The 114,077-nt window shown below is 36.2% G+C and overlaps 1 protein-coding gene and 1 pseudogene across 2 annotated transcripts; both read right to left on the bottom strand.

The window, feature by feature from the left end:
- Positions 1-16,840: 16,840 nt before the first annotated feature.
- LOC101126216 (small nuclear ribonucleoprotein G-like) lies at positions 16,841-17,051 on the bottom strand (annotated as a pseudogene).
- Positions 17,052-46,685: 29,634 nt separating this feature from the next.
- On the bottom strand, positions 46,686-102,427 carry CCDC172 (coiled-coil domain containing 172). Of its 2 annotated transcripts, none has more exons than XM_004050145.3 (9): positions 102,207-102,427; positions 101,727-101,870; positions 101,429-101,514; positions 85,969-86,085; positions 84,616-84,781; positions 69,249-69,350; positions 68,792-68,894; positions 48,209-48,296; positions 46,686-47,392 (listed from the first exon to the last, which is right to left on the bottom strand). In XM_004050145.3, the coding sequence occupies exons 2-9, from the start codon at positions 101,803-101,805 to the stop codon at positions 47,357-47,359; spliced, it is 777 nt and encodes a 258-aa protein (XP_004050193.3). In that variant the 5' UTR covers positions 101,806-101,870; positions 102,207-102,427; the 3' UTR covers positions 46,686-47,356. The 2 variants fall into 2 exon arrangements, with proteins under 2 accessions (XP_004050193.3, XP_018890036.3); XM_019034491.3 differs by having other exon boundaries at positions 85,969-86,049; positions 102,207-102,416.
- Positions 102,428-114,077: the final 11,650 nt, after the last annotated feature.

Here is a 114,077-nt window from a genome sequence, read left to right as displayed (position 1 = left end):
TTTGTTGAAAGAAAAAAATAGCATTAGATTTCATTGATCTCATAGCATCCAAGGAAATTCTTACCCTAGAGAGATTATCATTCTGAGAGATGAAGACCCATACTTTAACAATTGTATTTAATGAGTGTCAGATACTAGTGAATCCATAAATGCTTGCTGCAATCATTGTAGTTCTGCCTGAAAAATGTCCCATACAGGAGTTAACAATAGCTTTTAAAAGTTCATCAAAAAATCCATTCTCTTTCCAAAACTCCCAGCCCAGCATTGCCAATACCTTCTGGGCCTTTCAGATACTTTATCTGAAGCATAAAGTCATCATATCCAAATCTTAAGAAATGCTTTTCTCTCCAAAGAGCTCTTCTTCATGCCTTCCCTGTTCCTGTTATTAGAACTGCTATTATTTGAGTCACAAGCTGGAAACATTCACATCATCTTTGACACCCTTAAGGTCCCTGCCTCCCTCATTCCATGAGTCGAGCCAGGCCCTGTTGATCCTCCTTCAGTGGTGTCTCCTTCATTCATTCCCTCCTGTCAGACTCACTGTCAACATCCACACTCAGATCTTCCTCTTATGCCTCAAACATCGTTGCTGGCCCAGGCTTCTCTCTTCTCAATGAGGCATCACAGATATTGTTCCCAGGTAAACCATCTGGAATCACATCTCTGATCACACTCTCCTCGAATGTCCCTATTGAATAAAGCTCAAATTACTTAACTTAGATCAAGGACTTGCTTGTCTTCTCCTTGGTCTACCATCTGAGCTGTAAAGTCCATGCCCTTCACCCATGTTGCTCCTGTCCACCTGCTGAGTGTTGGGCGTGTTGTTTCTTCTACTTTGACGGTCCTTCCTCACCTTTTTCTATATATCTACACCCCCGTCATAAATTCAAGCCCCAGTTCAAATGTGAACAATCTCTTTCATAAATATTTTTTTCTGATCATCCTCAGTTGGTTAAGATTTCTCTAGTTTCTGAACACTCACTGCATTTTGTTTATTTTTAATCTTTTATAACTTAAACATTATATTACTTATTTTTTACCCCCTTTACTAAAGTGTAAGCTTGAAAGCCAAGAGCATACATTTGTATGCTATGCTTGTTGGTACAGGTTTTTTCTAAAACACAGATCTGATCATTTTTCTAGGAGATAAAATCTAAACTCCTTAGCATTCCTGCAGGGCCTTTAGCAAACTGCCCCCACGTGCTTCTTTTACCACTTCCCCACTTTAAGCACCCTTCAAGCTGAACCACTTAGAACAGCAGTCCCCAACCATTTTGGCACCAGGGATCAGTTTTATGGAAGACAGTTTTTCCACGGGATGGGGTGGGAGGATGGCTTTGGGATGATTCAAGGACATTACATTTATTGCATACTTTATTTCTATTATTATTACATTGTAATATATAATGAGATAATTCTACAACTCGCATTAATTTAGAATCAGTGGGAGCCCTGAGCTTGTTTTCTTGCAACAAGGGTCCCATGTAGGGGTGATGGGAAACAGTGACAGGTCATCTGGCATTAGATTCTCCTGGGACATGCAACCTAGATCCCTCACATGCGCAGTTCACAGTAGGGTTTGTGTTCCTATGAGAACCTAATGCGGCCAGTGATCTCAGAGTAGGCGGAGCTTGGGCAGTAATGCAAGCGATGGGGAACAGCTGTAAATACAGATGAAGTTTCGCTCGCACATCTGCTGCCCACCTCCTGCTGTGCAGCCCAGTTCCTAACAGTCTATGGACCAGTTACCGGTCCGTGGCCTGAGGGTTGAGGACCTCTGACTTAGAGCACTGCCAGCAAACTAGTTGTGCCTATACCTCCATGCCTTAACTTGTGCTATTTCTGCAACACCTTTCCCTCCCTATTCCCTACCAGGTAAGCTTGCGTTCATTTATTACCTACTCTGTAAAATCATCCCCAACCCCTAAATTGGAAATTATCACTTACTCTTGGCTCACCCGCACTTTAGACGTATGTCTCACTCTGACGCTATTGCATGATAATTAGTCACGTGATGGACTGTTCCAAGGAGGATTGCCTCCTTGAGATTAAGGAAATCAATGCTTCATAGTCATGTTTATATTACTTAGTACCAGGTAAGGGGCCTGTCACGTGGACATTTTGTACTTTTTGAACAAATACTGTAACAAATAAATGAGTGGGAGAGAGAAAAAGAAAGAAACTTAAATAAATATTAATAAATAAACTAATATGTATTTGGTGAAACATTTCAAAATATAAAAGTACTTGTCCATGAGTCCAAATTTGTATAATTACAACCCTCAACGATTCATGGCAAAGGAAGAAGTCATCCTACGAGTTTATTCATTTCATTCTTCATGTTTCTAGTATATCTAGGCACCTTTTAAGAAATGAACTTCAGGCCTATTTCACTTTTTCTGAACTCCAAAGATTATATGTATTGTTCTCTCTGATATATTAAAATATTGACATATAATAAATATATAACATACATTGCATTATAATATAAAATATTCAACTATAATATATTAATATATATTATAATATTAATTATATATTATGTATTTAGTATATTATATATATTAAAAGTTATTCTATTCCAATATAATAAATAAATATTCCCACAACAAATAATGCCAAGTATTCAATGTTGGAACTGACAAATATTTACCTTTAATCAGGCCAAATACTGGATTATCTAATCACCTAGTTCAATATTATTAGTTTATGCTTCTGTCTTTCCAAAATGGCTACTTCAATTTAAAAGAATTTAAATTTTCTGAAGAAAAGAAGATTTGAGGGTATGATATGCTTTAGCTGTGTGTCCCCATTCAAATCTCATGTTAAATTATGATCCTCAGTGTTGGAGGAGGGACCTGGTGGGAGGTGATTGGATCATGGGGACCGATTTCCCCCTTGCTCACTCTGATAGTGAGTGAGGGAGTTCTCACGAGATCTAGCTGTCTAAAGTGTGTAGCACTTCCCTCTTTGCTTTCTCTCTCTTATTGCATGTGAAGATGTATGTGCTTGTTTCCACTTTGTCCTCCTGATATGATTTTAAGTTTCCTGAGGCCTCCCCAGCCATGCTTACAGCCTGTGGAACTGTAAGTCAATAAACCTGGTTTCTTCATTAATTACCCAGTCTCAGGTAGTTCCTTATAGCAGTGTGGGAATGGACTAATACAGGATAATTCAAAGACAACTAGGTTTTCTTTTTTCATGAGAGAGGGCTGAAATAGAATGACATGTTATTTCAGGTTTATTTAACACATATCCTTAAGTTCTTTACGTGATAAATCACAAAATACCTTTAAAAGCACTTATTTCCCTCTGGCAGATTTTAATATTTAAATTTTACATGACAGGACATGACATAGAAAACACAATCCAATTTGACATCTGAGGAGAGTGGCGTGAGAAAAGAGCTCTTTGGAAATAGAGATAAAGAGAAATAAGGGGTCTTGGTCTCCACTTCTGATACTTCCAGTACTCCCATGATCTAGGACAACACACTATTTTTTAAAGTTTATCTTTAACAGACAGAGTCTCACTATGTTGTCCAGTCTGGACCTGAACCCCTGAACTCCAAAGAGCTCTTCTTCATGCCTTCCTTGTTCCTGTTATTAGAACTGCTATTATTTGAGTCATGAGCTGGAAATATTCCCATCATTTTTGATACCCTTAAGGTCCCTGCCACCCTCGTTCTATGAGTCGAGCCAGGCCCTGTTGATGCTTCCTCAATGGTGTCTCCCTCATTCATTCCCTCATGTCAGACTCACTGTCAATGTCCACACTCAGAACTTCCTCTTTTGCCTGAAACATCGTTGCTGGCCCAGGCTTCTCTCTTCTCAATGAGGCATCACAGACATTGTTCACAGGTCCTCCCGCCTCAGCCTCCTGAGTAGCTGAGACTACAGGCACATGCCACCATGCCTGGCTTAGGACAAACACTCTGAGTTTTGACTCCCTTGTCTACAAAGTGAGGAAGTCGAAATTGGTGGTATATAGTCTTTTGTGGTTGTAAAACAGTCTATGCTTTAAATTTTAAGGATAACTTTCATAGATATTCGAGTAAACTTTTCTGAGAAAAAGAAATTGGCCATTTTGGCTTCCTACCTCACAATGAGGCTGATGCCATAACCACAAAACTACCTGAAAATGGGATCTTTCCTGTGACCTGTGCTGTCTCAGTGTTCATCATAGTCAGGTGGCGACTCTTGGAACCACCCAGAAAGAAGCTTCTCTCTTGGAGTAGGATATCCTTAGGCAATTTTAGGAATAGAGACTGACTTGAATTGCAACTAAATTAACTAAAGAATCAGTGTGTCTTGATGAGTAAAGGGATGAGTTGTGTCCAGTAAAATCTGAGACCTTGCCGTGTCATGAATACCAGTTATTTTGAAATGACAGAAACAGATCAGCTCTTTCCCACATTGTGAAAGGGATAATGAACGCAATAACAAGGAGCCAAAGATTGTAAGCTTCACCTTAAAGGAGGAAGTCCCACCCTTGGGCTGAGAGACTCCTAAGAATGGAATTGGATCAGTTGATAGAAGATAAAGGGCTCAATTTAAAAAGAAATCTTCTAATAGGAAGAATGTTCCCAAACTAGAACTTATTATTTCAGTAATATTGTCATAGGGACATCACTGGTTGTAAACAGGGCTTTAGGGATTTAAATATAGATTCCTCCCTCAGGGAGACTACAGTCTAGTAGAAGTTGTATGGCATATATTAGTAAATAAAGAACTCTAAAGCTGGATAGAAGGTAAAATTTATGAACCAAGTAGAAAGGTAATAAATCCAATGTCATAGGCAATGTTCAAGGAGAGGCTATATGACTATTTGGGATGACGTAAGAGAGATTTATTCATCGGGTAGAAAGTTAAACTACATGACCTTCAAGATTCAGTTCTTTCCAACAAATGCTTTGTGGTTTTATTAAGACTATCACTACAGTAAGGATTTTTAAAAAGGACTGTCTGATTTTCTCATTCATTGACATCTCAGTTTAATGTTTGTTTTCTCTTGCAGAAATGTATCTCTATTATATACTATCATTTCCCAACAGTAGTTCTTAGAACAAACACTCTTAATTAATTTGCTTAAAACATGTCTGAGGATTTAATGAGTTAGAAAAAGCCAACAGAGTATATTTAAAATTATTTCTAAAGGGCAGACACAAACTTTTTCAATATAGTCATGATGGACTTTTTTAAAGGAAATTTTAATTATTGGACTAATATAATAAACTTACATACATCTATAATTTCTATTCACTTTTCATACTATTTAAGCCTTAAGATTAATTGTTCAGAATCTTATTTCGCAGTCACTCAACTTCTATTGACTTCAATATTGACGGAGTTGGTACAAGTTATAAAGCCTTATGTGGCATGATATATAATTAAAATACTTTGTCTCATAACTTATATTAATGGGTGCATGTCAGAGAATGCCTATTCGCCTCTGAGAAGAATGTAAACCCACATTAATTAATTTATTGTGAAAAAGCCTATTAGGGCCATTAACCACCTTGTCTTTGCCTTACCTAGCAAAGCGCTAGCAGCCACAGGCCGAGGTTGAAAGCATGAGCACTCTAGGCTTGGCCTAATCTACTGTCATGTATACGTCTGTTAAATATTCAGCTAGCCTACTGGGTAAATTTTTCAAGATGGAATGCCACTAGATTAGATTAACATAAATTAAAAAAATGTATCAGTAGAAACTATCTTTTCTTTGAATTACCTACTAGCAACTTTGATGAGCACTTTGAAGAGTCCCAAAATTTCTCCAAATGTATTCACCATTGCTTAAGTTAACTTATTTTATTCACATAAGAAATATTTTCTTTTACTTTCAAAGTAAAAGTAATAGTAATTTTATTTCTAAATTATTGTAGTAAGGGAGCCTCTCACTATTATTCCCGAAAACTCATACATCATTTCAGTTGAACAGTAGTGGGTATGGTCTGTTTTTTAGAACACTGAGTTATAAATATAAATATAAACAAGTAGCAAGATCTGGTCCATTGTTTAGAGGTCAAGATACTCTGTCAGGATGCCCAAGAGTGATAAGTCTCTAGTGACTTATTTAGTTACCCAAACTGACAAGAAGCTGCTACATAAGGCAGAAAGAAAATGTAACAATGTATAAGGAAAAGATTCACTTCTGAAGAGACAAGATACACTGGTGCCTGGTAATTACGGTCTCTCCTAAGGCCAGATCAGGAATGTTCCTGTTGCTTGGTGAGTGTCTCATCTGATCAAGGACAGCTAGTTAAATGATATTTATAGTCACTGTTATCAGTCTAGGAAAAGATAATGCATCTCTCTCCACAGTAACAATATCCTTGAGGCCCTTGGTCTGGGTACATTTTTCCTCTAGACAGTGCTGGAGACACTCTGACAAATTCTTACTCTTTGGACTCTCTATTTATAAAAATCATATAGATTATTCTCTTTAATATAGTCTTTCATCAAAGGATGACAGAGCACCATATAGAGGCTTAGGTCAAGGCAGAGGTCACTCATTCAAATGCCTACAGAAGCCAGCCAGTCACGTAAATCAGTGAGGCAGATTAGATGTCAGTTTAGTTAAGTGCCAGAAAACAACCAAAATTACTTTATAATCTGTATGTTCTCATTTATAAGTGGCAGCTAAGCTATGAATATGCAAAGACATACAGAGTGATATAATGGACTTTGGAGACTCAGAAGTGGGAGGGTAGGAAGGGAGTGTGGGATAAAAGTACTATATATTGGGTACAACATACACGACTCAGGTGACAGGTACACTAAAATCTCAGAATACACCACTATATAATTCATACAACTCATAACCACTTGTACCCCAAAAGCTATTGAAATTTTTAAAAATACTGTATGTTTTTTGAATAATGATAAAAGCATGTAACATAGCACAAACAAACATATGACAGAGAGATATTTGACATTTTAAAGTAAAAACAATATTGAAAAAATAGAAGTATTTCATTATTGAAGTTTTCTTTCACAATTTGTTACTCCTTGCCATTGTAATCTATCATTAGACATCACTGTCAGGCCATGAAACCTAAACCACAAATTATTCAGCTTGAAACAATAATTTGATTGGCCTAGTTTCATGTGCAAAAACCGAGTAGACTAACATTGATGCTATTTAACATGTATAGGCTCTGTTTGTACAATCATCATTATCTACAGATATATGTTCAGCTCTGGAATTTCAACAGCAATGTATTTAGTTTTTAGTTATTCATTGCTTTGCATTTAAAAACTTCAATTTGTAGCCCCTTTGTTCATAGTATCAATAACAAACTAGAAAGGTAAACTTAAGCAGTGTTAATGTATTTTCATAAAGCTGGAAGTCAGAGAAACCTTTTGGAATTTTGTTTTAATCTCTACAGTTTTGGTAATGTAGTTCAGGCTCTGACTCTCATTTGAGGAAAATTATTGTAGTATAGGCTACTGGGCCAAGTTATTTCTTGCCAAATTAGTTTCTATGAGGTGTATTAGTCTGTTCTCACCCGAGACTAGGTAATTTATAAAGAAAAGAGGTTTAATTGACTCACAGTTCCAAATGGCTGGGGAAGCCTCAGGAAACTTATGATCACGGTAAAAGGCACCTCTTCACAGGGCAGCAGGAGAGAGAATGAGTGCCAGCAGGGGAAATGCCAGATGCTTGTAAAACCATCAGATCTCCTGAGAACTCAGTCACTATCATGAGACCAGCATGGGGGAAACCACCCTCATGATCTAATTGCCTCGCACTGGGTCCCTCCCATGACACATGGGGATTATGGGGCTTAAAATTCAAGATGAGATTTGGATGGGGACACAGCGAAACCATATCAAAAGGCATCATCTGTTTGTGAATGCCTTTGCAGGGAAATATTCAAAGTCTATAGGTTCTAATATCAGCCAAAATAATTAAATACTTTGATTCACTTTTCATTGTCAGGGATTGCTTAGGGATTTTCTCTTGAATGATATAAAAGTGTCCAGAAATATCTCACAGCATTCAGCCACAGAAGTTCATGTACTACAACAGGCAACCATACATGTAATTCATAAAAAGAAGCCCTGGAGTATCTGGATTTCAGCCATGGGATTTTATTCTGTTCACATTGTCAATTACCACACATTCATACTATATTACCTTTTAAATTCTTTGGCACAAGGCACTTCCTGCAAAATGACATAATTAGGAGATCTAAATTCTATGTCTCTTGGATAATGTAGCCTTCTTGAATTTAGGTTTTCACATGAACACTATTCATTGCAGGAGGTGAGTCACAGTGACTGGTTTTGACCAATTGATGATGCATTTTGCAAAACGTTTCTAGCAACAAAGATAAGTCATTTGCTGAGTTCCAGTTAGGGCCTCTCACCTTCTGACACAAAAATTCTGATCAATGTCACCGATTACATATTGCTAACTAGGTGATATTATTTATATATGTGCTTTCATCATCTGCAATAAAAATGCTGCAACCAATTTAATTGTTTTCATATGACTTGTCTGTAAGTATTCAGAAGTAACTTCAATATACTTGTCAACAGTATTTCCAGTAAGACTGAAGTTTACAAATGTTTATCTCAGTGAAAGACACACAATTTCTGCTGTATTCTATGATGCTCTTTCATAAACTTGCTATGTATAAAAGCTTTTGATAACTGGGGATTTTTTTTCAGTTAATATAGAACCTAATTTATATTAGCATCAGATATTTCATTCATAGTTGAAAACAATTGCTTGCTGAAATTTCAGTCCTTTTTTCAGTCTAAGTTCTTCATTCCCTCATTTTCTCCATATCCTAGACATATTATTATGGTTTAATTCATACTGGCCCCTTAAACTGTGGTTCGTTCAATACAGTCATCTTTTATTTGCATATTACACATGGAGGAATATTCTTTATTTCATCAAAGAAAGATGCTCTTTTCCACTGTGCCTGAATCAAGCTTCTTTTTTCCGCATCCAGTAGAGATATGAGTATACGGCAGCAATTCTCTATTCTAGGAGAAACAAGTGCAAGGGGCAAGTGAAATCAGCCTCAGCATTAGAGACAATAGGGAGTGACGGTGCTTGTGGCTAACGAGAGAGCAAATGAACCGTCGAAGGGAACAGCTGCTGCTGCTCCACATAAAAGAGATGGCTGATAGTTTCCACGCAGGAATGTAGTTTCAGTATTGTCAAGATTGATTTGTTTTTAAAAGAAGCTAAAATATAGTTCAATTAAAAAAAGCAACAGGCCGAGCACAGTGGCCCACACCTGTAATTTCAAAACTTTGAAAGGCCAAGGCAGGCAGATCACCTGAGGTCAGAAGTTGGAGACCAACCTGGCCAACATGGTGAAACCCCATCTCTACTAAAAATACAAAATTAGCCAGGCATGGTGGTGCGCGCCTATAATCCCAGCTGCTTGGGAGGCTGAGGCAGGAGAATCACTTCAACCCGGGAGGCGGAGGTTGCAGTGAGCCGAGATGGCACCATTGCACTCCAGCCTCGAAGTTTTGCTCCAGAAAGAGCAAAACTTCATCAAAAAACATAAACAAAAGAAAACAAACAGAAAACACTACAGATCAATAGGACAGATAGAACAGGTCAGCAAGTTAGATTAGCCTTATTAGGCAGTCAGTATGCACTCTCTGTATTAAAATTTTCCATAATTTCATAGAATTTTACTTTTCTAAAATTATGCCAATCACTTTGAATGGAATACTATATATTGTCCAACACTTCAAATATTTGCAAAAATTTTTATAGATGGCATAATATGAATTTCTTATTTTTATTATCCCAACAGGCTCTCCCTACTGGTAGACATGTCGGTGGCATAACCCTGCATCCACTATCATAGAGATGATGTTCTGTGGATGCTGCCTTGCCACAGATGTGGGACTTCTGGATGCGCACATGACCTAGGTCAGGCCAGTCAGAACCTCCTCAGGTTTTTGTTTAAACACTTGAAGGATACTCTCTTCTCTTAAGACTCACTACCTGAAAGTACAATGAAGTCTAGAATTGTTTATAGTCATTTTCGCCGACACACGGAAAAATTTACCTTAAAATGGTGCCAACATGGAGGAAGAGAGCAAAGCCAAAAACCAGAGAAAAAGGTCATAATAACATTCAAACTGCACAATCCAGACATTTCTAAAGCCAGAATTTTCCTTGATCTTCCTCATTACATAAACCAATATATTTTCTTTTTGGCTTAGGCTGCCTGCCCATTAGTCATGTAATAGCCATCTAGATGATCAGGTCCACTGTCATGGTATTACAGCACTTGTGTTTAAGTAACCTTTAGTGTACTTAATAATGACCCCACATCACAAGAGTACTATTCCTGATTTATGGATTAAACTATCATAGGTGTACTGGTATAGGAAAAATCATAGTATGTATAAAGTTCAGTACTATCCAAGGTTTTGGGCATCCACTGGGGGTCTTAGAATATATCCTTGCAGATAAGGGGGTGGCTACTGTATTCAGAAGCACAGAGGGTTCTACTCTACCGGTTGGGTGACCAACTCTCCCAGTTCTATTATTGACATCCCCAGTGGGTAGTCTCAGGCAACTCATTGAACTGCTCATTTTTTTTTCACACATAAAATGGAGAAAATAGTACCTATCAAACCAATTTCACATTTTTTGAAGTATCACATGGAATAGTGACTATGTAGGGTACATAAGCTTTTAAAATTCCTTAACAAATTTAACACATGATTAATAAAGCTTTTAGTAGTTTGTACAATGATCAATGTGTGGAAGACATTAGTCTACTTAACAAAATAGACCAAATTTGTTTTAGAAGAGTAATCACTGTAATGGAATTTCTCATCTTAAAAATAAACTAGCTTAAAGGATTTCTAGGGGAAAAAAAGCAACTAAAACCAGGATAATGTTTATACTATATATTGTCTTAATTGATAGCCTTATAGTGAACTAATTTTAAACAATTAATGTGTGAAAATGAAAAATGATGACATCTAAATGTTCATTGTGTAAAGACAAAGGGACTTAGTCAATCTAAGCTAGAAAATATGAAAATTTACACTTTTAGTATGTTCTGCTCTAGAGAAACAGCGGTATTTCTGATTTCTGAACATCTTTTAAAATGATCTTTTATTCTAATAGGATCTTTTCCTCTTTCATTAACTTCGAAGATAAACTTAGACTTTTAGGTAAAATAAATACCAAATGAATAAAACAGTGATGTACCATCAATATATAATACGCTAATCTTAAATAATAGTATTCTAAAATGTTTTAGTCTTTCATACAACAATGAACAGGTCTTTTTTTCTCAAAATCAATGTGCTCTGTAATATGTTGCTTAGCTACTGTTGCCAAGTATTTTTCTGTTTTATTTTTCTTGAAAAGGAATATTGTATCATATAATCTTTGGGCTTCTCTTGCCCTACCTTAACTTCTGTTCTGTCTATATAAATCTAAGAGTCTACACATATATGTTTTTATTTTAAATAAAGAATTATATATGAAAGTGGTTAGAATTTAAATTGATTCAAATGTTTACATTATGTTTCAAATTCTCACAAATGAAAAGTTTGGGTTTATAGCCCATACTATTCAGTTATTCTCTCCACTTTTGCATTTATGGCCATTTATAAAATGTATAAATAAAACATGAAATACCAAAGGCTAAGCAAAAGTGATTCCATCATTTAAGAAATACATGATGAAAATATGTTCCATGATTTTAAAAATACAGAACTGTAATAACTTTCCCCAATTGTCTTCTTCTGACTCTTCAAAATCAAGTGTGGACCTAAAATGGAACAGTCTTTCCTCAACTCTATTGCTGTAAAAGAAAATGATTTTCCTCCACTTATTTAAAAAAAAAATAATGTGTTCTGGTCACCTCTCAGTTGTTGGCTCCTAAGTAGTAGAAAACAAGGTTGTGCACAAGGCTAACTCCCCTATTACACTGTGAGTTCTTCAAGGGCAGGGCCTTGTTTTGCTCATCCTGTTACCTCCAGCACCTAGCACAGTGCATGAGAATGAGGAGGCGGAGCTCAGTAAGAGTGTCGAAGGAATTGATGAATGATGAAAGGCCAGTGGTTAGGATTCTATTTGTAGAAATGGCCAGAAATACCCTAAGAAGGGAAATAAAGACACCATCTCATCAGCTATGACTGCAGTGTAACCCCTAAGGAAAAAATAAGAGGAAGCATTGTTACTAATTATTTTAAATACATAGTAAAAATCACCCTAAAATTTTCATCCGTCTACTGAGATCTCAAATGTTGGGTATGTATGACTGACTACAGGATAGGATGAAAGAAATACCATGAGATTAGAAACTAAAAAAAATTTTGCATGCCAAGGACCATTTTGATCAATGTTGGGAAATTTTGTTCCTTTTGAATTCCTGTGTTGTATATATGGATATTCAATATTTTGGAACAAGTTAGGGTTAGAATTGTTTTCTCTCCAGTGAAGGGCTACATGGAAGCATAGGCTTATCTTCCATCTGTTTTCCAGAGCCGAGGTTGGGATTGTACTGAGAAGAAAACTGGGCCAGAAAGGGCAGATAAACTCATTTTCAGTACTCCTGACCTTCATCCTGGTACTCACACAGATCCTTTGGTTTAAAATGAGCACTTTGGGACACACTGATGAGTTTGATGTTGATCAGTATATGCCCCAGGATTTCCTTGATGACTTTCCTTTGTGCAAAAGAAATGGTGGTCCCTGAGCAGTTTATGGAACCCACTCATGTATTTTAATAAGTAAGACCTTCCATCATCATTATTTCACTGAGAGTAGCACCACTGATTATCACAGCCGTAATATCAGACATTGCTGAGAGCATGTTCCTTCAAAAATGGAACCAAGAGCTGTGTTGTTTATGTTAAAGACCTGTATATCTCCTTCAGCATTTCATTTTTTTCATTTCTTAGATGACTCAGGGCAAAGTCTGATATGAAATTACCAATAAAATCTGACTGAACTCATCCCAAGTAATATCCCCAGCCAGTGAAACCACACAATAACTAACACATCACAATAACAAAGAGAATTCTCATACTAATTTTGTCCATATTACACTGGCAGAAAGCTGTTGCCCACAGTCAGCAGAATGCAGAAAATGTATGCATGAGAATACAAGGAGATGAGCCAAATCTGGCTCTGGCTGTGTGGTATCTAAAGCTTTATCTATAAATAAGTGTACAATGTGTACATTTTCTCGGGAACTGCTACTTTAAATGAACCTGCCATTAGGGTGAAGACTCAGCAATATTATAATGTTCCTGACTGGATGTGAATATTCATGTGATCTTGACTATAAAATTATCTTCCTCAAGGGGTCTAGACAAAGAATAGGCTTCAGGGTAGGAGGACATTGCAGTAGTCCTCAGAAACGGTCATGCCTGAGCCGGGAATACTGCAGTTCTTGAGAGTTAGTCAACAGTGAACACTTCCTCACGTGGTCCATTGCAACGATCAACACCATAGCTGATATTGTTAGAAATGCTGTAGAGAACAACAGCAACCTAGGCAGGGGGACAGCTTACAAAAGTGTCTTGGGAAAGAAGTGACTCATACTATTAAGAATCCAGATCCAATAAACTGGTAATAATGCAAGTTCAATAAACAAGTTGTCAACAAATTTTCTAAAATATAATCTGAGACACTAAGAGTTTATACATAGAAGCCAGTCTAATTTTATCTGGATTCAGATGTTACACAGTTTACTTGAAAGCTAAAAAGTGTGTGTCTAATTATAAGGAGAAAAAAACTGAAAACCAACCAAAGTAATAAACAAATGAAGCCTTACACTAGTGGGGCAACCCCAGTGGGCTACACCAACTCCCTTCAAAAAGGTTTCAAACCTAAAACTGCAGGAACATGTTGAGAGGCCACGAGTGACTCATCAAATAAGAACCTAAGCACCCGTATTTACTGCTTACAAGCTACTCAGTTTTTACCACATTTTTGTTCAATAAGTATGAACTACTGCAGAAGTATTTTATAGCTCACTAGAAAAAATTTGTTCCATGATTTTAAATTCACCATCACAGAGATGCCTTCCAGAATATCAAGCAGGTACTGAGTTCTGAATTCGTGCCAGAACATTAAAAACACAAACCACACTTTCTTCTGCTTTACATTAAGAAATCAGTGCTGAGAAAGCAAACACTTATCCTTAAAGGACAATGTCATCTACAAAAAATGCGACCCCCAAAGGAAGCCCTTGAGTCTGTCTCAGAGTCAAGAAATTGTAGATTTGTGTCTGTAATTATGTCTATATAATTTATATCGTTTACAAGCTCCTTTCTGGACTATAAGAGAGATATACATGTTTTGGACTTATGGACAGAGTGAAGCTATGTGAGAGGTTTAGTGTGAATGGTTGAGCCTGGTGGAAGGTAAGAAAAGGGTGACTGGATAGATAGGACTTGATCTTTCTGACAGGAATGGCAAGGAGAACCTCAGCCTTATTCACATGGAATCAGATGCCAGTGCCTTACCAGAGATGAGGGATCCAGAAGAGAACGTCCAAGTTCAGGGATATATCCCTTAGTGGCCTGGATTTCAGGACAGAACCCAGTGTCCTCCCTCCCCCTAACAAGAGAAGAGACAAGGGAGAGGCAAGAGAACCAAACTCTAGAGATTTACGGGGAAAAACATTACAAAACAGCAAACAGAGATACAGCAGTGTAATCCACACCTTCCTACAAGAGTGCAATCCAAAAGTGTGAAAAATAAAATAATTATCTTTGGCTCTGAGCAATCAGCAACAAAATAGATCTTTATGGCACAATCATACTTGCTTGCAATTGACAGATCGCTAGATAAAATAGTTTCTGATGCTGTGTCCTAGTGAAAGAATCAGGTTTTTTCAGTTGATATTCGGCAGTCAGTGAACTAAAGGGTTATCTGAATTGCCCTTGCAATTGCATCCAGTAGATGGTCAAGCTCAAAGGATGATGCAGACAACAAAGATTATCACATGGAAGAAGACTGGAATTGACACCAGCTTTCTCGTCAATCCACGGGCACATGCGTTCCATATTAAGCATCACGATCTGTCCAGTAAAGACAAGCGGGATGATGGCTCATTCCTACTTCAGCTCCAAACAAACTTAGAGAATTCACAAGACATTCTGAAGGCTGCTCTCCGCCTGTACCTACCCTTCACTCATTTTTAACAAGTTGGTCTTTGAAAAGAAGCCTGGATTGGGACAAGGCTTGTTTTCTGCAACAAACATTGAGGAATTCCACTCTGAAATACACAATACCATGTGTAGGTGGGCAACAGCTCTGAAAAGGCCAACTCAAAAATGTCTTTCCCAAGGAACTCAATAATACCGGAACCATTAAGAGTATTCCTCAGCTTTAGCTGACTTCTGGAATTACTTGGGGAGCTTCAGTGCTTTGGCAGCAGTTTTTGTTTGCTTGTTTGTTTTGTTTCATTTTAGCTTTTGTTAAAAATGTACATGAAGATGTTTGAAGATGGAATAAAATATATAAGGATACAGATCATTAGAATGCTAACATTCACCTAACTAGAAATAGACGGGAGCTTCCTCAATTTGGTAAAACGCATTAAAAAACAAGCCACAGTTAGCATCATACTTAATGGTGAAACAATAAATCCTTTCCCCGGGAACAGGGGAAGGATGTTTGCTCTCACCACTTGTGTTCAACAGTGAACTAGAAGTTCTTGCCAGCCCATTTAGGCAAGAAGACGAAACAAATGGCATCTAAATTGGAAAAGAAGTTTCAAATTTGTCACTATTTACAGATGACGTCAGTGAGTATGTAAAAAAAAAATCCTATGGAATCTTCATAAAAATCTAGTAGAATTAGATTTCTACTAGAATTTAGCAAGATCACAAGGTACACAAGCAATATTAAAAATTAAATGTATTTGTATACACTGGCAATGAACAATTATAAAATTCAATTTAAAGTGATACTAAGTATAAAGTCACCAAAATCACAAAATATTTTAGAAAATATCTTACAAAAAAGATGTATAAGACTTCTACAATGAAAAGTACAAAATGTTACTAAAATTATAAAACACCTAAATAAATGCAGATACGTATTATGTTCATAGATTGGAATGTCCAGTATCGAATGTTGATTTTTCTCTAGCTTAATCTATATACTCAATGAAATTCCTATTAAAATACTATCAGGGCTTTTTGTGAGGAAATACACATGCAGATTCTAAAATTTATATGAAAATGCAAAGGATTCAAAATAGCCAAAACGGTTTTGAAAGATAAGCAGAGTTGGTAGAATTGCACTGCCTGATTTCAAGGCTTACTACTTAAAGCTACAGTAATCAAAACACCAAGGTATTGACACAAACACAGACATATAGAGGCCGGGCACGGTGGCTCAAGCCTGTAATCCCAGCACTTTGGGAGGCCGAGGTGGGCAGATCACCTGAGGTCAGAAGTTTGAGACCAGCCATGACGAAACCCCGTCTCTACTAAAAGTACAAAAATCAGCCGGGAGTGATGGTGGGCGCCTGTAATCCCAGCTGCTCAGGAGGCTGAGGCAGGAGAATTGCTTGAACCCGGGAGACGGAGGTTGCAGTGAGCCAAGATCGTGCCACTGCACTCCAGCCTGGGCGACAAGAGCGAGACTCCGTCTAAAAAAAAAAAAAGACAGACATATAAATCACTGGAACAGAAGAAAGAGGCAGGAAATATATATGACTAATTGATTTGTTTTACTATCATAAAAGTATATTTAACCAAAAGTTTAATATGAAAACATAAATGACCCAATTTTTACATAAAAATAAAACAGGCCCCTTGGAGAGGGGGCATGGATTTCCCTGCTGAACAGCCATTGTTTATACTCATCACAAGGCTTCTAACATCATGATACTATTTCCATATTACTACCTTTCCAATTTTGTTCTGTTGATCACTAGTTGCCATCTCCACACATTCATCTATCACAAGATTCGTAAAGTGATCAAATCCCTGCAATATTCCTTTGACATGTCTGCCACCATTTAATTTCAATAACTTCTTGTCCATAAGTTGTTTCAACTTGGGAGAGTGAGCTTTGCTGACTGATTTTTGACCAAAGCAATCTAACGGAGAACAGGGAAGTCTTTCTAAAAAAAAAAAAATTGCTCAAAAAAATTGAATATTCACATGAAAAAAATAATAAACCCCTTTCTCACTACATACACAAGAATTAACTTGAGATAGATTATAGACCTTGATATAGTTTGGATGTTTGTCCCTCCAAATCTTGTGTTGAAATGTGATTTCCAATGTTGGTAGTGGGGCCTGGTGGGAAGTGTTGGCGTCACAGAGACAGATCCCTCATGAATGGCTTGGTGCCATCTCCATGGTAATGAGTAAGCTCTCGCTCTGAGTTCACGTGAGATCTGTTTATTTAAAGAGCCTGGCACTTCCCCCGTGTCTCTCTCACTTCTTCTTTCACCGTGTGACATACCAGCTCTGCCTTCACTGTCCACTGTGATTGTAAGCTTCCAATACAGCCTGCAGAAACATGAACCAAAATAAACCACTTCCCTTCATAAATTACCCAGCCTCAGGTATTTCTTTAGAGCAACAAAAAAATGGACTGAGACCTAAATGTAAAGCCCAGAACCTGAAAGCTTTTAGAAAGAAAACATAAGAGAACATCTTAACAATTTTGGAGTAGACAGAGTTTTTGAACAGAGCACAAAAGGTACTAACCATTAAAAAAAATGGATAAAATGGCTTTCATTAAAATTAAACATTTCTATTCATCAAAAGATGTTATTTAGAAACTGAAAAGACAAGCTACAGACTGGGAAAATATTCGTAGCTCCTATAAATGGCATAGGTATATTCAGAGTATAAAAAGAAGTCCTATAAATTTAAAAATAAGTCTGAGTTTTTTAAATGGGCAAAATTCTTAAACAAACCCTTGGTAAAGGAAGCGATATCATTGGCCGGTAAGTACAGGAAAAGGTAGACAAAGCCTCAAGATGACAAAGTCATCAAGAAAATGCAAATCAAAAACACAATAAGATACTATTTCATACTCGATAGAATGGTGGGGAAAAAATTAAAAGATTGACCATGTTGATAAGAATGTGGAGTAACTGGAACTTTCATGCATTATTGGTAGGATTATAAAATAGTACAACCACTTTGGAGAATTATTTGGCACTTTCTTATAAAATAAGCATACACATATCAGCAATAACTCAGCAATTCAATTCCTAGGTATTTACCCAAGGTAAATGAAAACATGGTCACAAAAAGGCTTTTATAAGAATGTTCATAGCAGCCTTACGAATAGTGGCCCCAAACTGGAAACAACACGTGTCTATCCTCAGCAGAATGAATAAATCCATCACAGTATATTCTATAATAGCTTACCACTCAATAGTAAAAAAGAGTGGTAACATCCACACAACATGGATGAATTTCAAAACTATTACATCTAATGAAAGAAGTCAAACAGTTCATACTTGTATGTATGGTTTCATTTATATGAAGTTCGAGAACAGGAAAATAATCTTTGGTGATAGAAGTCAGAGAGCAATTGTTGAGCAAGGGTAGGGGAGTGAATAATTGACTGGGAAAGAACATGGGGAAGCTTTTTTTTTTTTTTTTTTTTTTTTTTGAGACGGAGTCTTGCTCCATCTCCCAGGCTGGAGTGCAGTGGCGCGATCTCGGCTCACCGCATCCTCTGCCTCCTTGGTTCAAACAATTCTCCTGTCTCACCCTCCCAAGTAGCTGGGACTACAGGCACCTACCACCACACCCAACTAATTTTTGAATTTTTAGTAGAGATGGGGTTTCACCTTTTTGGTCAGGCTGCTCTCGAACTCCTGACTTCAGGTGATCCACCTGCCTCAGCCTCCCAAAGTGCCGGGATTACAGATGTGAGCCACCGTGCCCAGCCGGGGAAGCTTTTTGCAGTGATGGAATGCTCTATATTTTGTTTTGGGTGATGGTAGCTTTCACAAATATAGATATTTGCCAAAACTATTGATCACACCCATTAGGATGGCCATTATTTAAAAACAAACAAAAAAACAAAACAAAAAAAGAGAAGATAACAAATGTTGGCAAGGATGTGGAGAAATTGGAACTTTTGTGCATTGTTGGTGGGAATATAAAATGGTATACAGCTGCTTTTGAGGAACTACCATACTGTGGGAAAGAGTATGGTAGTTCCTCAAAAAATTAAACATAGAATTACTATGTGATCCAGTAATTCACTTCTGGGTGTATACGCAAAATAATTGGAAGCAGGGAGTCAAACAAATACTGTACACCCCATGTTCAGAGTAGCGTTATTCACAGTAGTGAAAAGCGGAAGGCAATTCAAGTGTCCATTGACAGATGAATGGATTAAAAAGTGGTATATACATTCCGTGGAATATTATTCAGCCTTAAAAAGAAAGAAAAATCTGACACATGAAACATCATGGATGAACCTTGAGACATTTTGCTAAGTTAAATAAGCCAGACACAAAAGATCAAATATTGTATAATTCCACTTAGATGTACCTAGAATAGTCAAATTTATAGAGACGCAGTAGAATGGTGTCTGATATGGGCTGGCAGTGGAGAATGAGGAGTTACTGTTTAATGGGTATACAGTTTCAGTTTGGAAAATGAAGTTCTGGAGATGTAGTGGTGATGGTTGTACAACAATGTGAAAGTATTTAATGTCACTGAATAATATAGTTCAAATGGTTTAAAATGCTAAATTTCATGTTGTCTATAGTTCATAACAATAATAAATTCATTGAAATGGACACTTAAGATTTGTGCATTGTACTGGATGTTACATATACCTCAATTTAAAGTATTTTTTAAAAGAGAGAAATAATGCTGGAAAACAAAACGAAACAAACAAAAAACAAAAACAAAAACTGCTGCCAAAGCATTGAAGCTCCCCAAGTAATTCCAGTAGAAAGCAAAGGCTGAGAAGTACTCTTAATGGTTCTGGTATTGAGTTCCTTGGGGAAAACATTTTTCAGTTGGCCACAGCATTTTTCTGTTGCCCATCTGCACACTGACTGCGTATTTCAAAGTGGAATTCCTCCATATTTGTGGCAGAAAACAATCCTGGTTCAACTCCAGGGTTCTTTTCAAAGACCAACTTGTTAAAAATGAGTGAAGTGTAGGTACAGGCAGAGCAGCCTTCAGAATTGTCTCGTGAATTCTCTAAGTTTGTTTGGAGAGGTTTTGAGAGGATTTTAGCAAGATGGAGTATTGAACATTGGCAAGTGATTCTTCTGCATCTAATATGAGTTTTCTGCTTTATTCTACTAAGTGGTGAATTTGGTTTGATTTTAAGTGTTAAATCAACCTTGCATTTGTGGGATAAACCCCACTTTGTCATGATGTATTATCCTTTGTGTATATTGCGGGGTTGTGACAATTTCTGTTACATTTATAAAGGATATTGGTCTACGATTAGCTTTTCTTGTGATATCTTCATTAGGTATCAAGGCTATTCTAGCCTCATAAAATAAGCTGAGCCCTGCTCCCTCCTATTCTATTTTATGAAGGAGTTTGTGTAGCATTGGTTTTATTTCTTCCTTCAATATTTGGTAGAATTCAGTAATGAAGCTATCTGGAACTGTAGTTTGCTTTGTAGGTAAGTTCCTGATTAAAAATTCAATTTCCTTAATAGATATGTGGTTATTTAGATGTTCTATTACTTATTACATCAGTTTTGGTCATTTGTGTTCTTCAAGAAATTTGTTCATTTTATGTTGCCAAATTGATGGGCGTAAAAATGTTCATAATATTAACTTACTATCCTTTGAATACCTGTAGAATTTATAGCGGTGTCCATTTTTTTCATTCCAGATGTTGGTGAATTGTGTTTCCTTTCTCTTTTTAAAATCAAACTTGCTGGGGATGTATCAATGTAGTTAATCTTTTCAAAAATAAACTTTTGATTTTGTTGATTTTTTTCTATTAGTCTATTTTTTATTTCATTGATTTCCACTATTTTTATTATTTCCTTTCTTCTGCTTTTGAGATTAATTTGCTCCTTTCTTGAGCTTCTTAAATTGGTAACTTAGAATTGATTTTATTCCTTCCTTCTTTTCTTTTTTTCCAAAACAGGGAAGTTTTCTTTAAATAATAAATATATGTCAAGAACTACATAGGGTGCTTTGCATATATGATCATTTTTATCATATAATTTTTTTAATTTTTAAAATTAAAAAACAATTTGTGGGTACATAATAGGTGTACCCTTCTTCTTTCCTAATATAAGCACTTAAAGCTCTGAGTTTTCCTTTAAGCACTGCTCTTACTGAAGCCCACAAATTTTAACATGCTGTGCTTTCATTGCCAGTAAGTTAAAATTGTTTTCTAATTTCCCTTGTGATTTCCTCTTCGACCCACGGGTTATTTAAAAGTGTATTGGTTAAGTATTTGGGGGATTCTCTCGATATTTTGTTGTTACTTGATTCTAAGTCAATACCATTGTGGTTAGAGAACACACTCTGTATGATTACAATTCTTTGATTCTTATTGCAATTTGCTTTATGTCCCATCAAATGTTCTATACTGGTGAATAATCTCTCTGCGTTTGAAATTAATGTGTGCTCTGATGTAGTTGGGTGCACAGTTCTACACATTTTTAACCAGATGAATTTGGTTAAAATTGTTGGTCAAATAATCTATTTCCTCACTGATTTCTGTCTCCTTGTTCTGTCAATCACTGAGAGAAAATGTTAAAACCTTCAACTATGATTGTAGATTTATCTATTTCTTTCTTTAGTGTCATAAATCAGAACAGACACATTTGTTTTTAATTCCTCTGATATTATTCTTTGATGGATATACTGCCACTAAGTGACAAGTTTAATTTACAATATTACATTACATCCATATTGAATAATTATTAATACTTAACACATACATGGTATTTAATTTTTCAAGGTACATTCAAATACAGCCTCTCAGAGGAAATCACTGTTCAATATATATACATCCAGACTTTTTTGGATACTTATACGAATATAGATATGTGCATATGTGTGATAGGAAGAGTAATGCTCTCCCCACCAAAAGGTATCTACATCCTAATCCCCAGAACCAGTCAATATGTTGTTACATGGCCAAGGGGAACTCAGGTTGCAGATGGAATTCAATTTGCTAATCAGTTAATCTTGAGATAACAAGATTATCCTGGGTTTCCATGTAGGCTCAGTGTAATCGCAAGGGTCCTTGAAAATAGAAGAGGGAGGCAAAAGAGGCAGAACCAAAAAGATGGAGCATGAGGACTCGGCCTAACATTGCAGGCTTTGCACATGGAGAAATGGGACACTAGCCAAGACATGCACGCAGCCTCTAGAAGCTGGGAAAGGCCAGGAAATGGATTCTCCCTTGGAGCCTCCAGGAGGAGCACAGACTTGCCGGCACATGGATTTTAACCCAGTGAGGACTATTTCTTACTTCCGCCTGTAGAACTGTAAGATAATATATGTGTGTTGCTCTAAGCTTTTAAGTTTGTGGTAATTTGTTGTAATAGCAATAGAAAACTAATATGATATATCATTATCTGGCCGTCTATATATAATATATATATACACACATATACAACTTTCAAATTACAGGGTTTTGTTTGTTTGTTTGTTTGTTTGTTTTGAGAGGCAGTCTCGCTCTGTTGCCCAGGCTGGAGTGCAGTGGCGCGATCTCGGCTCACTGCAAGCTCCGCCTCCCGGATTCACGCCATTCTTCTGCCTCAGCCTCCCAAGCAGCTGGGACTCCAGGCACCCACCACCACGCCCTGCTAATTTTCTGTATCAAATTAGAGGTTTTTAAAAATGTTATTTAAAATGTTAATATATTTTCTAAATTGCTTTTTCACATAACAATATATCACAGACATCTCCCAAAATTGGTAATAGATACTTCTCAATGTTTTGTTTTAAGACAGGATCTCACTCTGTCACCCACAATGGAGTGCAGTGGTGTGATCATAGCTCACTGAAGTCTTGGACTCCTGGGCTCAAACAATCCTTCCACTTCAGTGTCTCAAGTAAGTGGGACTATAGGCATGAGCCACTGTGCCTGCCCTTAATTTTTAATAGTTGCATTATATGCTCCTGGTTCCATATTTAGGCCATTTCCAATTTTTAAAAAACTACAAATAATAGTACATTCTTGTTCACAAACATTCATACAACCTATGCTGGCACCTAGTAGTACCTATTAGCTTATAAGTTAAGGATTTAAAATGTTGAAAGAGTCTCTCAAAATATTGCAACATAAGAGTGTGCCCTCTTGCCCTAATGTCACCAATGCTGGCATAATCCTTCTGTTTAATTTTTGCCAATTTATAGAAAAGATTGTATCTTGTTTTTATTTGCATTTTTAAATTATAAATGAGTTTGAACATCTCTTCATATGAATATTAGCCTTTTTACCTTTTTCTATTAATTATTGATATCCCTTGTCCATTTTTTTTCTATTATTTCCCGTTTTTATTAAGTTTTTAAAGTTCTCTTTATATTATTAGTGTTAACCTTTCATTTATCACTTGTCGCAAGTACATTTTCTCAGTTTTCCTTGTGTGGTGTTGGATGTCTTTTGTTGTATTAGAATTAGATGAATGTTTGTAAAATATCTGACAGTGTACAGCCCTTAGTAGGCATCCAATGCCTTCAGTCATTGTTATTAATCCTGTCCTGTGGATGAAGGAGATGGTTGATACTCTGGGCATGCTCATCTGCCTGTACCTAGGAGGTTGTTTAGGGAAAAGAAAAGAAAATGCTTTTTTTTTTTTTTTTTTTTTTTGAGACAGGGTCTTGTTCCACCACCCAGGCTGGAGTGCAGTGGTGCAATCATGGCTCACTGAATCCTCAACCTCCTAGGTTCAAGCCATCCTCCCACCTCAGTCTCCTCAGTAGCTGGGACTACAGGTTCATGCCGCCACACTCAGCTAATTTTTAAATTGCTTTGTAGAGATGGGGTTTGCCATATTGCCTAGGCTGGTCTTGAACTCCTGCACTCAAGCAATCCTCCCACCTTGACATCCCAATGTACTGAGATTACAGGCCTGAGCCATGGTGCCCAGCTTCATTTTTTGATAGATTTCTGATTTATATGAGACCCTCACTCCCACTATACCCCCTAGTCCTGGAGAGCTATTTCTTTCTTAGTCCTATATTCTGTGAACAAAACAGTTAAATTTAAGCCTTCTAAATGAAGTTGTTTTAATTAAAGTAATTCACAATAAAACATTATACCTTTTTTCATGAAAAGCAGCAGAAAACAATATAATGACCCATCCTTGAGAACAAAACCTCCTCAGCCAATGGAACTCAGGTATAACAGGTGCCAGTCAGCCTTGTAGTCATTGTCTCATGCTCCCGAGATGAGACATAATGTACCGTGGACAAGAAATAAAGATGTTTAATAAAGATTCATTTGACAAATGAATATGTGAATGCAGTCAGGTTCTGTGCTGGGGAGTATGGACATGTGTTAGTCCTCACGTTTCTTGATGGCATTTTAAAGAGTTTGTCCAGTCCTTCCTTCTTAAAAGCTGTATTCCCAGAACTCCTCAGTGTCACGCTCACCTGTATTTTCTTATCTCTCTGGGCAGTCTTCACAGTTCTTTGCTGGCTGTTTCTCCTCTACTTGACCCTTCGTTTTTGGTTGTTCCTCTGGAGCCCATTATAGGCCTTCTTCATTCTCTCCAGACCATTTCATATCCAAGTCTTTAATGAATGTCTACAAGTGGATAAAAAAATCCTTATTTCCAACTCAGGGCTTCCTCTTGAATGACAGATCATATATCCAATTACCTCTAGGTTTCTCCACTTGTCTATCTTGCAGATACCTCATATTCATCATAATGAAATTAGAGCTCATTGCTTCTCCACCCTCACTTTCCTTTGACCTGCCATTGCTTAACAGTACCCAATCTCAAGAAATGGTTCTGCTGTGCAATCCAGTGCTATGCAATCTAGTGTTGAAGCTAGAAATCCAGGAGTCATGTTTTATTCCTCTGTCTCTTTCATTTCTCCCTTCCACTTTCTTCCTTGCAATCCATCATGAATTTCTCTTAATTGTAGGGCTTACATTTTCCCAAATCTGTCTTTACCTCCCTATCCTCTCCACATAACCTTGGTCCAAGCCACTATCGATTTTCACTTGTTACTACTACAGTATCCTCTGGTGTCCCTGCCTTTAGTCTTGCTCCTCTTCCATTTCCTTCCCATACTGTACCCAGGATAATCCAAATATAAATATGACCGTGTTATTCCCTTATTCAAAACCCTTTGTTCATTGTCCTTAAGGTAAAATCCAAACAGCCTACACAGTTTATAATGCATTCCAAGGTCTGGCCTATATGTACTGTTTCCGCACTATATGAGATTCAGTTCCTTGAAAACTCTTGGTATTATCTCTTGCCTCAAGGGTTTCACAAAGGCCCTTTGTTCTTCCTGAAACAGCCACCACCTACCTCCAGTCCTCCTTCATCATGCTAACTCATGATTCCGCAGGTGATTCCTCAGGTGTCAGCTTAAACACCACTCCCTTCAGGAATCATTCCATCACACAGCACCCTTTTAAAACATGTATTATAACATTCAACACACACTTTCTAATTCCTTCTTTATTAATTTATCTTCCCCACTAAAAATAAACCTTGTTAGTACAGGGACAATGTGTATGTATATTGGACTCTACCTTCTTTCTAGCCTTAGCACAATGACTGGTACATAATAAGCACTCAATAAACACAGTCATCCACTATATAAAGACATTTTGGTCAATGATGAACCACATAGACAATGGTGGTCTCATATAATCATAATGGAGCTGGAAAATTTCTATTGCCTAGTGAGGTCCTGGCCATGATAACATTTTGGCGCAAAGCGTTATTCACATGTTTGTGATGATGCTGGTGTAAACAAACCTACTGCTCTGCCAGTCCTAAAAAAGTATAGCACATACAATTAGGTACAGTGCATAGTACTTGATACTGATAACAAACATCTCTGTTACTGGTTTATATATTTACTATACTATACTTTTATTTTTATTTTAGAGTATACTCCTTCTACTTATACTTATATGAAAGTTAACTGTAAAACAGCCCCAGCCAGGTCGTTCAGAGGATATTTCAGAAGATGTCATTGTTATCATAGCTGATGACAACTCCGTGAATGTTATTGCCCTTGAAGACCTTACAATGGGACAAGACGTAGAGGTGGAAGTAAGTGATATTGGTGATTCTGACCCTATGTAAGCCTAGTCTAATGTGTGCGTTTGTGTCTTAGTTTTTAACAGAAAAAGTTAAAAAAAATTTAATAGGAAAAAGCTTACAGAATAAGGATATAAAGAAATATTTTTATAGAGCTGTACAATGTATTTGTAAGTTAAGCTAATTGTTATTTAAAAGAGTCAAGAAGTTTTTAAAAATTAAAAAAGTTTATAAAGTAAAAATGTTACAGTATGCTAAGATTAATTTATTATGTGAAGAAAGAAAAATATTTTTAAATGAATTGAGTGTAGTCTAAGTGTACAGTGTTTCTAAAGTCTATAGCAGTGTTCAGTCATATCCTAGGCCTTCACATTCACTCACACTCACTCACCGACTCACCCAGAGCAACTTGCAGTCCTGCAAGCTTCATTCCTGGTAAGTGCCCTATACAGATATACTTTTAAAAATCTTTTCTACCAGGCCAGACGCGGTGGCTCATGCCTGTAATCCCAGCACTTTGGGAGGCTGAGGTGGGTGGATCATGAGATCAGGAGTTCAACACCAGCCTGGTCAAGATGGTGAAACTCCGGCTCTACTAAAAATACAAAAAAATTAGCCGGGTGTGGTGGCGAGCGCCTGTAATCCTAGCTACTTGGGAGGCTGGGACAGAGAATTGCTTGAACCCGGGAGGCAGAGGTTGCAGCGAGCTGAGATTGCACCACTGCACTCCAGCCTGGGAGACAGAGCGAGACTCCATCTCAAAAAATATATATCTTTTATTCCACACATTATGTACTTTTTCTATGTTTAGACAAATACTTATCATTGTGTTACCGTTGCTTACAGCTTCAGTACAGTAACAAACACATTGCTCCTAGATGTATAGCCTAGAAGCAATAGGCTATACCACATAACCTAGGTATGTAGGATGCTATACCATCAAGGTTTGCATAAATACACTCTATAATGTTTGCACAAAAACGAAATTACCTAATGGTGAGTTTCTCAGAATGTATCCCTGTCATTAAGTGAACCAAGACGGTATTTGTTAACTAAATGAATGAATAAATGAATTCAAATGTAAATAAAATACTCTTTGTCCTCAAGGAGCCTGAAGGAAGCAAAAAGGTGAAATACTGATTATAATAAAAGACGAGTGATTTGTTTTAAGATAGATATATGTAAAAGTTAAAACTGAATTAAAAGATTGACTAATGATGTCTATAGTTGAGTAGGACACAAAAAGGCTTTATAGAGAAGATGACCCTTGAACTAAACCTTGAGAGTGCTTGGAATACGGTAAGTACTTTTGCTGGTAATGCCCAACATTCCTTCTTCCTTCTTGTGGTAATAGCACTCCCATTTTCTTTTGGAAAAATATGTCTCCCCTTAGTGCACCAGGTTTGCATTAAGCTGGTCTCATTCCTTGCCCCCTCCCCCTGAGCCTGGCCTGGCCAATCAGAATCCCAGAGATCGTTCAGGCATAGGCATCTAGTCCAAGGCAGGCCAATGAAAGCTAGTTCAGATATTTGCTAGAACTATTGAAGAAAGGTGCTCTCTTTCCCTGGGGGATGGTTAAACTGACACAAGAAAAGCTGCAGCTGCCAGTAGCCATCTTTGCCACTATGTGGGCAGAGTGCGCCTGGAGGTTAAGCCAGAAAAACCAGCCTAGGAGTGGAGAGAGAGACCCGTCTGATGCCTTTGTTTGGATCCAGCTGTGCTTAAGGTCAAGTTACAGGTTAAAGAGTCAAATTATCCTACGTTATTCTACAATTCATTCTTCCTGTCACGACAGAGTAATTGGCACTGGACTTCCTCTCACATTGAAAATGACAAGGAAATGGACACGTGTGAGGCAACTGTTTTCAAGCACTGAGGGCAGGAAGTGCAGGACTGTGATCCCTAAGACACAGAAGCCATGCGGGGTGATTCTAGGTCAGTTTTCTTCCCATTGCACAGAGCAGTGAGACCCAGGCTGCTATAGGTGAGACAGGTGTGCTTCCTAAGCAGAGAAGGCAGAAACCCACATTTCAGGCAGCTGAAGCAGCTGGAATTTGTGGGGCAGGGTACAGAAAAGAGTGATAAAGACTCTCTGCTTTGACTAAGACTTTAGTCAGGCTCCTGAGCCCTTTCTGACTAAGCCTATCCTTGGGCTCCCCTCTCTGTCCTTGATGAATCCAGTCTGAGAAAAATGCTGCTAAATTAAATTAGCGAAAATCTCCACTCTTTGACATCTGACCACCCTCAATCTTTAAGCCCCCTGGCCGGTCTTCAGTAATAATCGTATCAAGTCTGTTCAGCCAGAAACCCCTGTCACTGATGGTTCCTTTCAGTAATTTTCCATCGACTGACTCCCCCCATTCACCACCACCACTCACACACACTCTCCTTCCTCATTATAAATCTCCACCTGTCCTTGTTGGAGTAAAAGTTGATTCTAGTATCTCCCTAAGTACAAGACCTTGTTGCAGTGGTCCCTATACCTATGGCCATGATAGTCCATGAATAAAGTCTGCCTTACCATCTTTAACAAGTATCATTAATTACTTTTTCTTTTTTTTGTTTTTGCTTAAAATGTTTTATTACTTAAAAATTTATAGTATCAGCAACTCTTAATTATGTGAGTCAATGAGAAACTGACATCTGTAGTATCCCAGTCATTTTTTGAACAGTTTTATAATCTTCTACAAGTTTATAATGAGTAAGATGACTTACTCATGCCATCATTTGTTTCTTTTTTTTTATTATTATACTTTAAGTTCTAGGGTGCATGTGCATAATGTGCAGGTTTGTTACATATGTATACATGTGCCACATTGGTGTGCTGCACCCATTAACTGGTCATTTACATTAGGTATACCTCCTAATGCTATCCCTCCCCCGTCCCCCCACCCCACAACAGGCCTTGGTGTGTGATGTTCCCCTTCATGTGTCCATGTGTTCTCATTGTTCAATTCCCACCTATGAGTGAGAACATGCGGTGTTTGGTTTTTTTGTCCTTGTGATAGTTTGCTGAGAATGATGGTTTCCAGCTTCATCCATGTCCCTACAAAGGACACGAACTCTTCATTTTTTATGGCTGCATATTATCCCATGGTGTATATGTGCCACATTTTCTTAATCCAGTCTATCATTGTTGGACATTTGTGTTGGTTCCAAGTCTTTGCTATTGTGAATAATGCCGCAATAAACATACGTGTGCATGTGTCTTTACAGCAGCATGTTTTATAATCCTTTGGGTACATACCCAGTAATGGGATGGCTGGGTCAAATGGTATTTCTAGTTCTAGATCCCTGAGGAATCGCCACACTGACTTCCACAATGGTTGAACTAGTTTACAGTCCCACCAACAGTGTAAAAGTGTTCCTATTTCTCCACATCTTCTCCAGCACCTGTTGTTTCGTGACTTTTTAATGATTGCCATTCTAACTGGTGTGAGATGGTATCTCATTGTGGTTTTGACTTGCGTTTCTCTGATGGCCAGTGACGATGAGCATTTTTTTCATGTGTCTTTTGGCTGCATGAATGTCTTCTTTTGAGAAGTGTCTGTTCATATCCTTTGCCCACTTTTCGATGGGGTTGTTTTTTCTTGTAAATTTGTTTGAGTTCATTGTAGATTCTGGATATTAGCCCTTTGTCAGATGAGTAGATTGCAAAAATTTTCTCTCATTCTGTAGGTTGCCTGTTCACTCTGATGGTAGTTTCTTTTGCTGTGCAGAAGCTCTTTAGTTTAATTAGATCCCATTTGTCAATTTTGGCTTTTGTTGCCATTGCTTTTGGTGTTTTAGACATGAAGAGCCATGTAGATTACACTTGGCAGAACCCCGACCACCTCACCTTTCCTACCCACTAAGCACCTTTCCCAGTGCTTTAGACCACTCCTTTATCCCATAAGTCCCCCCAAGCCCTATTGTCAGGGAGGCAGATTTGAAATTTGTTCTTCCATCTCCTCACTTGGCAGCCTTGTGATTAAAATCTTCTCTCTTTTGCAAACCTGTCATCACAGTGATTGACTTACTGTGCGCAGGAAGGATGAACCTGGTTCAGTATCAAAAATATTAGCAGCTGAGCCATCCTAATATTAGGATTACTTTTCTTTCCTTGCGCAACTTTTTGTTTCCCTGGAGTTGATATTCTTATTGATATTTTTCATTTCCTTAGTTTGCTTTGTACTTATAACAGACTCATACCAAAACACTATCCCAATTGTTTAAAATTCCTCTCAATAGTTCAAACATATCATGTATTCTAGCTATTTTACCTTCTCAAAAACATCTCCCTTGAGGCTGCTCTTGTTTGGACTGGTTGCTCTCTAGGCCTGGTGCCAAGCTATGATCCTGGGACTTATCTGCCCCTTATCTAGGAGATACTCATCACCTCCCTTGTGAATTGGTAAACCAATTGTTGGACTGCTCATCCAAGTACTGCTGGTCGGAAGACCAAAGCTATTCTGATTCCTGATCCTTTAGAGGTGACCTACTTTCAGAAGTTTATAGGGTCTTATTGATACAGAGGGAAGTACTGGGAAGGGCATGGTCCCTTTAAATGATACGGAAGGGGGAAGGGAAGGGCGTGGTCCCTGGCTATGGCTCTACTTCTGGGCCTGTGCCCAGGGACTTAAGTGAGGACAGGCATTTTTGTTTTTCTGACCAAATGTTGCATTTCCCAAGACCTCCACTGGCCTGCCACGCCCCCGTCCTATGCCTATAAAAGCCCCCGAGACTCTAGCAGGCACACACTCAAGCGGCTGGACATCAAGAGGAACACATCCTCTGAAGAAGACACAAGTGGCTGGACGTGGAGAGGACGTCCAGGGGAGCGCACCAGCGGAAGAGCACACAGACAGACGCCGGCAGGCCACTGACCAGCAGAACAATGCAGAGTTTGGCTGGGGCGGTCAGAGAGAGTCCAAACGCTGAGCAGCCCGACTCTAGGGGAAAACCATCTTCTTCTGGCTCCCCATCTGCTGAGAGCTACTCCCACTCAATAAAACCTTGCACTCATTCTCCAAGCCCCGGTGTGATCCGATTCTTCCGGTACACCGAGGCAAGAACCCAGGATACAGAAAGTCCTCTGTCCTTGCGGCAAGGTAGAGGGTCTGATTGAGCTAGTTAACACAAGTCACCTACGGACAGTTAAACTAAAAGAGCAACCTGTAACACACGCCCACTGGGGCTTCAGCTGTAAACAATCACCCCTAGACAATGCCATGGGGTCAGAGCCCCACAGCCTGCCCATCTGTATGTTCCCCTAGAGGTTTGAGCAGTGGGGCACTGAAGAAGCGAGTCACATCCCCATCACACGCTGTGCGAGGCGGACAAGAGAACTTTTCCCATTTCATTATCTTCCACATTCTAAAATTGTGTGATGATGTGTCCGGAATTGGTGGGTTCTTGGCCTCACTGACTTCAAGAATGAAGCCGCGGACCCTCGCAGTGAGTGTTACAGATCTTAAAGGCGGCGTGTCCAGAGTTTGTTCGTTCTCATGTTCGGAGTTTCTTCCTTCTGGTGGGTTCGTGGTCTCGCTGGCTCAGGAGTGAAGCTGCAGACCTTCGCGGTGAGTGTTACAGTTCTCAAAGGCGGCGTGTCCAGAGTTTGTTCGTTTTGATGTTCGGATGTGTTCAGAGTTTCTTCCTTCTGGTGGGTTCGTGGTCTCGCTGGCTCAGGAGTGAAGCTACAGACCTTCACGGTGAATGTTACGGTTCTTAAAGGCGGCGTGTCCAGAGTTTGTTCATTCTGATGTTCGGATGTGTTCGGAGTTTCTTCCTTCTGGTGGGTTCGTGATCTCACTGGCTCAGGAGTGAAGCTGCAGACCTTCGCGGTGAGTGTTACAGCTCTTAAGGCGGCGCCTCTGGAGTTTTGTTCCTCCTTGTGGGTTCGTGGTCTTGCTGGCTTCAGGAGTGAAGCTGCAGACCTCCGCGGTGAGTGTTACAGCTCATAAAGGCAGTGTGGACGCAAAGTGAGCAGCAGCAAGATTTAGTACAAAGAGCGAAAGAACAAACGTCCACAGTGTGGAAGGGGACCCCAGTGGGTTGCCACTGCTGGCTCCGGCAGCTTGCTTTTATTCTCTTATCTGGCCCCACCCACATCCTGCTGATTGGTCCATTTTACAGAGCGCCCAGTGGTCTGTTTTGACAGGGTGCTGATTGGTGCATTTACAATCCCTGAGCTAGACACAAAGGTTCTCCACATCCCCACTAGATTAGCTAGATACAGAGTGTGGACACAAAGGTTCTCCAAGTCCCCACCAGAGTAGCTAGATACAGAGTGTCCATTGGTGCATTCACAAACCCTGAGCTAGACACAGGGTGCTGATTGGTGTGTTTACAAACCTTGAGCTAGATACAGAGTGCCCATTGGTCCCGCTTATCTAGACATAAAGGTTCTCCAAGTCCCCACCAGACTCAGGAGGCCAGCTGGCTTCACCCAGTGGATCCTGCACCGGGGTGGCAGGTGGATCTGCCTGCCAGTCCCGCACCGCGCATCTGCATTCCTCAGCCCTTGGGTGGTCGGTGGGACTGGGCGCTGTGGAGCAGGGGGCGGCGCTCATCAGGGAGGCTCCGGCCGCACAGGAGCCCACCGTAGGGGGTGGGGGAGGCTCAGGCATGGCGGGCTGCAGGTCCCAAGCCCTGCCCCGTGGGAAGGCAGCTAAGGCCTGGTGAGAAATTGAGCGCAGCAGCTGCTGGCCCAGGTGCTAAGCCCCTCACTTCCCGTGGCGGGTGGGTCGGGGCTGGCTGGCCGCTCTGAGTACGGGCCCACCGAGCCCACACCCAGGCAGAACTCACGCTGGCCCTCAAGCGCCACGTGCAGCCCTGTTTCCCGTGGCGCCTCTCCCTCCACACCTCCCCGCAAGCTGAGGGAGCAGGCTCCAGCCTTGGCCAGCCCAGAAAGGGGCTCGTGGCCACAGTGCAGCGGCGGGCTGAAGGGCTCCTCAAGTGCCGCCAAAGTGGGAGCCGAGGCAGGGGAGGCGCCGAGAGCGAGCGAGGGTTGCGAGGACTGCCAGCATGCTGTCACCTCTCAATGTCACCTGGACAGAGGGCCAATGCATTAGTGCTACTGGGTTCTTAATGGTTTCTCTGAATCTAAAAACCTCTGTCCTTTAATTCTTGAAAATGTTCTCTTCTGTGCTTTTTCTGCTATCTCTTTCTAAACTAGTATTATTCAAACATTGGGCAGAATGAGCTAATTCTTTTATCTTTTTCTCCCGTATTTACTCTTGTCTTTTTGCTCTACATTGTGGGAGATTCCCTCAACTTTCTCTTTTTAAGTCTTTTATGGATTTTTTAAAAAACTTCTACTAACATATTTTAATTTATCAACAGCCTATAATGGCAAGTACCTTCTCTTATCTTTCTGAGGACATCAATGATTTTTTCCTAAAGTTTTAATCTCCCTGCAAAATGTCTTTCTTCTAAGTTGCTTCCCACCTCTGCCGCTTTTTTTGGGATAGATCTTCATGTTAAAGGCATGCCTTGTCAATCTTGACTGCTTCTATTTAAGAATGAGGCTAAATTAAGTGAAAAGTTCCACATGGATGGTACTTGTCAGTTCTGGGCTTCACTCTGGCTGGACTGTTTCATTGAAAACTCGCTTTTCTGAAGTCTTTTCTTTTGAACTTGTGAGCCTCTTCAGAGACGGGTAAGTCCGGAGGGCTTGTTAAAACACAGATTGCTGGGCCCTACCCATAGAGTTTCTGATTCCATCGGTCTTGGGTAAGGCCCTAAAATTTGCATTTCTAACTATTCCTAGATGATATTAATTTGAGAGGCCTGGAGGATACAAATTTGATTGCCCAAAATGAGACCTGAGTAGAGTTGGGATTACAACATTCAGAATATAAATTTTTCTTGTCTATTTTCTTCCCATCCTGAGCAGTACCTGCTGTTCTCTGTCCAGAGAACTTCTGTTTTATATTCTATGGAAAATAAACATAAAATCTTCTGCCAAGGTTAGGAAGAGGCTGTTCCCCAGCTGGAGTGGGGAATAGGGCCTGAGGATCTGAATGTTTCTTTTATTTTTATTTTTTTGAGACAGAGTCTTGCTCTGTCGCCCAGGCTGAAGTGCAGTGGCGCGATCTCAGCTCACTGCAACCTCAGCCCCTCCAGGTTTAAGCAATTCTCTGCCTCAGCCTCTGGAGTAGCTGGGATTACAGGCGCGTGCCACCACGCCCGACTAATTTTTTGTATATTTAGTAGAGACGGGGTTTCACCACCTTGACCAGGCTGGTCTTGAACTCCTGACCTCATGATCCACCTGCCTCGGCCTCCCAAAATGCTGGGATTACAGGTGCGAGCCACCGTGCCTGGCCTGAATGTTTCTTACGTGTACATCCAACCAGTCCCTTGGTCTTCATTCCCATCTTCATCTTTACTTCTAGAGTTTCTAGTACTGCACTTCCTGTGATTTTCAGGGTTCTATAGGGGCAAATCAAAATGTTTTTTCCTTTTCCCTCTGCCAGTTTGGGATCCACTTTTTCAAGTTTGCTAAGTCATTCGCTACTCATCCCTCTACTACCCAGCTTTCAAAATTGTATTGCTATCAACTCCTCTATGTCATTTTCTCTTTGCCCTCTAGGTCTTTAAAATGAAATAATTTTACTATCATAGTCGTGGGCTTTGAGGAAAGGAGTTGAGGTAAAGATTTCTGCCACCTTCAACTAAAATTTAGAAGAGCATCTAGTTTCAAAAAAACCATGTTCCCAGATTCTGATTGTATCTCAGAGTATAAAACAAATAGGATTGTCTTGAAAGAAAACTGAACCATTCCCAAAAGTTCCTCTAGGCTGGTCAGTTCAGTTGTTTTATGCCTGGCAAAATATGACAATTATGTTTGCATAGGAAACTCTGTTTCACAGCTGGAGATTGCACCTCCACCACAGCCAAGTATATCATGGGTCTAGGAAATAAGCCACACATATGAAATTCTGGTGATTCAAAGCAAGAGATCAAAGTATATGAACTAATAAGTTCATTTTGTATGTAAAGAGCAACACTAAAAAACTAATACTATGCTAAGGTACTTTATTCCATACTGTCTTTGCCCAACAATAATTAAAATGATCAGGATTCACTGAGCATATAGATATCTTCAGAATTATGCTACAGCTGTTACAGCCCAACAAAATGGGTGTCATTTTATTTATTTTGTTACCAATTAGAGAACTGAAATCCAAAAGAGTTAAGTAACCAGCCCAAGGCCACACAGGAAAGGCCGGGCCAGAATAGAACTGTATGTCTGCCTCATTCGAAAGCCACCATATGACCATTTTGAATAAGGTGAAGTAACGGCAAATAGATATATTAACTTTGAATGCAAAACTCAAGAGGATTTCGTAATACAATGTTAGCTTTTCACAGATTTGGACAACTTCTTTCCTCCTCCTTTTCTCCTTCCTTCTCCTTCTTCTTCTCCTTCTCCTTCTTCTCCTCCTCCTTCTCCTTCTTCTCCTCCTCCTTCTTTTCTCCTCCTTCTTCTTCTCCTCCTCCTTCTCTTATTCTTCCTCCTCCTTTTCCTTCTCCTTTCTCTTCCTTCCCCTCCTCCTTTTCTCCTTCCTTCTCTTCTCCTTCTCCTTCTACTCCTCCTTCTCCTTCTTCTTGTTCCTCCTTTCTCCTTCCTCCTCCTCCTTTCTCCTTCCTCCTCCTCCTCCTTCCTCCTCCTCTCTTCTCCTTTCTCCTCCTCCTTGTTTGTTTCTTCTCTCCTCCTTTGTCCTCCTCCCTCCTCCTTCTTCTTCCTCCTCCTCTTTCCTCCTCCTTCTTCTTTCCCCTTCTTCTTCCTTCTTCCTCCTCCTCCTCCTCCTTCTTCTTCTTCTTTCCCTTCTTCTTCTTCTTCCTCTTATTATTTGTGACTCCTACAGCATCTATCAGAAGAAAACTTCAACAAATACTCATTAAACAGGAGACAATTTAATAGTTTGTGAATACTGCATAAGAATAAATTCATTCAAGTTTACTATAGAGAGGTAGGGTAAGTCACTAGATGGATTTCTGCCAAGGGAATCAACACCACAGAAAACCCATCAGAGACACAGAGAAGTAGTATTATTTCACGATATCCTATCTTTTAAAATAAAAACAGATTCTTAACATTTGAACCCACAAGATGATTTTCCCAAATGATACTTTGAGTGTGCATATTCTTGCTTTAGTTTATATAGATCACTCTGAGGTTTTGGGTTCTCTAGGGAGACTTCTGAATAAAGATTTTTAACCAGAAAGGGGATACTCAGCTAGGGAGTAATCATCATGTTTTAACATTTAAAAAGAAGGGAAACACAGCTTTACTTGCCATCCAAGAGTGGAAGAATTCTGTAAAACAGATAAGATGAGTGGAAGTAAAAAATAAGAAAAAATCATAAAAATGTGTTTGGGAGAAGCTCAGAAAGAAAAAGAGAAATTTTAACAATTAGAAGGTGGAGGAGGAGAAGATGGGGGCAGAGAACAACACTAACTTAAAATACCCCATAAAGTGTCTTGTCTTTGTGATAGGTCTCTGTAGTCCCCTTGTCTCCTGGTAATGGAGAAATCACTCAACTACATCATGTTTTAACTTTATTGCAGGCCCGGAGATGGGCCAGAGAATCATAAAAAGTAAAATATCATGAACTACTAATGATTTTTTTCAGTCAATTTAAAAGGACTTGCTAAGAAAACTAACAATATGTACTGCCCAATTTAGGAAGACGGCTTAACCTATTTTGAAGAACACAAATATTTCATTGATGTGGTAGGCAAAATAATGCCTCTTCCAGGATGTCTACATCCTAATCTCCAAAACTATGAATATGTTATATTGCATGGCAATGCAATTAAAGTTGCAGGTGGAATTACTCTTGTTCATCAGCTGACCTAGAGATGGAGAGAGTGTCCTGGATTAGCCAGGTGGGCTCAATAATCACAAGGGTCCGTATAAGTGGAAGAGGGAGGCAGAAGACAAAGAATCAGAAAGATGAAACATGAACAGACTCAGCTCTGGAAATTCATGAAGGAGCATTAAAGAGTGCTCGTAGCCTGCAGAAGCTGGGAAAGGCAAGATACAGATTCTCCCCTAGAGCTTCCAGAAGGAAACCAGCCCTGAGAACACCTTGCTTTTAGCCCAGTGAGACCCACCTCAGACTTCTAGCCTTCAGAAGTGTAAGATAATGTGTGCTGTTTTAAGCCACTAGGTTTGTGATAACTTGTCACAACAGCAATAGGAAACTAATACCCTTACCAAAATGTGTGTATTCATAAATTCATTGTTGGTCTTATCTTACTCTTTAAAGCAAGCTATTCACTTAAGTAAGTGAATAGTTAAGCCTATTCACTTAACTAAGAGTTCAAATTAAATAAAATTGTCACACTTTTTTGTTAGAACAAAAACTGATTCAGTTTTCTACTATTTCATATAAGTATAGTCTCATATTCTCAATTGAATCTAATGAGGTTTTAGAAAACAGAAATTAAAACTGAATTAAACAAGGATATAACCCATTTAGCACACATCACCATAGTGTTATTTTAGTCAAGTCTGCTTCTTCCTACACTTGCAGGATGGAGTTAACCAAAGCATCCTTTCCTAAGAAAAACTTCTTCCACTGACCTAAATGTGTGTATTAATTATTTAATTCTGGCTATCTGTCATCAGCTATTCTTTCTAGACTCTTCTCTTCCTTTTGAAATGTTCTCACACTAGTATTTCCATTTCCCCCTTGACACTATCCAGATGCTACTGTAAATCTCAAATAGCAAATGGCTGTACTGAGTGCAAATTTGAATTTAAGAAGGGAGTGGAAATCACCAGAACAAGCATTTGAGGAAGAAATAAAGGCAGGCCCTTGGTCTTCAAAAGTTAATGAGAGTTAGGTTATTTAAATCTTAGAATATACCTCCTCTCACCGAGGGTATTGAAAATAATTAGGTTCCAGGCCGGTCTAGAAAACCTATTCAACTCATTAAGTGAATCATATTCATGAAGTCTTCTACATTTATTGGGTACCTGCTATGTACAAGGCATTTTAGTATAGGTTAGAAAGGCAAAGACAAATGAAAATTCTTGCCCCCTAGAGTTCACAATCCAGAGGAGATTACTAATTGTACCGCCACTGGATAATACTATAATGCACATTCCAAAACAGTTCTGTGGGGCACAGAAGCATGATGAATTTGCCTGGTGGTAGCAGGAGACACTTGGCACTATGTGTGTAAAATAGGAAAGAAATGGATATTCCCATTCCAATTGTTTACACCTTCCTGATAGGAAAGAGTAAGTAGTGGCCTTCACTTGGGAAGAAAGGAGGTTAAACATCCCTGGTACCTAGCAAACTCTTCCTTACACCTGTAAAATAAACGAACTTTCATTGCATTTCTAAACCCAGAGAAATCAGTCCCTAGGTATTCTGAATTGGGAAATATAGCATATGTTAGAGAGTATTGAGTTCAGACAATCCTAGTTTCAAATCTGCTTGAAACTGACTGTATTATCTTGGTAGTTTACTTAGCCTTACAACCTCTATTTTCTTGGCTATAAAGTAGTCATCAATATTCTCATCTTTTAGGTTAATGATGAACATACGAGATGATTTATATACAGTACCTAGCATGAGAGATCAAGGATGGAATTCTGAATTTGGACTCTCTAGTAACAAACATATATGTACTAATATGTACATAGTGTTCACATGTCAGAAAACACACAGAACTTCTCCAGAATCACTGCCAAGTTTAACTGATGCCCTTTGGAAAAATGAAGCCAAATGCAACAAAACTAATCCCACCTCTGACTTCACTGAAGAATAAATCTAGTACCTGTGTCTGAATTGTTCTGTCATTTTGCAATTCCTTAACAGTCTTCAGGAAGAATAACGGAAAGTTCCATAAGCACAAGAACCATGTCTTAGTCACCTTTGGTTCCATATCACAATTATCATGATATCCTGTTTAGCAGGTGCTCATTTTTCACCTTAAAATATAGCGAGCCGTAATCAAACAGTGTAAATATGAAAAGATTTTACTGATTTGGACATTATAGAGTTCATAGAAGCACCAAGAGTATGTACTAATATAGTTGAAAATATTTTATTTGAGAAAGAGGAAAATCACTCAAAGATAATCTATTCATTTAAGAAATGAACTTTTTGAGTACATACTATGTGTGAGGCACTGTTCTAGGCACTAGGGATAAAGCAATGAACAAGATACTAAAATCCCTGCCCTCGTGAAGCTTACATTCTAGTCTGAAAGATAGACAGCAAATATGACAAAACTGATAAATAGGATGAAAGTAATAAGTACTAAGAAGAAAATTAAAGCAGAAAAGGAAGACAGGAAGTATCAGAGAGCCTACCCCAGGGTGGTGGTTCATGACATGATGAGAATAAGTCCCAGATTCTGCACCTATTTTGAAAGTAGAAACAACAGGATTTGCCGATATGTTGAGCATATGAAGTACTGTCAATTATCCAACGACTAGGAATTCTTACAGTAAACAGAGAGTCCCAATTTCCCTTCATCAACATAATTGCCCTAGGAAATAATTCAGCCACTTAACTCATGAAACAATATGAATTCCGCAGATGTCAAATGATAGAGATGGAAATTTTTAAATACAATTTTAAAGGGAACAAATATCTGGTGATAAAGCTGATTGGCAAGTCACTTATCAAAGATCCTAGGTAGAGTGACTTCACTTCATTTGATGGACCAATAACTTACAAATGAATCTTTGAAAACTGAAGACTAACACTTAAAAACAAACTGAAAGTCTATTACTTATAGTTTTCATTCAAAAATAAAGGAAAGGTATTGATTAAACCAGTTAAGCTCCTTTAAGATTATCAAAAGAGGAAACTCATTTTTGGATCCTTTAGACTATATTTCTCTAGGATGCATGTGATATTAATTTGAAAATTAGCACCAAATACATATTTTAAAATTATATATGTACATAAATTTGAACAATTGAAAACTATATACAAATATTTAAATTTTATATTTACATAAATGAAGAAGGAAGAAAGGGAGGGAGGGAGGAAGGAAGAAGGAAAGGAGGGAAGGAGGGAGAGAGGGAGAAAGGAAGGAAGGAAGGAAGGGTCACATTTTTATAACGATTTGTCATTCTCTTCAATGTCGTACCAGAGAAATCCAGCAGATGGCACTCATATATTTTTCTAAATATGATGCTGAATTAAAAAGAGGATTGCTTACACTTTGTATTTCAGACCAGAAAGACTGAATAAATCACAGAAGCAAACACAGTTCAAAATTTTCTATTACCATGGAGAGATAATGCTTTTAAGGTACTCTAATGCACATTCATAGCTTGCAAGTAACTTACAATTTTCACTTCCTATTCTAGCAGGTGGTGGAAAGGTAGCATTCATAACCATTAGCTGCCAATCAACAGTTTGATAATAGAAAGCTCTAAGGGACCATTGAGAGACCTACAAACTTTTCTCTGATGGGATGTGGGATTATTACTTTCTTCTGGTTTATTTCCAATGTTTTTATTGGTTGTTCAACATAGATAGGCTCTGAAATTAGCAAACATAACTACCATTTTTCAGCTAAGTAAACAGGCTCAGAAAGAGTAAGAAATAAGACAGGATAATTCACCCAAGAAAGATAAACAACAATAAATGAATCCAGTTTCTTTAACTAGAGAATCAATAATTTATATTTAAATCCTTAAGCAATAAATATAGGTTAAATGAACAAGTTAATTGAAACCATATTTCAACACATATTTATTGGACACTTCCTATATACCACACACTGTTCCAGGCTCTAAGGGATAAGCGATGTGCAAGATAAAGAATACTCTGCTTTCATGGAACTTCTGTTTTAGTGGTGATAAGTAGAACAGAAAAACAAGAAAGATGTCACAAATTATAAGAAGTATGAAGAGAATTTATAACTAGGATATGTCATAGTGTGACTGCGTGACTACTTTACATAGATTGTTTAAAGGAAGGCCTCTCTGAGGAGGTGACGTTTCACTTGACATCTGAATGACAGAAGCTGACAGCCATACAGAGATCAGGGGGTGGAGCAACCCAGGCAGAGGGAACATAGCTCATGAAATGATCCTAACACCAGAACAAGTTGGGCCTATTTGGGGGGCAGAAAGATCTGTATGGCTGGAGAGGAGTCTACAAGGAGGAGAGCTGGTATGGCATGAGTTCTGAGAGGTAGGCAAGAGCCAGGATGGATGGAGAGATGGATGAAAGAATGGATAGAAAGAAGAATACAAGGAGAAAGGAAATGAGCAAGAGCGCTAAGTTCAGGTTAATCAGATTCTTTTACATGTTGATCTTTCTGGATGTTTTCTATTAGTCACATTCCTGCCTTAGCAAGTACTGAAGAATGAATATAACCTTTATTATTTGATATTGTAAAAAGGTGCCATTCCTCAGGTTATCACTTTAAATATCAATGACCACAGGGTAGTGCTGGAAAAAAAGAAAAAACACACATCTGTAGAAAGTGTAATAAAGCAGGATGAATAGGTGTTACTTTCAAGAGATAGCCAGAAGGTGAATTTTCAATAACACTTGATTTGAGTCTGTTTTATTCTGATTTGCCCCTTTCTTCTCAAGGAGTGTAGAAAGATATTCTTAGTTAATTAAAGATTCATATTTGCTGATTCTGATTAATCGATGTTTTCTGGTACCAAAGGGTGATTTAAATAATTCTTAAATTTCTCTTATCTTCTAATATTTACCTGTTATGTAAGATTTTATTGTAAGCACGTTTTCAAAAGCAATATATATTTAAGCTGTGTTAGAAATGAAACCCAAGCAATTAATCTGTAAATAAAGAGGGCCTCTACTCTATGTGACCTCATGCAAATCAGATCATCAATCAAAACCTCAGTTCCCCCTCTAAAAATGGCATATCTGATTGGTCTACAACTAGAATCTTGATAAAGAGCTTTGATTTTATTGAATAAAAAGGCTACTATAAATATAATCTTGATATTTTACTAACGTTAATTGGCTCCAGATTGTAGAGCTGACATTATGCTGACCCTATGACTACCCTCAGGTCACCCATTCCCAGTCAGGAGCTTCTTTGTCTAAAGTCTACAAAAACTGTTTCAACAACCACATCACTTAATGGTGGCTTAAATTTGTAAATACTTTCAGTAATCACAAAGCCATATCCAGAAATATCATTAGTAATTGTATTTGCATCTATTAAATGTAGATTAAGAGGATTTTATTTTAACAAGGTTTTATTTACCAACTAATTAGAATGACAATTTATTACAAGTGTGAAAATAATTAACTTCGAATTATTCAAGTAGTGTAGTTCTTCTGGTTGTAAGAAAAAAATAAAATCATTTTCTCCCACTCAATCAATGGGCCTTGTTTGGAATAGCTACTTATATCAGACATTGTTATTAATTTCACATATTCGCCTATTCTTTATTTTCCCAGACATCTGAATTCTGGTGCTGTTTATTTCATAGAGGTCTTTTAAAGACAAATTCACTCTGTATCAAAAGCTGTTTAAATCAGCATTCAATTCTGACAGCTTTGCTCTTGATACTTTTCATAGCAGCAGCTGGGAGACCACTTTACCATCAGTCATGGCTTTTTTTTCCTCCAGTCAAAGTATATGTTCTACAATAAGCATTGCCCTGCAAAATTTTTTCCTCATGTTTAATAAATGTGACCTTACGTATAATTAACAACAAATAGATAAAATCCTGTTTCTCCCTTTTAAAGCAGGGGAAAGTTATTACTTGATTTCCCTCGTGTAGTAGTCAATGCTGTCTTGATATTAGTCTTTTGCCAAGTGTCAGTAAAATAACAAATAAAGCTTCTTTACTGCTATGATGATTTGACCATTAGCAAACTAAGAAAAAACTTACTTAACTTGAAAATATAATGTTTAGAAAGCACAAATGCAACTGATTATACATTCCAACCTCAAATATTTTCAAAAGATAACTTCATCCTTTCCATTCTTACATTTTAAAAAAATCTATTGTCTTAAGATAAAAGAGCCACAAAACCCCAAGATGTAATCCCTGCTTCGGGCTAATGACGAAAAATATTTTTTATTTTTAGTTCACATCCTGAAAAAAATTCCCTTGACAGAAAATGTTCTGAACTAGATTCTGAGAGGCAAACATTTTCTTTACTAAAGTTTTTCCGGATGACAAAAGGAGAGAAGAGGGGTCAAAAAAGAAACATAAAAGTTCACCTAAAATAGATCAGCTTCAAATGTTAAAATACTTTTTAGTACATTAAGCAGCTTTTAAATTTCAAATTTTATACTATAAATACTTGAATCACAGAACACCTTACCCTGATACACCCGGCATTAAGATAGTCTCATATTTATTTCTAATCATGTCACTGAACTGCTACTGTTTCCTAGGCTGCAAATAAATGATTTATTCATTATAGTGTGACACAGTTCTGTATGACTGATTGGTATAAAATATAAAGGGACTTTGTCCTCCACAGGAGCTTTGAACAGGGCCTGTCCAGTGCATGCTGTCTGTCCATCTGCAGCTACCCAGCTAAATTACTGCTTGCCCTTCTGGTAATGGACTCAGTGGATTTTTTCACAGCATAATTTCCATCCTACAAAAAATTACTAATCCCAATTGACTCTGTTTTAAGGCATTTCTAGATTCCAAGTCATTATAATACGATGACCTCTACCTTACCTTAGCCTTTTCAGAATCTCATCATGGTTTTTCAAGTTCCAAGAAAAAAAAAGCAGGCAGGCAATTTTTTGTTTGTTTCTTTTAAAAAACAAACTACTACTATTGACAAAACAATGATAGAATAGTAATCATTCTGATTGTAGATACCTTAAAGCTTTTCTTTACTTTTCCTCCCATTTCAATAATTAGGCCAGGGAAGGAAGAAAGGAATTTCTAGGCCAGTGGTCATGCTCCACATCCTATGATTTTGTCGCTGTTTTTCCCCCAGTGTAATAGCTCCATTAATCAGCAGAAAATTTCGCAGCCAACTGTCTATACATTTTAATATTATCCTCAGTGGAGTACTGAGAGTTAGAAAGTTGCTTCTCAAAGAACTTGAGTTACATTAAAGAACTATGGTGGCAAGCCACAAACCTCAGAGCAGTATCAGTGTTACTTTGGGTTAGTTTGCGTTTTGATCATAACTAAGTATACGGAAAATTTAATGAATTTACTTAATGAATGGACATTCGTTTAAAAATTGCCTTTCTGTATAGCCAAAGTCTTACTTCCAGAGTAACTGAATTCAGTCTGAGACATATTTTTACCCAGATAAGTTCAGTTAATTTTCCTACTTATGAGTTTTATGACTTACTAATTCTTAAAAAAAACCCTAAAAACAGACTTAATCTACTCCTAATATTTTATCTTGATGTGCAGTTTAGTTTCACACACTGTGATTTCTATTGATTGCTGTATTTCCTTTGTTTCAGATAACTTGTTCCTTTAATTACATTGATTCTAATCGTTCAGTTATTTTGATTGGTATCACATGGATACCGCTTTCTATTACTCTATCATGCAGTGCTAAAATAATTATTTGATTATATGAAAATGAGTTTAAATCTTAAATTATGCATTTTAAGCATTTTAAAATAATAAAAGTACCAAACCTTCAGTTTTATTCTCAAATTCAATTCATTTGAATACTGATTCTGTTACTGAATATTTAATCTAGATATTCTATATGACACACATGTGAAAGAACGGTTGTATCGGTAGCAGTTTATTGTGCATATATGCCATTGTGTTAGTAATTCAAATAGGTGGCTGATCTCTAGTTCACATTAATATTTTAGCTACAAAACCAATAATGAGCAAAAATTACTGGTAAGTGAAAAAAGCTTTATGTGTAAATTCTGCATACTAAATATATATAGCAAAAGAGATTCACAGGACTCTCCAGGGTAGACAAATAGACTAAAATAAGACAGAACCGAGGTCATGACAAATCCCAATAACCATTTCCCACTCTGTATTTGCATATAAAATATATTGCAATTCTCTGCCACCATTCATTTTTTTCTTCCTAAGCAAAAATAATTGATTACTAATTTAAATATTTAAAAAATAAAATTGGAAATTACTTTTGAAAATTGCAAATTATTTAAACACATGGCAATTGCTATATATCCTGAAGGAGAGTGTTTCAACTTTGCTAATTTCTGAAAAATAAGCGTGTTAACATATACAAAAAAACTATGTCTAAATAAGACTTGCTCTGAAATAAGACTTGCTTAGGCTCTCCTCTGAGATTTAGATAAACCTAAGTACTCTACCTTAACATTAATAGATAAATGAATTCAACTACAACCACAAAAGAAAGCATGGTTCTAACATTAGCCCTCAGTATTTTGAAATATATCCCCAAGTAAGTTTTCTTCTTAACCTGCTCCAATCTAGGGCCTTGTTGAATTGTTGCAATACACTTTTATTTTTATTTTATTTGTGATTTGTTTTTAATTTCCATAGGTTATTGGGGAACAGGTGGTGTTTGGTTACATGAGTAAGTTCTTTAGTGGTGGTTTGTGAGATTTTGGTGCACCCATCACCTGAGCAGTATACACTGCACCCAATTCGTAGTCTTTTATCCCTCACCCCCTTCCTACCCTTTCCCCCTGAGTCCCCAAAGTCCATTGTGTCACTCTTATGCCTTTGCATCCTCATAGCTTAGCTTCCACTTACGAATGAGAGCATTCAATGTTTGGTTTTCCATTCCTGAGTTACTTCACTTAGGATAATATTCTCCAATCTCATCCAGGTCACTGTGAATGGCATTAATTCATTCCTTTTTAGGCTGAGTAGTATTCCATCATATATATATTTCACAGTTTCTTTATCCACTTGTTGACTGATGGGCATTTGGGCTGGTTCCACATTTTTGCAACTGTGAATTGTGCTACTATAAACATTCATGTGCAAGTATCTTTTTCATATAATGACTTCAGGAGTAGCTATTCTTACGTCAGTCAATATACTTTTAGACAACAGACTTTCTGTCTAGTCAGAAATGGTAACGGCAGAAAGATAAGTGATATTGGAAATTTGGTAGCAATACTAAGTATGATCCGATCCTAACTACACTGTTTTCAGTTGCAGTGTTTCAGGTCACCAGAGAAAATGAATCCTGATGGCTGTTAAGGAGATTATGTACCTCATAATCCACTGGAGATTCATATCCCCGTGGATAATTTGTTTCATTATAACCAACACTGGCATTAACCAGAAAATGGCTTCAGGTGCCCCAGACTTCATGGAAACACAGTGAAAAGTAGGAAAACTTTTACAGATGAAGGTCCTCAGAGGAACTCTGTCAACAGACATTTTATGATTAGAGAATAATTAAAATGAAAGCAAGCACCTTTGTTAGTGGAAGTGGCACCAACACAACTGGGCCAATAAACTGAATGTTTCTTCCTATGTGTGTTTCATTGGACCCAAGCTAAACTACAACAAAAAATGAAAAGTATAGTGTATCAGTCCATTCTCGCATTGCTATGAAGAAATACCTGAGACTGGGTAATTTATAAAGAACACAAGTTTAATTGTCCCACGGTTCTGCAGGCTGTACAGGAAGCATAGTGACTTCTGCTTCTAGGGAGGCCTCAGGAAGTTTCCAATCATGACTGAAGGCAAAGGGGGAGTGAGACATCTCATACGGTGGCAGCAGGAGCAAAGTGGAGAAGTGCTATACACTAGTAAACAACTAGCTCTCAGGAGAACTCAAGGACAGTACCAAGAAGAATGGTGCTAAGCTATTCATGAGAAACCCACCCCCGTGATCCGATCACCTCCTATCAGGACCCACCTCCAACACTGGGGATCACAATTCAACATGAGATTTGGGCATGGACACAGATCCAAACCATATTATATAGATTAGAAAGAATAGGACAGCTTGAGGTTCAGGGGCATATAAGAAGCCTGGGAACATGGTATCTACTTCTTCTCCTATTCCTTCTTTTAGAAACAAAATCAAACCACAGAAGAACTCTTAAAGTTTGAGTAACAAGACAAAAATTATCTTAAAGGGCTAACACATCATTTCTAGATAATAACAATTTGAATATTTTAAACCCCATATTTCCCACAAGGATCTGTTGTAACGGGTACCATTCATATATCTATCACAAATATTTGATTCTCAGATATTCTGATCAAATCTCAGATGGCTGATCAATTCTCTGTAAGTTATTTGCTTTCCTGAAGATCTTTCTGTGCCAATGTCTGAAAAGAAAACAGTAATTACTCATGAGGAAAAGTAAATTCTTAATAAAATAATTACATAAAATGTACCTAAATTTAATGACAATAAACTCTGGGCATTTCTTAATTATATTTTTTATAAAAAAAACATAAATTCAAAGGTAACTTATTGAAACATTTTTTGAACAAGAAAATGTTTACATAAAATATGTAACAACATGCAATGTATCAAATTAAAACTACATTTTAAGATAGTTTAAAGCTATTCATGTCTTTCACTAAAATACAGTATGGCAAATACTGTGTTCATTTTATAAACAACCAAAGTAAGAGGTTAAAGCAATTTAAAGTGCTCCTACACAATCTGAAAATACATTTCCAATAATTGAATTCAAGGTTTTTGAGATTATACAAATACTCAATAAGAAAGTTTTAGGATCAAATATAATAAAAGTATAATTTATGCCTATCAAAAACAAAAAGCTTTTAAGGCATTATGATAGTTAAATTTCCTTCAGTGCAGTAATCCTCTAATAACAGTTTCAGTCAAGGAAATGTTATGAGGTCAGATCTAAAGTTGCTTTTTTTTAACTTACTTTGAAATCATACATATTCTCTTTGAATATAATTTGCTTCATGTAGCACCTAACTCTCTAGGAACTCAAAACACTTCATAGATTTACATCCTGATCCTAGTTATCTTCATTATTGCTTTTTTTTTTTTTTTTTTGCAGAGGGATTAAACACTAGTTCAGTGATTTGTACACCAGTAAAACCATTCCTTACCAGCAGGTAAAATAATGCTGAACAAAAGTTAAACAATCAATGATAACTTACCAACTCCAAAAATTCTATTTCTGTTTGGAGAGCTTCATAAACACTTTCCATGTCGTCTTCCTTATAAAGTTCTAATTCTTTTTTAAGTCTATTTTAAAAGAAAATTTCACCTGTTAGTTTAATAATAAACTGTAATTGTATTACTGCACAGAGAGGGACAAGTTTGTAGCTTCTATAATCAGAATTTCAAGTTGACTAAATAATTGGCATATTTTAATTATCTATAATTCCATAAAGACTATATACAATTTTGCGGTAAAACTTTTCATAAAGAAATTAAGGTAGACTGACTAGTAGACATTTAATATTTTTGTTATTGTTGTTTTTTGAGATGGAGTCTCGCTCTGTCATCCAGGCTGGAGTACAGTGGTGTGATCTTGGCTCACTGCAACCTCTGCTTCCTGGGTTCAAGCGATTCTCCTGCCTCAGCCTCCCAAGTAGCTGGGATTACAGGCGGCTGCCACCACACTCAGCTAATTTTTGTGTTTTTAGTAGAGATGGGGTTTCGCCATGTTGGCTAGGCTGGTCTTAAACTCCTGACATCAAGTGATTCACCTGCCTGAACCTCCCAAAGTGCTGGGATTACAGGTGTTAGCCACCACGCCCAGCTGACATTTAATAATTTTATCATAACTAAAAGAGCAACATGAGCTGGTGGATAAAAAATATATAGTACTATGTCTTAACATCTCTGTTTTAGTCCTGGCCACCAGCAAACTGAATAAGCTTAGTTAAAACATTTAGCTTCTCTGAACCTCACCTGAAAACTTTTAAGTATAGAAAAAAAAATGACCCTTGAGCTCTCTTCTTGATCTAAAATTAAACTATAACTTTATAATATACATGCATAATTAAAACATATCTTAATTTGGGAGTGAGAAAGCAACATCTTTCTTTTCCCCAATTAAGTTTCTTTTCCCCAATTAAGTCTTTAAGTTTTTGAATATTTTGAATTTTTTAACATGAAAAAGCACATACATTTTATTAACATGCATTGGGAATCACAAAAAAATAGGTTGGTTAGAACTGAAGCGGTTACATTCAGGTTTATTACCCTCTTAATGAAGGAAAGGGGGTTTGGAGTTGTTAAAGTTTATGAGAGACTGTCGTTTGAAATGATCAAACCAAAATGGAGTTTCTGGAGCTAGGTGCCAGGTAATCTATCTTGAAAATGGGCCAGTTTCCCAAAAAATAGGAGATTCATAGCAACCAATCAAAGGGGCCTTGAACCAACATAAGGCAGTCTCCTCTGAATTATGACTATAAGAAATTAATTTTGAAATGATTCTAGAAAAATCCAATTAAATGTTTATACTGATTTTTTTTATTATACTTTAAGTTTTAGGGTACATGTGCACAACGTGCAGGTTTGTTACATATGTATACATGTGCCATGTTGGTGTGCTGCACCCATTAACTCATCGTTTAACATTAGGTATATCTCCTAATGCTATCCCTCCCCTCTCCCCCTACCCCATACTGAATTTTTTTGTATTTTCGGTTTTTCTTTTTTATAAGACTTTAAGGAACTAGACTATATGGAAGTATATGGGTGTAGTAATGGAAGATAAGGGCTATTTTCATTAAAATCTATTTATGCATACTCATCTTGGTATTGGCTCTGTCTTCAATGATAACAGTACCTCCTCTCTCCCTGGAATTAGTGCGTCACCCTTCTCATGCCTTACTTTTAAGCAGATAAAGCCTAAAAGGGTAGAGAATTCTTCCTGTATCTATTGAGTATCAATTGCCAAGATAATCCTTATGACAATGTGGTATAATTTCAGGGTGGTATATTCTGGTCCCTTTAAAGCAAGGTCAGATAGGCAATAGAAACAATAACCTTAAACAAAGAGCCAACAATTGTACTAATATCATACAAGTTTGATGATTATAAATGTGCTCTGGAAATTTATTGCCAAATCAGCACAGACTTTGAGGAATTTTTTAAAAATTATTTTATACCTGTATTTAATGTGGAAAATAGTAAAAGTAAGTTTTCCATTTCTGGCATTATGACTAACATTTTTTTCTGAAAAGAAAAACATAAACAAAAGCTAGGAGCTGTGGCTGAAGAGGTAGAAAGCTAGAGCCTGGAATTGGGCAGCTAGGAGGTTAAAGCTGCCCTGAGGGGAGATATGAGGAACAACATTGCTCTCCCAAACCTAAGCAACTCCTGGGCCAGCAACAAAGTGAGAAGTGTAGATCAGTTTGAACCTTTGTTGAGCCCTGACCCTCAAGGGGAAGCTGAAGGAGTTGTAAGATCAGTGGCATTTCCTGGATGCCAGCAGATGCAAAAGAAAATCTTCTCTATGGCTGCATAGTATTCCATGGTGTATATGTGCCACATTTTCTTTATCCAAATGCCCATCATTGATGGGCATTGTGGATGGTTCCAAGTCTTTGCTATTGTGAACAATGCTACAGTAAACATATGTGTGCATGTGTCTTTATAGCAGAATGATTTATAATCCTTTGGGTATATACCCAGTAATGGGATTGCTGAGTCAAATGGTATTTCTAGTTCTAGATCCTTGAGGAATCGCCATACTGTCTTCCACAATGGTTGAACTAATTTACACTCCCACTAACAGTGTACAAGTGTTCCTATTTCTCCACATCCTCTCTAGCATCTGTTTCCTGACTTTTTAATGATCACCATTCTAACTGGTGTGAGATGGTATTTCATTGTGGTTTTGATTTGCATTTCTCTAATGACCAGTGATAATGAGCTTTTTTTCATATCTGTTGGCTGCATAAGTGTCTTTTGAGAAGTGTCTGTTCATATCCTTGGCCCACTTTTTGATGGGGCTGTTTGTTTTTTTCTTGTAAATTTAAGTTCTTTGTAGATTCTGCATATTAGACCTTTGTCAGATGGGATGAGTTCATGTTCTTTGCAGGGACATGGATGAAGCTGGAAACCATGATTCTCAGCAAACTAATACAAGAACAGAAAACCAAACACCGCATGTTCTCACTCATAAGTGGGAACTGAACAATGAGAACACGTGGACACAGGGAGGGGAACATCACATACTGGGGCCTGTCAGGGGGTGGGGGGCTAGGGGAGGGATAGCATTAGGAGAAATACCTAATGTAGATGATGGGTTGATGGGTGCAGCAAACCACCATGGCACGTGTATACCTATGTAACAAATCTGCATGTTCTGCACATGTACCACAGAACTTAAAGTATAATAATAATAATAAAAAGAAAATATTCTCTAAAGGACATCTTAACAAATTTAGACCCGCAGCCCTGTCATAGATTGAGAACAATGAGTTTGCAGCAAAAATTCGTGAAGCACCCAACAAGGAAAGCCATTATAAAGTAAAAGCAGAGACAGGAAGCAATAGCTTACACCCAGGCTATTCACAAAACTACAGACTATTCACAAAATAAAATGTCCAATGGCTAATAAAAATAGGAAATGGTATTAAATTTCATTCTGAATCAGGGAAATACAAAGAAAAGCATAAGGAAATACCGTTAAACATTCACCAGAATAACTAAAATGAAAGATAGGCAGTACCAGGTGTTGATAAGGATATAAAGAAACTAGAACTTCCAGACCGCTAGTACAGGATATTGCTTTCCATTCTTTTTTTTTTTTTTTAACGTATCTACATCTTTATATTTAAAGTGAGTTTCTTGTGGAAACCATATATTTGTGTCTTACTCTTTTATCTAATGTAATAATCTGTCTTTTACTTGGCATATTTAGACCATTTTCATTTAATATAGTTATTCATATGGCTGAATTAAAAATATAAGATTTTTCTAATAATTTTCTATTTGTTCTATATGTGCTTTGCCCTTTTCTTTCCCTCTCTTTCTACCTGCTTTTGGACTTTTTAAATAATTACATTTTAGCTCCTCTATTGACTTGTTACTTATACTTACTATATTCCCCCTTTATCCATGGGGGCTACATGCTCCAATACTCTCAGTGGACAACTGAAACTGCAGACAGTACTGAACTCTCTATATGCTATGATTTTTCCTATATATATATACCTATGATAAAGTTTAATTTATAAATTAGGCACATAAAGATATTATCAATAATACCTAATAATAAAATAGAACAATTATGACAATATACTGTACTAAAAGTTATATGAATGTGGTCTCTCTCTCTCTCTCAAGATATCTTATTGCACTGTAGATCTTACGAACCTCAGCACACAATTTTTTTCCTTTCCTTCTTAAGTCAGAAACTTTCATCTTTTCACTTACAGGAAGCACTTTACACCTCCTTTTTGGCATATATGAATTGCCAGCATCACTACTCCTGTGACTTGGGCCCATCATTAAGTGCAATAAGGGTTACCACAAAGACTGTGATAGCATAACAGTCGATATGATAACTCAGATGGCTACGAAATGACTAGCAGGCAGGTAGCATATACAGTGCAGATACACTGGACAAAGGGATGATTTATGTCCAGGGAAGAATGGAGCAGAACTGCACAGGAGTTCATCATGCTACTCAGAATGGTGTGCAATTTAGAATTGTTTATTTATGAAATTTTTCATTTAATATTTGGAACCATGGGTGAATGTGGGTAACTGGAACTGCAGAAAGAAACTGCAAATAAGGGGGACTACTGTATTTTTTTAAAGTTGTAGTGCTTGCATATGGGTTAATACATGTCTTCAATTTATTACTGTGTACTCTCAAATAATATAACACTGCTTTACTTGGCAGGACCACAGTGGCTCATGCCTGTAATCCCAGCACTTTGGGAAGCCAAGGTGGGCAGATCACTTGAAGCCAGGAGTTCAAGACCGACCTGGCCAACATGGGGAAACCCCGTCTCTACTAAAAATACAAAAATTAGCCAGGTGTGGTGGCACACGCCTGTAATCCCAGCTACTTGGGTGGCTGAGGCATGAGAACAGCTTGAACCCCAGAGGCGGAGGTTGCAGTGAGCCAAGATTGTGCCACTGCACTCCAGTCTGGGCAACAAAGAGAGACTGTGTCTCAAAAAAAGAAAAATAAAATAACACTTGCTATACTTATAGGATAAGAAACTTAAAACAGTTTATTTCCAATTTCTTCCTCCCATTTTTTGTTCGGTCATCATCATACATTTTTGTTTTTACATATGCTATAAACCTAAAATGTATTCCTACTTTTTTGCTTTTGTCACTTATTTGTTACATCAATTAAAAGTGAAAAAGGGGCCTTTATGTTTATCTTCATTTTCATTTCTAATTTTATATTTATCTTCATTATCTTTCATTTAGTTATTTATTTTTAAGTAGAGATGGGGTCTCTCTATGTTGTCCAGGGTAGTCTCAAACTCCAGGGCTCGAACTCCTGGACTCAAGCTATCTGCCCACTTCAGCCTCTCAAAGTACTGGGATTATAGGTATGAGCCACCATGACTGGCCCATTTGAACCATTTCTGGAGTTTTATTATTTCTTTGCATAGCTCCAAATTTCTATCTGGTATAGTCCTTCTTTCTGAAAAGCTTATACAGCCCTTTTCTGTAATGTAGTCCGTTTGCAAGAAATTCAATCAACTTGAGTTTGTCTAAAAATATCTGTATTTGCCTCCATATGTGAAAGGGATTTTCACTGACAATTCTGAGCTGGCAGCTGTTACTTTCATTCTTTAGGATGTCATTCCCTTGTCTTCTGGTTTGCATGATTTCTGATGAGAAGTCTTCTATAGTTATTATCTTCATTCCTTTGTATATAATGTCTTTGTGTCTTTTCTCTTTCTGCCTTCCTTCCTGATTTTCTCTTTATCTTTATTTTTCAGAGGTTCAAATATGATGTGTATAGATGTTTGTTTTTCTTTAATGCTGCTTGGGGCTCTCTGAGCTTCTTGTATCTGTGCTCTAAAGTATTTCATTATTTTTGTAGAATTCTCTACCATTATTACTGACAAATGAACAAATATAATCTCAAATGCACTATGATAAATCTAAAAAGCCAGACCGAAGAGGATACATAGCATATTATTCCATTTGTACGACATATTGGAAAAAGCAAAACTAGGAAAACAGATCAGGGGCTGGGGCTGGAAAACAGGCACTGAGTATAAATAGGCAGGAGGGTACATTCTGGGATCATCAAAGTATTCTATATCTTGATTGCAGTGGTGGTTACATAACTGAATATTTTTGCCAATTCACTGTATACTAAAAGGTAAATTTTCTCTATGTAAGTTTTAAAAAAGGCAATGACAGAAGTCAAAGTTCCTATAAAATAACAATTAAATTTTTTTAATTCAAAATTTTTTAATTAAAAATTTTTAAGTTTCCAAAAGGAAAAATAATGTAAAAAAGACCTCTCAATACGAAAACCAAATAAAACTACCTATAAGTTATGTATACAAGCTAAGAAGGAAACAGAGGATTTTGCAAAACTTGAAATTACATGTAAATAGGGAAATAAACATCTAACTTCAGCTCTGAAGCCTACACCAATGCAGAAAGAGTTAAGTAACCACTCAATGGTAGAGAGAAGAAAGGAAAAAGGGTGCCTAAGGGTGATGAAATACAGATTAAATGACCCTCAGAAAGTGAAAGTCCTTCCCCGTGTAGGGAAACACTGAGAGAAGGTCTGAGGCCTCACAGTTGAAAGTAATGGCTTCTGTAGGGTGGAAGAAGTTTGTTTAAATCAATGGCTCTCTTATCTTTTGGGTAGAGACAGTTGCAGTGTTTTGATTTAATGATGTTCTTTTTGTCTTTCCAGTGCTTTTCATTTCCATTTCTTGATTCCTTCTTGTCTTTAAACGTTATAGTCCCTGCAAATTTGTCTATTTCTCACCCAGTAACCATAGCTGAAATGAAGAAAGTTTTTGTTTTGTTTTGCTGATGAAGTTTTTTAAAAACTGTATTATGAACAAAAAGCAAAAATACTTTGAGACACCAGATAATCCAAAAACTATATAAATTGATCTAAAGTATGAAGATATAAGGAAAACAGTGAATTTCTTTTCCTGAAGCAAGCATAACATTGATAGCAGACCTGATCAAGATAGTGAATACATATACACACACATACACATGTCTATGAATACTAATGCAAAAATTATAAATAAAATATTAGTAAAAAGAATCCAATACCACATTAAATAAATAATATACTAAGATCTATTAGGATTTGTTCCTGGAATTAATGTATGGTTAAATATTAGAAATTCATTAATATAATTGACCATATTAATATTTCCAAGGGAAAAATAATATGATTATCTTCAGAGGTGCTGAAAGGGTGTTTAAAATATTAAAACTTATCCCTAATTTAAAAAAAACTTTCAATAAAATCAGAATTAATACATATTATTTTTACCCAATAAAAAAATACATATGTCAATCCCAAAGTAAGCATATTATTGCTGGGGAAACACTAGAGTCAATCTCCTTAAGGTCAGGAATAAGGATGCCCATTACCTTTATTACTTTTTAATATTAAGTTGGAAGAACTAGCCATTAAAATTAGTCTAGAGAAAATAATTAGAGGCATAATAGTTTGAGAGACAAAATAAAGTTATTTTAATTTTCAGGTAATATGACAATATAACTGAAAACTCAAAAATATCAATGAATAAAAAAATTCAAATAATAAAATAGTAAGGTGACAAGATATAAAATTAGCATACAAAAATAGCCTTCATTTTCATCAATAATAACATGACTTTTTCTTTCATAGGACATCATAAAAATGTTAATTATTTCTACATTAAATCAGATTGAATATGATCCTGATAAAAATACAAATTTTTTCCTTGATGCTAGGCAAATTGATCCTAAAGTTTATATGGAAAAAAATAAACATTCAAATAAGGCTCTTTAATGTTTTTCTTTTTAGGAAAGCCCTGAGAAAGAAAAAAAAAAAAGGAGTGACTAGCCCTACCAACCACTAAATCCTACTATTTATCTTTTATAATTAAAACACTGCAGTACTGGCATATAAATAGAACAGTGGGATACAGTAGAAGACAGACAGAGTAAACTATAAATGGAAATCTAGTAGATAATAGAGGTGACACCTCAAACCACTGGGAAAAAGAGATAGACTCTTCATTAAATTGTGTTGAGAAAACTGGATAGTCATTTGCAAATGGATATAAATGGATTGCCAAAGCTAAAGTTGGATCTATATTACACAGCATATACAAGAATACCCTCGAAATGGATCAAAGATTTAAATGTAAAAAATGAAACCATACAAGGTCAAAGTGAAAGCATCAATAGATTATTCGATAAACTGGGTGTAGGTAAAGACTTTAAAACTATTGCTCAAAACACAAATGCAATAAAAGAAAAGAGTATTAAATTCAATTATGTTTAAAAGGTTGTGTAGCAAAAATCACCGTAAGTAAAGTTCAAAGATAAATGACAAACCATAAGAAAATATTTGCCACGTATGTCACAGATAAAGGATTAATATCCATAATATATAAATAAATTTTCTAATCAGGGACAAAAAGACCAAAAGCCTGATAGAAAAATGGGAAAAAGTCATAGAGAGGTAGTTAAAAAAACAATTTACAAATGGTCCTTAAAGGTATAAACACTCAAATTCACTCATAATGAAGAGTTGCAAATATACTACACATGAATATTGTTTCTCATCTATCACACTGGCAAAACTTCAAAAACTTGACAACAAACTCTTTTGGCAAGATTATGGGAAAAAAAATTGTGCTCAAACGTTGCTAGAGGAAATTCAAAACGGTATGAGCTCGATGGAGGACAATGGGGCAAGATCCAACAAAACTACATTTGCATTTTCCCTTTGACACTGCCACTCCATATCCAGTAAGATACTGTATAAATACAAAACAACATATACACAAGATTATTTATTGCAGCATTATCTGTAATCACAAAATACTGGAAACAATGTAAGTGTCTATTCATATGAGACTGGTTGCATAAACTGTAGTACATCTGTTACAATGAAGTATTATATAGCTATAAAAATGAAGATAATCTCTTTTAACTATTACAAAATGAATTCCAGGATATATTGTTAAATAAAAACCGGAAAGATACAAAAGACTATATACAGTGTGTTAACGTTTGTGAAAGAGAAAGGGATATGAGAATATATAATTAAATGTCTATTTTTGGAAAAAGAAACACAGGAAGGATGAATCAAAAACTAGCAAAAACAGTAACCTACAGCAGTGAGTGAAAATGCAGTAGGATAGAGAATGGAATGAAATGCCTCTGGATGTATCTTTTTATATACTTTTACTCTTCAATTACATTGATGTTTTACTTATTTATCAAATAAAATTCCATCAATAAAGCTGAGAAAACGAGCCCTAAAGTTAGATGAAAAGAACACTTGAGTTAAACACAAATGGAAATGAATAAGCCTAACTACATTTCAAATTTATAATCATAAGAAAAAATAAAAAAGAATTAAAGTGATTTTTGAACACAATAGTCTATTCACCCTCAGTGGGATGTATAGTAAGGCACTAAGAATTATAGAGGAATCTTATACTTTATTTAGTAGGCTTGTTGTTAGTGGGGGTACATGGCTAGTAATTCTAAAATTATTTTGTGATATTTGTAGGATTTAGGATATTAATAATTACACTGATATAATTGAGAAACAGAGTTTTAACTAGAAAGAAGACATACATACAGAATGGAGGAAGGAGAAGAAAAACCCAGTCATTTTGGATTTGAGTTGGAGGAGATTGTGTAAATTTACCATTTAAAAATGGTAATTTTAGTTGTGTCCATTTAAAGTGCTTAGAAGCAATGACATCCAGTAGCAATGAGCACATCTAGTACTGTGGTCTGAATTTCTAAATACTATTCCCAACTCAAAGATAATAGGGCTTCCTGAAAAAAATAATTGGTTCCAGGATTGAGGGAGGTATGTATAAGAAGAGCCTGGAACACCTTCTTGCACCAGAAAAAAAGTGGTTTTTAAAAAACCACACAGAAATCAATTTCAGAGGGATTGCCTCTGGCCAAATTTGGGAAAATTGGGGTATCAAAAATAATAATGACGGTAATGGATTATGACCCATGTAACTTTAAAAGGTGCATGAGTACATAGAGAATTTTTTTTTAAAGGAGAAATAAAAAGGGTGGGGGAAGGAGGGGAAAAGGAAACCTCTTTTTAAAAGAACTTTACCAATTAATAAATAAATAAAGAATGCCATGATTAGAAATTACCATTTTGCAGCCACCATTGTAATAACTGATTCAAGGAGGAATCATTAGTGGACAATAAATGGTTGAGAGAAGGGTTATTGGGGAAAGGATATGTACAAGGTATCAAAGGGTCATCCTATATATTACTTAGTACTACCAATGGAAAAATAGTACTTTCTCACCAGAGAAATCTGGCAGATGTAATCTTAACTAAGGGATCAAACTTAACATTACCAAAAATGAAACAAACTGACATTATGAGCCTCCTGATATAATGCTCTGAAAAAGACACACTATCACTTACATAATATTCTTGCCAAAAAAATTACCTTGCATATAATCTCAAAGGAACAAATAAGTACAAACTGAAGAACATTCTATAAAACAACTAGCCTTGACACCTCAGAAAAAGTGTCAATTTAATGAAAGGAGAGGAATTGTTCTTGAATAAAAGAGCTTAGAAGAAAACATAATTTGTAATCCTCAATTGGTTCCTAGATATAAGAAGGAGAGAGAGAGGAGGAAGGGAAAGAAGACAAGAAAGAGACAGAAAGGAAGTGAAAAAGTAAGAAGAAAAGTAGCTATAATGAACACAATTAAGATAACGGGAAATATTAATATAGACTGTTAAATAATAGTACTGTACCAATGATAAATTTCCTGTTTGTTAATTTTCTTTTTCTTTTTTTTTTTTTTTTGAGACAGAGTCTCGCTCTGTCACCCAGGCTGCAAGCTCTGCCTCCTGGGTTCACACCATTCTCCTGCCTCAGCCTCCCGAGTAGCTGGGACTACAAACACCCACCACCACGCCCAGATTTTTTTTTGTACTTTTAGTAGAGATGGGATTTCACTGTGTTAGCCAGGATGGTCTCGATCCCCTGACCTTGTGATCCACCCGCGTCAGCCTCCCAAACTGCTGGGATTACAGGCATAAGCCACCGCGCCTGGCCTCTAATTTTGTTAATATGACATAATAATTGCACATATTTTTGGGATACAGTGTGATGTTTTGATACATGCATACAATGTGCAACAGTCAAATCAGGGTATTTTGTATATCCATCACCTCATACATTTATCATTACTTTATCATGAGAACATTCAAAATCCTCTCTTGTGGCTATTTTGAAATATACAATAGAATATTGTTAATGAAGAAACAAAAATGCTAACTATAAAAAATGATTAAAAATTTCAACCACAGCAAAAGTAGGAACTCTTCAACTAGAACAGCCTAAAGCAAACAACAAAACCCCATAAAATTGGAGAAGATATTTTTAATTCATTAACAGACAAAATTCACAACTACTGAAAGAGCAAAACTTTAAAACTTCTGGAAATTAATAGGAAAAAGACAAATTACTCAAACAATCTAGTAGAAAAATAAGAGTTACTTTACAGAAAAAAATGCATGGATCATAAACAGATGCAAAAGATGCTCAACCATATATGTAGTCAGGACAAGGCCATTAGAGACCATGAAATATCATCTTATGTCCACAAGATTGGCAAAAACTAAAAAGCCTTTAAAAAGCATTGAAGAGGATGGAGATCAACAGGAAATTTCATAATGTGCTAATGAGAATATAAACTGGCTTAATCACACTGGAAAATAGTCTGTCGTCATCTTGTGAAGTTCAACATTCGCATGCCCTACACTCAGCAATTCCAACAGGCATCTATCCTGGAACAACTCTTGCATATGTGCACCAGCAGCACTGCTGGTGATACCAAAATCTTGAAACAAACCAAATGTCCATTAAAAAGAGAAAAAAATATGCTATGGTCATACATCTACACTCACCAACATGGGTAAATCTTAGAAAAAACATTGAATAAAATACAAATCCCAGATAGTATAATATAATTTTTACACAACTCAAAAACAAATACAAATAACCAATAGATTGTGCATGTATGTATAGGTTAGATGATAAATGCATGCTGTAAACTAAAGTTAGTTATATAATACTATAAAGAAAATTATATATACACAAGTAAATGAATCACATTGTAGAACGACATGCACAAGAAAATGAAATACAATATAGGACATCAACGATATCTGGGGTAATGAAGGGAGTATGGAATAAAAGAGAAGCCATAGCTAATGCAAGTTATTGGTAATATTCTAGTTTATTTCATGGATGATCATTTTTAGCTCATATTTAGCTCATATTTAGTTCACAGGTGCTCATTATATTAGTATACTTTAGAAATTACATATAGTTTACATATATTATTTTAAGGACCACTAGGGAATAAAAATATAATATTTATAATAAGGGTGGATGGTGAAATACCCTATTCAGTCATACATCATTTAACAACAGGAATATACTGTGAGAAATGCATAGTTAGGTGATTTTGTCATTGTATAAATATCATAGAGTGAACTTACACAAACCTAGATTGGATAGCACACCAGACACCTAGGCTATAGGGTATAGCCGATGATCATAGGTTACAAACCTGTACTGCATGTTACTGTACTGAATACTGTAGGCAACTGAAACACAATGGTAAGTATGTGTGTATCTAAACATAGAAAAGGTGGAATAAAAAGTGCAGTCTTATAATCTTATGGGACCACTCTTAGATATGTGATATGCTGTTGATTGAAATGTCATTATGCAGCACATATGTATATTGAAGTTCACTGTGTTCTGTCTGAACTTTTAGGAATTTAATAGTAAATGAGAAATCTAAAGGAATGCTTAATAAGGAAAGATAAGTTACTAATTTTAAGCATCATATATTTACACATGTATAAAAACCCTTGTAATAAATATTTTTAAAGAGTAAATGGAAAGTTAAGTGGAGAGTTACAATATACTATGGATGCTGCTATTGAAATGTACATAAGCCTTCTTTTTAATAAATTTATTTTTCAAATAAAATGGTAGAGATATTCCCACCATTCCATCAACACGTGCTCATCCATCTCTTCACTTCAAATGGACTACAGGTTCTGTATGACTTCTCATGCCTATCAGAATTAGGTGGTGACCACTCACCCTTTTAGTTACCTAAAAATAAGAATGAGAGACTGCTGAAATTAAGGAGGGCATTCAGAGCAAATTATAGGAAGTATTTCCCTATTTAGCATATAATCAAGCTGTAGAATTTAGATCTGCACTTAAAGAAAAGATTGCTGTTGCTAGCTTCAAAAGAGGCCAGATGATAATGGCATGAATATTAATACGTTTGCTGCTAGCCAAAGGAATATAATGGTAAGTAGATCTCATGCTTCAGTGCATAGACTGATTGCCTACAGGAGTCAAGGACTTCCCTCACTCACTGAACTAAGGGCACTTTGCACTGGTTATTGTCACTTTTCTCTGAGTCATCAAATAATGACTATGATAGGCCAACATTGCTAATTAGTTTAGAAAAACTTATGTTCCATGTATTTTTATAATTTCCTGCATCATTATAAATTTTTTTCAGTTACCTCTCAGAGACATAGAAAACCCTTAACTAACAACATACTCATTTTAGCTACAGAATTGTACACACTACTATTTAAAGTAGAAAGGACAGATTTCACCCAAAGTCCTAGTGCTCAAATGCAATGCTGTTAAAATTTATGTATATTTCATTGCAGTCTCTAGTTTTCATATAAGTGATTATACAATTTTGCTTCCTAGTTTTGCTTTTGTGTGTATGTATTTGTGTGTGTGCTCAATGCTATTTTATATATTTCCCCCAGTTAACTATTAATTGCATACCAATTAATACTATTTAAGATAAATATGTAGTAATTCTAGTGGTTACATCATTAATTAACATAATCATTTCTTATAACAGGGCATTTCAGTTTTTTTTTTACCATAAATAATATTACTATGAATACCTTTGTGAGCATAAAGCTTCCTCTGTACTTAGCATTGTCTTCCTTAGAATACAGCTCATAAATGGAATTATTGGGTCAAATGGCATAAACATTTTAAGATGCTTATAATAATTTGTTTGTCTTAAATTTCATTCCAAATATATCTAAGCATGTATACTGCCACCAGCCATGTATAAGTCATCTCTGCAGCACACACTTGCCAATTTTGATTATGATCACTTGATCTTTCAAAAATTGATAGACTAAATAATATTTAGTGGTTTTAATTTACATTTTATTGATAATCAGTATAGCTCAATTACATTGTCTTACTCATGTTGGTATCCCCAGCAACTAGCATACTGTACGGTACAAAGTAGGTGTTTAATGCATGTTTGATAAATGCATGGATAAAGAACCACTAATTTAATGTTTTCTAATGGATTTTTATCAGTTGATTTTTTAACAAGCTGTTATCCTTTGTTTATCATAATGACTATAATTTTATTCCAGTTTACCATTTAATCTTGATGACTTTTATTGACACATGAAACTTTAAATCTATTATTATTATTATTATTATTTTTTTTTTTTTGAGACCAAGTCTCGCTCCTGTTGCCCAGGCTGAAGTGTAATGATGTGATCTCGGCTTATTGCAACCTCTGCCTCCTGGGTTCAAGAGATTCTCCTGCCTCAGCATCCTGAGTAGCTGGGATTACAGGCATCCACCCCCAGCTAATTTTTGTATTTGTAGTAGAGGCGGGGTTTCACCATGTTGGCCAGGCCAGTCTCGAACTCCTTACCTCAGGTGATCCACCTGCTTTGGCCTCCCAAAGTGTTGGTATTATAGACGTGACTCACTGCGCCCAGCCGAAATTTTAAATCTTGTATGTTAAATTTATTAGTCTTGTCCTTTTTGGTTTTCTTAATCACACTAGAGGTTTAATAAGCAGTTCTTCCTACTTTCCACTGGTTTTTCCATGGACTGACTTTTTACATATTCTCTATCTCTATATTAATTCATATAAAATTATTTTAGTGGCATTTAAGCACAAAATTATTCTATTTAAAGTACTATCAGTACTCCAATTTCATATATAATTTATTTCTGAAAGTGGGTATGAAAGTTGAATGTGTGACAGTAGAATTATCAGTTTTCTAATTCTGCTTTCCTTCAGTCCAGGCCAAGAGCAGATAGGTAAGAGCTTTCACAGGTGTGTAAGGCTAGACCAGAGGAATCTGCTGAGAAAGGGCTAGAAGAGGGAGCGGTCCTGCCAGCATCTCCCTTCCTCCAAATCCTGGTTGGTTGGGGTAGGCATCTCCTTTTACCACATATTTTCTGTCATCTTCCCAAACCCACACCAAAAGGGGTTGATTTATAAAGATAAACATAGGAAAATGAAAAAAGAAATCTGTATGACATTAAAGATACCAGTGAATTTAGAAAATAATCACTGTAATATTTTGTATGGCTTGTATAATAAAATTATTTCACAATTTAGGGGAAAAGTTACATTTATATCAGAATATAACTTTTAAAATAATCAATGGAGTCTACCGTAAAAATTTCCTCTGTGTTTGCTTTGAAGCTTTAATAACTACAGTATGTGCCAAGGATTCACAGAACAGGGGATCTCTATTAGCTTGAAGGCTACATAATCAATGCTGTAGAGACACTTCTGTTAGTGAATAAATGATGAAGTTTTACCAGAAAAGATGCAGAGTCAACAGAAATATTCAGCAAAATATAGAGCTAAAAAACAATCCTGGAATTAAATGGGGATTCTCATATTTTATAAATGTTAAAAAAGATGGAGATAATATAGGTAAGGTACAGATACACAACTATTTGACTAATATTTTGAGGACACTGTAGAATTGAGATCTTGTTACTCTTGTCTACTTTGAGCTTCTCTGTTGTTGAAAACAAAGAGCAAAGATAATGTAGACTATTTTATAAATGGAGCCTGGGTAACAATTCATATTACTCTACGAAATGCTGCTTATTCTAAATAATGTTACAGAAAGACTCTTGCAAGTATTTAAGGATACATTTATAAAAGTGTGTCTAATTATGAATATTTAGAAACTATCTTGTACATCCATTAATGAGAGACTGGTTATATAAATATGGCATCTCCATATAATAGCATTAAAAAGAATGAAGATTAGTACAAACTAAAATGAAAACATCTACATTTTGATAAATAATTAAGCAAACTGCAGACCAGTAAGTGTGATTCATAATCCCATTTTTGCTAAACACACACAGACACACCTATGTACATGTGTGTACACACACAAACAGAAATAAATTCTGACAGTATACACATCAAACTTTTAACAGTAGTCACACTTGGGGTGTCAGAGCAAGGGTATGAAAAGCAATCTCGGCTCACTGCAAGCTCTGCCTCTCAGGTTCACACCATTCTCCTGCCTCAGCCTCCCGAGTAGCTGAGGCTACAGGCGCCTGCCACCACGCCCGGCTAGTTTTTTAGTATTTTTAGTAGAGACGGGGTTTCACCATGTTAGCCAGGATGGTCTCAATCTCCTGACTTCGTGATCTGCCCCCCTTGGCCTCCCAAAGTGCTAGGATTACAGGCATGAGCCACCACGCCTGGCCCGCCTGTTCTCATAATAAAAAATATATACATGTGAAAATATACATATTTATTTATGTATCCTTGAAAGAGTTTGAAAACATGTTAATACCATATTGAGTTTATGCCTTCTTACAAGTCTAAGGACCAACAGTGTGACCTCTATGACCAACTTAACTAGATGACTTTTTCACTGAAGAGGTCACAGCACTGCTTTACTACATGACATTAATGCATTTAGAGTCTCTCGTAGCAGGTGTATATTAACTTTTGTGCAGCTTACATTGCAAATATGCTCTTCACAAACCATACTACCTTTTTTCTTTTCATTTCTTTTTGTTCTTATTGCCCTGTCTTGTGGTGATGAAACAAAGCCACACCATCTTTAAGTGCTCAGAATGAAAATCTCATGCTGTTGCCTATGCAGATTTATTCCTAAAACAATCTTCCTATTGCATTAAACAAGCACAAATATCAGTAATACAAGATGTACAACCATTCTAGAAGGAAGTTTTGTGGTGAAAGAAAATTCCTGAAATGTTTACAATTGTCTGTTATGTTATAATTTGGAGTAAGTTAAAAAAATCATGATCAAGAACTGTGCATTTTGGTAACCCTGGTGTTGGGTAATAACAAAAAATAATAGGTTTGTGCAGTGGCTCACGCCTGTAATCTTAACACTTTGGGAGGCCGAGGCAGGTGTATCACTTGGGGTCAGGAGTTTGAGATCAGTCTGGCCAACGTGGTGAAACCCTGTCTCTACTAAAAATACAAAAATTAGTCAGGCGTGGCGGTGCATGCCTATAATCCCTTGCTCTGGGATACAGAGCAAGACTTTGTCTCAAATACTAATACTAATACTAATACTAATACTAATACTAATACTACTACTACTAATAATAATAGGTTTGGGGGTTTACAGAGGCCCAATATATAATACTCTTCTTTCCTGCCTGAAATCTGCCCAATCAAAAAATAAGAAAGGCAGAAGGCAAGCATAAATGTCACATTTATTACTGATATAGCAGATACTGGAGAATGTGGCTTAAATCTGTAGGCAAGGGTTTGCTAATATCAAACCCCAGTATTAGACTAACAACTCACACCATTAAAGGTAGCAGTGGACCCCACAGGCTTTCTCTTGTGGAGTCCAGCAACGATAAAACTTAAGAGATGGAGAAGCAGAGTGGGAAAACATGCTCTCTGAGGCAGGCCATGTTCCAAAGAGACAGGGAAAAGAAAGGGGCTGGGCTCCACATTTCCCAGTTTGCCTTTCCAGATTCACCGACCAGACTGTGTCACTCCTCTCCACATTAGGATAAGGGAATGAGTGACTAAGGGGAGGTCAGCATGATTAAACTTGTAAAGCTTTTTCCACATCGAAGAAAAAGATAGGAATGAAAATAATCCATTCCAAAGTGGCACTTTCCCAGTGGTTAGAATACATAATGTCTTTGCAAATAACACTGAAAATATATGAAGACGAACTTTAATCTTTTCGTAGTGAAAATTCAATTATATGTAGACTCAATTACGGGAACAAATATTTATTGAACACTATGTGCCCTGGACTGTGCAAGATGCAAAGAGTGAAAGAAAGATGAACCATAAGTGGGGGGAGAGCTGGGTTTCAAAAGGGTTTAACCACTATGCTTACTGCCTCTTAAGACTCTGATCTTTATTATTTCTGTTCTCCCTACACTATATGAAAAAACCAGATTAGTCATAATTACATACCTCTTTGGGAGGTTTCTGATAAATTAACCTAACCTGCGGTTTAAGTGTAAATCATAGCAATATTCTATAAGTCAGCTGCTTAAATGTGTGTTAGTTACACACTTACTCTTCAAAACAGAATGTTTAAATAAACAAACATCTTGATATTTAGAAATAGAGACAGATTATTTAAAGCAGAGACTATTATCGTTCTGAATGTGAACCATTAAACCATTGTGAATGCAAACGTTACCTAAAGCAGAGACCACTAAACTGTGAAACACTGGTTCTCTACACTAATGGATAACATCGAGATAGAGTCCAACAAATAACCTGAACATGGCATATTAAGCTTTAAAATATGAACCATAATCGTTATAAAAGAATTTCAATACAGACAAAATAAAGCATGTATTAAAGTTGTCTAATTACTAAAACTAGAAACAGTAAGCTCATAGAAATGAATTAATATTAAAGATTTCCTCTGTAATTGCTTTCTTACTGGTTAAAGTTAATGAATGTAGAAGTCATAATAACCTTGAAATAAAGCTGGTTCTCAACTTGGGGGGACTTTGCAACCCCCTTCCCCAGTGGACATTGTGCAATGTCTGGAGACATTTTTGGTTGCCACAACCGGTGAATGCAGGGTGCTACTGCATGCATCTAGTGGGTAGAGGACAGGGTTACTACTAAATATCTCACAATGCATTGAACAGCCCCTGACAACAAAGAATAATCTGGTCTAAAATGTCAACAAGGCCAAGTTTGAGAAATCCTGCTATAAAAATAACATCTACTCCATTAAGAAGTCAAACCCGAGAAATTAAGAGAAATGCAACTATTATGGAATTCCATATACATTTGAACACAGAGATGAAAAAAGACTATTCTATCCCAAAATTCAATAACAACATCAACTTAATTTTGGCCTTCATGATGAAGCTGAATCAATGTCTTATTGTTTTTTGACATCATTAGCTTCTTGTTATTGCATCAGTTGTAAGACTGATAGTCCTCTTTCCTAAAATCTTTATACTCAGTACTTTGACTTCACTCTTCACACCTGGGAAAACTTATGAAACATGCTAATTGGGAAACTAAGTACACATATCAATGAATGAAAAGTAGGAATTGATAAATATTGGCATTTAATTTAATAACTGCTAAAATGCAATGAATGGACTAAATATATGCACTGATATTTCTTTCTATCCAAATTTCCTAAGTCATCATTTGTGAAGGAAAAAGCATTCTCTAACAGACTTTGTGTGTTTAATTTTAACCCAGAGCACATTTTTATGACGGAGTGATAAACCTACAAAACTGGAGTTCAGATTGGAAGCCCTCACACTACTAACTCTAATGACACCAGTGGGCATCACCATTTTTTAAAGTGCAAAAAAAAAATGAATGAGCAGATTGTCATTATCAAAACTCATTCTGCATCACACGTATCACCCAAGAGATTGATATTTTATGCTTATAAAACTTAACATAAAATTAAATTGCAAATATTTTCTCACAATCTACTAAAATTATTGCCTAAGGTAATACACTGCTAATATGATGCATTTGTTCAGCTCTGGTGGACATATTTCCTATACGATTTATGTTAAAGAAGGCTTCATTTGCTTCTTCATAGATCCAGTAATGAGGTTTCTTTTCTTATATGAAACCTAGAAAGTACAGGACTTCTTTAAAATTAAGCCAGCAAAGGTAACACTAAATTATTAATCAATGAGAGTCAAATTTTAAAACTTGAGATCTTTACTCCTTGTGTTTATGACTATGTCACTTCAAATATCATACATTCATTATCCAAATGCATAAAAATCATCTAAATAATCCATACAGAAAATACATTTTCACTTTTTAAGAACAAAACGAGAGTAACAAATGTCAAGTAAAATAGCAGACTGATTTCCTCCCACCGCTGGAATCTAGAAAGATTAAAAGTAATTTCAATCATTTCCCGCCAAAAGTTAGGAATAACAGAAAGGAGAGTTGTCTTATCTCTTGGGATGTGAAAAATACTGAGTCTCAAGAAAAGATAAAATTAATTTCACTATTATCAATCATCAACCCAACACATCATGAACTTATGTGTAGCACTTTCTAGCCCCTGAAGTGTTTCCTTATCAGCACGTGTCAGAATACACAGAGAAGAAAATAATGTCCTCATCTGGAACTTCAAATTAATAATTGATGCACTTAGCTTTATACTGAAATCTATTTAACTTGAAAAATTACGTGATTTAGGCCAAAATATAACAGGAAACTCTTACCTTAAGCATTCTGCATCATTTTGAGGCTTTTCACTGATTTTTATTTTTTCTGCCTCTAGATATTTGGTAGTACAAATGGATTCATTCTCTTCATCTTCAAAAACTAAGCAAATCAAAAAATAGTTGCAATCTTTTGAAAATTAAACATAAAGATTATCTTTATTCACTCATAAGAACAATACTCTAATTTTTGGTGCTTGCATATAAAATTTATATACTAATGATTTTTATTTTCTACTTTAATATAGCAATTACATGCACAAAAAAGATCTTTAAAAAATTTGTGACATTAAAAATATCAGATCTCACACTGATTAGTGTTTTATCTATTTCTTTTTTATACCAATAATAGCACTATATCACAACAGGTTAATATATTTTAAAAGAATAATATGCCCTTATCATGCATATATAACTATATTTATCAGCAAAATAACCTAACTCATGAAGGTAATACCTTTAAGTTTTCTTTGGAGAGTAAATAATTCTTGTATCAATTCACTCTTTTGTTTTTGAAGTTCATTTAACTGGCTACTATCATGTTCCATTGACTTCATTTCTAGAAACAGATACAAAAGCATCAAAAATAAAATACTTAGAAATAAATTTAACCAAGGAGGTAAAAGACCTGTACACTAAAAACTATAAAACATAGATGAAAGAAAGTGAAGACAACACAAATAAGTGAAAAGATATCCATGTCTATGGATTGGAAGAATTAACGTTGTTAAAATATCCATACTATCCAAAGCAATATACAGAGTCAATGCAATCCCCATGAAAATTCCAATGGTATTCTTCACAGAAATAGAAAAAAAATCAATCCTAAAAAATCTAAAAAAATAGAAAACTAAACAAATGCAAAAAATCTATTTTAAGCATTTAAGCTTTGCCTTACGTCAGCAATTATTAACGTTTTCTCATGTAGTAAAAATCTAAGCAGCATACGGTTAATTTTAAGCTCCAACTAGCTTCCCCTGGCCAACTAGTAACTCTTTTTAAGAAACTGACCAGAACTTATTAATCACCAGCTGGATACAAAAGGATAAGTTAGTAGATGGTTAGCCTACCAAAAGAGAATTCAAAATATGTAATATCACTTAGTGAAATAAAGTTCCAAATAAGAAAACTATCCTTTATAATTAAAACACATTTAAAATGACATTGCATAGTACTCATAATATGGCTAAAGCTTTCACAATATTGCTAATATTGTTTCTTCTACCTAAAATGCCCTTGCTCCCTTTATTCTCATGACAAATCCCAATTCATCCTTTAAGACTCATCTCCTAAATTTTCAAATATTCTTTCTTTTCTGCCATAATTTCTGGAACTCCACTTACACATTTTATTAGATTCTTTTATGTTGTTCCACATGTCTCTGAGGAGCTTTTTAGCTTTTTGAAGTCTTTTGTTTCCCTCTGTGTTTCAATTTTTTAAGTTATCTCTAAATTCACTGGTCTCTTCTTCTGCGGCCTCTGATCTGCTCTTAATCTCTTCCAGGAAATTTTTCATATCAGATTTCCTTCCTTCCTTCCTTCCTTCCTTCCTTCCTTCCTTCCTTCCTTCCTTCCTTCCTTCCTTTCCTTCCTTCCTTCCTCCCTCCCCTCTTCTTCCTCCTCCCCCCTTTCTTTCTCTTTCTTTTATTTTTTTCTGAGATGGAGTCTTGCTCTGTTGCCCAGGTTGGAGTGCAATGGCGCCATCTCGGCTCACTGCAACTTTTGCCTCCCGGGTTCAAGCGATTCTCCTGCCTCAGCCTCCTAAGCAGCTGCGATTACAGGTGCTCACCACCATGCCTGGCTAATTTTTGTGTTTTTAATAGAGACGGGTTTCACCATGTTGGTCAGGCTGGTCTCGAACTCCTGACCTCGTGTTCTGCCTGCCTCGGCCTCCCAAAGTGCCGGGATTACAGGTGTGAGCCACTGCACCCAGCCCAGATATTGTATTTCCTAACTTTTAGAGCCCCTTTGGTTCCTTTTACAAACAGTTTTTATTGATACATAATTCACATACCACATAATTCATCCTTTTAAAGTATACAATTCATTGGGCTTTAGTATTTTCACAGATATATGCATCCAATTACCATTATATAATTTTGGAACATTTCACTCCCCCCACCAAAGAAACTCCATACCTGTTAGCAGTCATTCCCAATTTCCCCTAACTCTGCCAGCCCTAGGCAACCACTGATCTACTTTCTCTATATACAGATTTGCCTATTCTGGACATTTCACAACAATGGAATCATACAGTATGTGGTCTTTTGCATCTGGCTTCTATCACTTAGCATAATGATTAAAAGGACTACCCATTTTGTAGCATGTTTCAGTGTTTCATTTATTTGATGCTTGAATATAATTCTACTGTACACATATGCCCATATTTTGTTTTTGGATTCCTCACGTGATTGACATTTGGGTTGTTTCCACTTTTTTGCTACTATGAATAATGCTATGAACATTCATGTACAGCCACGTGTTGTTTGACAACAGGGATATGTTCTGAGAAAAAAGTCCTTATGTGATTATGGTGTTGTGAGAACATCATCAAGTGTACTCACACTCACTAAGATGGGGTAGCCTACTACACACATAGGCTATACTGTATAGCCTATTGCTCATAGGTTACAAACCTATACAGAATGTTACTGTACTGAACACTGTAGGCACACCGTAATAAGCATTTGTGTATCTAAATATATCGAAACCTAGAAAAGGTACAGCAAAAATACAGTATAAAAGATAAAAAATGGTATACCTGTGTAAGATACTTACCATGAATGGAGCTTGTAGTACTGGAAGTTGCTTTGAGTGAGTCAATGAGTGGTGAGTGAATGCACAGGCCCACGACATTACTGTACACTGCTCTAGACTTTATCAACACTACGCTTAGGCTACACTACTTTAAAAATATTTTTCTTTTTTTGATAATAAATTAACTTTCACTTTCTTTAACTTTTTAAGTTAACTTTTTAAAAACATTTTGACTTGTAATAACACTTAGCTTAAAACAAATATACAGTACAGTTGTAAAATATATTATGTTTTACGTCTTAAACTTTTTTTGTAAAAAACGAAGACACAAATACACACAATTAGCCTAGGCCTACACAAGGGTGGGATCATCAATACCACTATCTTTGATCTCCACAACATCTTGTCCTGGAAGACAAGCCCCTACTGGAAGGCCCTCAGGGGCAATAACATGGATGGAGCTGTCATCTTCTTTTATTTATTACTATTATTATTTTTTGAGACGGAGTCTCACTCTGTCACCCAGGCTAGAGTGCAGTGGCATGATCTCAGCTCACTGCAACCTCCGCCTCCTGGGTTAAAGCAATTATCCTGCCTCAGCCTCCCAAGTAGCTGGGACTACAGGTACATGCCACCATGCCCGGCTAATTTTTTGTATTTTAGTAGAGATGGGGTTTCACCATGTTGCCCAGGCTGGTCTCAAACTCCTGAGCTCAGGCAATCTGCCCGCCTCAGCCTCCCAAAGTGCTGGGATTACAGTCGTGAGCCACCATGCCTGGCCTGGAGCTGTCATCTTCTATGATAACAATGCCTTCTAGAATAATTCTTACAGGACCTGCCTGAGGCTGTTTTACAGTTAACTTTTTTTAATAAGTAGGAGGAATATACTCTAAATAATAATTATAAAAAGTATAATGATACATAAACCAGTAACATAGTCATTTATTATCTTTAGCAAGTATTATGTACTATACATAATTGTATGTGCTATACTTTTATATGACTGGCAGCACAATAGGTTTGTTTACACTGTGATCACAAAAACATGTAATATGTTGTGCCACAGCGTCACTAGGCAATAGGAATATTTTCAGCTCCATTATAATCTTATCGCACCACTGTCATACATGGTCTTTCATAGACTGAAATGCTGTTATGTGGTGCACGACTGTACAAGGTCTTGTGTGGACATGTTTGTAATTCTCTTAAATACCTGGAAGTGGAATCATTGAATCATATGGTAACTCTAGGTTTAATGCTTTGAGAAATGGCCAAACTGCTTCCAAAGCAGTTGCATCATTTTACATTTCTCCAATTTCTCCATATTCTTGCCAACACTATTGCTGTCCACCTTTATTATAGCCACACTAGTGGTATCTCATTGTGGTCTTGATTTGCCTTTCCCTGATAACTAATAATGTGAGCAACTTTTCATGTTGCTTAAAAAAATACATCGTACAGTTGTATAAAAATATTTTTTTTCTTTTTAAAACTATTTACACTCAAACACATATAATTAGGCTAGGCCTACACAAGGTCAGGATCATCAATACCACTGTCTTTCTCCTCCACATCTTGTCCTGGAAGACAAGCCCCTACTGGAAGTGGCTTTGTATAGCTTTTTTGGGAAACGTCTATTTAATTCCTTTGTCCATTTTTAAATTGGGTTATCTTTTTATAAAGTTGTAAGAGTTTTTAATATATTCTGGATACAGGTCCCTTATATATGATTTGCAAATATTTGCTCCCATTTTGTGGTCGTCTTTTCACTTCCTTGATAGTATCCTTTGAAACACGAGTTTTTAACTTTGATGAAGTCCAATTTATCTATACTTCATTGCTTGTGCATATCTAAAATAAACCATTCCCTAATCCAAGCTCATGAAGAGTTACACCCGTATTTTCTTATAAGAGTTTTTCATTTTTAGCTCTTACATTTAGCTGTCTGATCCATTTTGAGTTAATTTTTGTGTATGGTATGAGGTGGATGTACACATTTATTCTTTTTTTTTTTTTTGAGATGGAGTCTCGCTCTGTCGCCCAGGAAGGAGTGCAGTGGCGCGATCTCGGCTCACTGCAAGCTCCACCTCCCGGGTTCATGCCATTCTCCTGCCTCAGCCTCCTGAGTAGCTGGGACTACAGGCGCCCACCACCATGCCCGGCTAATTTTTTGTATTTTAAGTAGAGACGGGGTTTCACCATGTTAGCCAGGATGGTCTTGATCTCCTGACCTCGTGATCCACCCGCCTTGGCCTCCCAAAGTGCTGGGATTATAGGCATGAGCCACTGTGCCCGGCCTTGTTTATTAGCTCTAATAGTTTTCCTGTAGATTCCTTAGGTTTTCTATATACGAGATCATGTTATCTTTGAATAGAGATAGCTTTACCTCTTCCTTTCCAATATGGATGCTTTTTCTTTTTCTCTTTTTTTTTTTCCTAATTGCTCTGCCTAAAACCCCCACTATAATGTTGATTAGAAGTTGTAAGAGTAAATATCCCTTGTCTTGTTCCTGATCTTAGAGGGGAATATTCATTCCATTATCATTAAGAATGACATTAGCTGTGGGTTTTTCTATAGATGCCCTCTATCAGATTGAGGAAAGTCCCTTCTATCCCTAGTTTATTGAGTGGTTTTATCATGAAAGTTGTTGAATTTTGTCAAATATTTCTTCTGTGTCTTTGGTTATTTTTATATCTTCCATTTAGTTCCTCATTATGCTCATGTCCTTGAGTATACTTAGAATATTCTAAAAGCTTTAATTATTTTTCCTTCTAATTGCATCATCTATATCATTTCTAGGTATGTTACTATTGACCAAATTTCCTCCTTGCTCTGAGTTGTAATTTGCTGCTTCTTTACATGTCTAGTAATTTTTGACTGTATACCAAACATTGTGTTTACTATTTTGTTAAATGAGTTTTGCTATCTTCCCATAAAGGATGTTGATGTTTGTTTTAGTAGGCAGGTAAGCTACTTATGGGTCATGTGCAAATCTTGTTTATAAGATTTTTTTAGGGTAGGTCTAGAAGAGTATTTAGTTTAATTTAATCCTTCTATTAAGGCAGAACTCTTCTGTTTAATGAAATATTTCTATTGTGACAAGATGGAACATGAATGTCTTCCATTCCCATATGAGCTCTTAGAATTGTCCACCTTATTGCTCCCCAGTAGTTTTTCTTTACTCAGCCCAGTGGGGTTTCCTGTTTGTATACACAGGTTCAAGTACATCCAAAGACTCAAGAGGATCTCCATCCAGATTTCCAGAGCTTTTTCTCTGTGTGGATCTGTCCTCTCAAGTACATTGTCCTGAAAATTCTAGCTAACTTGGCCTCCCTAAATTCCAATCTTTGTTTCCTCAACTCAGACCATTTTGCATTGCTTAAGTTCCTCCCAGTGCTACTATCCAAAAACTGTATCCAGTGAGAAGGCTTGGGCAATTAGGGCTTACCTCATTTGTTTCCCTTCTCTCAGGGATCATGGTCCTGTACTCTCTTGTCCTCAATATCTAAAAGTAGTTTTTCATATTATTTTCTCCAGTCTTTTAGTTGTGATAGAAGGGAAAATTCCATAAAATTATTCCTCATGATGATAAGTAAAAGTTCTCCACATAATATTTAAATTATCCTTTTACTTGTCTCTCTTCCACATTAGATCACAAGCTCCTTGAAAACAGGAACTATGCCTCATTCATCTTAAAGTCCCAATTTCTGAACAGTGCCTGGTGTAGTATATACAGTAGATGCTCAAGAAAGCATGTTGAACAAAACTAAAATAAATCATATAATTGACTTTAAATATTTTTGATTATTCACAATGTTTCTGTCCACTAGTGTAGGTAACTGAAAGTGGACAATTCAATGAAAAGAAAATACGTTCATGTTTATCCTTCTGCTCCCTTAATAAACAAAAGTTTAAAATATAAATATAACTACATGTTAATATTCAATAGAGGGAATCCAGGATACCATAACACAATATTCAACAGATTAAAAAAGATACAATATTTTATTCATTATTAATCGATTTATCAGACATTCTATCACAAGAAAATCTTTGTAAAACTTAGGCAAGAATGATGGAGAAATACTGGATTTAAATATTTCTGAAATATATCTTTCTTAATGCTGATACTTTAGCCTAAATGAAAAAGGTAAGTCTAAAGATTAATCCTTTAAAGAAAAAAATAAAACAAATATGCCAATTTCTTATCAGGCTTATAGAACAGAAAAAAATAAACACTGTGTTTGTGGTGATAACTTTTTTTCCTACTTGTTTATTGCCTCACTATTATTTTATTGTTATTTTTATTTACAGCTTTATTTAGGTATAATTGATGTGGCAATCACTTTTTAATTTCTTCCGCGGCCTAAAACCCACAATGTTCTAATCAACAGCTAGCTTTTATGGTTATGAATATTAAACCAACTAAGACAATCAAAATTAATTTACATCTTTTAACATGTGAATTGTCTTCCTCATATGTACATTGCCAATCATTAAAGGATATTGCCAAGCAAAGAAAAAGTGTTATATATTGCTTATCTCACATCTAAGAAAAATGAATTCAACAACTCGGAGAAATGAGTAAGAGGAACATTTTGAGAAAAACATTATGACAACCATTATTTTGAAACCAAAAGTGATGAACTGTTTTATCTATGAATTACCAAATGTTTAAAATAAATATTCAGTCATTTTACAAACTGATATATTGAATATCAATTATTCCACATTTCTAGTTTCTCAGGCCAAAAACCTTAAAGTCAACCTTAACACTTCTTTCTCTCATATTCCATATCAAGTCCATCTTGAAATCCTGCTTGCCACCTTCAAAACATATTTAGAACCTGAATACCACTTACCACTTCTATGCTGCATCCCTGATCCAACTGCTCATCATCTCTCACCTGGATTACAGCCACTGTCTTCTAGGTTTCCGTTTCTGCTTTTACCTGCCTTAACTGTGTTCTCAATAGCAGTCAAAGTAATCCTATTCAAATGTGAGACCCTTCGCTCTTTTGCTTAAGTCCTCCAATGGCTTCTCATCTTACTTCAGTAAAAGTCTTCAGAATGACCCACAAGGTTTTAAATCTGGATTCCTGTCACCTCTCTGATCTCATGACCTCTCCTTTGACTCTAAATGCCTTAGGCTCTGCTTTTTCTCAAAAAATGATTAGGTACAAACTCCCTTCAGGTGATTTGCATCAGCTATTCCTTCTCTGTGAAATGATATTCCCCCAGGTATTCACTTGGTTGATTCCCTTACCTCTTTCAGGTCTTATTCAAAACTCACCTTATCAATGAGGCTTTCCCTGGACATCTATGTAAAACTGTACCACACACCCCACTGCAACCCCACCCCTTATCTATCTATCCCTCTTCCCTCCCTTATTTTTCTCCACTCCCTCCCTCTCTCATACTGGAATGTAGGCTCCATGAGGGCAGGGATTTTTTTCTTCTTTTCTTGGTCACTACAGTAACACCAGGTCCTGTAACAATGCCTGATACACAAAAAAGTGCACAAGTATTACTGAATGAGTGAACAAACTAAGCACATTTCAGAAATACATTTGTAAGCAAATGTAGTTCCTCTCTCTGTGAAAGTTTATACTTTAGTGGAAGAAACAGACAGGAATCAAATAATCACACAAGTGTGTAATTACAATGCTTTGAAGAAAAAGCACAGAGGGCAATGAGAGAATATAACCAGAAGAGCTGACCTAATATGGAATTGGGAGGGTGGAGTATCACAGAAGGATTTCCTGAGGATGTAACATTTGAGCTGAGATCAGAAGAAGGACAAAGTTAACTAGATCACTGGTCCCCAACCTTTTTTGGCACCAGGGACTGTTTTTGTGGAAGACAATTTTTCCATGGACCACGGGAGGGAGAGGAGTGGCTTCAGGATGGTTCAACTGCATTACATTTATTGTGCACTTTATTTCTATTTTTATTACATTGTTATCTATAATGAAATAATCACACAACTCACCATAATGTAGAATCAGTGGGATCCCTGAGCTTGTTTTCCTGCAACAAGACCGTCCCATCTGGGGGTGACAGGAGACAGTGGCAAATCATCAGCCATTAGATTCTCATAAGGAGCATGCAATCTACATCCCTCACACGCACAGTTCACGAGAGGGTTTATGCTCGAGAATCTAATAACTGCTGCTGATCTGATAGGAGGCAGAGCTCAGGTGGTAATGTGAGTGATGGGGAGTTGCTGTAAATACAGATGAAGCTTTGCTCACTCACCCGCCACTCACCTCCTGCTATGTGGCTTACTTCCTAACAGGCCACGGACCAGTACTGGCCCAGGGGTTGGGGACCCATAAACTAGATAAAGGATTAAAAAAGTATTCCAAATAGAACACAGTCAACGGTCCTGAGGCAGGAGGAAGCGGGGTACAATCTAGGAACACAAAAGAGGGCAGCATGCCTTTAGCACAAAGAAGCTGCTGGGTGAGGCTGGAAGGTGGAGAGGCACTAGATGCTGCAGGGATGGCAAAACAGGTTGGAAAGCTTGGTTTGCCATATTTAAACAGAACATAACCTAAGAGGCTTAATACAATAGTACGGTATTAATAATATCTTTTTTAAAAATGGATGTTTACATTTTGGCAATCTCAAGGAGTAAGAATAGGCTCCAATCCTGTGGTTAAAAAATAATAAATCAAAGATAATATCTGGCAGTGGGAAAAAAACACTGAGTAGCAGAAAATAGTATAAATATAAAAATAGCTATGAAGTTAAAAATGGAGATTATTCAAAACCCAATGAAACTGGCTGACTAATCATAGTTTTGGGCTAAAAGCTCAGTGGGCAAGGTCAGAATGAAGCAAGAAAGAGGAGAAAAGTCAAATGCCAGAAAATAACAGATGTGGTGGCACGAATTAGAAGTGGGAATGGAAGAGCAAACACCGACAGGTAAGAAGACAAATGGAAGCTAAACTGCTCTGGGAAGTCAACAGCTCTAACATCTGCTTAAAATTTGAACAACTTCTTTCTCCACCACCACCACCACCACCACCACCACCACCACCACCACCACCACCACCACCACCACCACCAAGAAGAGTTGCCACAAACCATTTCATAGGTTAATTCTTTTGAACCCTGAAGGAATAGAAAATTATAGTACGTACATTTTTCCAAGCAGAGAAAGAAGAAAGCGTCAGTATGCTTTTTGTGAAATCAACATAATACACACACAAATATGAATCTCACATATACTGATGCAAAAATCTTAAAGAAGATGTTATCAAATAAAATTCAGTAATACATTAGAAGACTAAGAGTGCACAGCTAAGTAAGGTTAGTGATAGGATATATATAAATAAAATTTATTACATCAATAGATTACAGTTGGAAATATGAATGTCTCAAAAAGGAGATGTAGTGGGAGGGAGGGAAGAATGGTGGAGGATGCAACTAAACATAGAAAACCCAGTGAAATCAAGTTGTATCAGCTTCAACTAATGACAATTTTGTCTTTGTTTTCCAATATTTGCTGTGTTTCTAATTTTACTGGCTGATACTTTTAGAACACTGTTATATAATAGTGATGATATTGGATAACCTCCCTTATTACTAACTTTTATGGAAATACTTCTAGAGTTTCATTGTTAATCATGATGTCAGAGTGAAGCTCTCCCTCTCCTTCTTCCTCTCCTTTCACCTCTCCTCCTTCCTCTCCTTTCACCTCTCCTCCACCATTTTTCCCTCCTTCCCCCTACATCGCCTTTTTAAAAACAATCATATGCTTTTCCAACTGTAATCTATTAATGTAATGAATTTTATTAATAGATATCCCATTTCTGCTCTTCCTTCTGCTCAACTCCTTACAATTTGGCTTTTGCCCTGCTTATTACCTCAATCTGCTCCCTTTCCTGAAGGCCACCAATGACCTCTGATTGCTGCTTCTTAGTCCTTATTCTAGTTGACAGCTCAGCAGCAATCAACATGGGTTGATCATGCCTTCAAATACTCTCCCTAGGTGACGTCAACTCCACTCAGTAACGTGTTCTGCCCATCTGTCATGAAGCTGTCTTAGACTCTTCACTCAAGTTTTTGAAAATCCTGATGTTCTGCAGGGTACTGTCCATTTTCTTTCAATACATTCTCTCTAGGTGAGTCCCAAAATTTAATAGCTCTAGCCCAGAACTATCTCTGAGCTCTTGACTTAAATTACAACTATCTAATTGACATCTACACTCAAATCTCTCACTTGGCTAATCAGTATCATTCTTCAGACCTCAGTCTGAAGGCAACTTGTTCAGGGAAATCTTCCTTAACTTCCTAGTCCAGTTTAAGTCTACTTATATATGTTCTCATATCATCTTGTGCTTCTCCTTTTGAAGCAGTCATCAATTTATTATTATCTCATTCATACTGTTGGGGTCAGCACATTAATCAAAATAAAGTCCCTGCTATTAAAAAGATTAAAGTTTTATATGAAAATGTTATGAAATACCTAGAAACAGACTTTCTGAAAGAATAAAAAATCAATATCAGGTACTCTGAAAACAAATCTTTTAAAATAAATCCATATTTCTGGAAAAAGGGAACTAAACTAGAGGGCTCCGATAGTATCTGTGATATCAGGGACTTTTTTTTTCTTAATTTTATAGAGGAATAATTTACATAAAGTATATACATTTAGAGCACACAATTTCATGACTTTTGACAGTCACTGACACCTATGAAACACCCACAGGCAAGAAACTACATTTCTATCAAGCCCAAAAGATTCTTTGTGACCCTTCACAGTTCATTCATTTTGACCCAGGCAACCACTGATCTGCTTGCTATTGCTTTAGGTTAGTTTGCATGTGTCTAGCTTCTTTTAATCATCACATTATTTTGAAATAGGTCCATGTAGTGCATCAGTAGAATTAGTCATTTTTATTGCCAAGTATTCCGTTGCACAGATATGTCAATTTTGTTTAACCATTTACTTCCTTTTTTTTTTTTTTTTTTTTTGAGACGAAGTCTCACTCTGTCACCCAGGCTGGAGTGCAATGGCGCGATCTCGGCTCACTGCAACCTCCGCCTCCTGGGTTCAAGCCATTCTCCTGCCTCAGCCTCCTGAGTAGCTGGGATTACAGGCGCCCGCCACCACACCCGGCTAATTTTTTGGTTTTAGTAGAGACGGGGTTTCACTATGTTGGCCAGGCTGGTCTCGAACTCCTGACCTTGTGATCCGCCCGCCTCGGCCTCCGAAACCATTCACTTCTTAACGGACATTTAAGTTATGTTCAATTTTTGACTACTGTGAATAAAACTGCCAAAACGTTAGGATATAGGTTTCATTTCTCTAGAGTATCTCATTGTGGAGTGGCTGGGCTGTATGGTCAATGTACATTTAGCTTGTTAAGAAACTGCAGAACAATTTTCTAAAGTGATTGTACCATTTATTTTACATTCCCATCACTACCATGTAAGTATCAGATGCTCCACATTCTCAGCAACATTTGGTATGGTCAGTCTTTTTAACTTTAATTAAGTGGATATACAGTGATATATCACTGCCATTTTAATTTGTATTTTCCAAATGACTAAAGATATTGAGTATCTTTTCACATGTTCATTGGCCATTAGTACTCTATTGTGAAGTTCAACTTTTTTCCCTTTTATAATTGGCTTTTTGCCTTTCTTATTTTTTAAGTTGTCAGAGTTCATTATGTTCTGGATAACAGTACATTGGAAGATATATTTAATGCAAATATTCTCTCCAAGACTGTTGTTTGTCTTCTAATTTTCTTAAGTGTCTTTTCAATTTATTTTAAATCTGTTTTTCTTTTTACGGTTCATGATTCCCATCTAAGAAATCATTGCCTATTCCAAGATGGAAAAGATTTTCTCCTATGTTTTCTTCTAGGAAATTCACAATTTTAGCTTTTGTGTCTAGGTGTATGCCTATTTTGAGTTAATTTATAATACAGTGTGAAGAGTTAAGGATCATTGTTTTGCAATGGATGTCCAATTCTTCTAGCACCACTTATTGAAAATATATTCCTTTTCCCACTGAACTGCCTTTCCATCTTTGTTGAAAACCAGTTGACAATATGCATTTCTATTTCTGGACTCTCTTCTGTTCCAGCTATTTATATGCCTATTTTTAAGGCAGTGACACATTATCTTGATTACTATAGAATTTGAGTAAATTTTGAAATCACAGAATATAAATCCTTAAATTTTATTCTTTTTAAAATTGTTTTGATTTTGTAAGTCATTTGTATTTCCATATACAAAGGCATTGTTCTCATAGAAGATGATAGCTCCATGTCCCTGAAGACCTTCCAGTGGGACAAGATGTAGAGGTGGAAGACAGTGATATTGTGATCCTGACTCTGTGTAAGCCTAATTAATGTGCATGTTTGAGTTTTAGGTTTTTTTTTTTTTTTTTAGTTTCAAGTAAAAAAATAATTTCTAAGATAGAAGAAAGTTGTAGAATAAGGATATAAAGAAAAAAATTTTTGTATATTCATACAATATGTTTTAAACTGTTATTAGAAGAGTCAAAAATAATAAAAGGTTTATAAAGTAAAAAAGTTACAGTAAGCTGAAGTTAATGTTAATTTACTTTGGAAGAAAAATTCTTTTTACAAACTTAGTGTAGCCTAAATACACAGTGTTTATAAAGTTTACAGTAGCATACAGTAATGTTCTAGGCCTCCACATTCACACACCATTCACTCACTGACTCGCCCAGAGCAACTTCCAGTTCTACAAGCTCCATTCATGGTAAATACCCCATAAAGGTGCCCTACAGAGATTTTTAAAATCATTTATACTGTATTTTTGCTGTACCTTTTCTAGATTTATATATGTTTAGGTAGACAAATACTTGCCATTGTGTTCCAACTGCCTACAGTCTTCAGTATAGTAACATTGAGTACAGGCTTACAGCCTAGGAGCAATAGGCTATACCATAAAGCCCAGGTGTGTAATAGGTTATCCCATCCAGGTTTGTGTAAGTACAATCTATGATGTTCACATGATGATACTAAGAATGCATTTCTCAGAACATATCCCCATTATTAAAGTGATGCATGATTGCAAATGGATTCAAGTGTATCATTTTATTATTAGTTTTCTGTCTGTTCTGTGTTTTTGTTCCCCTCTTTCCCTTTCCCACTTTCTTTCAGATTAAATGTATATTTTAGGCTGTCTTTTTAATTTCTATATTGTCCTTTTAGCTATTTGTTTTTGGATTCTTTCCTTAATGGTTGTTCTGGAATTAAAATAAACAACTTTGGTAGCCTTACTACAAGATGCCCTCCCTGTCTTCATTCTCACCACTAAGAAATGTCTTGAGGGTAAAGAAAAAAATCCAATATTCTTAAGAAATCATAAAGACTAAGTCTAGCATGTGAATTAAAAACCCTTTCCTAAAACCTCAGAAAAATCCAAGGTGATGCCTCAGAGAACCATTCAGTCAAACTATAGGGCCAAGAAGTTTAAGAATATTGTCTCAGTAGTTTTAGCAAAAGGCCAAAGTATAAAAGGGCTTATCTCAAAGAAATTTGTAGTTGTGGCTTTCCCCTAATGAAATGAGCCTCAGCGGGATTCACGTGAGACCCACAAAGTTTTTAAGAGCACTGTATTTACATGAACACAGTGAGCTTGGACTGAAATGGACAGAGGCAGTAAAAAAAAGGAATGATATGCAACTTTTACAGAATGGAAGCAGGCAGAGAAGGACAATTGCAAACGCAAGCTATCTTTTATATATATATATATATTAAAAAAAAAAAAAAGGAATGGAAATAGGAGCACAGAGAGTAGTGCCAAGAGTCATGGGGAATCATTCCCAGGAGGGAGGATGACTGAGTCCTAATCAAGGAATGTCCAGTACTTGCCTGGCTCAATTTCAGAATTGCTATATAACAATGACTCCAGTTTTTCTGCTTTCTGAACAGAAGTGTCACTAGTGATTATCCTATGCCTATCTCACCATAGTGTATTGGGAATATGAAGGGCAACTGTTTCTTTGGCTGAGGTCTTCAGATCAAGAGGACATGTACTCAAGGAGTTACATAAGCAACTACATCCAAGGAGCCTCATGTGCAATTGAACCTAGTTTAGATGAGGAAATACTGGACCTTAAGCTAATGCTATAATAGAATCTCTGAAGTTTGAAAACTGATTTATCCTTGACTTTCCCTATTTGGCAACTGCTTTAATTCAGGATCTTATCAAAGATTGCAATAACCCACATACTAGTTGTATTAGTCCATTCTTGCACTACTATAAAGAACTACCCGAGACTGGGTAATTTATTTAAAAAAAAGAAGAAGAAGAGAGATTTACTTAGCTCATGGTTCTGGAAGCTATAGAGGGAGCATGGCTGGGGAGGCCTCAGAAAACTTAAAATCGTGGTGGAAGGCAGAGGGGAAGCAGGAACATCTTACATGGCCAGAGCAGGAAGAACAGAGAGAAGCAGGAGGTGCTACATACTTTTAAACAACCAAATCTCACGATAACTCACTCAATGTCATGAGAATAGCACCAAAGGGGAAACCTGCCCAAATGAGCCAATCACCTCCCACCAGGCCCAACCTCCAACATTAAGGATTACAATTTGACATGACATTTGCATGGGGACACAGACCCAAACCTTCACTAGTGTTCCTGAAATAACACTCTCTCCACTCCACTGTGTAAACTTATTCCTAGCTTCTCCTGGATTGTTAGAGGATTACGGCACCAATCCTAACCCCTACTGTAGCTTCCATCACAATGTGCTGTAAATGTCTGCTTACATACTTTCTTCCTCCACTTTTTATTGTTATATCTTCAAGACCTAGAACACTGCCTATCACATAACAGATATTTATTTATTAAATGAATGACCAAATGCTCATGTCACATGTACTTCTAAATCATTTGAAACTGCTCACAATAGAAGATACATCTTCATTAAATCAATAAAAGTAAAAGAATCGCTATGCAATAACCCAATTTGCTCATGAAAAAGTTAAAGTTTTGGAAAATTCATTCATTCAGAATAAGTTATTTTCATTAATGCAAGACAAATGAGGTGATAATATTTATTCATACCACTTTTCAACATGTTTGCTTGGTTTTCTAAGTCAGATATTTCAATCTTGACATTTTCTTTCATCAAAAGCTCTCTTTTCTTTGTTATTTCATAATCATTATTAAAGTCTGTAATTTCCTTAATAAATTTGTCTTCCTCCTCTATTGTTTGTTTCTTTATAGCCTCCTGAAAAACATAAATAAAAGATCAAATATAGGTGTTAGTTGCAATAATATTTTTCCTTAATTATTTAAAATATAATAATTTGGAATTATTAACAATGAAAGTATATAGTTATACTTCCTGGTATTATGGCAAAAATGTTTTTTTCTCATAGTAATATTAATAAAAAACTGAAGCTATTATATAGTAACAACTATCTTCAGATGAAAGATTTAATCTTAAAGTTTTGGGAGAATTATTGAGGTAGATATTCTACCACTCATCATTATATCTGTTTATTTGTGTATTAAAATTCAGAATCATATTACATTTTATAATTATAATATAAAACTGGAGAGTAAAGTAATTAAATGGCCAAACTGAAAAACTAAAATTTACACTTAAAGGGATTACTGCCTTACAGGAAAACAAACAAACAAACAAGGATAGCCAAGAAAACCTTTTAAAATGTGGATGATGAAAGCAAAATTATATATTCACTTCAAAATCAGTTTTAAATAATAGTTTACATTTTATGAAGTATCAACATGGCAGAGAAATAAGAATTTCCAAAAACTACGGACAATGCAAAAACGTAAACTCTTTGACAATGCTAGAATATAAACATTACCATATTTTTCTAAGCTATGTCAATGAATTTTAAGCCACATTTTCAAACTGGCCACGTCATTTCAAACCACCAAGTGTGTTGGTTCTGACTTGATATGTATTTTTAATATCTTTAAATGTATTTTCTTTAAAATGTTAATTAATCGCAAGTCATATTTCTAAATTGGCCCTGTCATTCAAAACTATTGCTCAGGCTGTTGGCTCTGAGTTAACAGAAAAAGATTAACAATATCCATCCTTTTAGCCACATCCATACATATGCCTAAAGTGTGAAACTTTCTGCCTTTCAAAACGATTTTATCCAAGGTCTCAATGCTTGAGCAATTCAAATCAGTTCCACTGTTTCTTTTGTGCTTATTACAACTGAAAATAATTGCTATATTACATCCCTGCCCATATGCTTCTTTCAAACTGTATTACTCTACCAATTGGTTTTAAATAGCACTTAATACTTTCCTGTATCTGAGCAGTACTACCTGCTAATATGCACATGGATAATTTCTAAAAGTATACTTAAGTATATTTGAATACTTTTTTACATAATTAGTGAAACAGATTTTTCTAGGTGGCTGGAAACTTACAAAGGTTTGAAGAAGCATATTCCTGTGGTTTGTAATTTCACTGTACTGTTTTTCTAAGGCATTTTCATGAGCTTTCAAAAGCTGTAAGAAGAAGGATTTTTCAAAAAACTGTTGAACCTTCAAAGTACAAAAACAGAAATCAGAATAAAACAATTAATTAGACATTTTAGAGTACCTTAGGTAACAGAGCAGATTTGTCTAGTATAAAATATATTCTGTATTAATCTTTAAAATGCAAAATAAAATTAGCATCAAACATCTTATTTTATATACAATATCTTGTATTATTTTTTAAGTACTTTCTAGTTACAATTTTATAATCTCTTCCCCTAATAAGACTATAGGCTCCTCAAGGGCAGAGAATGTGCTTTCTTTTTCCTCTCAATACCTAGAAGAATTCTTAGCTTAGGTACTAACGCTTTTTGAATACACACATTGAAATCTGCTTTAAGACTGTTTGTTTTTAGATAATAAGTTTCTATTTTCACAGTTTATAGGAATATATGAATGAATAAATCATGTACATAATGTAACTAATAAAATAATAAGATAAAATCTACAAAGCAGAGGCAAAAACCCAGTCCCATGATTATAGTTATATCAAATAAAAAACGAGTCTGCTAAAGACCTTAAATGGGTTTTGAGAACTCATTTTTTATTTTAATACTTCATTTGGTTCTAAGTAGCAAAAGGTATAATAAACATTAATGTTAGACATGCAACTGTTATTTCATTTGGACCTTAAAAAATAACATCTCCTGAGAGATGAATATTGAAACGAAGTCAGGAAGCTTTAATATATGAAAGCTAAAAATGATGCTGGACTGGAAATACTGTCATTTTTCTACTATGTTCAGTACTAGCCCTCATAAGAAAGCATCGTTTCCAGTTTGGGGCTGTTCCCATCTCCACAGAGAAAAGAAAAAGGATATAAATTCAACTTAAATTGCAGAAAGCAAGATTTATGGTAGTTATAAGAACTTCCTCAAGGTGAGAGACAGGTTGTGAAATCTCTGTCCCAGAAGATATTGAATAGTAAAGAGCTTAGAAATAGTCTAGTCCAGAGGCAAAAGGGTTGGCTTAAGAGACAGTTTGAAATATTATGGCTAAAACGTCCTAGAAATATTGACATTTAAAAAGTTGCTGAAATTTTCAAAACCAGAAAATATGATCTTACATTTATATAAGATCGTAGCCCATCTGCCCACATCTTCAGTACTTGGTACTCTTTTCATCAACCCAATTTTAAGAAAGGCATCAATAGAGAAAGATTAGAGAGGTATAATTCACATAATCAAAGGAACTGAGATAATATTTTAGAGATTGGGGGAAGGAATAATAAATAGGGTGGTCAGTTTTTTTCTGTCTCAGAAGACAGAAATTAGAAAACATATGGCCAAATCTATAAAATCATATAGAAATTTATAACAAGGGGAAACTAGGGTATGATCATGAAATCTACCACATTTATTCAGAATAAAAAATATTTCATGACTATTTAATATTTATTATGTAAATGATAATAAAATGAGGTCCAGAGAAGTTAAACACCTTAACAAAGGCTATATAACTAATTAGAGGCAAATCCAGGACTAAAATCCAGGTCTTCTGCCTTTCTTTCTTCTAAATCATGATGTGAGCATGGAAATGTCAGAACTATTTCAAAGTAATGAAAAGATAATTCTAGAGCTAAAAAGAGACTTCGAGGTGTGATGGTGAGTTGAAAACATATAAGGTTAATAAACATTTAAGGAAATTACCAAATCCTAGATCCACCAGAGCTTACTGAGAAGGGTGTTTGCAGTATATACCTAACTCTGAGTTACTGCTGTGGACACTGCCCAGGAATGTCCACAAAACATGCTTTAGAGACCAAATAATGCACTGGATAAATGTGGGTTTAATCTACTAAGGTATTTCAAGTATTATGCCCTTCAGAAACGCAATTCATGAATTCTAAGTCCATGTATACCACTGACCTGTTGTAAAAGATCTATGTCAAACCCAAAACTAAAAAATGAGGAAAATATTACTTATCAAACTAACGAATTTCTAAATGAGACTTAAGCAAATCTATTATTCAAATTCAGGAAAGCCTTATGTTAAGGACTCAGAAATTAAGGTGCTATCTTTCAGCTATCAATGACTAAGAGCTTAAATTACCACTGAGTCCACGTCTTCTTTCTTAAAAGGGAGAATAACCAATATTAAGAAGAGCTAGGTGACATATTGGCACTTAACCAGAATATTTCACCATTACCTAAAAAATGAAATCTATATCCCAAAAACTAAAAAGTAGACAGCTGTTCTAAAGATTTATAAAAAGGGCATATCCATAATTTTCCTCTTCCCTAAAATTTTATGTAAATCATCCATTTTAAGTTCTCTGCTTCTTTGTTTTTATTTTTATTATTAGTTTATCTCCTCTTCATTCCCTTTCTGTCTTATCTTCTCTGTCTTTATCATTTACTTCCATATTTGCCTCTTTTAATCCAGATCTAAAGAGTCCCAGAGAGTCAATAACTACAGAAAGATTACGGTACATTAATCTTCAAATTTACATAGGATCTATGGTTAAAAAATGTTAATACAAAAGTCTTGGTGAGTATGAGAAGTAGAATGATGGAGAAAGCGGCAGGAGTTTGGGAAAGTTAAAGTCAGGAAGGACAAGAATAGAGGCCTATAATATTCTGCTTCACATTGTTAAGGACATCAACAGATCAAGGTTGCAGAAGCTAGATGAGGCCTATTATTATTAATATATTGCCTTCATATTTTAGTGGAACTAAGGAAACAAAAACTTTTGAATCTGCCCAGTTCCTCTTTGTTAAGTTACTAACTCTTCAGAAATAAAATAGCTTTTCACAGTCTCCTATTCGTAGAATGTTTCAGATGGTTCCTTTTGTTCTTACTGTTGTCCCAACTGATTTCTTAAGTTATTTTTTATGTTCCTGCGTTTGACAACTAAATCTACTGATATGTAAAATTTAAGTAAATATTCCAAATATAACCCTGAATGTATCGATAGGATCAAAAGATGAATAAATAATCATCAGAAAATCTTCTCACCTCTTTTTTGTTACAAAGGTAATGGGTGGAGATCAGAGTTGGGAAGATAATACATAAAATGGTAGAGTGTGACATAAAAATATTTCTAAATATATCGGGTCAGGTTTGAACTGAGGCAATATTTTATATCTATGTAGCTTGAACCATTTATTTTATAGTAAACAAAAACTTAAAAATCCATTGCTTCTGTGTCCTAAGTTATCCACTAAGATCCCAAAAGAATACAGACAATATGAAGAAAAGGGTGGGAAGTTCCTAATGGCAGTGATAAAATTTTCTCTTTTTCATTTCTATCTGTCCTCCTACTAGAAATGAAAAAATATATTTGCACACAGCCTTAAAGTGATAGGCCAGGCACAGTGGCTCACACCTGTAATCCCAGCACTTTGGGAGGCCGAGACGGGTGGATCACCTGGTCAGGAGTTTGAGACCAGCCTGGCCAACATGGTGAAATCCCCCTCTACTAAAAATACAAAAATCAGCCAGGTGCGGTGGGGGCACCCGTAATCCCAGCTACTCAGGAGGCTAAGGCAGAATAATTTCTTGAATCCGGGAGGCAGAGGTTGCAGTGAGCCAAGATTGTGCCACTGCACTCCAGCCTGGGTGACGAGAGTGAAACTCTGTTTAAAAAAAAAAAAAATCTAGAATCAAATAGCCAAGCTTTGTCAGAAAATACTGCTGTTTTGGAAAATTCTAATTTATAGTAGTGCCAGCTCCCTGGTTAATTCTGCTTCTCTCAGCAATAAAGACTGTTTTTCCTTTCCTTGTTTTATTCCTCTTGGGATATTTGATTTTTTAATGGAGCTCATAGTTTTCCCAGTGAGCTGACTTATCTGGTCAACTAGGTCAGTTTTCAGCAAAGCCATGATTTGTGACTTTTCACTACTCTTGCTGCCTGGGTGCCTTTAGGTATTTTTCTGCCAGAAGAACTTAAAAATTGAAAATGACTGAGGATTTAAAATTAATGTTAGGGTCCAAGCAAGCAAAGTACATAGGTCCTCTTTGTTGTGGTTGCTGTTGTTAAAAATAATCTCAGCCTTGAGGAACTGACATTTTGCTGATTAAATAATCTGCCCCATAGCATAATAGGCAACTTTACATTTAAAAAAAAAACTAAGAGTTATGTAGAAAATTTCACATTCCTAAAACAATAACAATTGGGAAAAATATATCATTATTATGACTATATGATAAAAGACATTCTAAATACTAAGGTACATTAATGAATATTGTATTGATAGCAGATATTAAGGTTTTTGTAAAAAAGATCTATCTTTATACTTTTCCAAATCACAGAGGCAATGCTTAAAGAATAACTTACTATGACATAATAATCCTAATATAGTTAGCAAGGAAGGAAATAACCTCCTGACAATGGCTTATAAGGCTTTACATGATTTTCACCCCCTCACTCTGTCTCTAGCCATCTCTCCTATCAGTCACCTCCTCACTTGCCCCATTCCAGCCACAGTGGCCTTATTATTATTACATATGTATCATATGTAATATATATAATATATATCACATATAATATATACTACATACTATTATATATAATATAAAATATAATACATGTATAATATAATATTTATACATATTAAGTATACATTTTTGTTGTTGTTGAAATGGAGTCTTACTCTTGTCGCCCAGGCTGGAGTGCAGTGGCATGATCTTGGCTCACTGCAACCTCCGCCTCGCGGATTCAAGCAATTCTCCTGCCTCAGCCTCCCGGGTAGCTGGGATTACATGGGCACACCATCATGCCTGGCTAATTTTTGTATTTTTAGTAGAGACAGGGTTTCGCCATGTTGGCCAGGCTGGTCTCAAACTCCTGACCTCAGGTGATCCACCCCCCTTGGCCTCTCAAAGTGCTGGGAATACAGATGTGAGCCACCGCACCTGGCCCCATTATTATATATGAATCCAAGAAAATATACAGAGAAACCATCAAGAAATAAAAAAAGGGTTTAGTAAAGAAGCTAGTAACAAAATAAATACCAAAATCTATTCTAGTTACCAACAAAAACAGAAAAAAGCATGGAAAATATCCCATTCGTGACAGCAAAATCAAGACAAACAAGATACAAATAAGAAATATCTGAGACCTGTATGAAAAACTTCTACTGAGGAACATAAAAGAAAATCTGAATAAACAGAAAAAGATGTTATATTCTTAAGTGTGACTCAGAGTTATAAAGACATCAATTCTTCATAAATTACAACATGAAATTAGTGCAATCTTATGAAAACCCCAATGATTTTGGTTCTTTTTTAATTTGACAAAATGATTTTCAAATTTATCTAGAAATATAAGCCGTGAAAAGAATCAGGAAAATTCTGAAAAAGAAATTACCCTTCCAGAGGGCCAAAGATATTTTAAAGCTAATATATTTAAGCCAATAATATACTGGTGCCAAAACAAATAGATTAATAGTATAGAATATATAAAACAGATACAAGTATAGATATACACACGCACATGCAAAATACTGTATCATAAAGACAGTGTTTCCAATCAATGGGGAACATGTGACATTTACTCAGGTGACAACAGTCATTTTTCTTTAAAATATTTTAAAAAAGAAAACCACTATAAAAGTATTAGAAAAAGATATTGTTTAAAATCTTGGAGTGGGACAGGCTTTCCTAAGCCTAGAATGGATTCGGAAACAAACTAAAACATTAAAAATTCCAGCAACACAAAACTCTAAACTTTTACTAGAAAATCATGTCATAAAAAGCCAAGATACAAATAATAAAGTTTGCAACAAATGATAAAGAAAGAATATATATAATAAAAAGCTAGATGCCAACCAGAAAAGACTAGGACAGGATAGAAATAGGTAAATATACATATAAATTAAAAATACTAAGTTAAAAAACTCAAATTAAAACTAAAAAGATGCCATTTTTATATTTGTAATACATATTAATTTTCAGTGTATGAGTAGTAAAACTGTGAGAATAAAACTGGAACAACTTTTCTGGAGGACAATTTAAAAATAATCAAAGCCTTGAAAATTACAGACCCATTGACACAGCAATTTGATTTATAAGGCTTTACCCTAAAAAGCTAGGATAAGTGCACAAAGATGTATGTATACGGTTATCACTGCAATGATGATAGAAACAGTAATTTATTAATACAATAGTAAATACTTATCAATAAGAAATTAGTTAAATAAAATATAGTATAACATTTAATGGAATACTACGCAGCAATTAAAATTGCTTATTTATATATATATTTACTCAGATGTCTAGGTTACAGTAAATAGAAAAAAGCAAATTATTTAAGAAAAATATAAATCCATTTAAACAATTTTGAAAGAAAACCTATGAAAATGTTAACCATGTGGTGGAATTATAGGTGATTTTCACTCTGCTTTTTGCCAATTTCTATTTTTAGAATAATTTGCAATAAATAAACACTACTTTTATAAAGAGTTAAAACAATAAAACTATTTTAATTTTGAAAAGTAATCTACTGCATGTTCACCAAATATAATGGTAGAAGGCCTCAGAATTTCCCAGGAATAAAACCCACTTTTCCAGTAGGAACATAAGCGAGAAATCTTAGTAAAGATGGGGAGGAGCGGGAGCTCAGAACGAAAAGAACATTTTAGAGTAATAATCTGATCCATTTGCTCACTGTGGTGGTCCCATCTCTCCCTTTCCTTCCTCTATCTCTCTTGGGAGGAATTTTTAACCAGAAGAAATTAGACTACATTTGAAACTGTGGAACTCATCTGAACAAAGGAAACTGAGGTATACAGCCTTTTAACTTATCTTGAAATATGAATTCAGGCAATAACAATCCATGAGACCATATATGCAACAAAGCCTACACGGGAAATTCTTCCTATCAGCACCAGATCACAGGCACAGCTGTAAGTCGCCAGTTGCCTTTGATCCTTCCCACTCACCTTTTCAGAACTCACCTCCTGTTCCAAAGTCCACAGTCAACTCTTTTCAAAATAACCCCTAAACTGCAAAATTATTCTTCCTCTTTTCCTCAAATAAAACTCCTATTCCTCCAAAGCTGCTCATCTCAGCGAGACAGTAATCTGATTAGGGAAAGACGAGCAAAGCACAAATACTGACCAGTCAAGAACATTTTGTACTGATACGTTTTAATCTGAAAGACTCTTACTGGGGAGCAACTTTAAAGTAAGATAACTTCTGTGTTATTTGACAACTCAGGTGGCAGTACCTTACCTTACCTATCACCACACATCTTAGGATAAAAAACAAAGGGATGCTGAGGTAGTGTTTATTCATGCACTGCTTTTAATGGAAGAACTATAAAATGTCACACATTCTTTAAAACATACATCTTCCTCAACAAATAAGAAGACTTGGCACATGTGCAAGAAATAATCATATCTCAGGCAAGTAAAGCTATACTACAAGAACACTAGAAATTGGGCTGGGGGGTACTCACATCAGCTTGTCAATCAGCTTTAGCTCTAAGAAAGCAGTTGATTCTTCCAGTATTCAAGAAAATGAGAACAGGACAAAAAACAATTTATATATTGTATTTATAGGCAAATTGCAGGTCTGAACAAATCTCACAGAATAACAACATGAACCCTATGAAAAATACTGTTAACAGAAGAGATAAAGAGAATTATCCAAAAGATTACAGTGAAGAGCACAGGATGAAAAAAAAATTGTAATCAATTACTTACTGTTCTTAAGAGGATGCAAACAAAGACATGTCCACTAGAAAACAAGAGCAAGGAAGGACACAGCAGAGAAAGATAAAAACAGAACAAGCTGAGATTTTTAAAAATTAAAGTGTTAAAAAAGAGAAGACAACACATGATTTAAATTTGCAGAGAGCATTAAATAACTAAAACTAATACTGCAAAAGATAGAATTAGGGATGTAAAGGATACAAAGTTTTCCCAGACTTCTGAGGATTCAATTCAGAGAAAAGAGAATAAAGCTCTTCTAAATTATAAGAAATGGGTGTATTGAAAACAAACTCTATGAAATAATAGCTGAGGTTAAAATGGAAGGCTCACCCTTGTTCCAGAAAAAAAATATATCTGTACCAAATTTGGAATTATAGATTGTTTAAAATCATAAAAGCAATCAGGGAAGAAAACAAAACCTAACAGGTTACCTTAAAAAAGGATTTTTAAAAACCATGTTGACTTCAATACTTCTCTTCTGCATTAATAAATTTCAGAATATAACAGTGCTAGATCCACAAAATGTTGTAAAAAAAGGTTTGACTCAATAATTCTGTACAGACAAGTTTCCATGCAAGTGTGAAGATAACAGAAATTTCAGATATTAATAGCTTAGAAGATCTATCATTCACAACTTCCTCCTACAAAATTACAAACAATTACAGACTCATCAAAAAACAAAAAAGTAAGAACTCAAGAATGACAGCGTGAGGCATTGAAGAACTTTATAGTGCAGAATTATGGTTAATATGGCAGTAAAAGCAAAAGTAGAAAGGACTTACTTTCTACTCCAAACAAAGAGAAATGCTAGATAAAATCTAACTACATTTAAAATATTTATCATTTACATAGCTAAGCCAAAAGGAGGAGAGGGAAATCTTCATGCAAGAAACAAATAGACAGCTCAGTGTAAGGATGGTGCTAAAATTCAAGCCCACAGGAGCATCTTTCAGAAATGATACAGGCATTAGGGATTAGGCTTTAAATGCCCACATAAGAACAAAAATCACAGGCAAAGAGAGCCAAGAGTTGGACTCATTGTACTGCCAGGAATTGAGAAATATCTATGCCAGTTATGAAAGATGGGTAACAAAACTCCACCTGTTGCCCTAGAGATGCAGTGTATAAGTGAGCTATATCCCATTGAGCCGAGTGGAAAAGGAGTCATATCCTGAGAATTTGAACCCTGAGATTCTCTTATCCATACAGTGCAGAAATCCTGAGCTCAGAATTTAACATAAAAACTGGTCCTTAACAGGGGAAACCTGTGAGGCCCTGGCAGCAGGGGTGAAACTGCTTCTTAGGGACATCTTTTCTATCAAAGGAATATGTCGAACAGCCAGGAGAGATAAGTTCTTCTAAACATAAGTTCAATAAAATAAAATCAATAAAAAATCTTAATAAGAAAATCTACCACCATGTAAGAAAGGCATCAAATCAAACAAGTAGAATTCAAGGCAGAGGAAAATAGAAAACAGAATTCTATGAGAAAAATTTTAACTTATTCACTCACTAAATGTCTGTTTAATACCTACTATTATTCAGGCACTGTTCTAGATGCTGGGAATAACAGCAATGAACAAAATAGATTAATTTCTATCCCTTGTGGAGCTTACATTCCACTGGAGGGAGACAAATAATAAACAGATCAATATAAAATATGCCAAGAGGTGGTACATATCACACAGCATAGAGACAGGGAGAGATGGTAATGCTATTTGATATAGGGAGGTCAGGGAGGGGCCTCTACAGAGAGGGGGCCTCAAATTTTTGGGTCTTTTGACCTCTTCATAGTCTAAAAAGTTATTAAGAATTTCTTTTTGTTTGATTGTTTTCATGAATTATATCTAGAAATATTTTCTGTATCAAAATTAAAACTGAAAAATTTTTAAACATTAATAACAATAATCCTATTGCATTTTAAATACCACATTTGTATTTAAAAATGACTTTCCAAAACAAAAACAAATTAGAAAAAGGAGTTGCATATAGATTTTTTACAAATCTCATTAACATCTGGCTTAATGGAAGACAGCTGAGACCAGGTTTGGTGGTTCACGCCTGTAATTTCAGAACTTTGAGAGACCAAAGTGGGAGGATCACCTGAGGCCAGGAGTTCAAAACTAGCCTGGGCAAAATAGCAAGACCCTGTCTCTAGAAAACAATATATTTTTTAAATTAGCCAGGTAGGGTGGCAGAGGCCTGTAGTCCCAGCTACTCAGGAAGCTGAAGCAGAAGGATCACTTGAGGCCAGGAGTTTAAGGTTGCAGTGAACTGTTGTTGTGCCACTGAGCTCCAATCTGGGTAACAGAGTGAGACTCTGTCTCTTAAAAATAAATAAATAAAAACAAAAAATTAAAAAAGAAGATAGCTGGACTCTCATATCTGCTTCTACTCAATCTTTTGTAATACGTTTTTCAGTTGGAGAATACGGAGTGCACAGATATGTAGTTGGAAATGATTGTGCACATTCTTCTTTGATACTATATCAAAATTCACCATGTGATAGCTCCTTAAAGGTTAGTTGCAATGTGGAATCTGAAGCCATTTCAATGAACTTTTCATTCTATGCTATAATAAAATCCATTGGTCTACATTGCACTTTGAGTCTACCTTTTATCTATGCACGGTTTTGTAACTTTATGCATTACTTACTGCTTCCCTGAATTATGCAGATCCTCCAAATGTTGATATATTTCATAATATGCTTTCAGAAGTAACATTCTGAAACATCTTGAAACATACTGCTTCAAAAGTAACATTCATATTCATTAATATCACTAACGAACTCACCAGAAAAATCTTTAAGTACCAGGAAGCTGCCAAGCTTACGGTGACAAGATAGATAGGAATCCTCCAAAATTCTAATCTTTGTTTGAAAGCTTGCATATTATCATTGGCAAAATAATAAGAAGAATGTCAGATGTTTGCCTTGACATTTTAGGCTTACTTCATTTATTTTTCAGAAAATTTTGCCAAACACCCAAATCTAAATAACTACAACTTGACTGTCAATTGTCTAAGTAAAAATGGCGTTTCAGAAAAAGAATAGCTAGCTCATACTGCATCTCAAACAACTGCACACATGCTCTCTCTTGAGACAATCGTGGCACTTCAGAATATAAAAGTACTTTAGGTGTACTTCCCATGTGATCGTACACAATATTGAAAATGAATATACTCAATGATCAGTTCCAATAAAATTAATATTTTTGACACTTCAATCGAAGCATTAAGTAAAACTAGCGGTTTTTGTTTTCTTACTGAGAGTGCATGGCAGTGAAGAATACGAGATGACTACTAGTACAGTTTGGTGCCACCACCTCGATTTGTGTTAAGGTGCTAACAGTTTTACTCACTGCTGCTTTTGCACTGTCAATGTGTGCATTAGCATAGAGAAGATGGCAAATGGTACCTTTGTATAGTATTATCATAAAAATAGCTTGACCTTACAAACTCCCTGAAAGTGTCTGGAGGACCCCTTTGAACTCAGAGATCACACTTTAAGAATAATGCTCTAAGGTGACAACTGAGCAGAGACTTAGGCTAACCAACCATCAAGATTTGCATGGGGCTGTCCTAGTGTTAGCACTAAAAGTCCCACATGATTCTACTGGGAGAGATCTAAATGAAGTGAGCGTGCATGACAGAATAACAGCTAATGGAATCAGCATTTCAAACAGAGGAAACAGCAAGTGCAAAGGCCCTGGGGTCAAAGAATGATTGGCATATCCAAGAAAAAACAGCCCAGTACAAAGGTTCACACCCCCATAAACCTGACTGTCCTCAGGAAGGTGAGCTACTGGACAATGTCTAATACAATACTCAAAGGACACTCAGTGACCTTTTTTGCCTATTTCCAAGTTTTGGATAATTACTCATGACAAATATGATAAGGCTTTCTTTATAGAATTTCATAGAGAAAATGGAAACAAATTTTTTCTTTAAATGAGAACATCAAAAATTTTGAGTTTACAGTTAGGTTTATATAGTTGAAATTGCTTGATGTCAATCCTGTAATTCAGGAAGGAAGGTGTTATATAATTTATTTGCCAAGTATTCATAGTGTGATTTATCAGTTGCTCAATGAATGTTTGTTGAATGAATAATTGCCAACTATAAAATTAAATATTGGTAGGATCTAAATTTTTTTGATTAAGCGTAAAGAAAGAAAAAAGCACTCCAGTTACAAAACTCCATTTCAATACTATAAATGATAATAATTTGTGATTTTGTTCTTTCTCCAATTAGGTAATACAGTACTAAAGGATATGACTTTGCCTGCTGTTCTGGAGGTTTCCTAACTTCCACCAATTAAAAAAAGAGAACACATACATATTGAGGCAAAGAAGTAAATGGGGCCACCTTAAGTTACTTTTTAATTTCAATACAATTTTCCTTTAAAAATTCATGAAATATTCTTTTATTATTGTTATGGTGTTTACACAAGTTAAAATTGGAAACAGAAAAAATAAACAAAATATTCACAAAATAGCCTCAAATTTTCCTCCATTTACTCCCTCTTAAGGGAATATGGCATTATATTGAGTTTTATGTAATATGTTTATAACAATTAAATGTCAAAATTTTAATTATATGCCATTTTTAAAAATAGAAGAAGCTATTTTAGACGTTTAAAAGAAACTACCAATGTTCTGTCAGTCCTTAATTTTGGTTTGCCCTGTCATCAATACAATACAACTTTTCCTTAACTATCAGAAGTTTTGGGTGTATTGGTAAGCATGAATGCAAATCCAGGGCATGTTCTCATTTTTCTGTTTTCATATTACCAAACCTAACCAGGCATAGTATAGCTGTCCAATTCATAAAGTACTCATACTATATAACCCGAGACTTTTGCAACCATATATTTTAAAAGACTCATTGAGCCCTGCAAGGCAAATGCTATCATTCAAGTTCTAATTACATGCTATCCGGGTTTTACATAAAAGAAAAAAAATGAATACTGTACTTCCCAAATGCATTTATTGACCAGAAACAACATCCAAAATAAATGCCCCCCAAATTTTCTGAATGTATGACTGTACAGTAGCTCAAGCACTGCTCTGTTCAAATTATGTTCTATTAATAGTTTCTCCTTGTGCTGCTACTGTTTGATAAATGGGTCAATAAATGCCAAGTCAAATATTCAAGTAAATATATTTTCATTGTTATTGGCAGACATATAATTAACTCAGAATAAAAGAAACAAGAAATCAATTTAGGATTAGTTCTTCAGTTCTTCCCATTAGTCATCTGCATTACAATTGTGATTCCACTTTTAAAATCTTTATGCACATATACATACCATCTTGACTATAATATAAATCAAACTATTTCAATTATAAATTAGTATTGTATGAACTGTGACCCTCATATGTTAATTTTATTAGTAAGATACAAATGTATTATTACCCACATATATGAGCTGGTTAAAAAGCAATGTATGCTTATGAACCTATATTAATTAGTAATTTCAACAAATGTTTCTAAACAATGGTAGGCCTTTTCTGTCTTCTTTCTAGTAAAAACAACTGAATCAACATTTTTTAATGTATGTGTATATATCAACAAATTACATTTCCATTTGCAGACAAAACAAAACTTTGCTAACAAAGAAAATATTACAGAGTAACATTAAAAAATATATCAGGTCAATATCCTCACCAATCCAGGAAAAATGCATTTTGTACAAAAACTTGCATAAGCAACCTTTTAAAAATATTAACCTAAACAAGATACAAAACTTCAGTTATATTATTATACATGAATGTCATGACGAAAAATGTTTAAAGTGAGCTTAAGAAATCTGCTTTAATAAAATATGCTGTTATTACTCAATTGTTACTTTCATTATGGTAGTTTAATTGTTTCTGAATTATATATCGTGGAGAAGTCATTTACCTCTCAGTTTCCTCACTCATAAAAAGGGGATAATGATGGGGTCTCATCACAAGATTCCTGTTAGGATTAAAGGAGTTAATACAGGAGAAGCATTTAGAACAGTGCCCCTGCATACAGTAAGTGCTCATATTTTGCCCATTACTTCTATTAGCTTCTAGATATCAATCCTGAAAGTGTCTTAATTCCTTTTCAAGAAAAAGAAAGTTGCATCATAACATTCTTAATGTTTTGCCCATACCACCAGCTTTCAGCATTGCTGGTAGCAGCTAGTTTACTTACTATTCACAGGCAAAACAGGAGGAAGGATCTCACTGAATAACAGTTACAAATTCTATTTTAAAAGACTCTCCCTATTATCTATCAAACTATTAGTACTCAATTCATTCAGCACACTACTGTATACTATATACTGTTAGATAACAGGCAGTGAGAATAAAAGATGGACAAGGAAAAAAATTCCAGATACGCTGCTCACAAAATAGTGGGGGATACAAACACAAATACAAGTATGTATCATTGTTTAATTTTAAAATTTTATCAAGATGTCTTTATTGTATAAATAATAAATATTGTATAAATAAAGAAGGCTTTATTGGTGATGTTTGAGCAACACCTGGAAAGAAAAGCTGAAATTCGCCAGATGGAGAAGTGTTCTCTGATTGTTTCATTCCCAAAGAAAACTGAAAATTCCTCAAAGTGATAAGTTAAAATAGTTACATTTGAAGCAAACAGACTTCCTCAAACAGATTTCATATTACACAGTGCTTGTTTAGTTCATCACTGGGTTCTTAATAAATATTTTTGAATAACTCTCTGTCCCCACCCATAGCGAGGCCTTCACTGTGGCACACTTAAATAATATTCTTAGCTTCCTAATTGTCTATTCCCATCTTCCCAATCAGAGCTCAGAAAGATCCTCCTAAAACTACCTTTTATTTTTAAAGACAGGGTCTCACTATGTTGCCCAGGCTGGCATTAAACTGAACAACTGTCTTCTCACCTTAGCCTCCTGAGTAACTGGAACTACAAGCATGTGCCACCATACTAGGCTACCTAAACCCACTTTTACTGCTCCCTGATCAGGAACTTGCAACGGTTTTCTGCTATTCCCAGATATCAGCCCTTTGCTTTGACTAGATTCCTTTCCCAATATGCACTGCACATATCTGCCTCCTCCTTCTGTCTGGAACGCTTTCCTCCTACTACTTGCTTCTATTTGCCTCTTCAAAATTCTACCCATCCTTCAAGAAGCCATCAGACTCTCTTGCTTCTTTTTAAAATAACAGAACATTACAAACGCTGCAGGAAAGACAGAAACGCTAATGGAAAAGGTATACTTCGGAAGCAAGGCATGTCTAAAATGTGGTAGAGAATTTTAAAACTAAAGGCAGGGGCTTGTTTGAAATTTACATGCAATTGTTATATCAACATAGCACACAAATTATTTATCATTCAAAATGTATATACTGCACCAACTACTTATTAAATAAGTAGAATAATGATTCTTCTAATGACATTGTGCTCTTTTAAAACCTTAACCATCCCACAAAATGGACAATGAATTCTTCATTACCTTAGTTTATTTAGGGCAAATTCGTATTGGAATTGAAGGTGTCACGGGATTCAGAACTTTAAACATCACCAGGCAACATGGAACTAAAACAGCCAGCACAGAGTAACGTGCTTCCTACTTGAAGGACAACTGGTTAAACACTGAAATATCCCCCAAAAGTCAAGTTAAGGCAGGCTTTTTCAAGTGATAATTAGTATGCTTTACATTTCAATACCTTAGATTCCAGCTTGATTTTCTCTTCATTCAGCTCCTCCGTTGCTTTCTTAATTTTTTCACGACATCTGGTTATTTCCGACCTTACTGTAATAAAAATTAAATCTTTAAACACATCAATCTTTCTAAAGTCCCCATTTTGGTGGCGTTTGATAAGCCACCTTTCAGCTGTCTTTCCCTCAGCATGGCATGCAAGCTCCCCTAACGGCTCTGACCACTGCCTTCCGGATTTCCTTCTGCTCCAAGCACCCAGCACCAGAAGACAAAAGGCCCCATGCAAAGGACAGAAATACTCCGACCTTCTCGCATCAAACGGCGACTCTCCTCCGCCTGATGCTCGGTGAAGATGATGTGCTGAAACAGGGACTCCAAGCTCATCTCAGGGCCTGGCTCCTGCGATCCTTTTCTCGCCCTTAAATATTTTATAACCAACCCTGAGGATCCTGGAAAGCAGAATAAAGAAGATGGATTCTTCTAGAACTATTCCCAGATAGACCTGTCTCCAACCCTCTGTCGCCAGCCCAGCAAGAAGATGGAGCCCGACGCCAGACGGTGTCTGAGGGGACTGAGGGTCTAGGGACGCTGGCCGCTGCTGCCCCTTCCTGCCCTCAGCCTTTGTTTCCCGTTACAGTTTACAAACCGGGCTTTTCTCCCTCACGCCCTAAGAGGGCAGTTTCAAGGTCTGCCTTTTTCCCTGGCGAAACCCCTGACTCAGGCCTCCGTCCCTCCCTGGGTTTGTTTTTCGTCGCTTTGGCGGCAAATAAAAAGGCTGCCAAGACCTTGGCTTTTGAGGGCGTCTGGGCAGCAGCCATTTCTGTAGTCGGCCTTTCAATCCCAGTCCTCTCTCATTTTAGGGGTAACGTCCTCAAGGTGCTCTGTCTTTCAGCAAAATGGTACGTGCCGACAAAACCCACGGCCACAACCTTCCCTACGGCTAGAGCCAGTGCTTCAGGTCGGGCCTTGCCTGTGAGAACTTAAACTACGGCGGCTCATTGGGACCATCCTGTGGTGGGCAGGTTTGCCCTGGGCATGTGAACCCCAAAGGTCTTAGGCCCAGTTGGAGTAGGGTTGCCCGGTATCCAAGGCGCAAACACTGAATATTATGAAGTACAAAGTAACTGTGATTCTAAATATAAACTTTTACAAAGTCTTATCCTTTGACGATGGCAAAGACTGCTATAAATGTGCAATGTCTGACATTCCGCCTTAATCATTCCTTTGTAATCAGGGCATATCTTTTTTGTCTGCTTTAAAATTAATCATTGCCTTTTGTAATCAAGCTGCAGTAATATTAACACTTCAATATCTGCGCAATATGTGTCAGAGACCAAAGTGGTTGCTAATTAAAGCTTAAACATGAAAGGCACCTTTGGGACTTCTGCGTGGGATTTTTTAAATCAAAAATTAAAATATTTTTAGTTTTAGTAGGTTGAAATATTGACATTATAATAAACATTTGACTTTATTTCTGAATGTAAAATTGGCATTGGTTGAACTTTAAAAAGTAATTTGTTGTTAGAATGTATTTAAAATTAAGTAAAATAAACATTTGACTTTATTTATGAATGTAAAATTGACATTGATTGAACTTTAAAAAGTAATTTGTCAGAATGTATTTAAAATTAAGTAAAATAAGGTAAATGTTAATTCTGTCACATCACAATAGGCTTAATTAATATTTGATTAATGCTGCAGTCTAATCAGTTATACATTTTAACCTATTCCAAATTTCCGCCTTAATTTCCATCAAGCCATTGATGCATAAAACTTAATTCTTTGAGTTTATTTTAAAAGAATAAATACTGAAAAATATACAAAGCAGAAAAGAACTGCCCATAATCATGTCATTTAGAAGTACATATTAACATTTTACCAATTCCCTTCAAGGTAACCCTCCTCACTCTTCATTTTTCCTTTATAAATTTGAAATTATTGTGAATCAGTAATAATAATAATTTGTTATTATTTTCCAGGCACTATTTTGGACACTCTATATCCTTTTGAGATAATTTTTGCTATCACCTTCATAGCGTAGTTGAGGAAACTGAGGCACGGAACAGTTAAGTATATTGCCATAGTTGCGTACCTCATATAGGGTGGTGAGAACTGAAACCAAGAAATCTGGAATCAGAAGCCATGAATTTAATTTTGGAGTCTACTATTTTATCCTCTTATTACATCCCAGACATTTTACCATTTCATTAAAAACTCCTCATAAATATATAACTTCATAATCCTCCACCATAGAGAGGCATGTGTAAAATTTAGATATACCAAAATAAGTTTTACTCTTATCTGTTCAAGGGTGAAAACAAAGCTGAAATTGTGGTTTGAACCATTTTCTTTGAGCACTTGTTTGGAGGCTTATAAACTGTACCACAGCGGCCATCAAAGGAAAGGGCTTCCAGAAGATAAATTACATTACTAATTAATAACACTCCCTTCAGAATTATTTCCCATGGACTTGCACAAGGAACGTCCTCACAAGGAGGCTGGTTTTCAAAAGCATGCTGCTATTTAACGTTCCAATTTTATTAGTTACGCTCAAATTCACATGTATTATTTAACATGCTCTTTCTGTGCTGAAACCTGGCAAAGTAAAATTTGGGCAGTCTTTGGGGAGTGCAGTTGCCTCACTTACACAGAAGTATGGAAGAAAGAGCTGCTGGAAATTCAAGAAAGGGGGTATGGGGAGAAATGGCTTCTTCATCTTCTGCAGTCATCTTCTTCACATACCAGAATATTTTGGTGCTTTTAAATCCAAAGTTACAATCTTCTCAGAGGTATCATAACTATACATGTTAGCAGGAATTTTAAATTTTATTTTGTTTTTTGAAGCGAATATGATTCATATGAGCTCACAACTCAAAGTTTAAGTGTCCCATAATAATAAAAGTGACATATTAAGATAATTAAAAATACTGCTATTGTATATCTAGGTTTATTTATACATTTTCTGTAGTGTTAAAAGATAGCTTTTCTTATAGATATCCATGCTCATTATATCTTATAATGTTCAGGGCAAGAGCAGCATTACTTAAATTTAGGCCAAATAAAAATGGTATACAATGTGGTAAAACTTGGGCATACAGTTTTCTGAAAATGTACCTTATAAGTCTAAAAAAACAGAGATGCTTCATTCAACAACTGTTTAATGAGTTTCTGCTATTCATTCAACAGATATTATTGAGCATCTCCTATGTGCCATGTTAGAGAGAAAACAACAAGATTTAATAAAGCAGAACTACATAAAAAAGTATTTTTCTTCCCCTGGATATTTCTAACCTCACTGGAGAATTATTATATTTTTTAGCATTTTGGCAGCCGTATAAACAACTGCTTTCAGATGTTTCAACAGATGTTCTTTAGAAGGAAGGCCAATTATTTGCATTATAATACACAGATATGATTCTCAGATCTAAACCTTCCATCTGTACATGTTCCATTGAGTTGCATACCTATGGAATATAAAAGTTAAGATCACTCATTGTCTCTCACCCTCAGACTTTTGTTCATAATAACACTAGCACCTGGGTTCTTGAGCCATTGATAATTGCTTTGCTAGAAGGCCTTATATAAGGCTATATTGCTTTTGTGATTTAAAATGTATTTCCTCTCCTTTCCTAGATTGATGACTTCCCTAAGTTCTAAACCAGGCTTGCAAATACCCACTAGCCCAGGGCATATATATTGCAATGGAAATAAGAAAAGTAATTCATTTATTTTATGTTTTGTCTTAGGGCATCTGCCACAAAGAAAAAAAAATATGTGGGTTCAACCAAGTTTAACAACCATTTATTGAGGCTCTACTAAGTGTAAAATTCTCTGCTGGGTACTATGGGGGGTGCAAAGTTGAAAAGGTACAGACCCTACTCTCCTGGAGGTGATAGTCTACCAAATGGGACATAGTATGCACAAATAACTCCAAGGCATGCTGTGTTTAAGAGCTTCACCCTTGTGCTATGGGCATATAGGAGAGGGAGTGAGAAGAAGTCATACGTGGGTGATCTAGGAAGACTATCAGTAGGATATAAAATATGAGCTGGGTTTTAAAGGAGGGTGGTACTTCAACAAATATAAAGTAATGGAGAAAAATAGCAGAATGTTGGATGGGGTCAACAGCTGGATGATGTTTAACATGTTTATATATGTGTTGGAGGACTACATAATGTTTGTGATCGGGTAAGTCATGGGTCAGAGTTGTTTTATGCAGTCTATTCATGGCAGGAAGTTACAAGCAGTAAAAAGAAAGAGACTAACGGGTCAATGGGTGCAGCCAACCACCATGGCACGTATATACCTATGTAACAAACCTGCGCATTCTGCACATGTATCCCAGAACTTAAAGTATAATTTAAAAAATTAAAAAAAGAGAGAGAGACTAATATGTAGCATGTGTTAAATAGCTCACTGGCAAAGTCCATTCAGGGTTCTATAACAAAATGCCATAAACTAGCTAGCTTAAAAACAATGGAAATGTATTATTCATAGTTCTGGGGGTCTATGAAGTCCAAGATCAAGGTGCCAGCGAATTCAGTGTCTGGTGAGGGCCCATTTCCTTGTCCATAGAAAGGGTCTTACTGTGTCTTCACATGGTGGGAGGAGCTAGCTAGCATTTTGCTGTCTCTTTTATAAGGACACCAATCCTAATCATGAGGTCCCTGCCCTCACAACCTAATCACCTTCCAAAAGCCTCACCCCCGAATACCATCACCTTAAGAGTTAGGATTTCAGCATATGAATTTGATGTGGGGGTGACACAAACATTCAGGCTATAGCCCTTGCTATGAGACAATAACCATCTGAGACTTTGACATGTATTAATTCTTTTAATTGACCCAACAACCATAAGAGATTAATGCTTTTATTATTTCAGAGACTGAGACAACATAGCCAAGTAACTTGTCTAAGGTCCCATACAGTAGCTAGGAAGCAGCAGAATCAGAACTTGAATCCTGATGGTCTCTTAAGGCAAAGGTCTTAACCACTTCCTTTTACTGCCTCTAAAAACTAGAGGCAGGAGAAAATAAGACTATTTAAGTAGCTGTGTTTTGTTTCAAGATAGAGACATTTTCAAAAAAATGCTTATTACCAGCAAATTAATATTTTTTCTAAAGAAATTTCAGACTTCTAGAATTTGGATTAGTAATGCAGTGTATTTGTAATGAATTAAAATAAGATGTGATTTAAGGAAAAATAATTGAAACTGGGTTATGTCTTGTTATAAATGCTTATTCCACCAACCATATATTTAATACATAAAGCTAAAAATGCAATTTATATGCAAAATATTATATTTGTTTCCTAATATTTATATTTGTTTCCTGAGGCTGCTATAACAAAGTACCACAACTGAGTGTTTTAGAACAGAAATTTATTCTCTCACAGCTCTGGAGACTGAAAGTCTAAAATCAAGGTGTCAGCTCAGTTGGTTCTCTGTGGGTGCTCTTGAGGAGAATCTATTCCTTGCCTCTCCCCAGCTTCTGGTGCTTACTGGTCAACCCTAGCATTCTTTGGCTTATAGACAGTCACTCCTATCTCAGCGTCTGTTGTCATTTGGAATTCTCCCTGTGTGTCTCTGTCTCTTTCTCTCTTCTCCTGCTAATTTTTTGCATTTTTAGTAGAGATGGAATTTCACCATGTTAGCCAGGATGGTCTCGATCTCCTGACCTCGTGATCTGCCCGCCTCGGCCTCCCAAAGTGCTGGGATTACAGGCGTGAGCCACCACGCCTGGCCTCTTCTTCTCTCTTTATAAGGACCCCAGTCATATTGGATAAAGGGCCTACACCAATCCAGCATGACCTCCTGTTAATTAATTATATCTAAAAATGACCCTATTTCCAAATACGGTCATTTGGGATGTACTGGGACTGTTCAAGTCAGAACTTCAACATTTGTTTTGGGGGGACATAAGTCAATCCATAACCAACCTGAAAAGATAAGTTGCAGGAAATAGCTATGATTTAAAACAAAATTTTAAGCAAGACTGATTTATTTCTGTTATGGTCAAAGCATTTTTAGTGATTTAAGGGACTGTAGAAAACATCTTGCACAATTCTTTTCTTTTATAGGTGTTAACATAAGGCCAGGGAGGTTGATAAATTTCCCCAGTGTTGTACATGCAGTTTATATCAGAGCTAGGTCTAGAACCGCCACCTAAAATTTTTCTGTTCCAGTGAAAGATATTTTTTGTTCACCAGTGGCTTTGAACCACTTCAATTAAAGTAACTCCTCTTTAGTCTGTTTTCTATAGTGAACTTTCTTATAAGAGTTTGAAGAAATGGTATAATAACCAGGGTAAAGGGCTGGCCTGGAGCAATTCATCCTCTGCAGGGTCCCTTCCCCATTAAGGACATTAGAGAGATGATAATATTACTAGACAGACAGATAGATAGAGATATTGAGAAACACACATGCATGCATACACATATATGTATACATACATAGATACATACAGACATGTATGATAAAATGATATATATAGATATAAATGCTTAAAAGCATCCATTTTATCTTCAGTATTATGCTTCTACGTAAAAATCTTCATTTTTAAATGGTCAATTCTTAATCACTGATTAAGAAATGCAATTTTTTTTTGGTCATGAAATACATTTCATGAAGAAATGCCATTCACTTTAGGAATCATTAAATATCCAAATATTTGGAAGAAAACTCTGCAGTGTACCTGGTGAACTTGGATTTTTACATTGTCAGAGCTCAGAGCCCAGCACGGGGGCCAGGAAGGCTATCTCAGGTACTGTAGCCAAGAGAGTAGATTGTCAGCCCCAGAAAACAAAAATAAAACAAAACTTGGAAAACAAAATTCTCTACCATGTATAATTCATTTATGTATTCAATAAATATTTATTGGGTCTATACTATATGTACAGCAAGTAAGAATTTGGCATTACAAAGATGAATAAGACAAGGGGCTTAAAATCTAGTTGTTATCAAGTTGTAGTTTACATGACAATGAAGTGGTTTGAGATTATTATATAAGAATAATTAAAAGATAATTTTAAGACAGTTTGTTTTCTTACCGTTACTTATTCTAGTCATTAAATAAGTAATGACACTTAATCATTATTTGTCTACCTAATTAATACATGATTACTTACCCACTAAATTATTGACTCATAGTTGTTGAGTTGGTCTAAACTTAAACCAACAGTTAACATATTCTACTCTGTCTAATCGTGTATCACAATTTCTGTGAATGAAGTTTTCTATTAATTTAAGTGAATTAGTCATACCAACTATTTGGAAATTTGGGAAAATTGCAATATTTCTATTACGTTCTATGAATTATTTACAGTGACTGAAAAGTTTGAAAAAAATTTAATGTACATATACACATACGTGCATAGATAAAGTGAACCATAATTCTGTTTCTTAAAACACTTTGCTAAATTGCTCATTTATCAGGATAAAACTACTTTATGCTGTCAATGTTTGAAATGACTTTAGTGGCCTTAATACAATAGTATTGCGTTATAAAAACCAGACACTGCCATTATTTTTCCGCCACGATGTCATAGACAGTTCAAAATGTTTTATCATAGTTTACATGGCTCATAAACCTTATCTTTTATTTGACATTGCAGGTGTGCTGTTAATAGAATGTAGAAAACCCCTTAAGAAGCTTAAAGGAAATAATTAATTAGCATTTAGATAAAAGAGTTCACTAAGAAACATTTTAAACAGAAAATAAGCTGATTATTTCATAGGTAATAGTAAGCAGTTCTGGAAAAGAATTAAATGGAATGAATAGAAAGTGGAAGGAATTGAAATTATCTGAAGACATATAAGGAAATATTGCAAAATTCTAGAATTACTGAATAAATGTATATGTCATCATTTGAAATTTGACCGTCTTATAATTTTGTGCTTGTTATGTTTCATTATTTTGCTTACAAAATGTGTACATGCACAGGTTTCTTATACCATTAGACAATCTACCCTTTACCATTTCCTTTTTCAAGATGTTAACACAGAAAAAAAAAAAAAGCAGGAAATGGGCTGAGATCCCACACTGTTTTGTACCATAGCCTTAAGTGAATAAATGCAAAGATTGTGCATGAAGGATCCAAACACTCATGAAAAAGATTCATGGTGTTATTCTTAGAAGAAATTAATAAAACCTAAGAGAACTTGTCAGAAAAATGTCCTAAAGATGATTTTATTTCAGTAATTGTTGTATTTTAAATGCTTTCATTTTCTTTTGCGATGGCTTTCATCTTACTTACAGTTATTATTACTCATAAAATATGATATTTTGGTCCGGAAGGCTGTAACTGTAAATGAGACATAATATTCTCATCTAGGAGTAGATAAGGGGATTCAAATCTCCTGCTTCACCGTGTAAGCTGATTACCACAGAGGTCAGAAATCTAGTTTCCACTTCCTTTAAGTGCCAGCTGTGATGTTTAATGTAACCAACCAGACACCCTTTCTTCCCTTTTTTCAGTCTCAGCATCTGATTGGCAGCCTGTCTCAGTGGTTTATAAGATGGATTAGGAATTCCATGCTTTGACAGTTGTGTTAGGGCTTGAGGGTGAGTCTGTGAGGAGTGACCACAAACATAATTTAGTGTTCATTGAAGATCTACTTGTGCCAGCTCCTGTGCCACAACAATGAACAAGATAAATGAGCTCTCAGGACTCAAAGAGCCTGCAGGGGCAACAGGAAACAAGACTTATTAGTTCATTCCCATGCTGTTAATAAAGACATACCTGAGACTGGGTAATTTATAAAGGAACGAGGTTAAAGTAACTCACAGTTCAGCATGACTAGAAAGGCCTCAGGAAACTTACAATCGTGGTGGAAGGGGAAGCAAACACATCCTTCTTCATATAGTGGCAGGGAGAAGAATGAGTGACCAGCCTAGGGGAAAGCCCCTTGTAAAACCGTCAGATCTGCTGAGAACTCACTCACTATCATGAGAATAACATGAGAGTAACCTACCCCATGATTCAATTATCTCTACCTGGTCCCTCCCATGACACATGGGGATTGTGGGAACTATAATTCAAGATGATATTTGGGTGGGGACACAGCCAAACCACATCATTCTGCCCCTGGCACCTCCCAAATCTCATGTCCTCACATTCATTAATTCACACTCATTAATTCAATACAAATGGAGTAAGTGTAGGTATGAATATAACAGCATAGAACGGAGAACTGCTGTGAACGATGTTAACAACACACTTACGCTTCACAGTCTCTCAGGCTGGAAGAACTTGGCATCTGCAAAGCAGAAAGGAAGCCAGTGGAATTGGGGCACAGATGGGGTCGTCAAAGGGGTCAGATCATGCAGGGCCTTGAAGGCAAAAGAAGGAGTTTGGATTTTATCCAAATGTAGTGGAGGGCCCTAAAAGGGTTGCTTCTTCTTAAGAATAAGATGAAAACTGTGCACTGCTCCCTTGGTGGAAGAGTGGCTGCACATCTCAGCGGACTGGCTGGAGTGTGTCCACCTGGGTCCGGGGCTCACCCTTGGTGGAAGAGTGGCTACACATCACAGTGGACTGGCTGGAGTGTGTCCACCTGGGTCCAGGGCTCATTTGGCTGATAACTAGCTATGTGACCTAGAACAAGTCATTGACTCTCTTTCACCCTTATTTTACTTGTTTTCAAATGGGGATAGGAGAGGTAGAGTAAAAGAAAGGGAGTAAGTAGGAGAGAGGAAAGAAAAAAAATAAAAACGATACTTACAGATGGAAATTTCAGATAGTAAATTAGAAAAAAAAAAAAAACCCAAAACTAAAAATTTAGTAATAAAATCCTTTAAGCAAGGAGTTGTCTCACTTCACTCTCTGGAAAAGCCCCAGACAGGACACATAGAAAAGAATCTAGAAATGTATGAGGATCATTGCCTTCGGTTAAGAATCAATATCAGGGTCTTAGGGAAGAAAAATTCAAGATTTCTGCAATTCAAGATTTCTGCCAGAATTCTCTCTATATCTTTCAGATTTCATCATATATAAGTGTGTACACAGTAGAAATTCACTGTACACCCATTCTACCTGTAAATATATTGAAATGCTCCCACACAGATTGGCAAATAATTGCTTCCCAGTCCTCCAAGACCAACCCTTATCACTCTGGCTGTTCTACCTCCACCACCAGGCAGAACTACCCACAGTCTGGCATCTAACTGGCTAATGCCTGGCTTAACCAAAGGCCTCTGCTCAGTGTCAGTTTTGACTGCTCAGTGCCTAGGTCTATAGATGTATTAGCGTCTTATGGCTGCTGTAACAAATCACCAACTTAAAATAATACAAATGTGTGATCTCACAGTTATGCAGGTCAGAAGTCTGAAATAGGTCTTTGTAAGCTAAAATCAAGCTGCTGCTAGTCTTTCTGGAGGCTCTGAGAGGCAATTCCTTTCCTTGCCTTTTCCAGATTGTAAAAGCTGCCCTATCCCTTAGCTCCTGGCCTCTTCCTTCTTCTTTAAGCCAGTAATGTAGCATCCTCAAATCTCTCTGCTGCTCTGACACTCCCACTTCCCTCTTAGAAAGACCCTAATGATCCCACTGGGCCCACCCAGATAATCCAGGATAATCTCGCCATCTCAAATTCCTTAATTTAAGCACATCTTCAAAGTTCCTCTTGCCAAGTAAGGTGACATATTCACAGGTTCCAGGGATTAAGATGCAGATATCTTTGGGGACCATTATTCTGTCTACCACAGTGGTTACATACTTTAAATATTGTATCTGAGTATATACAACAAACCACATAGAATTCTCATAAAAGTGTGTCACAGTCAAAAGGTGAAATATGAAAGGAAAGAATCTGAGTCATATAGAAAAAACATTAAAAATAGGTCCATGTCTCAAGAACTTTCTGGAACACTATAGACCTTTAATTCCCTCCTCTACTTTAGTAGTTACCAGTACCAAATGGATGAAATAGTTCAAAAGAGAAAAGAGTTGGGGCAAGACAAAAAAGAGGAAGAAAATGGAAGTATCACTTGTAAGTCCCAATCTTCTGTCAGTACTCCAGAGAAGAGGATAGAGGATATAGATCCTGGCAAGGACAAGAAGAGATTCCAGAATCTATCCAAATGATCCCAGGGAGGACAAGAAAACACTCCAGAAACTGATAGTGAGTTTGTATTATGTAATCACTAAACCTTCCAGAGTCAATTATCTCCTAATCTAGAATGTTAAAGGAAAAGAATGTGAAAAAAAAATGATCAAAGGAATTAATGACAATTTGAATGTCCTCTGCAATTAAATGCCCATGGGATTGATTTGATGAAGTTTGGAGATAGCTAATCTAACATAGTTTATCAGCTCTTGGAGGGCAGTGAGTTCTCTGCTGAGACTCATATTTGATGGTTCTTTGTATATCAATCAGTGGTGTGTATGTAATGGGAGTAAATATCCTGAAATAAAATCCAGGAGCCACAATCAAATGGTAGCTTCATGAGGCGGTCTTGGGCACACCACTGATTTCCAGCCCCTAGAACAGTATCAGGGAAATAGCAATTTCCCAATGACTCTGTGTCGGATGAATGAATAAAGGAAAATGAATGTATGCAAGGGTTGGCATGAACAATAGTTTTTGGTCTAAACAATGAACATTTAAGTGCTCATTTTAATAACTAGAAAATGCTAGAAACCAATACTGAATTCAGTGTATTAGCATTTTGATATACTGTATCAAATCCTAAGTGATCCAAAGAATTTAAAAGCCTATATTCCTGTCTGTAAATAGGATTTTCAAGATTCAGCAAATAAAAATATATAATTTCCAGTTGAATTTGAACATCAGGTATACAATGAATAATTTTTTAGTGTAAGTTTGTCCCAAATACTACATGGCAACCTATCTATGTCATATTGTATTGTATTTTAGATAAATTATAATTTTGTAAAGATACTAGCTTTGTAATGATGGCATTCTTAAGGAAGATAAAAAAGGTGCTTTCACTAGCTTGTGTTCAAGGTCGGGGTATGAGAAGGTGGAGACCTGCTATGTTGTATTGTGCTGTTTTAAAAGCATGCTTTTCTGTGAGCCAGGGCCCATGGAGTAGGAACTGAAATTTAGCTTCTCATAAATTCTGCAGAGCTACCAAGGAACAGTAATCAGCAAGGATAAAATCTGAAGGGAAGGTCAGTGAGGCAGGTAAGAGCTGCTGCATCCATATTACCTAAAACACACAAAACTCCACGAAACAGGACTGGAAAAGCTAGCAAGGGTGGAAGGCAATAATCATCCCATGAGAGTAGTGTTAGATTGCCTGTAGGAAAAAAACAAAAAAAAACCTTGTCAGCCCCAACAGCTACTTTAATTGTGTGTGCATGTTGTGCTAGCTTAGTCCGTAAAATAAGAGTTGAGCATGTTCTATGTACTTTGTGGTCTCTCTTCATAATACCCTGTTGCTGTCAAAGTAATTCACTATTTTTCCTAGGAAAGGCATGGTGTTGCTGTGTTCATTTGTGCCTGATCCAAATAATCAGTATTGTTGCCTTTTTCTTCTATTAGGCATTTACATGCTACCTGGTTGTTAGGCCTGAAAATACCAGATGGAGCTTGGAAACAGAGCAGACACTGTTGTCATAGAAACGAGATGCTATCCCAACGCTACGCAGCTGCCATCTTTTTTTTTTCTTTTTTTCACCATGAGGAGTTCTGATAG

The sequence above is a fragment of the Gorilla gorilla genome, chromosome 8, assembly GCF_029281585.2.
Source record: "Gorilla gorilla gorilla isolate KB3781 chromosome 8, NHGRI_mGorGor1-v2.1_pri, whole genome shotgun sequence".
Taxonomy (NCBI): Eukaryota; Metazoa; Chordata; class Mammalia; order Primates; family Hominidae; genus Gorilla; species Gorilla gorilla.
Note: the sequence above shows the minus strand (reverse complement) of the source record. Positions and strands in the feature narration are given on the sequence as shown.

Excerpts from the sequence above, each read along its gene's own strand:
- CCDC172 (XM_004050145.3), bottom strand. The coding sequence starts at position 101,805 with ATGAGCTTGGAGTCCCTGTTTCAGCACATCATCTTCACCGAGCATCAG. Across the intron at positions 69,351-84,615 it reads AGCAAACATGTTGAAAAGTG|AAATGAAGTCAATGGAACAT; the intron begins GTATGAATAAAT and ends ATCTGTTTCTAG. Across the intron at positions 48,297-68,791 it reads AATGATGCAGAATGCTTAAG|ACTTAAAAAAGAATTAGAAC; the intron begins GTAAGAGTTTCC and ends CTTTTAAAATAG.